The 144,179-nt window shown below is 43.2% G+C and overlaps 1 long non-coding RNA gene across 4 annotated transcripts; it reads left to right on the top strand.

Moving 5' to 3' along the window:
• The first annotated feature begins 63,737 nt into the window (after positions 1–63,737).
• On the top strand, positions 63,738–119,856 carry LOC131399221 (uncharacterized). Of its 4 annotated transcripts, none has more exons than XR_009217087.1 (8): positions 63,738–63,842; positions 64,338–64,407; positions 64,534–64,668; positions 67,469–67,586; positions 71,991–72,112; positions 73,161–73,259; positions 76,887–76,982; positions 119,807–119,856. It is a non-coding gene; the product is annotated as an uncharacterized LOC131399221 (long non-coding RNA). The 4 variants fall into 4 exon arrangements; XR_009217086.1 differs by lacking the exon at positions 119,807–119,856 and adding an exon at positions 78,130–78,218; XR_009217085.1 differs by lacking the exons at positions 64,534–64,668; positions 119,807–119,856 and adding an exon at positions 78,130–78,218.
• Positions 119,857–144,179: the final 24,323 nt, after the last annotated feature.

Genomic DNA, 144,179 nt, shown 5'->3' with positions numbered 1-144,179 from the left:
CTCAATATTCCTTTAAACCATATATATATTTATATTATTTAATTCAATTATATATACACATACTTATTTATACGCATTCAATATATATTCATTAAATATATATTTATATTATTTAATTCAATATATTATCTTATTCAATATAGTGATTTGTATTATTCATAAAGTATACATATATTATTCATATATATAGTTTCCTTTACTTGACCAAACTCAAGCCAGGCTCCTTTGAGCCCTCTTCACTAGGCCTCGATCTTGGCCTTTAATAACCACAACATTGCAACACAAATGGTTTCACCCCCCCCACGCATATTATAAGACTTAAGCACTGACATAGTTTCTATCAGCTCAAATCCGCATCCCTAGGATGATCCCTGCCCCCTTAAAGTGCCTGCCTGAGAAAGCTCAAGGCAGCCAAAAGAATTGACTGTTTGTTCTGGCCAACACTCGATCATTGGCCCCTGACATCCCTTTCTTAAAGCATTTATCCAAAAGTGCTTATAACTGTGACTCTTTCCTCTGTCCCTTTGAGTTGTGTATGTATCTCCTATAACTGCATTTCTCAAGGTCCTCAGAGCCATTCCTTGACAAGAGGACAGGGTGTCTGTTTCCCAGACTCTGTGAGAGGAGAGAAGTGAAACTTTGATCATTTCCAAATAGCAGACACAACTGGCCAGATCACACTGCACTGACCAATACTCTGTAACTTTTCCCTCCCTGACTCCACTGATCCCCTGCTCACCCCTCTGCTTGCTCCCTCATTCTCCCTTTCAAATGCCCAGTCAGCTCTGTACAAATCAAACTGAGTTCAGTTCACCCTGCTCCCTCTTCCCTATTGCAGTGGTATATTACTGATTAAAATCTGTCCTGACCACTTTTACTAGAGCCTGGCTTTGTGTATACTCTATATTTAACACACATCAAGATAATCTCATACATATGCATATATATGCATATACTAACACAACCATGGGCCCTCCAGGACCAGTTCAACTGACCTTATCTTATCAACAGAGTAGTTAAGGGTTTTCTTTCAGGAACTGAGACCCCTCGTCCAGTTCAGACCAGTTGAGACCACCAACCCATCAACTGGGCCTGTGCAAATGTTTGATAAGTGATCTTTTTGACATCGAGCTAAAAGCTTCATCCTCAGATCATGGTAACAATGCCAATTTGTGACACACATCTGATGAAGAACCATGAAGCTTGACTTTGCTTGTGCAGATCATCAATTACCTCACTTCTCCTTACTTCCAATCATCTACCTCCACATGTCAGACCACCCTGCCCTTCATCCCATAAATTGTGCCCCAACCTCTGGATCGGGGAGACAGATCTGAGACAGACACATGGTCCTTGTCTCCTTGCAGATCAATCTCACATAATAAAGCTATAATTCTTTCCCCAAAAGCTGATGCCAGAATAATTGGCTTTTTTAATGTGCATTGGGCAAGAGAACCCCAATATTGTGAGGTAACATATATATATATATATATACACGCTTGATGGATGTTTTATCTTCTTTTTTTTTTCTTTGTTGAGGAGGATTCACCCTGAGCTAACATCTGTTGCCAATCTTCTTCTTTTTCTAAGGAAGATTCACCCTGAGCTAACATCTGTGTCAATCTTCCTCTATTTTGTATGTGGTTTGTCACCACAGCCTAGCCACTGAGGAGTGGTGTAGGTCCACACCCAGGAACTAAACCTGGGCCACTGAAGTGGAGTTCTCTGAACTTAACCATGAGACTGGTCCATCTCTAATTGTTTTGAAGACGTTACTAGATATGTAATTTTAGCTTCACTATGATCTCTGGATTTCCTTGCTGTTCCTTTAGTCTCTCACTTCAGTGTATGTGTTTCTTCCTCCATCTTTCATGCTAGAGGAATTCCTCAAATATCAAGTGGTACTTGGCTACCCATTCATATTTCTGTGATGGGGAGGAAACAGCTGAGTAGGGCCTCTGTGGGCCTAATGGGGCTTGTGTCTGTCTGGACATAGTGTTTCTTCAGGGGTGTAGAGTGTTGAACTAAACAGGCAAACAATGTTGGTGCCCAAGCTGATCTCTAACAACATACTTATTCCACACATTCCCACAATGACAGACATCCTATGAACACTTGAAAATGCTGACAACACACACACACACCCACATACACACTATTTGCAAATGACCAGCAGCATTCAGACTGTAAACTACACCTGATAATGCACACTGATACTCAGAACATACACACAAACTCACACATACAGGCAACTCACTGTCTCAGAGCCCACAGTGACTTGAACTCTCTAGACACACACAGACATCAACAAAGCACACCTTCACACAGATGCCATAATAGCCATGCCCCCTGTGACCATACAGAATTGCTGAACACACACACATCCACACAACAAGGAACGTGGCCGTGCATGTGTGGGCTTGATCAGGGGGTTTTTCACACCTTAGCATCAACATGGACACCCCAGTGTGAGAGGGAGAGGCAGAAGGCACAGGGAGAACATGTAGGGACCAATCAGGAGGCACTTGCATAAAGCAAATATGATACCTGCAAAGCTGGTTGCTAAATGACATGTGACTCAAGGGTTTGAGGAACCAAGAGGAGCTGAAATGGTACAAAGGGGGTGACTGATACAAACCCATCACAAGATATTTAAATGTAAGGGACAGTGATATTTTAAAAGGCATTGAGAAGAGTGTATCAAAGCTTAGATATAATTCCAAACAATGAATGACGTGGAATTCTGACCAAAGAACAGCCATTATTGCTGTTAAAATGTTTCTTATAAAATTATACTCATTGAAAAATGACAAATATTCATTGGTTTAAAACATTTCAGGATAAAATTACTGCAGGTTCCACTTTTGTTGCGTAGCTTTCCTTGGGCAGCTATAAAAGCTGGACAAAGCACACAGAACAGCTGTTTGAAGGGTTGGAGAACCCGCTCTGCAGGCACGACTCGAGGGTCTATAATCTCTGAGACGAGGGAAGCACAAGATTGTGAGTACCAGCTCCACGCGGCTTCTCCCCTAAGGCATTTGCTATTTCAACAGTGAGAGAAGAGAGTCTGAGTAGAAAGGGGAGGAAAAGTGAAATGAAATTTGGTTCCAGCAAAGTCCAGTAACATCTGCTTCCAGTCAGATGTGGTAAAGGCAGAGCCAAAATTAAACATTGATTTAATAAATATTGTGTGTTTGAAAGCACCAAAAGGATGTTGAAGCAAACAGGACTAGATGAAATAAAATTTCACAAAAGGAAGAGAGTCTTTTTAGGTGAGATTGCCAGACATGCACTCACCCGGGGGAATTTGCTTAATCTGGACTCTGATAATCAGACTTGTGTTACCAGAAGACAATAGTAAGTATAATCGGTCATAATTGATCTATGTTAGCTTTTTAATATCACAAGTTTTGTTTGTCTGTTAATTTTTTTTTTAATTTTTTGTTTATTGCAGTAACATTGGTTTATAACATTGTAAAAATTTCAGATGTACATCATTGTACTTCTATTTCTGCATAGATTACATCATGTTCACCACCAAAATACTAATTACAACCCATCACAACACATATGTACTAAATTATCCCTTTCACCCTCCTCCCTCCCCCCTTCCCCTCTGGTAACCACCAATCCAATTTCTGTCCCTATGTGTTTGTTTATTGTTGTTATTATCTACTACTTAATGAAGGAAATCATGAGGTATTTGACCTTCTCCCTCTGACTTATTTCACTTTGCATTATACCCTCAATGTCCATCCATGATGTCACAAATGGCTGGATTTCATCATTTCTTATGGCTGAGTAGTATTCCATTGTGTATATATACCACAGCTTCTTTATCCATTCATCCCTTGATGGGCACTTAGGTTGCTTCCAAGTCTTGGCTATTGTGAATAACGCTGCAATGAACACATGGGTGCATGTACTTTTACAAATTGGTGTTTTCAAGTTCTTTGGATAAATACCCAGCAGTGGGACGGCTGGATCATATGGTAGTTCTATCCTTGATTTTTTGAGGAATCTCCATACTGTTTTCCATAGTGGCTGCACCAGTTTGCACTCCCACCAGCAGTGTATGAGAGTTCCCTTCTCTCCACATCCTCTCCAACACATGTTGTTTCCTGTCTTGTTAATTATAGCCATTCTGACGGGCGTCAGGTGATATCTCATTGTAGTTTTGATTTGCATTTCCCTGATAGTTAATGATTTTGAACATCTTTTCATGTGTCTGTTGGCCATCTGTATATCTTCTTTGGAGAAATGTCTGTTCAGGTCCTTTGCCCATTTTTTAATTGGGTTGGTAGTTTTTTTGTTGGTAAGATGAATGGGTTCTTTATATATTTTGGAGATTAAGCCCTTATCAGAAGTATGGTTTGCAAATATCTTCTCCCAATTGTTAGGTTGTCTTTTCGTTTTGTTGATGGTTTCCTTTGCTGTGCAGAAGCTTTTTAGTTTGATGTAGTCCCATTTGTTTATTTTTTCTATTGTTTCTCTTGCCCGGTCAGACGTGGTGTTTGAGAAGATGTTGCTAAGACTGATGTCGAAGAGCGTACTGCCTATGTTTTCTTCTAGAAGTTTCACAGTTTCAGGTCTTACATTCAAGTCTTTAATCCATTTGGAGTTAATTTTTGTGTATGGTGAAAGGTAAGGGTCTACTTTCATTTTTTTGCATATGGCTATCCAGTTTTCCCAACACCATTTGTTGAAGAGACTTTCTTTTCCCCATTGTACGTTCTTGGCTCCTTTGTCAAAGATTAGCTGTCCATAGATGTGTGGGTTTATTTCTGGGCTTTCGATTCTATTCCATTGATCTGTGTGTCTGTTTTTGTGCCAGTACCATGCTGTTTTGGTTACTACAGCTTTGTAGTATATTTTGAAATCAGGGAGTGTGATACCTCCAGCTTTGTTCTTTTTTCTCAGGATTCCTTTAGCTATTCGGGGTCTTTTGTTGTTCCATATAAATTTTAGGATTCTTTGTTCTATTTCTGTGAAAAATGTTGTTGGAACTTTGATAGGGATTGCATTGAATCTATAGATGGCTTTAGGAAGTATGGATATCTTAACTATGTTAATTCTTCCAATCCAAGAGCACGGAATATCTTTCCATTTCTTTGTGTCTTCTTCAATTTCTTTCAGAAATATTTTATAGTTTTCGGTGTACAGATCTTTCACCTCTTTGGTTAAGTTTATTCCTAGGTATTTTATTCTTATTTTTCCAATTGTAAATGGGATGGTATTCTTAATTTCTCTTTCTGCTACTTCGTTGTTAGTGTACAGAAATGCAACTGATTTTTGTATGTTGATTTTGTATCTTGCAACTTTACCATATTCGTTTATTACTTCTAAAAGTTTTCTGGTGGATTCTTTAGGGTTTTCTATATATAAAATCATGTCATCTGCAAATAGTGACAGTTTCACTTCTTCCTTTCCAATTTGGATCCCTTTTATTTCTTTCTCTTGCCTGATTGCTCTGGCTAGGACTTCCAGTACTATGTTAAATAGGAGTGGTGACAGTGGGCATCCTTGTCTGGTTCCTCTTCTTAGAGGGATGGCTTTCAGTTTTTCACCATTGAGGATGATATTAGCTGTGGGTTTCTCATATATGGTCTTTATTATGTTGAGGTACTTTCCTTCTATACCCATTTTATTCAGAGTTTTTATCATAAATGGATGCTGTATCTTGTCAAATGCTTTCTCTGCATCTATTGAGATGATCATGTGATTTTTATTCTTCATTTTATTAATGTGGTGTATTACGTTGATTGATTTGCGAATGTTAAACCATCCCTGCATACCTGGAATAAATCCCACTTGATCATGGTGTATAATCTTTTTAACGTATTGTTGTATGCGATTTGCTAGTATTTTATTGAGGATTTTTGCATCGATGTTCATCAGTGATATTGGCCTGTAATTTTCTTTTTTTGTGTTGTCCTTGTCTGGTTTTGGTATCAGGGTAATGTCAGCTTCGTAGAATGAGTTAGGGAGCTTCCCCCCCTCCTCAATTTTTTGGAAGAGTTTGAGAAGGATAGGTATTAAGTCTTCTTTGAATGTTTGGTAGAATTCACCAGGGAAGCCATCTGGTCCTGGACTTTTATTTTTGGGGAGGTTTTTGATTACTGTTCCGATCTCCTTACTGGTGATTGGTCTATTCAAATTCTCTACTTCTTCTTGATCTAGTTTTGGAAGGTTGTATGATTCTAAGAATTTATCCATTTCTTCCAGATTGTCGAATTGGTTGGCATATAGCTTTTCATAGTATTCTCTTATAATCTTTTGTATTTCTGAGGTGTCTGTTGTAACCTCTCCTCTTTCATTTCTGATTTTACTTATTTGTGCCTTCTCTCTTTTTTTCTTGGTGAGTCTAGCTAAAGGTTTGTCAATTTTGTTGATCTTTTCAAAGAACCAGCTCTTGGTTTTATTAATTTTTTCTATTGTTTTTTTGGTCTCTATTTCATTTATTTCTGCTCTGATTTTTATTATTTCCCTTCTTCTACTGATTTTGGGCTTTGTTTGTTCTTCTTTTTCCAATTCCTTCAGGTGCATTGTTAGATTGTTTATTTGAGATTTTTCTTGTTTGTTGAGATAGGCTTGTATCGCTATACACTTACCTCTTAGAACTGCTTTTGCTGTATCCCGTAAATTCTGGCATGTCGTATTTTCATTTTCATTTGTCTCCAGGTATTTTTTGATTTCTTCTTTGATTTTTTCATTAACCCAGTCGTTGTTCAGTAGCATTTTGTTTAATCTCCACGTATTTGTGTCTTTTCTGATTTTCTTCCTATAGTTGTTTTCTAGTTTCATACCGTTGTGGTCAGAAAAGATGCTTGGTATTATTTCAATCTTCTTAAATTTATGGAGACTTGTTTTGTGGCCTAATATGTGATCAATCCTGGAGAATGTTCCATGTGCCTTTGAAAAGAACCTGTATTCTTCGGTTTTTGGATGGAATGCTCTGTATATATCTACTAGGTCCATCTGTTCTAGTGTGTTGTTTAAGGCCAATGTTTCCTTATTGATCTTCTGTTTGGATGATCTATCCGTTGGTGTAAGTGGAGTGTTAAAGTCCCCTACTATTATTGTGTTACTGTCTATTTCTGTTTTTATGTCTGTTAATAATTGCTTTATATATTTAGGTGCACCTACATTGGATGCATAGATATTTACAAGTGTTATACCCTCTTGTTGGATTGTTCCCTTGATCATTATGTAATGCCCTTCTTTGTCTCTTTTTACAGTTTTTGTTTTAAAGTCTATTTTGTCTGATATGAGTACTGCCACCCCACCTTTCTTTTCATTGCCATTTGCGTGAAGTATCTTTTTCCATCCCTTCACTTTCAGTTTGTGAGTGTCTTTAGGTCTGAAGTGTGTCTCTTGTATGCAGCATATATATGAGTCTTGTCTTTTTATCCAGTCAGCCACCCTATGCCTTTTAATTGGAGCATTTAGTCCATTGACGTTTAAAGTAGCTATTGATAAGTATGTACTTACTGCCATTTTTTAACTTTTTTTTTCTCAGTGTTTTAGTAGTCCTTCTCTGTTCCTTTCTTCTTCTATACAGAATTGATTGTCACTTTAGTTTGACCTCTGTCTGAACGCTGTACTCTTTAACTCCCCTCCTCCCTCATGTTTTTGATATCATATCTAACCTCTTTGTTGTGCATTTGTATCCATTACGTTCTAATCATGGAAATAGATAATTTTTCCTATTTGTGGTCTTTTCTTTTCCCCTTAAATCAGTCCCTTTAACATTTCTTGTAGCACTGGTTTCTTGGTGACAAACTCCTTTAATTTCTGCTTCTCTGGGAAAATTTTGATCTCTCCTTCCATTTTGAATGATAACCTTGCTGGGTAGAGTATTCTTTGCTGTAAGTTTTTTCCTTTTTGCACTTTAAATATATCGTGCCGTTCTCTTCTAGCCGGTAAGGTTTCTGCAGAGAAATCAGCTGATAGCGTTATGGGGTTTCCTTTGTACGTAACTTGACATTCTCTTGCAGCTTTTAGGATTCTCTCTTTATCTTTAATTCTGGACATTTTGATTATGATGTGTCTTGGTGTGGGCCTCTTTGGGTTTATCTTGTTTGGGGCTCTCTGTGCTTCCTGTACCTGGATGTCTGTTTCCTCCCTTAGGTTAGGGAAGTTTTCATCTATTATTTCTTGAAATAGATTCTCTGCCCCCTTGTCTCGCTCTTCTCCTTCCGGGACACCTATAACACGGATGTTAGTGCGCTTGATGTTGTCCCAGAGGTCCCTTAGACTGTCCTCACTCTTTTTAATTCTTTTCTCTTTTACCTGTTCACCTCGGGTAATTTCTTCTAGTCTTTCGTCCAGCTCACAGATCCGTTCTTCTGTATCCTCTACTCTGCTTTTGAGTCCCTCTAATGAATTTTTCATTTTCAGTATTGTATTCTTCATTTCTGATTGGTTCTTTTTTATATCTTCCATTTCTTTGTTGACATTCTCACTGAGTTCATCTATTCTTCTCCCCAGATCAGTGAGCATCCTTAACACTCTTAGTTTGAACTCTCTGTTGGGTAGGTTGCTCATTTCTGTTTCACTTAGTTCCTTTTCTGGGGTTTTGTCCTGTTCCCTTACTTGGAATGTATTCTTTTGCTCCTTCATTTTACCTCTTTCCCTGTGCTTGTGTCTACGTATTAGGTAGGTCAGCTACGTCTCCTGCTCTTGGATAGGTGACCTTATGTAAGTGATGGCTTAGGAGGCTTCCAGTGTGCTTCCCTCAGTTCTCAATGTTCCAGGGGTGACCCCTATGTGGGCTACGTGTATCCTTCTGCTGTGGCCTGTTTGCTCTCCCTGTAGGCGCCCAGGGAGACTGAGTTATGCTCCTGGTCAGCTGTCGTAATGCTCAGCTGCTTGTAGTTGTTGTGGGCCATTCAGTCTCTTTATCAGGTGTGGGGATCCCCAGCACAGTTGGCTGCAAGTTCTAATACCACGTTTGTGTTGCAGTATTTCTTTTAAGTGAGTAGGCCCCCACCGTGGCAGGTTGTTAGGCTCAGGGCCTTACAATTGCTGTAAGCCTCTAGCCTATTAGGTCTCTTGTCAGCTCTCTGAGGATTGCAGCTGGGTGGGGCTGGCCTCAGGCACAGGAGCACCCAATTGTTTCAGGTTTTGGAAGGTGGAGCAAGCCTCCTATGTGGGTCTTTGAGAAGTACAAGTCTTCTGCGGCTGAGAAGCCCTGCCGCCCACAGGTCCACACACACAGTCAACACAGTCTTGCCCCGTGTGAGCGCCCCGACCTCCCCAAGCGGACCCAGTCTCTCCATGGCGGGAGCCCCACACACTCTGCCACCGCCCCACACTCTCCACCCACTCCTTGTGCACACCCTGCCCTGCTCAAGTCGGCTCAGTTGCCAGACTGCAGAGAATCCAGTCACCAATCTATGCAGGCCCACAAGTTGCCTGAGGGCTTGTTGTTGGGTGAGACCAGTCTCTAGGGTGGGCTGCCTGCCCTGGCTGAGCTGGATTAAATCGGTGCTCTAGCGGGTGGGGCAGACCCTGGGCTAGCAGGCCTCAGGGAGAACTCCAATGGCGTCTGTGTCAGCACGCCCACACCAGGCCACAACAATGGCCGCCGCCAATGTCCCAGTCCCTGGAGAGGTCTCACCCCTCACCGAGATGCACTCAGGGCCTATTAGGTGAGTCTCTTGTCACCAAAGCACTGTGCACCTTTCTTTCTGGTGATTTTAGGGTGCTTCCTGAAATGGGTGAGTTTGCGCGCAGGCCCTTTAAGAGCCAGTTTTAGTTTCTTTGTGAACCGGGTTTTCTGGGGGTGCTCCCCAGTGTTTTAGTAGCAGGCACAGTCAGATATTATGCCGCTGGTCTCGATTGTGCTGGGTCCACAATATGCCCACAGCGGGGGCCCCGGCTCAGGGCCCCGCGTCTCCAGGGAGGGCTGGAGGTACCTGTGAGCTGCTCCCGGCGGCCGTGAAGCTGGCGGCTTGTGAAGGCGGCGTTTTTCCTCTCCGGAAGGGAGTCTCTGCCTCTTCTACCCCAGTTAGGATTGTCCGTTGTTGCAGGAGTTCCTCTCATCCAGTTTTCAGTTCTGTCTCAGGGGTAATTTTTCCACGAGTAGTTGTAAATTGGCTGTGTCCACGGGAGGAGGTGAGTTCAGAATCTGCCTACGCCGCCATCTTGACTCCAGTCTCCTGCCTGTTAATTTTTATTGCCTCCACAAGAAGACTCTGTGAAAGGAAGGACATTGTATCATTTGCCACATGATCTCCAGAACATTCTTCAGTTGGAGCTGTATGATGTCTATAAATATTTGTTAACTGTTGGTTTCATGAATGCTATGGACTGAATGTCTATGTAACCCAATTTCATACTTTAAAATCCTAATCCCCGACGTGATGGTATTTGGAAGTGGGGCCTTTAGGAGTTAATTATTTTACGTGAGGCCATGAGTGTTAAGCCCCCATGATGGGAATAGTGCCCTTATGAGGATATGGATGGCCAGAGCTCTCTCTGCCAGATGAGGGTAGAGAAAGAAGCTGTCCTTCTGCAAAACAGGAAGACAGTTCTCACCAAAAACAAATCAGCTGGAACCTAGATCTTGAACATCCCAATCTTCAGAACTGTAAGGAATGCATTTCTGTTGTTAAAATTGCCCAGTCTAAGGACGGCCCAGTGGCGCAGTGGCTAAGTGTGTGTGCTCCACTTCAGCAGCCCGAGGGTTTGCAGGGTCCGATCCTGGGTATACACTGACGCATCGCTTGTCAAGCCATGCTGTGGCGACATCCTATATAAAAAGTAGAGGAAGATGGGCACAGATGATAGCCCAGGGCCAAACTTCCTCAGCAAAAATGAGGAGGATTGGCATCGGATCTTAGCTCAGGGCTGATCTTCCTCACATACACACACAAAAAAACCAAAAGTGCCCAGTCTAGGGGCCTGCCCCACCACTTAGTGGTTAAGTTCAGTGAGTTACTCTTCGGTAGCCTGGATTCGGTTCCTGGACACAAACCTACACCACTCATCAGCAGCAATGCTGTGGGGGTGACCCACATACGAAATAGATGAAGACTGGCATGGATGTTAGTTCTTGGTGATTCTTCCTCAGCAAAAATATAAATAAAGAACCCAGTTTATGGTATTTATGTTACAGCGTCCCATATTGACTAGGCCACTGAGTGTGTGAATAAGTTCATTTAGATCAGCGATCCTTCTTCTTCATGACACGTTATTGCCAACGATTCCTAAGTTGGTGTGAGTCAAATTTCCCTTAAGGATCATAAAGACGTTAGAGCCTTTCTCCCTAGCTATGCGCCTATTGATACACATGAAAACATGTTGCAACAAGTGCTTTATCGACACCTTAGTCTCACACTTCATGCCATTAACCTTCAGCGAACCTCAGTGTTAAATCCGGTGCTTTGGGCAATACAGGAAAGTCCCTGGACTGAAGAGGGGCCGGTATCCACCATGCAGCTCCTGTCCTCTGCCCAGCCAGCTCCAGCGCAGGGTCAATTTATAAGATGGACTTTCCTCCAGGCAGTTCTGTCCTTCTCCCAGCCTGATCTCATTTAGGATGATCTCACCAAGAGCCATGAGTGGAAATTGAGAGGGAAGAGCTACAGAAGGCATCTGCCAGAGGAAATTCTTTGTGGTTACATGATCTAGAATATGGACAACCGGCTGCTCTAAGTTGTCCTGAAAATGGAATCCTTCCCATGTCTGCAATATCCTTCCATGTCCTCTTTCCCCTCCATCTCTCTGTTCTTGGTGGCAAAATTCCCTTGGCAATGACAATATAAAAATGAAAGTAGGGAATGGCCCATTGCCAGTCTCAGAATTCTGTGAAATTTTACTGCCTATCCCCAGTCTTCCAGGACTAACGCCCTTTTTACTCTTTTAAGATTAGATTTCATTTTATTTATTTATTTATTTTTATTTATTTATTTATTTTTCTGTGAGGAAGGTCAGCCCTGAGCTAACATCCATGTTAATCCTCTTTTTGCTGAGGAACACCGGCTCTGCACTAACATCTATTGCCAATCCTCCTTCTTTTTTTTCCCCAAAGCCCCAGTAGATAGTTGTACGTCATAGTTGCACATCCTTCTGGTTGCTGTATGTGGGACTCGGCCTTAGCATGGCTGGAGAAGCGAGGCGTCGGTGCATGCCCGGGATCCCAACCCAGGCCGCCAGTAGCGGAGTACGTGCACTTAACCGCTAAGCCACGGGGCCGGCCCCTAGATTACATTTTAATCTCCTTTAATCAGAGTTTTCTCTCATCCTTGTTATGTATATACATTTTCTAATAGAGAATATTGAAAACATTTTTGGCCCTACAATTTCCAGATTAACTCATAGCTATTTTTCTGATGGATGCATGCCTCTGTGATTATGTTTATAATGTCATTAACTATAGAAATTGACTAAATGATGAGTAGTAATGTACAAATACAGGAAAATGGCCCATTTTTATTCAACATAAAGTTTCATGTTTTCATCAAGACAAATACACGAATATTTAATTATTCAGCAAAAACTCTTACTGTGTACATGTAAGCAATTATAAATGTATTGGAGTTGGTTTACCTTGTCGATTATTCCTTGTTTCTGAATTGTCCTTTCAGCATTTCCATGAACATTTTAGAATCCTGCATCCTTATCCTACCATTTTAAATACTAGGTCATTGACAAAAGTCCAAATGACTTGTCCAGTTGTGTGCTAGTGGGTCCTTTGTAGGGTGTCTTCCCGGGTACATTTTCACATAGTCATCGACAAAAGTCCACATTACTTGTTCAGCTGTGTGCTAGTGGTTCCTCTGTAGGGTGTCTTTCTGGGTACGTTTTCCAATGTGAACTCCAGCTGATGGCCTTGTGACACTGATGTAAATACTGGTGTCTCCTCATATCATGGGGCCAATGTTGTGTGGTCCTTTACGGAGTCATATATAACCTAATACTTTTCATTCAGTTAGTGTAAGGAATGCTATGGAAAGTAGATTGGGGACAATTAATAAAAGAAGATTGATTATGAACATGTTGTTAGGGAGAAAAATTGAACCTCTGGTTATAAAGGTTTATGTTTTATGCAATTAATCAGCCACCCTAACAAACCTTGTTCATAGGCAGGGCTATATACATATACTTGTTAGATTAAGATTATATCATCCATTAGTTTGAATGTGCTTTTGTAAAATATACCTTGTTTCTCTTGCTCTTTCATACTGGGAGAAGCACGGAATAGATAGAAACCGACTGGATTACTCTGGTCCTAACTCGGATGACGTAGGGCTTGAATCGTTGAACAAATGAGGCATTAATGGCGGCTACACCACTGGGATTTCCGGATCCAACATCAGTTATACACCCTATTGTGGATATGGACTCTAGAATAGGATTGTGCTGTTATCCCGAGGGTAACTTTTTCAGTTGATCAATATTTTGGATCAATAAGTGATAAAATATTTTGACTAGCTGGTCTAGATTTTAACGACTCAGGTTATTTTCTTCTCTGATGTCACCCCAACCAAAATTGTTAGTCCATTCAAGTTTTGTTATCCCTTGATTTGGCTTACCTTTGTTTTTTTCTTAATTAATTGAAGCTCCATAGGGTCTTCTTGTCTTATTTTGTCATTGCTGCCTCTTCAGAGAAAGGTCAATTTCACTGATTAAAAGTAAGAGAGAGTAAAACCCTCGAGAGGCCATTCATACAAGTGCTCATTTAGACAACAAATGATAATGTTGCCTTTGCAAGGTCCGGTCACCGCGGCCTTTACACCATGTCACTGGGCAAGCAGTGCCTGTAACACCAGAAACGCCAAAGGAGATACTTTTGGTAAACAGATGGGGGCTGTGTTTGTGGAGTTTTTTTTCTTTTTTAAAGCTTCCCTTCAATACCTACCTGTGTTGGGTTAACAATTAATGTAATAAATAATTATTGGGTTGAATTTATTTTATTGTTAACTTTCGGTGATTATCTGTTCTGATATAAAATTATGCAAGGAGAAATAATTCTTATTCCTCATAGTAACAGTACTACTTCTATGAATTAATAGATTAATGCAGTATTAGATTAGGAGTTTGTTTCTGTGATTGAAATTAATATAAGTATATTGTCGAACCTGAAAGCTTTCTTAATTGGTGGCTGAATTTAGGCCAACTAGGGTATTGTTTGTACTCCCTCTCTAAGGAAGTTTGTAGCCTGTATCTAAAAGGCTGTACCTCTTTAGGGCTGGGTCTGGAGGAAGCAGGATGCTGGACAAGTGTGGAGCTGGCTCTGGCCCAGAGGGATGAGAAAGAGACACAAGGCACCTGCTGCCACACACAGCTGCAGCAGACATCACTCATCAGGCACGACATGCTTGGCTGCATAGCCCAGAGAGCCTCCAGTCCTCAACAAGGTGCACACGGAAGGCACTCCAGAGCAGGGGACTGTGATGAACCCATTTGCCGTCACTGCTCCCCTAAGACGTGCTCCAGGCCTCCTCTCCCCACTTACTTCAGCAGCATCTCACTGTCTTCGGGACTCAGGCCTTCAAGGCCCGCCAGCAGGCTGCTCCAGCACTTCTCCTTCCTTCCCATCCCCTCCCCTCTCTGCTCCCAATCTTGTTTCAGGGCAAGTTACTTGTGGCTCCTGAGTGCTGTTCCTTGGCCTGGAAGGCCTTTCCTTCACCCCATCCACCCTGTGCACTACTACTTATCCTTCAAGACTAAACTCCAGTGATGCCTCCTCGGGAAGCCCTCCCTGTTGCTCCATCTTCCCAGGCATGCTCTGGGCCACCATTCTGCCTTCTGCCCACATCTATCACTGCTGGGAACCTTGCTGGGCCCCCTTGTCTGGTCTCCACGTCCAGCCTAGCCCCTCAGGAGTGGAGGAAACGCTTAGGCTCAGGGCAATAGAGCAGATTACTGGACTGTGGTGACACTGCCCACCACAGGAGAGGTCATTCCTTGGCCCACTTCCAGCTTGGGCCCAAAGCAGCTCAGGGAGAGCCAGGACACAGGGAGGCTGGCTCTGGGCTCAGCAGGTCAGAGGGTCAGCCTAGGGAAAGTGCACAAGGGGCTACACAGAGGGGCTCAGGACAGATCCCCAAGTCAACTATACACTTGCTAAGAACAGCAGGGGCCAAAGACAGCTGCACAGGCCGCAGGAGGTGCTGGCGAGCTTTTCATTTGCTCAGACAGTCCCAGGGCTGGATAGAAGGATCTCAGGAGGCCCGTATGAGTTGGAGGTAACCTCGGGGGCATGTAAGCAGAAGCTGAGTTTCCCACAGGAAGTGGAATCTGAAGAGGTGACCTTCAGACGCCTGGCAGGTCTAACGTCTCCGAGTTGGAAGTCAGTCCCCTCAGTCACAGCCTCTAGCTGCCCCCTCACAGGGCTGTGCCTCTCAAACACAGCTCCCAAGGTGAGTGGAGGCTGAGGGTGAAGGAAATCTCCTACCCATGAGAACTGCTGTGATCACGGCCTCCCACAAGGGGCCAAGGATGATGAGCAAGGGAGAGAGGGACTGACCCACAGGACTTCCCCTTGGATGCTGAACATGCTTGTGATTCATGGGGCCAATCAGTATCTGTCTTCATCCTCCACTCCTCTCTCCCCAAAAGGACATGTCAGTGTTTACTATGACATCCACAGACACATCAAGGGCATCTGGGAAGAATCATGTGTACATCTGGAGAGAAAGGAACTGTGAAAACCTGTAATATCTGCATCCATGTGTGCAGATACCGACATCTACATACAGCTGTCACATTCCTCCAACAGCCCCGGAATACTCCGCAATCATGCTTGCAGGTTTCGGCACATGACAGCCAAACCAACTGGTGGTGTCCACAAGTGCCACCACTCCTGGGGCCTACCTTGAGATTGGGGGGAGACAGGGTGCCATGCCCCATCTCACAAAAGTCTGGTTGGTGTCCAGGAAGGTCTCACAGCCTTTGAGGATCATGCACTCCATGGCTATGTTTTCCTGGATGCTCTGTGTCTCGTTTACTTCATTGTGCATTATCCTGTGGGGACAGAAAATAAGCCAGAGACAGGCTGCCCCCACTTCTCAGAGAGAAGGGAATGCCGGGCCTCTGGTGAGACCTAGGAAGAAGGCCTGGCACCCAGGATGCTCAGGTGGAGCCTGTGGTCACGAAGGGGGAGAGAGCATGCATATTGAATACCTGCTGTGCTGGGCATTCTATGGACATGATCTCATATCATCCTTCTGACAGCCCAAGGAGACAGGTGTTCTTATTTCAGAGAAAAGGAAATGGAAATTAATAGGTAGAAAGCAAGTCTGATCTAAAAGTCTGAACCACGTGGAACAGAGATGGCAAATTGGGAGGAGGACGGGAGTACAGGAAACAACCTTTCTTCATTACTCTGCCCCACTACTGGCCTTATCTCCATCCACAGAACTCCACCCACCCATCCTGCCTCAGGGCCTTTGCACTTGCTATCTCCACCCTTCCCCCAATGCACTTTATACAGTTCTTCCTTAATGTTTGGGCCCTGGAATGGCTTAGTTTTGGAGCATCTGGCAATCCCACTGGCTCATGGAAAGACTGACATCAGTAGGCTCCAACACATCTAGGGGAGAACAGGACACACCTTGCCCCTTCATCTGAGAGTATGGACAACTGTCCTATTTGTCCTGTTCTGACTGCCGCAAACCCCTCCTCTCCAGGAAGTGGAGCCATTTGACTGCTTTTGAAAAATAGCATTAGTGGAAAAAGGGGGGTGTGAGTTGCCAACTTTGCTAAGAGCCTTGGTGGGTTTTCAGGAATCTTAGGAAGTTAGTAATTTTGGAGGGAAGAGTGTCTGGAAAAAGTACCCCACCTGCTCCAAGAAAAGAACAAAACCTCTTATTTGTCTGCTTCTGCCTCAAACTCTACAACAACGACCTGATCACCAAGAGGGCTGGTTAATATTCGTGACTTTCGAAGTTTTCTCGTAGACACTGTCCCATTTAACCCGCCCAGCAATGAGAGATGACACTGGTGGAGTTGGATCTGTGATTAACGAACTCAGCGTGATGAGCAAATTACTGGGCCCCTCTGACCCTCAGTTTGCTCACCTGTAGAAGGTCAGAGTGATGATGGAAGAGAACGCACTTCACGTGCTGACCTCAGGCCCAGCACACGACAGGTGCTTGAGTAAAGGGCCATGATGACTGTTGCTATTTTCACTGTTTGCAAAGATGTTATTATAAAAATATTATCCGTTGTTTTCTGGTTATCAGACTGGGGCATGGAGATGGGGTCTTTTCCTTAAGAGCCTCAGTCCCTCCCTCCCAGCAATGCTCTTCTCAGCAACCCAGGCCCTAACCCTGTTCTAGGGAGGCATCTTTCAAGGATATGCTAGTTCACTGGATATGGACTCATTTTTGGAGGTTAGCAAAGGTAAGCAGAACCATTTCTTTTGAAGCGGGTGGGGATTTTGCTGAGGAGGGCTGTATTTGTTAAAGACAAGGGGGCGATTCCAGAGTAGCAACACTAGTTTCACTCTTAAACAAGTGCCAACTGCAGCTGCTCAGGACTACTGTCAGTCCTGGCTAGAGTTTGCGCTGAGAGCCACACTGTCAACGCAGCTGAGGAGGAGTTCCCAGGGCCACAGGCTCCCAGGGCAACTGGAAGCGACGACCTGGGTTACAGTAAGCCCAAGAGATGAGGTTCAGGAGAAAAAGCGGGACAAAGGCCAGAGGTAGGAGAGAGTCAGCCCCAGGGGAGGAGTGTTTCTGAGCACAGCCAGGGAGGATAGGTTATTTGATGGCTTCCTGCTGGGCTGGGAGCCTTCCTCAGTCCCCCAATGGAAGGAGAAAAGAGGATGAAAGGGCTGCTGTCAGGGCGACAGGAAAACCCTCTTCTGTGCCACTAGGGCTGGGTTCAGGTCAGGTGCAGGTGATCAGGTGGGACAACGGACGAGTAGGCTTCGGGAAAGGGGATCAGGGTCTTGGGACAAATGCCTTGGCACCCATGTGCCTTCCTCAGCCCTGCCGGCAATGGGACAGGGCATTCTGCAGTGACGAGGAGCCTGCAGTGACGAGAAGCCTTCCCCAAGTCTTCTCCTTGGGGAAGTGTGCAGGATTTGGCTACTTGGGGTACAAGAGAACTGGGGTCCCCACCCCACAATGGTTTTTGTTAGTCTGGAATCACGCTCTGATTACATCTGCTCCCTGAATGAACCTCCAGTCTTGGGCCTGTGAATTGCCCTGGTCCAGCCTGGTCGTCTCTCTGCCCAGCTGGGAGCCGTGGCCCTACTGGCTGCCTTTTGCTGGACTCGGGAAGACATTTAGGTCACTGAGTGGTTGGCAGGGCTGGGGATTGGACCTCACATGCTGCAGACCGACCCTCCTTTGCAGCTTCTGGCAGCCCATCACTGAGTACGAGGCTGCTCATCGTCTCTTTCCCTCCATAAGGTGGAGACCCCAGGGCTCAGCTCTTGGTGCGCATCTCGTTCCTGCCTAAACTCACTCCCCTGGTGATCTCACCTGTCTTGTGACTTTAAATACCATCTCCGAGCTGATGGCTCCCGAATGGCTCGCTCCCTTAAACTCCAGACTCAAACGCCCTCCTCCCTTCTTGTCCTCTCCAGCACTGTTGTCCATCTGAAGCTCAACATGCTCCCAGTAAAGTTCCAGTGAAGCAAGAAAGACTCCCCCTCCACACCTGCCCCTCCCGCACCTTTCTCCATCCCGGTTAGCAGCCACTCCAACCTGCTTGCTCAGCCAAAAACCCCGGAATCGCCCTTGACTCCCGTCTTCTCTCTCCCCACATCTAATGCATCAGAAACTCCTGATGGTTCCATCTTCAAAGCACACCCAGAATCTGAATCTCCTCCTCACCTCCACTGCCACCACCTGGTACAGGCCACCGTCAACTGCTGCCTGGGCTGTTGTAGGTGTCTCCTCTCTGGTCCCTCTGCTTCTGTTCCGGCAGAAGAAGGTTGCCCCTGAACTTTGGTGGCTGAAAGAGGGGCAGCGGAGGGGCCTTGACCAGAGGGCTGGGGCCACTGAAGCTGGAAAAGTCATGGGCTTCTCCACCCATGATACTGCCTGCTGTTAACTGCAGCCTTGGGCACATGAAGGCCTGTCACCCAGGACCCCCTCTGGGGCTCCTATACCACAGGTTGTGTCACACTGACACTGGAGAACAGAGGAAGTTGGCAGAGTGCCTGCGAGTCCCTGGGCAGATCCCCATCCTGGCAGGTGGCCCCACGTGAGTGCCCAGGGCCCTTCCCCAACCCTATCTGTGCCACGGACAGTACACCACCCACACCATCCCACCAAGTGCCCCCTTGTCTTCAGCTGTGAACTCCTAAGATTGTTCCGGGGGCCCTGCTTGCAGGTGCGGCAAGCTGGGGGTACCCCAACCCTCACCACTTGGGATCCTAACCTGAACATGAGCTTTTACCATCTGGGACTCAGCAAACCCACGCTGGGGAACATCATCAGCCTTGGCCTTTCCACTGGCTGGGCCACTGCGAGGCGGGCTCAGCCAGACATCTCCTCCAGTTTAGCCCTGGCATTGTCCAGGCTGTTGGCTCGATGTGCTCGTGAAAAGTGGGCAAGGAGCTCATGCAGTGTCAGAATGTGCCTGGGAATCTGCAGCAGGGAGAGGCAGTAGGAGAGGGACAGAGGAAAGGATGGGGAAGGAGAGAGACAGTGATGAAGCAAGTCAGAGTGAGACCAGCAATGTAGTGAGGGAGAGAGAGAGACAAAGCAGATAGAGAATGGTTCTCTCAGCTCCCAGCACTCCCATGAGCGGTGCTGAGGACAGACACCCACAGCACTTCTGATCTCAGACTCTAACGTGGAGCCTCTTCCAGGGTCTTGTCTAGGGCAAGAACCCAGATCTTGAGGCTCTAAGCCGGCAGGAAGAAGGGCCTGGAGGTGGGCTCAGGACCCGGAGCTACCCCTCACCTTCCCACACTGCCTGCTTTGCGGAGCTGGACATGCCTTCGGTCCGCTGGGTTAGGGGCTGGCTCTAACCCCATTCTCCAGGCAGCCCAGAGCTGGGGCCTGTTAGGGCCTGGGCCCTTCCGGCCATGGCCCCCTGGTGCCCCCAGGTGTGGCTTCCTCCCAGCTTGGGCCCTCACTGCCATGGCCCCCTGAGTGGGCTCCCCAGGCATGTGCCCTCAAGGACAGGGCTAGGTGCCAGCTGGAACATGTGGTCAGTGAGGAAGGTCTCCATCACCCTCTCCTTGCACTCAGTTTGGCCTCATAGTGCTTCCGCAGCTTGTCAAAGTCACTGTTTTGCTGGCAGTGGGCCAGGATCTGCAGGCTGTATTGGTGGCTGGAGACCAACTCCTGATAGAAATTGACCATGGGCAGCAGGGTGTCCAACAGGTCTGCTCGGGGAGATGCCCCACAAGCCCTCGGTCACCCAGCCCCACCCACAGAGATCAGGGCCAGGCTCAGACCTCCCACCCAGAGACACCCTTGTTTTTGGGGATGACTTTGGCACCACTGCCCTATCCATGGCCAGATAGGTGACCACAGGTATCGGGACCACATCAGAGTCACAGATCTTTATAGAGATGGGGCCCCGTCTAATCTGACACCTGTGTATTTGAAGGTCCACGAGGACTGTCATGGGTGCTGTGGTGTGCCCCACTGCCTGAAGGGTCTGACGTGCCACCCAGCTGCGGAGCTTTGAGGGGTCGGCTGCAGCCTCTGTGGTAACTGAGTTGCAGCTCCACATCCCCCTTGGCCCTGGCTCCCCCAAGAGGCCTCCTTCCCAGAGTGCCCCACCACTGACAGAAGTGACCCATTCGAGGTCATATGGTAAGTCAGTAGCTGGCCTGCAACCAGGTCTCCTGACTCCCCCATTCCAGGGCTTCCCCGCACATGATATGCCCTCCCAAGTCACATCCCTTCAGCTGTCTGTCCCTTTATCCATGTGTCCCTGTCCTTCCACACCTCCCCATGTTCAGCAAGGTGGGTCTGCTGCTGGTCTGCTCTGTCTCAACCTCCTGGATACACAATACCCTGGCTTCCAGGCCCCAAAAGCCCAGCCAATCTCCCCAAACTTGCCCTTCAGTACTTGATTGGCAGGGATGGACCCACTGAAACCTCTGCTTATAAACTCCATTAAAAAAGAAAAACATGCCGCCTCTGCAATAAACTAAGTGGGAGCTCTTACTCTTACACAGAGCATTCCATTACCCACGGAACAACACCTTCAACCACGCCTCTACAGGAAGTGAAGACTTCATCTTTCTAGGGCCTATTCTCATTATGATCTTGAGGAAAATCTGGACTCTCTGACTTAGGAAAGTGAACAACAAAAGGGTCACACTCAGTGTGGGAAAGGCGTGATGCAGGAGTCCTGCTGTGCAGCCCTTGGGGCCATCAGGGTGGTGCAGCCAGCTTGGATAGCAGTGACTCAGGGTGGAAGGAGTGGGAGACATGACATTGCTTCTACATTTGTTTCAGTCATTCTACATTTGCAAACCTGTGCCAAGGAGATGCTCTCTCATATGAACACTTCAGATGCAGAGATGAGTGTTTCTAGAAACAAAAAATTGCAACAATGTTAAGAGGCAATTATGGGAGATGGCTGCATGGATGATGGCATGCTCACAGGTACTGGAGCATCATACAGCCATCAAAAAGCATACTTTCAGCATGAGAAAACACTTGTGATATAACGTTAAGTAAAAAAAACACATCAAGGTTCAAATTCAGGGGCCAGCCCAGTGGCTTAGTGGTTAAGTACGCACGCTCCGCTACTGGGGGCCCGTGTTCGAATCCTGGGTGCACACCGACGCACCACTTCTCCAGCCATGCTGAGGCTGCGTCCCACATACAGCAACTAGAAGGATGTGCAACTATGACATACAACTATCTACTGGGGCTTTGGGGGGAAAACAATAAAGGAGGAGGATTGGCAATAGATGTTAGCTCAGAGCCGGTCTTCCTCAGCAAAAAGAGGAGGATTAGCATGAATGTTAGCTCAGGGCTGATCTTCCTCACAAAAAAAAAAAAATGAATTTCAAAAAAAAGATTCAAATTCAATATTCATATGTGTGACATTGTGTAAATAAAACTGGGAAAAAACTCAAGATCGGTGCATAGAAAAAAAATTGAAGAAACAGTGTTTACAGTGGTTATCTTTGGGAAGTAGAAGTATGGTTGATATAGCTTTCAATATTTTCTGCTTCTCTAGATTGTCAAATTTTCTCAAATGGGTTCGTATACATTATTTTTAAAAGGATAAAGTAGATAAGAAACTAAAAATGTATCGCTTCATCCTAGAGAAACAGCTTTGGCCAACTTGTCTTTCCTTTTCTGCTCTGTCTGAGGGATTCTGCAGGTTTTTAAGGGGCCACTGTTACACTCGGGGAGGATGGAAGTGCCACCAGCCTGGAGGGGTGGGCCCTGGAGAGGGACTTCTCAGGTGTAGGCGGGGGCAGAAGGGGCTGGGGACCTCTGCCAGGGCTGCCTGCTCATCCCAGGCCCCAGTGGGCCAGCTGGAGATGCAGGCCTTTGGGTCTTGGTAAAGATCTGGTGCAAACCCACATTGGCCTCACTGACAGAGGATCCACAGGGTAAGCTCCGGCCATGGAATTCCTGCCCCTCCAAGGCCCCGCCCAAGTCCAGCAGAGCTGAGGGGTCCAGGAAGAGTGCAGGGGCTGCCACCACCCGTGAGACTCTAGCAGCAAAAACCTTTCTCAAGTGAAACCATATGTGAAACCCCATCAGCAGGATGGACTATGTAACTTGTAGGGCCCAGTGCAGAGCAAATACGCAGGACCCCTTGTTAAAAAATGACAAACTTTCATGATGGTGACAGCAGAGCACTAAACCAAACACAGGCTTTTCTAAACATGGGTCACACGCGGCAGAAGCTGGCAGAGGACGGGAGCTGCTCTCGCTGCCAGCCTTCCTGGAACCCTCAGTGCCCACCTGCTGGGGTGACTCTGAGGGATCTTAGAGGAACTCAGGGCTTTGAAGAATTCAGAGGAAATGCCACTGATGATGTGAAAAGAGCTCAAATGTGAGACACACAGAGCAGGATCAAATCTGCCTTATATTGCTTCTCAGCTGTGTGACCTCCAGCAAGATGCCTAACATATTCTGAACCTCAGGTCTTTCCTATAAAATATGAAGTGAAATGAAGTCACTTCTGCAAGTAATGGGACAATTTGAGGGTCTGGTGCAGAGGAGGAGCTCAGTAAATGCTACCTCTCCACCACCCCCTTTTGGGGGACAACTTAGAAAAGCAAAAACACCCAGATTCTCCCAAACACCTGCTCTGTCAAAACCTAAAGTGCCCTGGGGAACATGCCTTCTCACTGTCAGCTTAGCAACAGGCTGGGCAATGGGCCTCTGAGCACCCCTGGCAGCCACATTTTCCATGGCTCCCCTCCCAGCACCCTCTTCCACGCCCATGCTCCCCAGCAAGCCAGCTCCAGAACACAGCCTGAGTCTCCTCTCCCAGGATGAGGTGTAAGGAAGCCAGAGAGACTTCTGCTACTTCCTGCTACTTCCCTCTCCTCCCAACTGTTCCTCCTCTGCCTCTGTTCATCAACCCCGACTCCTACCACCCTGGAGACCTGGGGACCTCCCACCCCAATGTGACTGGGGTTTGAGCTGAACGACAGAGGGGAAGCCAAAGGGACTCTGTCTTTCACTCCATTTGTGGACAGGAAAACTGAGCCTGGAGAGGAAGAGTGATCCTCCCAGGAGTCAGGGCAGCCCCAACTTAGGAGCCTGTCCCTGCTCCCTGAAGTGGTCTCTGTCTTTCTCTGCCACATCAGATGCCCCTCCCTGGTCCCATTCTCCACGTGTGATTTCTGCTCCCTCCCTCTGTGATGACAAAGCACTTTGGCTGTTGGAGACCCCTGGTGTTGTCCTCCTCAGGGAGCTGTCACAGGGTGCTGTCCCCTCTCCCAACAGTTTGTGCCCTGAAGGCAAACCCTTGCCTTGGTATCTCACTCGCTCGGTACAACAAGAGCAGGGGGTGGAAGGTGCTCAGTGGGTGCAGAGACATATCTGAGCTGTGTAGCACACGTCCAAAGATAGTAGCTCAGGAAATCACAAACATACCACAGACCCAGCTCTGCTCCCTTTTCAGGGCACGTGGCTTTGTTCCCTCAAGGCCACTTGCTGAATTGCAGGAAGAATGGGCTCTGACACTTGAGCAAAAGGAGCACTTTGAAAGCAAAATGGGACAGTTACCTGCTCTCCCCTTCCAGGTTGCTAAAACTACCCTGGCCTGTGGTTGAAGAGTGCGTGAAAATATCCAATGGAGAAATACTCAGTGCCGATGAAGGCTTTTCTATCTTTTCAATTCTCTGAGAATCTTGGCACATGAAATAGTGGCTGTTCTTGGATCTGAACTCTAAAGAGCTAAGGGACTCACACACACAGGCTCGTGGAGAGCTCAGAGAAACGTGGATGCCCAGTCAACACCCTCACTGCCCTGATGTCATCCCCTCCATGCCAGTCTGTTCGCTTGGCCAGTTTTAGGATTTGCACCTGGTATCCCTTTCTCTTTAGGATGGTGAAGTGTGTGTGTGTGTAACAGTAGTCTGTATGTAAAACTGATGGTGCTCTTCTCAGAGACATCTACAGGACATCTACTCCCCAAGGACCAGAGCAAAAACCCAGATGCAGTCAGGTCAGGCACTCTGCTCCCAGCACAGGCAACACCGGCAGTTTGGGAGACTGATTTAAACATCGGGCTGGGTGGGCAAAGCCCTGGAGAGCTGTGAGCCTGGGACCCTGCAGAAGCCTTGGGAAACAGCCCACCCCTGCTACCAGCCAGTGTCAGGATGGCAGCAGGAGCCCCATCCCCACTGAGATCGCAGAGGCTGCCTTGCTCTTATTCTGCAGGTCCCTTCTGGGAATGCATTTGCTTTGGATCCGCGTTGGCTTGTCTGACGTCCAAGGCCTGCACAGTTGACCCTTGTCAACTATGACCATGGAGAGTTGGGACTTTGGCTTGTTATCCCAATTCGCCAGTTAGAGTCCAGCTCTGGCTGCCCAACCTGACTCAATGTCTGGCGTCTCAGCTGAGCCCTGCCCACTTGCCACCCCACAGTCTGGCCTTCTTGGCCCATCAGAGGCAAACTCTTTTTTGCCACACCCCTTAGCAGCACTGCTCATTGGCTCCTGCCACACCTCAGTCCCCTCTCTGGAGACAGTGTCTTTAATCCAGAATGCATTTAGTCAGTGCAGTCATTGATGAAGGAATTAGTCCAGGGTTTTTCCTTGTTTGTTAGCAGTCAAGGTTTTGCTCAAGATCTCTGTACTTCTTGCTTTTCAAACAGCTGCCACAGAAACTCGGTTCTCTCTCCTTTATTATTGATTCTCTCTGGCCTCTTCCAAGCCTAAGAGATGCCCATCTCTGTCTCCCTTTGTGCCAATCCTGTCAGCATGTCCTGATGGAGTCTCTGTGGTGGGCAGCATGCTGGGCACGAGTGAGACACAGCCGGAGGTGGATGTCAGATCCCTCCCATGGAGGAGCTTCCAGCCTAAGAAGAGGGTCAGATACCCACAGAGGTAACTTATACTCCAAAAAGGTGAGGCCAGAACAGAGGTGTGCCCCTACTGCAGTGGGAAGGTCTCACCATGGAAGCCACAAACGCTACCCAGAGGTTTTGCAAGACAAAAGGAGCCCAATTGGGCTGGGCCCGTGGTGTAGCGGTTAAGTGCATGCTCTCCACTGCTGGCGGCCCGGGTTTGGATCCCGGTCCTGCACCAATGCACCGCTTGTCAGGCTATGTTGTGGTGGCATCCCATATAAAAGTGGAGGAAAATGGGCACAGATATTAGCCAGGGCCAGTCTTCCTCAGCAAAAAGAGGAGGATTGGCATGGATGTTAGTTCAGGGCTGATCTTCCTCATAAAGTAAAATAAAGGAGCCCAACTAGTGTGTCATAGAAAGGAAGGAAATGGAGCAGAGGGGATGGTGTGAACAAAGATGCAGAGCACGGCAGGGTGTTGAGTGCAGGGCAGCAGGGGTGTGGATGGCAGGAGTAACATGGGAAACAGGACTCAAGGCACAGAGTGGGCCCTGCAAAGGGGCTGCCTGGGGAGGGGTCAAGGCGGCCCTTTCCATGTCAAAGTTGGTTTGCAAACCTGACACCATGGCTAGAGTTTTACCTTAAACCCTGAACTAAAGATCTCTGCAGGTTCTTGCAGAGTCAGCCTTCCAGGATTCTGAGTGCTCCCAAGCCAGTAAAATACCACGACCATCTCTAAACTCCTACCCTGCCCTTTACGGCTGCCTGAGCCGTCCCAACTTACTTCCAATCATAAATGGGAGAAAAATAGCTATTAAAACAATGAAATGGTGTCAAACTGAGGATTGTAGAGGAGGGGAGGATTCTTCCCAGAGGAGGATGCTCCCTTTGTTTTAGATGGTCCTTGGAGCTTTTTGGTTACAAAAGATGAGGCTCAAGAGGCTTGTTTAGATGGGAGAGAAGAGACTGAGACAGAGATGGATAGTTTTGTTCAATAAACTTTGTGCAGACTCTTGTTTGTGTGTGATCTCCTGTTACCTCTATGGAGAGATGGCTGCGGGTGAGAGTTCCGGGGGTGGAGAGTATAGAGTGAGTAGAGACAGGGTCAGTGTCCTCGATGTGTAATCTGTGAACAGCCCGCTTAGAAGGGCCTAATGCCTGGTTTAAAGCTCCGTTATTGCTGCCTTGAAATTCTTAAGAGCCTTGCATTTCCATTTTGTCCTGGGCCCAGCAAAGTATTCAGCTGGTCCTGAAAAAAGTGTAGACAAGGGTATATTGGTAAAGGATTAACAACGAGCTCTCTGAAAGAAAAACTCTGACTGGTAGCACTGGCCGATTTCCATGGTGTAAACATTCCTACATTGGCCCATTTTAAGCTACCAAAGGGTAAATAGCAAGCTTGCAAGATTCTTGAAAATTTCACAACCGACTTGCAAATTGCTATGGGCCAGCTCCAGCACATCACTGGACGCATGGCGAGGGTCTTGGCAGATAAAGGGATTATGAACACTCCCAGCACCAACAAAATGGCAGTTGCGAGCATGTGGGGAGAAGCCAGTGTGAGGAGAGGAAATCAACAAGAAATCCCTGTAGCAGGAAATGTTGAGTGACAGGAGGGCAAAAATGTCTTCTATTCATCTTTAAGCTGTTTTCTGTTTCAGTACTGGAAACCCCCTTTACTGTATCTAAGCCTTTCAGAAAGTCTGGTCCATACTTGGCCGGTGTGGGGCTTGGGGACTGAAGGAGGGGCTAGTCGGGTGTCATTAGGGCTTTCATGGATACACTGGTTCTCCTCCTGGGACAGGGCAGGACTGTACTGCCCAGGTCCCTGATGTCAGGTGTGGTCATGTGACTCGCTTTGTCCAATGAAATGTGAGCAGAGCTGTCAGGCACCATTTGCCACATTGCTTCCCCTGCCATGGAACTGGTGAATTTCCTGATCGTGGGCGCCCCGTCAGCCTGTGTCACTCACTCTGGGTGAGAATGTTGTGGAACAGAACCCACAATGGACACACAGTGTGAGACAGAAAGCAATCTTTGCTGTTTTAAGCCACTGAGACTTGGGGGACATTTGTAATTGCAGAAGAATCTAGCTCCACCTGATGGACACATGGAGTGACCACATGGGGGTAAGCAGCAGTCAAGACTGACTAAAGACAGCCACTGTGGGAAGTGATACAAGAAGTCAGGAGAGCAGAATTGGAAGCCAGACGTGGCCAGGAAAATGGAAGACCCTGAAAATCCTCAGGAATATGTGGGATGGGGCCTGAGGAATTTTTCTGGCTATCAGGTGGACCATGAGAGCTTGAGGCCAGCCAGGTGACACAGTGGTTCCTGAACATGCACCTTTTAACTGGCCCGTCTCCCCAGCAAGGAAGGAATAAGTTGTGGCGCAGGCACAGGCCAAGGATCTACAGCCAGGAGACCCAAGGTTAAGCCTGAATTCCAGCGCTGGCAGTGACCTTGGAGTGACCTTGGATAAGTCCCTTCCTCTTCTGTGGACCTCAGAGTTCTCAGATCCCTCCCAGCTCTGAAGTTCTAAGACACTCTGTCTTTGTCACGGGCGTCACCCATCACTTACTTGGCTCCTCAGCACATTCTGCCTACCTGATGGTCTACTTCCTGGGAAATGGTCTCTGTTTCACCTCCCTGCAGCCCCTCCAGAGCACACAGGTGCCATCTGCCTTGCAAGATGTGTGTGTGTCTGCGTGTGTGTGAGAGTGAGGGAGAGTGAGATAGAGAGAGAAAGAGAGAGAGAGAGAGACTACAGCCAGAAAGCTTTACCAAGCTGATCTTTCAAAGTCTTCCTTAAAAAAAATCATTTGCCCTGGAGAGTAATGCACTCAGTTGGAAATATTTTTCCAAATTCCCACCAAAAAGGCCTCTGCTGCCATACTGACAAATACGCACACACACACACACATACACTTTCACTCAAAACTGACCAGTTTTGTGCTCCCCAGCACCAGAGAGGGCCTTGTCATTTGCACCCACCCCTTCTCTGGACTATCAACCCCCAAAACCATTCAAGGCCATATGCGACATGAACTCATACCCACTTTGGTCATAAAATGACTCACTTTTTACCTGGGTTCACACCACAAGCTCTATTATGGTGCCAATCACACTCTACCACAATCAGACCTTAAGGGTAGAAACTTCCATCTCTTTACTGCCTACCACAGATCCTGATGTCCATTCATTCATCAAGCCCTTACAGAGTACCTACTATGTGAGAAGCAGAAGAGGCAGAGTGGTAAACGACACGCCTGCCTTCATGGAGGTCCCACCAGACTGCGTGGGGTCAGAGACCTGAGGAGCTGGCTCTGACGTGACATGCTGAGGGTGGGAAAGCCATGGGAGCAGGGGGCACGGAGCACATTCTGGGATGAGAGTCCCCAGGAGAAGACATTTGAGCTTGGTAGGATTCCACCAGGCAGGGAAGCATGGGAGTGACAGAGGCACTCCAAACAGAAGCCCCAGCATGTGCGAAGGTCAAGATGTGCACAGCTCATAACCATGAATCACTGGCTGGAGCCCTGAGTGACTGGGGTAGAGGAGCCTGGGGAAGAGGATGAGGCTGTGGTCAGCTGATCTTAGGCAATTAGTGAACGAGTGAGTGAATGACACCCTTGATCATGAAGCCACTAACCTGGTCCCGTTCCCTAGACCTATTTCCTGGCCCCTAACAAGGACTCAGCTTGGTTTCAGGGATATATGTAGGGCTTGGATAGATCTTAGAATGAACCAGATGGTTTAGACATGGGACAAGCCCCCATCCCAGGAGCCACGTGAGAAGAGGCTATGAGTAGAGTGGGAAGACTGGCAAGTAGACACACAGACCTGGCTTCTAGTCCTGACTCTGCCACTTCCCAACTGTGTGAGCTTGGGCAGGTGACTTTTGAGTTCTCTGAGCCTGCTTCCTTGTTCGATCCTATGAGGATGGTTAAGGGGACTGACTAAGGAAACTTGTCTGACAGTGTCTGGTGCAGGAAAGAGGAGGTATGTGGAATCTGAAACTTTTGTTCAACCTCAAGTTCCAAGCTGATGTGACCATTAGTTCAGAGCTTGGCAGCGGCACCATACGGTGGAATTGGCAACTTCAGATCTTTGAACATTCCAGGCAGAGCTGGCTTCAAGGGCGTGTGATGGGGTCCTATGCTCAGAAGGCCCCATGCCTGGGGCTTCAAGTTCTGCAGTTGCAACATTGAAGTTCTTAACCATTTCTTTTTGAATTTGTGTTGCACGAGTAACATCTGATGGAACAATGGAGCACACCCCAGGGGAGTGGAGCCTCCGCCTCATGTGTTCCTGCCTCCTGCTGCCTCCCTGGGATGGTTTCTCAGCTGCTTGTTCCACACATGCTGACACCCCAGAACCCATGACCTCCTCTACCCTCTGTCTGGGAGCAAATATGTTGAGTCAGCCAGGAAGACTCACATCCCACCGTGAGTCACTCTCCACCCTCTGCAGGGGCCTTGGGGTAGGTGCAGAATAGGTGGGTGCAGTGCACACCCGATGGTGTCTCGGGGCAGGGTGAGGAGACAGTTCCTGGGCACTAGGAGGGTGACTCAGCACGGGCATCTTGCCCACCCCTCATGTAGGTACCAAGTGTATAATGGCACAGAGGTTAGAGAAGGTTGGAAGTTGAAATTGGGGGATTGCCTGTCTGTCACGGGTGGGTTGGTGGTCTGCGAGAAGGGGAGATTGACTTCCCTGACTCCACCCAGGGCCTTGCATTTTTTGCTTGCCTCAGGCCCTGCAAATCATGTAGCCGACCCTGGTTAGAATCTATGTTTCCATTTTCCCTTCCTCAGCTCAGAGTCCACGGTCCTCGTGTGACGTGACCAAATGTCTTGGAGCATCTGGTGAGCACTGGTGAGATGTGGGGGGAGAGAAAATCAGATCATTCGGTGCTGGGGTAGACAGCTGGTGATGGGCATCTAAGGGACAGAGAGCCAGCGCCTCCCAAGCTTTAATGTAAATGGCAATCAACTGGGATGCTGTGAAAGTGCAGATTCTGATTCCGGAGGTCTGGGCAGGGCCTGAGATTCTGCATTTCTAACATGCTCTTGCTTCATGGACCACATTTTGAGTAGTAAAGTTCTAGAAAGCTTACCCTAACAACAGTGTGGCCTCCAGACTGATGTCCGGTGAGCCCCTGTAGGAACTCTTATGACATGTAGAGGGAACAACTGCTTGGAACTGAGCCAGGAGCACACACTATGACGACCTACTAGGAACTCTGTGTCCCCGGACTCTTCAGCTGATAATGTGGGAATGCTTTAGTCAATGTGGTCATCAGCAGAGTAAATAAAAACTCGCCTATAAATAACCTCACTCAATCCTCACAACCTTGTCAGGCAAGTATAAAAAGGACGTTTTATAGATGAAGAAATGGAGGCACAGAGGATGGGAAGCCGTACTCCAGGTTGCAACTGTCAAGTGGCAGAGGTAGGATCTGAACTCAGATCTGACTAAGGCACTTCCCACTCTGCCAGCATCACTAAATTTAAGTTTGGAGGCTGGCCTCACTGTGGCTGGAAGCTGGTCCCCCTGCCAGTCATGTGCCCCTCTGATCCTTCAGGAGCCCAGGGTGTGGGGTGTTGGGCCTGTGTTTTGGGTCCCCCGGCCAGCCTCTGCACCCCTAACCAGCAGTGACCTCTGCCTTCAGCTGCTCAATATTGATCTCCCCATCCTCGATCTGCTGCCGTCGCTGATTGGCCACTGTCTTCTCCGTCTCCATGATCTGCAGCAGGTGCAAGTACTTCTGCATCAGCGCTTCACACTCTCTGGCCAGGGTCTGGTAGCTGTGGACAGACAGATGTGGTAAAACACTACCTTCTGGTCCGCCAGACATCCAACCAGAAGTGGGGGTCCCCCATTGATTGCAACTTAGAGAAGGACCTGACACCCAGACGTGGTGTGCGGGGCCTTGACCTGGCTGCTGTGCTTTTACCGACTGTTCTGACCCCTTCTCCAGCTGCTGTCTCATACTCTGAACTCTGGTTCCTCTACCTGATCCTATTCTCTCCTCTTGCCCTCCAATCCACCTCCGGGCCTTTGTACAGGCTCACTCTCTTGTTAGGGGTAAAGCATCTGGTGACTTTAAGTTAAAGTCAACACTCAAATGGAACAACAAAGCCTGGATGACAGCACATCTGATTGCAACATGGTTCACTGAATATTTTGAGCCCACTCTTAAGACCTACCGCTCAGAGAAAGAGATTCCTTTCAAAATATGACTGCTCACTGGCAAGTGCTGTGGTTCCCACGTAGATACTGATACTGGTGTGTGCCCCCCTCCACACACACACAGAAGTTAGGAAAAGTCTTATGACTCACATAATAGAAGTCTCCTAGGAGAGCAGGACCAGAATCTCAAGCAGCTCTGAAATGGCTTGAGAAAGCAAGGAAAGGAGCCTGGCCTGGGTTTTTATTGTGGTGGGAGGTTTTAAAGAAAAAATATTCAATAACACTTGTGAAAGATGGTAAAGCATATTTTATTCAGAACCACTGTGATACTTAGAGACCACAGTGATGGGATTCAAAGCAGAGGAGAAATGAGATTGGGCTCGACTCTGAAAGCAGCATGGGCAAGTGGGAATTCAAGGCCAGGCTGCATGGTGGGGGTCAGGGGATGAAAAATTACTAAGAGAAAAAGCAAGTGTTGGGGTCTCTGGCTAACCTGACCTAACAGGATTCTTACCAAAGACAGGCCAAAGTGATCAGACACCACCTGAGGGATGGTGGAGGAGGAGGAGGAACCTGAGCCGATCTCGAGGGTGATCAGACATACGGGTGGGGGTTCTGGTTAAACTGACTTAGCAAGGTTCTTGCTAAAACTAGATTTTACGAGGAAGTGCACACAAAGGCCTAGGAGAAGGTTCAGGAGCCTGACTAAAGTTTGGTCAAAGCAAGAAATCTTTGCCAGGGATGAGACTAGGGCAAGAGTTCTGCACACAGACAGGGGCTTCTGTGGTTCGATCCAAAGCCAATGCCCAAGAAGGGAGCCTCTGGACTTTCTCCTCAGCTTGTCCAGGTGTGGACACGAGGGGAAGTAGGAGAGGAGAGGCGTAAGCTGTCAGCACACATCATAAAGTTCAGAGTCTGACCGCTCATTACAAGGACCAACATGTGTACAAAAATATGCATTCTCAATGCCTTGTTTTTATATAAAGAAATGCCAACAGGAAGCTCAAGAATGATGAAAACTGTGTACGGGGGCCGGCCCCATGGCTTAGCTGTTAAGTGCGCCCGCTCTGCTACTGGCGGCCTGGGTTCAGATCCCGGGCGGCAACCGACGCACCGCTTCTCCGGCCATGCTGAGGCCGCGTCCCACATACAGCAACTAGAAGGATGTGCAACTATGACATACAACTATCTACTGGAGCTTTGGGGGAAAAATTAAATAAAAAGCTTTAAAAAAAAACAAAAAAAACTGTGTACTGGGGGTGGCTGGAGTAACAGCGCTGGAGGGGACCCAGAAATGTTGGCAGTAACTGTTCTGAGGTTAGACTTTTCTATGTTACAGATTTATCTAATATAAACAGAGAAATTTACATATACCATGCTTTCCCATTTATTAGTTTTTCTTTAATTTTAACTTTTGTACATAAGAAATCATTCTAAGATTTGATTCCTTTAGCACACTAACAGTTACAAAAGAGTAACCATATGAAATGAAATTTTCGTATCTCTTGCTAACTAAAAGGACAAGCTGCATCCTAGTTTGTCTTTCCACTGTATCTCACATAGGCAGTATTTTCTGGAATCAGTGGCATATTATAATGCAATAGGGGTTTGGTTTAGGTCCTTGAACATAGTAGAATTAGTTTGACTAGTTTTCCTCACATCAATTGAAATTAGATATTCCATTGCTTTAGCTTTTTAAATCTCAGTGATCTCCAAGGACATGCACATGTAAACACTGATGTAAAAATTATAAATGCACCTGGAAACTTCAACACATTCATTTCACATCTTGAGATTCTCTAGCCTAAAAAGAACAAAAATTCTATTTATTTCCACAATTCTCTTGCCTTACTGACATTATCTCTCTCCATCAATTCACATTTTTAAGCCCACGAAACTCAAAATGTTATTTCTCATACAGGAAATAAAATTACCAAGAGCCAAGGGAAACCAGAGGCACAAGGCTGCACTGTTCAAGCGATACAGGAATCCAAAGGAAAGAAACACAAATATTGGCATCAGCACAGATAAGCAGCCTGCTTCCCAGGGACAGAAGGAAAGCCACATTCAGAAATTTAAACACATTCTAAACTCCTCTGGTAGAGACAGAAGCCTTGGAGTGGGTTAGTCCCTGGTGCAGAAGGGTGGGGACACCTGAGCAGCCACAGGAATGGACTCTGGGAGCTCAAACACCCTCCTCTGCCTGTGGAGGAAGAGAAGGGCTCCCTCTCTCAGCTTCCACTCTCACAAGTGAGGAGACTGTCGGCAGGATGCTGTTTAACGTTGTGACTCAAATGAACCCTAAATTGATAAACCCTAATCCAGACTCAGAACTCCTGACTTTCACAGACTTTCTCAATGTGCACAAATTACACTTTGTGGGCACCTGCACTGTGGGTGCAAAACATCGCCCTACGTGTCGACACAGGCCCAAGGGGATCACAGAGACGACCTCAGGGAGGACAGCAACCCCCAGCCCCTGTGCAGGTGTCTTCAGAGCTTTCCAGGGCTCTGTAGCTTCTCTCAGCAGACAGGCTCCTTTTGCGGTGGGTATGAGCAGGGACGACACCCAGGAAGAACTTGTGGGCCCTCAAGTACTTCCCTGTGCAGACTCAAGGGGTGCTTAGCTTAGAGACCCTGACCCCAGGCCTCTGCTCTCAGTCACGTTGCTTTGGACCACAGTGATCTTGTAAATGGCACAACCCAGTGTTTGAAGAATCCAGCAAACTCACACCAACCTACAGTTTACATGGAAAGGAGGGAAGAAAGTTGTAAAGCATTTTTCTAGTTCAACAAGAAAAGCCACATGTATTTATTACTTTCAGAAAATAATGTTAATTAATTGCTATTTCCATGGCAAGACACTGTTTTATGAACAAGTAATCATACTTAACACTTTTGCTGTTCAAGTATAAGCCCTGGAATTCCATTTGAAAACCCCCCATCCCAAAGAAAAGAACAGATCTCACAATATGACTACACACACTCAGGGAAGGCAGAAAGGGAAACAAGAATTTTTAACACATTCCATGTAATACTAGAAACTTATTTTTTTCTGAAATTTACCTCTTTCTTGCCTCTTTGGAAATATTTTATATTGCTTTACAAGCCCACAGATTACATAAACTTTAACTTTTGAAAACCTAAGGGTCAACTAATTGAATAAATCTTTTCAAGGTGACAAACCCAGGGAGGAGCAGTGCTGACAGGCCAGAACACCCAAGCAAGTTTGCACAGAGGAACCTCCACTCCAAGGCCTACCCATAGGATGTCTGTGCCAGGACACAGCCTGGGAGGGACACAGGGACTTCATATGATGGATTCCAGGCGGTCCTTCTCTCCTCTCCTCTCGTGGAAGAGTTACAGACAAAATATAAATCTCACAGTCAACTCAGCCAAAACAAAACTCCCAACAGCTCCCCACCAAGCAGGACCTCCCCAAGTCTCCCCAGCTGAGGCTCTTATTTCTTAGCTCAGGATATAAACTCAGCACTGACTTCAGCTCCTACCTCCCCAGCCCCACCCCTCACCACTTCCCATCTGTACATGGTCCTAGTGTCTTGACAACACACCCAGAATTCAACCTCCTCTCCCCACCCTGACCTAAGCCTCCAAGATCTCTTGCCTGGCTTATTTCAACAGCCTCCTAACTGGTCTCCTTGTTTCTCCCCTGGCTCCTCTGTGGTATATTCTCAACAGAGCAGCCAGATCAAGGCTGCTAAACATATGCCCAGCCATGTTACTCTTCCTCTCAAAACATTCCAATGGTCACCATCTCATTCAGAATAAATAAAAGCCCAAGTCGTCACTACGACCAACAAGGCCCCACAATTGGGCCCAAGTCACCACTCTGCCTTCAGCTCCTGCTGCCCTCACCGGCTGTGCCCTGGCCAAAGTGGCTTCCTTGCTGCTCCCAGAGCAGGCCACTTGCCTTCCTCCTGCACTGCTTTTGGGCCTTGTTCAAAATCTAACTCTGCGGTGAGACCTTTCCTGGTCCTCCTGGCTACCATTCCACCCACCTCCATCCTAGCACACATCACTCTCCCACATGAGCCACACCATTGATGTCACACCCAGAATGTCACCCAGGGCATGGTTTTGTGTCTTGTTCACTTCTCTGGAAAGGTCACTGCAACAGTGACCCATGGGGCAGTGGAACAGAAGTGTTGGGGCAGCGCGAGCCCGGGATGGGCGCGGCAGCAGGCATTTTGCCTAGGCCCGCGGGCACAGCCAACTTGCTTTACGGAGGACGAGGGCGAGCGCGCCGCCATCTTGCTGTCCTTCGGGCCTTGGGGACCAGCTGCATATACCAGAGTATTGCCCAGAGCTCTACGCCACTCCTCACGTGGCGGTCCCGCTCGGGGGTGGTGAGGAGGGGGCAGGAGCCTGGCGGTTCGACAGCCTGAGGCTTGGGATGGTGATTACTGCGTGGCCGCGAACTGCTCCCACTGGCAGGGCAATGAGGAGAAACTTCCATCTTCTTCCACAGGTAACCAGCCACCGCTGCCCCGTCAGCCCCCCATGAGTTCCAGCCCAAGGTGGGCGGCACTTTGTGCTAGGGGCCTCAGGGCTGGTCCAGCTGGTGAGTCAGCGTTGGGCGCTGCGTTGCCTTGGTCTGCGCCACCGTCTCTGCTCGGAGCGCCTCAGGTCACCACAGCCACCACACAGCCACCAGCGCCAACCTTATGGCCTCCATCACCCTCTCACCCCCACCCTGCGGCCACCCTACTCTCCATTGATTCGGGCTGGGGCCAAAAATGTCAAGAAACAGTATATTCCGGAAATGCTCTTCCTTAGGTCACTATCTTCTTGCATTTGCTGTGACTTTTCTTCTCTTTTGATGGCAAGGGAGCCTGCCTTGATCTCTGCGATCAGGAATGTAGCTGAGCAAATGCAGCTTGTATCTGCTGAATGGATACATCTCCCAATTGCTCTGTTGCTAGAAGGGTCCTGGCAGGGCAGGGAAAGGTGGCTCTGCGTGTGGAGGTGAGTCCTGGAGAGGTGCCTGACAGCATCTTGGGCAGAGCAGAGTTAGGCCCACTCCTCACGGGGAGGCTGTCCCTGCAGACTGGGCATCTGACAGCATCTGGGGGAACAGGGTACAGTCCAATTCTCATAGGGAGGCTGACCATGCAGACTGGGACTCTGCAACTGACAGCATCCTGGGTAGAACAGGACACAGCCTAATCTTCACAGGGAGGCTTACCCTGGGGACTCGGGGAAGGGGCTCCTCTCTCCACGTCTTCCTTGGGCTCTCACAGTCTGGTGAGGGGTTTGCCTTCCCCCTGGCTTGGCTCCCTTCATGAGAGCTTCTGGAATTCAGCTAGTTCAGCGAGTCCTTTCCTGCGGACTCCACGCTGGAGGTGCCAGAACAGTGCACTGAAGACATTCTACATTGAAAACCTGCTGGCAGACCCTTTTGTTTCATGTTGCAGGTTGTTATTGAAGTTTGAAAGACCTGAATGCCACTGTTGTCTATAGTCTTATTGAAAGTTTACAGTGATTTGTTCTAATTTGAAAATTGTTACAATCTATCCAAAGAACTAGTAACATGAGCTTGTTTTAGAGGTTAGCCACCCTGCTTTCTTGACAGTTTCCTTCAGAGCCTGTGTCCCAAAAATTTTGTTACTGTTTTTGAGAATGAGGCAAAACACTGCAGAGAAAGTTGCTTATGGCATGTCTCATGGTCAAACCTGTTCTAGGGGCAAAGGAGGTGGAGGTCTTTGGGAAACTAGTCACAAAGCATTGAGAAAGGTTAGAAGGTCGTGTTGCTTGGAACTCCCTGAGGAGCTAGTACCCACCTGATCTGGTCCACAGTGGCCTCAGGGGGTTTAGATGACCTCAAGTGGAGCAGAAAGCCCTCGGGAGAGACAACCCCACCCCCCATGTGCACAATTATGGTCTAAATAGAGATTTTACCTTAATGAGGAGAAAAGATTATGAAGTATCTTGGTCAGTACCTTGCAGGGGCAGGTTGCTTTGTACAGGGAGCAGCTTTCCTTCTGATAGTGGAAGGACAGGAGGAACACAGAACCACAGCTCTTGGTGCTGACCTCCTCTTGGTGGTAGTCTCGCATCCTCAGCTGCTTGAGCAGAGCTGGGCCAGTCGCCCTGCTGAGTACCTGGGAGTCTCTGCTGGCCGACACCTGGCCTGGCTTTGAAATAGGGGGACCAATCTTCCCCGTTTTAACACCCAAAGTCTTGCATCCCAGGGACAGCAGGAGGGTTGGGCAGCCATGAGCTTCTAGGAACTATTTCCGAGGCTTCCTGAAGCCTTTCCTGTTGTCTTGATATCATCCTGTGCTATCTGCCTGAGCGTCTGTGTCCCTACAGGACACTTACCACAGCCTGGGAGGGGGTCCTCACCTTCCTTCCTTCTCTGCCCTACAGTCAGTCAACTCCTTAAGGTAGACAGTGGGTCTTTCATCTTTCTATTCCAGTAATAACTTGCAAGCAGAAGGTGTTCCTTAAATCTTTACTAAGGGTTGAAATGGGCATAGTCGTTACAGGTTTGGGTGTTCGCAAAAACACTTGTTTTGTTTTATAATTGATCATTTTAGGGGGAGACATTTAACTCTTTCTTTCTAATTGCTTTTTCATTTATCCTTTCAGTCTCCCCATAAAGGGCTCAAAACGTCTGGCCCAGTTGTTAAAAGCTGTTCACAGGGATGAAGGGACCCCACTAAGCATTCTTTTGTCTGTAGTGAACATTTCAACAATGTTCACCAAAAAAGCTCTCGGAAATGCTGGAGGTTCAGTACTATGTGCTCAAGCCCACGGCCATGCCCTCCATCTTCCACTTGAGGGAGAAGGGGGCTCTGAAGGACATGGCCGCCCCAGGAGAAAGGACACCAGGAAGGCCGCTGGGGGCCTGAGGATCATAAGGGTGAAGCAGATGGGGAAGGAGCTTCAGGTTCATCGTGGTCCTCGAGGGAAAAGCTGAGTGCTCAGCCGGGCTCCCGCAAGTTGAAGTGAGCCACTCTTCAGGGTGAACATCCACCCAGGGCTGCCCAGGAAGCCACCAGTCAGGATTGAGCACAGAGTCTCTGGAAGGAACTCCAGGAGACAGTGTGGCCTCCACAGGGTCAGACAGCCAGTGAGATGCAAACACTTCTGCTGTAGATGCTGGCGATGAGACCCCCTCTTCCCTGCCAGGGCCTGCTAAGTAAGAGTGACATTTCTGTGGGTGACTTTACCCCCCAGGATCTGGGGCAAGGAGATTTATTGGCTGGCTTCCTTCTTACAGTTTCTCCTCAGCACTCACTCAAGAGAGGCCATCTGTCCCTCAAGAGCCAGTTGAGCAAAGGAGGCTGAAGAGAGATGTGGGGACCAGCTGCAGCGGGACCAGCCTGGGGCCTGATGAGGGTTTGGCCCAGAGCCCCCAAGTTCATCATTCACAATGATGGCTCAGAAACCCTCCCAGAGCCCCTCCACCCTTCAACAGACGTCAGCCCGAAGCCAGCCACAGAAGCTGTGTAGGGCGAGCACGGCAACACTGGCCCCACTTCCCTCAGCGGGGTCATCCTGTCAGCTCTGGGGGCCCAAGAACTCTTCAACTTGCTGCACTCCTACTGCTTCTGCTCCCAGGGGAACAGGAACATGTGTGCCACCTGCAGGAGCAGGTGGATAGAGTGGCGAGCTGAAGAGGGGCAGCCGCCGACAGCTATGTTCACCCGCAGCAGGAGGAGCTGGACGAGCTGAAGGGAGGCGGCTCCCTGCCTGAGCAGCCTGTGGCCCCCAGCCGAGGTCAGTCCCGGGGCTCAGGGCTCCCCCACTGCCTGCTCATCATGAGGGGTTTCCTGATCCACAGCAGACGGCCCCTGAATAGTTCTGTGTGTAGCATGCCTGCTGCTGTCTTGGGAGAAGGCTCTGCTGGTAGCCGTCCCACGCAGACAGGGAGCCCAGGTTGCAGAGCTCACCCTGCTCACTCTAGGGCACTCGAGAGGCAGCGATAGCTGTTGGGGTTTAGCCGGCGTGAAAGGAAACATTGCAGGTCAGCTGGGAAAGCCAGACTTACCCAATGAACAGTGCCTGAACGGTTGGTTTTCCACTTGAACAGGAGAAAATCAGCTTCTGTTGCATCCCACACACAAATGTAAATTCCAGTGAGTTAGGATCTAAATGTGAAACAAAATCGACATAGTAAACTATTAGAAAAGTTATGGGAGACTCTTAAAGTCATGGGGAGGTTCTTTCCATTCATGTTTTAATGAATACCCTTGAACTGAAATCATTTTGAACATTTTAATAATTTCTTTAAAATTTTAAACAGCTGTTTGAGTAGAATACGTTCTCTTCTGTAAAAATTAAAACACTAAAGAAATACATAAGCTAAGAAGTGGTAAAAACACCTATTTCTCACTTACCTCCCAACTTTTATTCCTTGTTGGTAGTAAAATTTGGTGTGTAATCTCCTAGACTGTTTTCTGTGCTTTACATACATATTTCTCTACCTGTACAAATAGTTTGGATATATTTTTGGTGTGTTTATTGGCTATGTTTCTGATTTTCCTGTTCTTTTACAGTTTAGTACTTGTAAACATTGGTTTTTCGATATTCTTTACATATTGAAGGTACCATCTTTTCCCAGTTATAGATCCATGGAAAACATTTCCCTACCACGTTGTTCATTTAATCTGGATCAGTGCTTGTCTTCCCAGATGTCAGTAACACTTCAGGTGGGAAACGGCACTATGTGACAGGCTGTTCAGGACCTCCTGGACCCCCAGGGCAACAACCATTAGGACAACACAAAGCAAGAAACAAAACACATCCTGTGTGTTTCCAGATGCATTCTGGAGGAAGGATAGCTCCAGTTGAGGGCCGCTGATGTCCTGGTCAGAGCCATCCACTATGTTCTCTTATCACGTTAAAGCTGTTTCTGTAGTTTGTAGTACCTGATGGTACAGTTTGGTGCCTTTGTCTGTTCCTCTTGGTCAGACTGCACAAGGTTTCTCACTGTTACAGGTCTTTCCAGACAGCCAGCCTTTGACTCCATTGCTCATGTCTACGTTGTTGTTCCTGCCTCGTGAATCCTCTCTTCATTCTCCAGTCTTTGGTTTTATTGTGGTGTTGTTCTGGCTCCTGGAGGGAAGTGGTCAGCTTCTTCGTGTACAGTTGATATTCCCTGATACCTGCAGTGGAGGCTGTGTCTCTTCTTCTGTCCCTTTGTCCCCACGCCATGGATTTGCCCCATGCTGCTCTCATTGCAGTTCATTTCTAAAGAGTTTGTCCTGTCAGTCTGGATTCCCTCTTTAACCTGAGAGACTTAGAAGGGCGTTGACAGATTTTCAAGTGGATAGGTTGGGGGAGGGGAGCCAATATTTTGTGATTATTTTTTACTTTTATTGCTTTAAGGCCCAGTAATATGGTCACTTATAGATTTCTGCTTTTTGGACTCTTTAGAAATTTCATTGTGGCTTAGCACACAGTCAATTGTGGTGATTGTTTCATTGTGGATTGAGGAGAATGTATCCTCTCCACTAGTTGCTTACATTGTTGTCCCTCGGGCTGAGGCTAGATCTAGCTTTTTTGTGTTTGTCAGCAGATCTATTTCCTAACTTACTGTATCACTTGACCTGTGGATTTCTAAGAGAGGTAAGGTAGGTTTCCCTGTGATTCTGGAGGTGCCTGTGTCTTCATGTTTGTCCAGTTTTGCTTTATGTTTCAAGACCATCTTGTTAGGTGCATAAGTGTTCTTGACACTTGTCAACACAGAAAACCTCTTTTTGTCCCATTTAAAGTCTTATTTCTTTATCTCCTTATTTTCAACCACATTATATCCCTTTATTTTATAACTATACTTTAACTCAACTTGAGAACCTTCCTCTTTTTATAGCGCAATTTAATCCATTTAAAATTGAAATTATTGATAAATTGGAATTTGAGTCTACCATTTAATTTAATTTTTAATTTGTTAGGCTTTCTCATGATTTTTCTATTCGTCTAGTAGGTGTCTTTCAGCTTTTAGGAACAACCATTTCTGTCTGTCTTTCTGTCAATTCTTAGAGTTGATCAGATCCTGTGTTCTACACTCCCAGCTCCTCACCTTCCACTCCCCAGCTTGAGACTGTCTGATCTTAGTTCTGTGTTCTTATTTTCCCCGTCAAGTAGCCATGATTGGATGTAAGTATACATTTTATTGGTTACTTTGTTCACCACTATTTATGGTATCAAATTTTTCCTCCTTTTTGGAAATATTTGATGCTATTTTGGAACTCATGTGACAGTAAAATTTTGAGAGGAATCGAGTCTGAGATACTCCTTAGGTGCTGATGCTGGGGAGCTAGCACCTAACCTCTTAAAGTTGCATCGGTGTGTCTGCAGAGTCAGGATGAGGTCAGAGATGTTTAAAACCATGGAATTGAATGAGGTTTCCTGGAGACACTGTAGCCATAGAAGGGACCACGGCCCAGCCTAGGATCAGGCAGTGTTTGCAGAGGTGCAGCTGAAGAGGGTCCAGGAAAGGGGACTGAAACAGTGGAGCATGGAGTCGCAGGAGCCATGAGGGGAAAAGTGTATTGGAGAAAGGAGTGGCAATCAACTGGGTCGGATACAGCTCTGATCAGAATGAAGAAAAGATGGCTCGACTCGGCCACGTGGGATCACTGGTCACCTCAGTCTCCTCGAGAGGGTGGGAATGAAGCTGGGTCTAGAGTTGGTGAATGGGGGCCGTGGGAGGGCAGTAGGGATGAGGCACTTTACTTAAGAGGTTTAGCCATGAAGGGGAGTCGTGAAAGTGGACAGTAGCCAAAAGGGAGCATGAGTCCAAAGGAGAGTTTTGTTTGTAACGTGGAGGTGAGCTAGGAGGTGTCTTGCTGCAGGGAGGACTGGATGGAAAGGAGGAACCTGAGAGCCTGGGAGGAGCGTGCTGGACCCTGAAGGGGTGCAAGGCTGAGCTCTGCTGCCTTGGGACTTGCAGAGAACATGAGGACAGATGTGCTGGTGGAAAGAGCGTCCTGTGTCTCTGCTCCTGTATTCCTGGAGCATGAGGTGGGCAGTGGCTGGGAGTGGAAGGGCGATGCAGGAGGTGTTAGGTGAGTAGCAGGGGGAGGAGGGGAGGGAGAGAGAGCGCTCCGGCTTGGTCTCCATGGCCTACACGGAGCTTCCCGCTGGGGTCCCCGGTCTTAATTTGTGTATGACAGACAGCTGCTGTCTGTCTTTGATGTCTTCCTCAAAATGTCGGCTCTGTTGATGGTTCCCAGGGCTATTATGAATTTGTTCATCACTGAAGGAATCTTTGGGTCACTTTTTAGGGATTTTATATCAAGAGTCTCTACATCTGTTTATTCAGTCCATCATCTTTACCCAATCCCTTTGTTTTTGGACAGATTCCATACAACAGAGCTGCTGGTCCAGTGGCCTGCAGGTTCCAGGTTTCAGGAGGTTTGCCCTCCAGAAAGCCGCTGCTGATTGGCATTCTCACAGGACGTGGTGTTCTGTCCCTGAGCCCACTAAACCTGTGGGTGTGACGACATTGTAAATCCTAGGGCAGTCCTGTCAGGGCCCATCGATAGCATTTCTGTGACCTGTGAGGGCGAACATTTTTCCATGATCATTATCTGTCACTTCCCTGAGTGTGCTGTCGTCTGCCTTGCTCACTGAGCTCCGAACCTTCCTGATGGAACCAGGCTGTTCACTCTCTATCCAGTGTGATTGCACCTTCCCTCAGTGTGCCCCTTGAGGACTTGCTTTAAAAATATCTGTTTTCTTCACATTCTTTGATTCTTTGTACATATAATCTAGATTTAATCTGGAGCTTTAAAAATGATTTATTGTAGAAAACCTTGAACATACACAAATTAAACAGAAAAGTGTGACAGCCCCCCATTTCCCTATTACCCAACTTCAACATTTATCAATATTCTGATAATCTTCTTTTGTCCATATTTCTACCAACTCCCTACCTTCCATTGATTATTTTTTAATTAATAGATTGTTTTTTAGGAAAGTTTCAGATGGACAGAGAAATTCAGCAGGTAGTGCAGAGCATTTCTCCCTCCTCCCCCCCAGTTTCCCCTACTGTTAACATCTTGCATGACCACCTGTGTTAGTGCAGCTCATTCCTTACAAGTGAGGAGCTGATGTTGATACAGTGTTTGTAACCAAGTCCGTGGTTTACATTAAGGTTCTCTGTCTCGCTGTCATGTACTTGGATTTTGACAAATGCATAATCTCATGTATCCACCATGACAGAGCCTACAGAAGTGTTGGATTGTCCTAAAAGTCCCTGTGCTCTGCCTCTTCATCCCTTGCCCCCCAACTCCTGGAAACACAGATCTTTATACTGTTTCTATAGTTTTGCCTCTTCTAGAATGTCATGTAACTGGAATATATGAAAACTATGGAACAGAGTATATAGCCTTTTCCAGTTGGCTTCTTTCACTTAGCAATATGTATTTAAGCATCCACTATGTCTTTTAGTGGCTTGATAGCTCATTTCTTCTTTTTTTTTCCCTTTTTGTATATTGAGTTAAAATATACATAACAAAAAGTCTGCCATCTTAACCATTTTTAAGTGTACACTTCAGTGGCGTTAAATACATTTGCACTGTTGTATAGTCATCACCATCATTCATCCCCATAACTCTTGTAAATCTGAAATTCTATACCTATTAAACAATAACTCTTCCTTCTCCCCGCCCCCCAACCCTTGGCAGCCACCATTTCACTTTCCATCTCTATGATTTTGACTACTCTCAGTACCTCGTGTTAGTGGAATCACACAGTATTTATCTTTTTGTGACTGGCTTATTTCTGTTAGCATAATGTCCCCAACGTTAATCCATGTGTAGCATATTGCAGAATTTGCTTTCTTTTTAGTGCAAAATAATATTCCATTGTATGGATATACTATATTTTGTGTATCCAATCATGCGTCAATGGACACTGGGGTTGCTTCCACTTTTTATCTACTGTGACTAATACTCCTATGAACATGGGTGTACAAATATCTCTTCAAGACTCTGCTTTCAGGTCTCTTGGGTGTATATCCAGAAGTGGAATTGCTGGTTCACATGATAATTTTAGGTTCAATTTTTTGAGGAACATCCATATTGTTTTCCATAGCAGCTGCACCATTTTACATTCCTATCAACAGTTTACAAGTGTTCCAATTTCTCCGCATCCTGGCCAACACTTGTTGTTTTCTGTCTTTTCCATAGCACTCATCTTAGTGGGTGTGACATGGTGTCTCACTGTGGTTTTGATTTGCATTTCACTAATGATTAGTGCTGTTGAGCGTCTTTTCATGTGCTTGTATGCCATTCTTCTTTGGAGAACTGTCTCTTCAAGTCCTTTGCCCATATTTGAATTGGCTTGTTTTTTAGTTGTTTAGTTTTAGGACTTCTCTGTATATTCTGGATATCAGTCTCTTGTCAGAAATATGATTTGCGAATATTTTCTCCCACTCTTGGGTTGCCTTGTTACTCTGAATAGTGCCTCTTGATGTACCAACTTATAAAATTTCCATGGAGTCCAATTTGTCCATTGTTTCTCTTTCGTTACATGTGTCATATCCAAGAAATCATTGCCAAGTCTGGTGTAGTGAAGATTTTGTCCTATGTTTTCTTCTAAGATTTCTTTTATTTTAGGTCTTACATTTACATCCTTGAGTTAAATTTTGTATCTGGTGTTGGATGAGGGCCCGACTTCATTCTTTTGCATGCAGATATCCAGTTTTCCCAGCACCATTTGTTGAAAAGAAACCTTTCTCCATTGCATGGTCTTAGCACCTTTGTCAAAAATCACTTGACCATATATGAGGGTTTGTTTCTGGGCTCGCTATTCCATGGCATTGATCTCTATGTCTGTCTTTATGCCAATACCATACTGTTGATTACTGTAGCTTTGTAGTAAGTTTTGAAATCAAGAAGTGTGACTCCTCTAGTTTTGTTCTTCTTTTTCAGGATTGTTTTGGCTATTCTGAATCCCTTGGGATTCCATGTGAATTTTAGGACGGGTTTTTCTATTTCTGCAAAAAACATCATTAGGGTTTGGATAAGGATTACATTGGATCTGTAGACTGCTTTGGGTAATATTGACACTAACAATAGTAAGCATTCCAACCCATGAACATGGGATGTGTGTTATTTATGTATGTCTTCTTTAATTTCTTTCTGAAATGTTTTGTAGTTTTTATGGTGCAAGCCTTTCACCTCCTTGGTTAAGTTAATTCCTAAACATGTTATTCTTTCTGATACTGCTATAAATGAATTGCTTTTGTAATTTCCTTTTCAGAGAGCTCACGGTTCGTGTATAGAAATGCAACTGATTTTTGTGTATTGACTTTGTATCCTGCTACTTTCCTGAATTCATCTGTTAGATCAAATGGCTTTTTTGTGGAGTCTTTTGGATTTTCTACATGTGAGATGATATCCTCTTCAAACAGAGACCATTTTACTTCTTTCTTTCCAATTTGGATGCCTTTTATTTATTTATTTTTATTCCCTCGTGGTTCTGGTTTGAACTTTCAGTACTGTGTTGAATAGAATTGGTGATGGTGGGCATCCTTTCCTTGTTCCTGACCTTAGAGGAAGATCTTTCAGTCTTCCATCACTGAGTATTATGTTTGCTGTGTGTTTTTCATATATGGCTTTTGTTATGTTCAGGCACTTTCCTCCTATTCCTTGTTTATTGAGTGTTTTATCATGAAAGTGTGTTGAATTATGTCAAATGGTTTTCTGCGTCAATTGAGATGGTCATGTTTTTTTCCCCTTCATTTTCTTAATGTGGCATATTACATTGATCGATTTTTGAATGTTGAACTCCCATTGTATATCAGGAATAAATTTCACTTGGTCGTAGTGTATAATTCTTTTAATACGCTCTTGAATTCGGTTTGCTAGTATTTTGTTGAGGATTTTTGCATCTATGTTCATCAGCGGTAATGGTCTGTAATTTTATTTTCTTTTAGTGTCCTCGTCTAGTGTTGGTATCAGGGTAATGCTGGCCTCATAAAATGAGTTTGGAAGTGTTCTCTCTTTTTCAATATTTGACAGAATGTAAGAAGGCTTGTTTTTAATACTTCTTTTTATTTTTGGTAGAATTCACCAGTGTATTCATCTGGTCCTGAGTTTTACTTTCTTGAGAGATTTTTTTTAGATTTCTTGAAATATTAATGACATATAACATATGTAAGTTTCAGATAATCAAGATGATGATTTGTGAAAGGATTACCACAATACGGTGAGTTAGCACCTCCGTTCCCTCACATAATTAACTTGTTTTTTCTAGCTATCAATTTTAAGATCTACTCTCTTAACTTTCAAGTATATAATATAGTATTGTTAATTATGGTCACCATGCTGTACACTAGATCCCCAGAACTTATTCATTTTACAGCTAGAAATTTGCGCACTTTGACTCACATCTCCCCTTTTCCCCCACCCCCGAGGCCCTGGCAAACACCATTCTAGTCTCCATTCCTTTGAGTTCGGCTTTTTTAGATTTCACATATGAGTGAGAATATATAGTATTTGTTTTTCTCTCTCTGACTTATATCACTTAGTGTAATGCCTTACGGTCCATCCATGTTGTTACAAAATGCAGGATTGCATTCTCTTGCATGGTTAAATAATATTCCATTGTATATTTCATGTATATATACATATACCTCACATTTTATCTATTTATCCATTGATGGACACATAGATTGTGTCCACATCCTCAGTTTGTGAATAATGCTGAAATGAATATGGAGGTGCAGATATCTCTTCAGAATAGTGATTTCAATTCCTTTGGATATACAACCAGAAGTGGAATTGTTCATTTATATAGTATTTCTATTTCTATTTTTTTGAGAAAATTCCATATTTTATCCATAGTGACTGTAGCAATTTGCATTCATACCAACAGTGCACAGCGTTCTCTTTTCTACACAGTCTAGCCAACACTTGTTGTCTGTTGTCTCTTTGAAAATAACCATTCTAGCAAGTGTGAGGTGATATCTCATTATGGTTTTGATTTCATTTCCTTGATGATGAGTGATTACGAGCATCTTCGCATGTACCTGTTGACAATTTTTATGTCTTCTTTGGAAAAGCATCTAATCAGGTCCTTTGACAATTTTCATACTGTTTTGTTGGTTTCTTTGCTGTCGAGTTGTAAGAGTTTCTTATATATTGTGGATATGAGCCCCTTTAGTTTACCTATTGTTTCATTTGCTGTGCAGAAGCTTTTTAGATTGATGTCATCCCACTTGTTAAGGTTTGCATTCATTGCTTGCACTTTTGATGTTATATCCAAAAAAATCATTGTCAAGCCCAGTTTCATGGGGATTTTTTCTTTATATTTTCTTACAGTTGTTTTATATTTGGTGTCTTACATTTATGTCTTTAATTCAATATGGTCTCATTTTTAGAGTGGTGTAACATAGGGGTCCAATTTCAGTTTTATGCATGTGCTTATCCAGTTTTCCCAAGACCATGTATTGTAGACGCTATCCGTTCCCCATGGAGTCTTCTTAGCTGACTAGTCAACTGTTAGCAAAGTGTATGTGTGTGGTTTTATTTCTGGGCCCTTGATTCTGTTCTATTGGTCTATGTGTCTCCTTTTATACCAGTATCATATCGTTTTTCTTACTATATGTTTGTAATAAAGTTTGAAATCAGGAATTGTGATGAATTCATCTTTTTCTTTCTCTGGGTTGCTTTGGTTATTGGAGGTCTTTGTGGATCCATATGAATATTAAGATTGTTCTATTTCTGTGAAAAATGTCACGGGAATTTTAATAGGAATTGCATGGAATCTTGAGATGGCATTGGGTAGCATGGACATTTTAACAATATTAATTCTTCTGATCCATGAACATAAGATATCTTTTCATTTCTTTGTGTCTTTGATTTCTTTCATCAATGTCTTATAGTTGTCAGTGTCTAGATCTTTCACCTTCTTGCTTAAATTTATTTATGAGTATTTTACTGTTTTTGATGTTATTGTAAATAGGATTTTTTTCTTTATATCTTTTTTAGATAGTTCATTGTTAGTGTACAGAAAGGCAACAGATTTCTATACGTTGATTTTGTCTCCTGCAGCTTGAGTGAATTGGCTTATTAGTCCTAATAGTTTAAGGGGGAGTCCTTAGGTATTTCTCTATATAAAATCATATCATCTGCAAACAGAGACCACTTTGTTTCTTCATTTCCAATTTAGATGCATTTTATTTCTTTTTCTTGCCAAATGTCTCTGGTTAAGACTTGCAGAAGCATGTTGAAGAGTGCTGTTGAGACTGGGCACGCTGGCCTTGTTCTTTGTCTTAGCAAGAAAGCTTTCATCCTTTCAGTGTTCAATATGATATTAGCTGTGGGTTTTGTCATGTAAACCTTTTATTATATTCAGGTATCTTCCTTCTATAACCTTTCTTGAGAGTTTTTATCATGAAGGGGTGTTGAATTTTGTCAAACTGCTTTTTATGCATTGATTGACATTATTTGATGATTTTTATCTTTCATTCTATTAACGTGGTGTATCACATTCATTGATTTACATCATGTTGAACTTGTCCCTGTTGATTGATCCTTTTTTGAGTTTAGATAGTTTTGTTATAATGTGTCCTGGAGAAGAAGGTTTTAGTATGAAATTTTAGGGTGACAGATCAGCTTCAGGACCTTGGATGTCTAAAACTCTCCCTAGATTTGGGAAGGTGTCAGCTGCTATTTTTTTTTAAGTCAGCTTTCTTTTCCTTTCTCCCTGTCTTCTCCTCTGGTACCTTAATAATGCTTGTCTATTTCTTTTCATGGTATCCCATAATTCACACTTTTGTCATTCCTATCCATTTCTTTTTTTCTTTTTGCTTCTTTGACTGGATGATTTCAAATGACACATCTTCTAGTTCACTAATTATTTCTTGTACATGGTTGAATCTGATTTCGAAGCTCTCTATTGAATTCTTCAGTTCAGTCATTGTGTCCTTCAACTCTAGGATTTCTATTTGTTTTTCCTTAATGATTTCTGTTTCTATGATGAACTTCTCACTTGTTCATGCACTGTTTCCTTATTTCATTTAGTAGTCTATCTGTGTTTCCTTAGAGTTTTATGAATTTCTCAAAGAAAGTTGTTCTGAAGTCTGTCACGTTTCCTATATCTCCATTTCTTGGTTGGTCGTTGGAGTTTTATTCTTTTTCTTTGGTGGTGTCATGGGTCTTTGATTATTCATGATCCTTGTGGCCTTCCATTGGTGTCTGCAAATTTGAGGAAGTAGGTATCTTTTTCACTTTTTACAGACTGGATTTAGCAAAACAAAGCCTTCACAGTCAGCCCATCTAGGGGTCCTAGGTAGGCCATCTGGTGGTGTCCAGGGCAGGCTTGATGCTGGAGTCCTTGGGCAGCCTGGTACTGGAGTGAGTGGAAAGCTTGGGTCCACGGTATTTTGTCTGGCCTTGGGCACAGCTGGAACCCTGAGTTCATGAGTAGCCTCACTGGAGCCTGATTTGGCAGGTCCTCATTGAGAGCCTGCAGCCACTGGAGTCATCCAGGGCCATGGGAGTTGGCCAGTGCTGGGATGAGCTGAGAGCCTTGGTTCACGGGACACTGCCAGGAGACTTGTGCCATGAGAGACAGCTTGTGCTGGGGTAGGCCAGAACTCTGGATTCCTGGGAGCCTGCTGGGAGCCTGGGGCCACAGGAGCTGCCTGAGGCTGCAGAAGGCAGCAGGCACTGGGTCAAGATGGAAGACTGTGTTCATGGGAACCTGCCAGTGCCTGGTGCCATGCGAGCTGCCTGGGGCTGCCTGAGTCAGCAAACACCTGGGTGAGCTGGGGGCCTGGTTTTGTGGGAGCCTGCCTGGAGCCTGGTTCCATGAGAGCTGTCTACAGCTGCTGTAAGTTGCAGGTGGTGTGGTGAGCCATGGGCCTGAGTTCTCAGCAGCCACTGGGGAGCCTGGTACCATGGAATCTACCTGGGATTGCTGGAGCCAGCCATAGGTGGAGTTAGCTGTGGTCCTGGGTTTGTGGGATCCCATTGAGTGTCCTGTTACAGAAGCTGCCTGTGGCTGTGGGTGCTGCCTGTGGCTGCCTGGAATAGGCAGGAACTTGGGTGAGCCAGGGTCTGGATTCACCAAAGCCCACCAGGAGCCTGGTGCCAAGGACACCACTTCGGGTCACACGAGCCACCTTGGGCTGTTGAAGATGGCAGCCCCTAGGCTGAGATGTGGGCCTGGGTTCCAAGGAGCCTGGTGGGAGCCTAGTTTCAAGGATGCTGCTTGGAGCCATCAGAGCTGGCATGCTCCAGGGTGAGCCAGGGTCCTGGATTTGCAGAAGCCTACGGGGAGCCTCCTAGGTCCACAGGAGTCAGCCTGGGGCTGGGGCAGGCTGGCTCAGGACTCTGTGGTGAAGTCAGGCAGAGTGGAGAAGTCCTTTCTCGTTGGGAGGTATTTGATTACTGATTCAGTCTGCTTATTTGTTACTGGTCTGTTCAAGATTTCTATTTCTTCATGATTTAGCTTTCGTAGGCCGTTTCTAGGAATTTATCTATTTTGTCTAGGTTATCCAATTTATGAGCGTACACTAGTTCAGAATAGTCTCTTCTGATCTTTTTCTTTCTGAAGCATCAGTTGTAATGCCTCCTCTTTCATTTCCAATTTAGTTTATTTGAGTCATCTCTCTTTTTTTCTAGATATATTATCTAAGGGTTTATCACTTTTATTTTTTCAAAAGATCAACTTTTACTTTTATTAATCTTTCACACTGTCTTTCATTTTTTTCTACTCTCCTCTTGATGACTTCCATCCTTCTGCTAACTTTGGGTTTCATTTTTTCTTTTTCTAATGCTGTGTGTTGTAAGTCAGGTTGTTTCTTTGACATCTTTCTTCTCTTATAATGTACAAGTTTATCAGTATAAACTTTCCTCTTAGTATTACTTTTGCTGCATCCTATAAGTTTTGGTGTGTTTATTGTCTCTTTTTGTATGTCCTGAGCTATTTTCTAATTTCCTTTTTGATTTCTTCTTTGATCTACCTTTTTTTTTGTGAGGAAGATCAACCCTGAGCTAACATCCATGGTAATCCTCCTCTTTTTGCTGAGGAAGACTGGCCCTGAGCTAACATCCTTGCCCATCTTCCTCCACTTTATGTGGGACGCCACCACAGCATGGCCTGACAAGTGGTGCATCAGTGTGTGCCCAGGATCTGAACCTGGGCTGCCAGCAGTGGAGCGCACACACTTAACCGCTACAGCACAGGGATGAACCCCTGATCTACTTTTAAGTATAAGAGTTTTTTGTTGAACTTCATCATATCATTAATGTTCCAGTTTTCCTTCTGTTATTGACTTCTGGTTTCATGCCATTGTGTTGGGAAAAGATACTTGGTATGATTTCAGTCTTCTTAATCTTGTTAAGACTTGTTTTGTGACCTAACACATGATGTGTTCTGGAAAATATTGTGTGTGACCTTGAGAAGAGTGTACATTTTGTTGCTGTCCAGTAAAATGTTCTGTGTGTGTCTGATAGGTCAATTTAGTATTTCATGTTTTCATGTCTTCTCTTTCCTGATTTTCTGTCTGGATATTCTAGCCATTGTTAAAAGTGGGGTATAGAAGTCTCCTACTATTTGCAACTTATAAAAGTGAGAAGGCTCTAATTTTGACAATATATAAAGATCTCTTAGAACTCAGTTATAAAAGACAAGTCAATGAAAAGGGGTAAACAATTGGAATAGACATGTGTCCAGGAAATACATAGATGACCAATAAGCACAAGATAGATGCTCAGTATCATTAATTATTAGGAAAATTCAAATTCAAAGCACAGTGTGATACTATTTCACACTCAAAATGAAGGCTATATTCAACATAATGGAAAATAACAAGTGTTGGTAAAGATATGGAGAAAGGGAAACCGTCATACATTACGGATGGGAAAGTAAAATGATGCAGCCACTGCAGAAAACAGGTTCGCATTTTTTAATATCTTAAACCTAGAATTACAATTGACCTGGAGAGGCCCATGGTAAATATGTCCACAACAGCAAGCTTGTCCATGGACATTCAAAGTGACATTGTTCACAATGGTCCAAAAGTGGAACAAACCAAAATATCTATCCAGTTATGACTGCATAAACCAAATGTGGTCTATTCATAATATAGGATTTTATAGAGCCATAAAACGGAATAAGGTACTGCTACCTGCTAGGCCATGGGTTAACCTTGAGACATGTGTGCTCACTCAAGCCATCCACAAAGGCAACAGATAGCATGATGCCATTGAATGAAATGTCCAGAATAGGCAAATAGATGGGGGAGAATTCAGATGAGTTGTTTCCATGGGCTTAGGTTAGAAGAAAATAGAATGTGAATGAGTATGGGTTTGTTTGGGGGTGTTGAAAATGTTCTGGAATTAGATAGTGGTGATAGCCACACAACATAATCATTGTACTAAAAGCCACTGAACTGTATATTTTGAAATGCTTAAAACGGTGTAGTCTATGTTAAGCAGATTTTCTCCCATAAAAATTTTGAATTTTTTAAATTAATCAGGGTATTGGTTAATTTTAGGTTGGTTGGGATATTTAATAATGGTAATTAATGAAGTTCTTATGGGTAGAGCAGGTTGTAGTCAAGAAAGTAAACATCTGATGAGGGCTATAGTAGCAAATCCTATGATTACACAAGCAACAGTCTAAAATCCAGTCCGTTTCCTTTGTTCCCAACTTGGAGAGACTGGCCATGTAAATATGTCAGTGATCTTAGGGGTCTTGGGTATCTGTTCAAAGATTTGGGTAATGTTATACAATATTTTAACCTCTTGGGCCATCTGATGGAGGTAGGTTTGAACTTGTGTGTTGAGGTACATTCAGCAAGTGGTTCTAGGAAAGGCACAAACCCCTCCTTCCTTGGCCGGTATAGACAGTCTAGGGCCAGGACATTTTCTAAAACCATTTAGGCAAGAGACTCATGAGACTGTTGTACAAGGGCTAGTATAGGTCCTCATGGAGTTGTTGTCCGTGTGGTGTTAAGGTTTTCGATACTTCTTGGTTGCCTCAGTTTCCTGATTTTGTGTGGGTAGTGCCACCGCACCTATGTCCAGTCCAGTCAGTCAATCCTAGTAGAACCGAAACACTCAGTGCTATAGGATTGACAGTGTTTCTATGAGTTGGTGGTAGCCAGTCAGGGCAGGAAACTCAGGGGACCTGAGACCTGAGGGAAGCAGGCTGAGAGAGAGACAAAGATGCATTGCAGACTATAGCCTGGAGTAAGTTGCTCAGATGGCTGGGGAAGACAGAAGCTCACTGGGTGAGAGCCTTGTGATATCAGCCCACAGTAAAATCCAAAAGTGGATGTTCCTGGTGTAAAATATTCATTAGGGGTCTTGGAGGTAAAACCAGTAATTTGCACCCATTCACTGGTTCCCTGTGCTGTATGATTTCAAGGGATATGGTTAAAGTGTTTGTTGGTCAAGAGCTGTTTGGGCCTGGGCACAAAATCACCAAGGTGGCCTCAAAGTCTACCTCAAAGTGACCCCTCAAGGAGCTGTTGGGGCAGAAAGTGGGTGGAGCATTTTGAAGGAAGCCTGGAGCAAAGATGATGTTGTTTGATGGATTTGGCTACAACTGAGTCTCTCCGCAGTGTAAGCCCTTCAGCTGCGGTACAATAGGTGATTGGAGGCCAAGTGACAGACCCTGTGACTCCTGATTCCCAGTGCATGGGCAGCCCTCTCAGCCCATAAATGGTGGTGGTGTTTGTGAATCATCTTTCTGGTAGTGTGGAAGGTATAGGGGACGTGTGGTGGGACACGTCCTGATAGTGTTGGGAGGGACTGTGTGTGAGATTACGGTGTTGAAAGGGAAGGACTGGAGGCAGGTGCAGTGCGTGTATGACCAACAACGGTCAGTGAAGGGACAGCCGAGGTGTAACTAGGGAAATCAGGGACCAGCAGAAGTCATGTGTTTAATACAAGACATCACGCCTAAATGGAGCCACTTAGGTTACGCCCCACGTCAACAAGCGGAGACTTAATTAGACTTTTGGCCCTCCCAGTGATGGAATCTTAAACCAGTCAATCAGGAAGCACCTGATGAGCAGCACGAGTAGGTCATCTTCCTGATAGAGCCCTGCCATCCCCTAAAGGAAGGTAACCTTACAGTAACCAACCCGCTTTGTTGTCTAGTGTAACTTAATTGTTCCTGCTCCCTTCTGCCTATAAAAGTCTTTCATTTCGTACAGCTCCTTGGAACTCCTTTCTCTCTGCTAGACTGGATGCTGCCTGATTCATGAAATGTTGAATAAAGCCAATAAGATATTTAAAATTTACTCAATTTTGTTTTGTTTTGTACTAGTTTGGTGGCAGCAGTGGGATCCAAAGGAGATATCTCATAGCTTTGGGGATGAGAATCACAGGCATTGGTACCTGCAAAACCTTTGAGTTCTCCATCTTTTTTTGCTGTTTCAGAGTGTTGTTGGTAAGTTCCTCTCAGATCTCAGATCCACTATCTTTTCATTGAGCTCCCGATCTAACTGGCTTCCCAGTCCAGGGCCAATGGGTCAGTCTAGATTGACAGGATGCTCTATCAGAGCATCAGTCTTACCCCTTGGCTAGTCAGCAGTGCCAGACAAAGGCTTAGTGAGTCAGCTTGAACTGGCGAAGGATTCTACCAGGAACCTGAGTCCCTGGCCCTTGGTTAGTCCACAGTACTCATTTGTTGGGGTCTGCTGGTTGAGTCTGTAGTCGCCATGTGTTAGGGTCTAGTGGTTCAGTCCATAGTTTTTGCTAATGGAGAGGAGTGGAAGAAATGTGTGTTCCATGCACACCCAGTCCTTGAAAACTTCCCACGTGCATTTTACATGCATTTTCCCCTCTGTTGATGGTCGATGAGTTTTAAGGAAATGGTGAAGGCACAGTGTGGAGGAATTGTGGGTTTCTGCATGACTAACTCGAGGAGTGCTGCCCCCTCAACCTGAACAGCCACCCGGCACTACTGGAAATGAAAGACATCCCCTCATCGTGGATTGGAAGACTCCTTATTGTGACAATGTCAACATTATCCAAAGAGATCAATAAATCCAGTGCACTCCTAATCAAAATCTCAAGGATGTTTTGTGCTGAAATGGAAAAAAACCCATCCTAAAATTCTTATGGAATCTCAAGTAAGCCCAGATACCAAAAATAATCTTGAAAGGAGGTGCTAAGTTGAAGGACTGATTCTTCCTGATTGAAAACTAACTACAAATCTGCAGTATCAAAACAGCATTGTCATGGCATAAAGACAGACATATTGACCAATGGAAACAGAATTGAGAACCCAGAGATTAACCCTCACCCATATCATCAAATGATGTTTGACAAGGGTGCCAAGATTATTCAATGGGGAAAAGTCTTTTCAACAAGTTGTGCTGGAAAGAGTGGATATCTACATGCAAAAGAATCAACTTGGACCCTTACATAACACCATACACAAAGCCTAATTTCCAGTAGATCAAAGACCTAAATGTAAGAGCTAAAACTATAATACCCTTAGAAGAAAACATAAGACAAAATTTTACAAGAGAGAATTTGGTAATGATTTCATGGATATGACACTCAAGGAGCAGGCAATAAAATAAGAAAATACACATACTGGACTGCATGTATATTAAAAAGTTTTGTGCCTCAAAAGACATTATCAATAGAGTAAAAGCACAGTCCACAGGATGGGAGAGACCATATTTGCACACCATGTATCTGACAAGGCCTTAATATCCAGAATAGATAGAGAACTCTTAAATTCAACAACAAAATCAAACAACCCAAATCAAAATTGAACAAAGTACATGAGTAGACATATCCTCAAAGAAGATCTGCAAATGACCCATAAGCATATGAAAAGATGCTCAACATCAGTAATCATTAGGGAAATGCAAATCAGAAACACAGTGGGAGACCATCTCACATTCATTAGGATGGCATCTATCAAAAAATAAAAAGAAGAAGAAGAAAAAGAATAGAACCAGTGTTGGCCAAGATGTGGAGAATTTGGAACCCTTGTGCACTGTCTTGGGAATATAAAATATATGGTTGCTGTAAAAATCAGTATTACAATTCCTAAAAAAAATTAAAAATATAATTACATAGGACCCAGCAATTCCACTTCTGGGTATATACTCCCCCAAAGAGTTGAAAACATGTTCTCCAAAACATATTTCAACACCCATATTCATAGCATCATTATTCATAATAGCTAAAACATGGAAGCCACCCAAGTATTGTAACCAAGGAAGGGCTTGCTGCCCAATGCACCCCTTAGGCCAACCATGAGATACCCGCTCTTGTAGAAGGGAAAAAGCTTTATTACAAGGTTGGCCAGCAGGGAGACAGGAGACAAAGTTTAAATCCTTCTCCCCAATGTGCAGTTGAAAAGGGCTTTTTAAGGGCAAAGGAGTGGGTGCGGGAAGGTTGGGGTCAGTCCTAGGCATTTTGCTCAAGAAGATTTTCACGTTCTGTCCTACATCCCACGTTCAAAAGGCGGTGTCCTTAACATGATCGGCAGGGGAGTTCTTGGTCCCCTAGGTCATCCTCCGTCACTTGTGCAGTCACGGTTTGAATCTTGCCAGCCATCTTATGGTCTCATTGGCTCAAACCAGTTGAAAATTGCTCAAGGAGGAAAAACGAGAGTTTCTGAAAAGCAACTCATGGCCCAAGACTAGAACCTTAGTAAATATCATATGGAACGTGGCTTAAGAAAGTAGTCTCCAGGGGACCATTGATAAAAATCTGGTTGTGGCCTCATTTTATTTTGGGCTTGGTTTTGGGCCGGGCTATGGTATCTGTCCAGGGATGTATGGATATGCAAAATGTGGTATATACATACAATGGCATATTATTCATCCTTAAGAAAGGAGGGAAATTCTAAGATATGGCACACCATGGGTGAACCTTCAGGATATGACTCTAAATGAAATAAGCCAGTCACAAAAATACAACATTGTGTGATTTCCCTTCTATGAGGTTCCTGAAATCGCCAGATTCAGAGAGACAGAAAATAGAACGGTGTTTGCCAGTGGCTGGGAGGAGGAGGAATGTGAAGTTATTCATGAATAAGTATAAAGTTTCAGTTTTGCAGGATGAAAAGTGTTCTGATGATGGATCGTGGTGATGATTGTACAACAATATTAATGTATTCAATGCACTTAAAATGTACTTAAATATATCGATGTAGCCTGATGACTTGGCCTGGCCGAGCACATGCTTGTGCTGTTGCACATCTTACCCCTCACTGTACAGTTGGGAAACTGGCCCAGAAAGAGGCAAGTACTGGCCCAGACCACAGGAGGCAGTCAGGGTCTCGAAGACTAGACAGAGCTCTGGCTTCCTTGACCAAGCCTCCGACCCTTCCCTCAGGGGCCCTTTGGCAATGAGAGACATTAAGATCCTAGGAGGTTGATGGCCACGCCTCTCCATATGGGGTCATTTTCCTCTCCTCATCATCACATGTGCACAGGTACACCCACTCACACTGACTTCTCATGTAGGGGCCATGGAGGTGCAGTCAAGAAAGACCCGACTCCGGAGAATTGACAAGAGGCAGGAAGGAGAGAGGGTGGAGGCAGCTCTCCCACAGGGCCATAGCATCCGTTCTCCTAGATACGTGCCCAGGGGCCCAGTGATGGGGAGAGGAATCCCTAAGGATCCTAGGTTTCCACCTGTTCCAGACCCATCCCTGGCCCAGCTTAGAAAGCACAGGACTGGGTCCCTGCAGTCCACCTCTGTGTGCTCCCAGAACTATGATCAGCCCACCCTCCCCTTGTGTAGGCATTGGGAACAGAAGAGAAGACCTCAGTGAGTGTTGTCCTGTATAAAGTGGCGTGCATCCAGCGGGTGACACCAAGGGTTCCATGAACTCACAACGAGTCTGTTGGACTAGGTTCTCTGTTGATGACCTACTGTGCTCTGCAATGCTGAGAAAATGCTTTCCACCCACTTGAGATCGTTTAGAACTGAGGAGGCTTGGGGGTTTGGGTGGATGAGAACTGGGGATAAGGAGAAAGATGCCAGAGCACTGGACACCAAGTCTAGAGATGAGAGAGAAGACCAGTCCCTGTTGGACCCTCGGGGTCTTCATCTGGAGGCAGGGGGGAGTCATTGTCCTGGTTGAGGTTGGATGCCACAGGAGTGGAGGACACCTGGTGGGGGACAGCAAGATGAAGGAAAAGGTAGGCTCCCGAGATTCCTCCTACTCCCGCGAAGGTGACAGTTCCTGCTCCTTTACCTTAGAGAGCCTCTGGTCTTGAGGACACCCAAAGAACGGTTCCTTTCTGTTTGGCGGAGATTTGGTAAGGGCTGCAGTGCTAGTGATGGCCACCAAGGTGTGGGCAGCCTCTTGTGTCAGTGGTGGCCAGTGAGTTTTTGTTTTTATTTTTTTCAGTTGTATTGAGATATACTTGATATACAGCACTTTGCAAGTTAATATTGTTGTGTGGTATATTTGAAAGTTGCTAAGAGAGTAGATCCTAAAACCTCTCATCACCAGGAAAAAACCTTTTATTTCTCTTTGGTGATTGATGTTAACTAAATTTATTTTGGTAACTGTTATATAATATATATACACATCAAGTCCTTTCCTTCTGCTGTAAACCTGGAATTTACTCAGTGTCCACTGAACTTTACTTGACCTCCTGGAGCAGCAAAGAATCAAGTAGAGGTCTTTCTGGCTGACCCCCTGCCTCAGAAACAACTTGTACCTCCTATTACTAGTGTTCATCTCCACAATCAAAGTTGGTCAGAAGCACGGGGCGGAGTGCAAGATCTTCCCATGTACTCATTCAGCAGCTGTGCAATGAACACTCATCCTGTGCCAGGTGCCCTGGTGGGCCAAAGTGCAGGATGAAAATGACCAAGTTGTCCCTGCCTGCCAGGAGCTCACACTCTAGAGGGGAAATGGACAAAAGCAAAGACATGAAAAAGAAAAGAGAAAGTGCTGTAGAGAAACACAGCAGGGGACTGTGAGGGAGGGCTGGGCATCACTGGGTAGGAGGGTCTGGAAGGCCTCACTAGGGTGACATTTGCTGGGAGCAGAATGACAAGAGGGAGCCAGCCCTGCATTAGTCTGGGAGCAGTGTGTCAGGGAGATGGCACCACTGGTCCTGAGTCTCACAGGCAGAAGTGACTTTGGCCAGAGGGGGTTAGAAAGGTGGCCAGTGCAGCTGGAGGGAGGCTGGGAGGAGAGAACAGGAGCTGGGGTGGAATGTAGGGCCAGGGCCTGGTAGGCTGTGTCAGTTACGTTTCCCTCTCTGACATCATTGCCTGTAACTTTGCACTTCAAAACTACAAATGATGACTATCTGACAATTTGTGTGGATCAGCAATCAGGCACGTTTTAGCTGGGTGCCTCTGCCTCAGTGAGTTTGACAGGTTGGGGCTGTGGCTACACATGAGGCTCGACTGGAGGAGGACTGGCCCCCAAGTTCACTGTCAGCCTTCAGGGTTCAGTTTGGACTGAGAGCCTGAGTTTCTTTCTGTCTGTTGGCCTGGGCAGTCCGGTGCTTCTCTCCTCTATAGGCCACCACATTGGGCAGCCCCACACACTGGTATTTGATTCCTCAGTTACAGGGATTCGACAGTGAGAGAGAGAGAGAGATGGAATATGAGAGAGGGATTAAGAGGAAGTGAGAGATATTTTTAGTCAAAATTTAGACAAGACATCCCATCACTTTGGCTGTTATTATGTTAAGAAGCCAGTTACTACCACTTGGTTTCACGGGAATGGCTATTCCATGGGTGGGGCTTACTGGGTACCACTGAGGGGGCTGCCCACCTCATAGGCCAAGATGAGGCACTTGGGTCTCATTCTCCATTAAACAGGAACAAATCTAATGGTTTTATGCCGCAGGATGGCAGTATCTAAATTTCCATTAGTTTCAACCCCCCCGATGATGCTGACCTGAAAATGAGGCCAAGTTGGAAGCGACTGTTCCAATATCACATTGCTAGAACCCAGGCCTGTTTAGAGTGGTGTTCTGTGTTACCTGTCACCCCTTCTTGTTATTCTTCCATCTCTAAGTTTGTGCCTTAGGTACCTGTGACACCAGCCCACAGGGGTAATAGATATTATGACATATAAACCGGGTGACATCCCTAGGAAGTAGATTCTAGCCTGATCCCCATGGTGCAGGTTTGGAGACTGGGGAGGACCTGAGAGGCACAGGGATTTTCCCAGGGTGAAGAACTGGTAAGAAAAAGGAGGTCTGCATTCATCTCTGTCTCCTCAAAGCTAGGACCCGACTTAGGTTCCCAGGGAGCTGTGGCTAGGGCTGTGTAGGCTCCTTGTGTACAGTTCAAGAGATGACATGGGGAGGAGGGTGAGCAGCCCGGGTGCAAGGGGCAGCTCTGGACATGTTTGATTGAGGGAAGGTGCCCAGGTAAAGGAAACTTGAAAAGTGACCTCACTTCCTTGGTCATAGACCACAACAGATCTTAGAACTCTGGTAACCAGGCACCCACAGCCCCCCATCCAGCTCACTTGACTGGAGACAGTCAACAGGCAAAAATGTTTTGTTATTGTATCCCAACTTTTGGAGGATCTGGGCTCAAAAAATCCCAGAAAGAGAATATTTTTGGTTGTTGCCGACGTTGTCTCAGCCCTCATCCCTGATGCCTCTGGGTGTCTGGCAGGAGGCAGTGAAGGCTAACACGGGGCAGCCCAGGAAAGGCTAGTGCAGGCCAAGACACAACTGTGATCCCACCTGATCAGCCCCTCACCCCTTGGCCCTCATCGTGTGTGTGTGTGTCTGTGTGTCTGTGTGTGTTTGTGAGGAGGGGGGAAGGCAGGGCATGGGGTCAGGTCATTCCTGGGCAGGAGCTGGTTGTTAGGTGTCAGAAGCATGGTGAGTCTGTCATGTTCATAGCTCAGATCATGGCTGGCAGCATGAGAAAGTGAACTCCTCTACTCTTATGCTACCGAGCCATAGAGGTTTCATCTCCTTCCCTCCCTGACCACACTTCTTTGCAAGGATGTCCCTCTGTGCCTGAACTGAGGAGCAGACTTTCTCTTAGGGGTTGACCCCAGTGGCAGTCTGCAGGCAGCCCCTGATTCCTTCTGGCCCAGCTCCCGAGCAGTCTTTGCAGAACTCCGCTCAGGAGGTCATTGAGGAGCTGCCCAATGGTTTCAACTCCACCAACTCACTAGACAAAGGTCAGGTGCATGAGGCCACAGACGCCATCCAGTGCTGCTCTGAGATGAGATCAGGAGCCACACTCAGGACATTGAGATGACGATGTTGAACCAGAACTAGGGTGGGACCAGACTTGTGATGTCCCTTTTTCAAGCTAAAGGGGATGTACACGCAAGTCTCCTGCCTGGTTCGGAGCTGAGCTACCTTGACCCTCTTACTCTTGCCCAGTGTGAGCTTCTGGAGGCCACTAAGGCAGAGCCAGAGGGTAAGGGGGACTGCAGGCTGGCTACATGGAAGGGAAGTGGGATATTTCTTGTGTTTAGGACACATGGAAAGCCAGCTATGTGAGTGAACTTTTCTCTTTATTCCACTACAGCGGCAGCTGCAGAACTCCAGACAGTGACAGAAGTAGACCAATGGGCAGTGGTGGAGGTAGAACTGGCTCCAGCGCCGTTGACATCACCTCTTCTAGTGCTGGAGTGGGCCTCACCTCCATCAGCAGTGTTGGAGCTGGAGCAAGGGCCAACATTGGCTCCAGCAGGAGAGGTAGCTGTTGAGCTGAACCATCATATCTAGTGGGAAGTCCATCTCCACTTGTGGCTCTTAAGGAGTGTGAGAAGAAGCCCAACCTCACGGCCTTCCCTCCTCAGCTGGTGGTGGAGCAGTTGACCATGATGGATGCGGTGAGCAGCTGGGCTCTCAGGGTGAGGTGGAGCAGGCCTTCCCTCTGCCATCGTTGCACCAGACCTGATCTGGACTCCTATGATCTGGACCCAATTCCTGGCTCTGCCCTTTACCAACTGTATGTCCTGGGCAACTTTCTGAACCCCAAGCCTTTGCTGTCCACCTGCAGGCCATAGAGGTGGACATTAAGAGTACGTGCTGCACAGAATGGCTTTGCCAGCTCCATGAGGTAGAAGAAATGGAAAGCTGGGCAGGGCGTGGCCCATCAGTGGTGGAGGGGAACTCACTGTGTGCCGTCAGGTCCACAGTAGCCCAACCGTCTGCTCAGGAGGCTCAACAACCTCAAGACTTATTAGACACCTGACGTGTACTTCACTACAAGGGAGACAAACAAGGCCCGTGGTTGTAGCTGCCACGGGGGAATGTGCATCAGAATGGGGAGTGGGACCAGAGGGCGGATCATGGTGGTGGAAGATGCTCCCTCGGCATGAGCTGAGTTGAGCCACCGTCTGGAGCTTGGGGTTAGCCAGGACGGGCTGGGTGCAAATGCCCCTCTCCCTTCCCTACCAGTATTGGGTCCTGGGTCATCCTGTGCTGGGTACCCTTGGTGGACAGAGAAGAATACCCAGAGACTCTCACAAGACTCAGGCCACATCTTGAGGTTCCTGAGCTCCAGCTCTAAATTGTGACCCCTGCTTGGGACTTTGGGGGCTGTGGACACAGAGCTGGGTTGTGGCAGGGCTGGGTGACACTCTCCCTGTTCCCCAGGAGCTCTTCCAGAAGGTGGTGCCCTCTCAGTGCCTGGGCTTCACCTGGGGCAAGAGGAACAAGCCCGGCAATGAGCACCTGACACCCACTGTCCAGGCCACCGTCGACCACTTCAGAAGGGTGGCCAGCCTCGTCATCATCACCTGCCTCGGGAACGAGAGCATGATGACCCAGGACAGGGCGAGGGTAGGGGAGCACTGGATTCAGGTGGCCCAGGTGTGTTGTGGGAGGCCCAGTGGAGCCCCTCACTGGAGCCTTGGGAATTGTCTCTCCACCTTTATCAGCTCCCAGGATTGAAGTGTGTGGTCTAAGCCCCTGCAAGTCCCTAGGCCCTTCCTGCCAGGGGCACGCTGACCTTAACTCCAGGTCCCAGTGGTAGGATACTCACTTCCTACCTGGCTCCTTCCCTGGGTTGAGCTAAAATCCTCCTCCCTGTGAGTGTTACTCTTTGGGTCCTAAATGTGCCCTTCTGGGGCTCCCTGAGCGTCTGTCTCATCCAGGAGGGGTGATTTAAATAGAAGGGGATTGAAGCTAGATCAAGAGGGGCTCCAGCACCCCACCTCACACCTCACTCTCTTCCCTTCCCCAGGAGTGCGTGATCCGGAAGAACTTCTCAACCCGCACTGTCATCTCTGTTCTGCAGAAAACCTCCACAAACCACTTGAAGAACACATGGGAGGAAGTTTCCCTGTGGGTAGGCCTCTTTCCATAGGAGGACCAGGGTGGATGGGGGATCTCCTGTATGTCTGCCATTGTCTCCTCAGTCAGCTGGGAATTCCTGGGAGGCAGCAAATGCTGGGGACAGGGCCTGGGCCTCGGTGTGTTGTCTCTAAGTCTCCTGGTGTCCTTAGTGCACCAGTTCTGCTTCAAGACTCAGTTTCCCTACATGTCAGGTACTGGGTTGAACCACATTGGAGATATTCAAGTGTTTATAGCAACAGAACTCTACGACCAGTTGAAACTCAAAGTGGTCGAAACAGAGCTGCTCTGTGGATCTTGGGAGTGGACACCCCAGTGACCAACAGGAGAGCCCCCTCCTAGTCCCATGGGACCTTAGCACTCAGAGGAGCCCAGTGAGAACACTCCCCCAGGAAGGTTGAATCTCTTGGGTTGTCAAAGAAAAGGGATTTGCACTCAGACCCCTCACATTATCCCTAAACTTATCCTTCCCTCTTTCCCCTCCTCTCAGGGACAGCTCTGAAAAACTGAAGGAGCTCTATAGCCAAGACGAGTCCTTGAGAAGATAACTGATGACCAAGGTAGAGTAAAGGCTGGGCGTCTGGAAAGAGAGGAGGGGAGAGAGGGGGAGGGGGACTGGGTAGGCTGTGGGTTTGATAGTTTCTCACTTGAACTTTCTCTGAAACATTCCTGTCTATCCTGTCCAGGTTAACAAGCAGAAGGATCTGTTAGGCCCCTTGGCCGGTGGGGTGCGATTTTTGGGCAGGAGGCCCTGGTCATGGGACACAGTGGTGTTGGCTGGGCTGTTCCAGGAGGAGTTGCTGAGCTGGTGCCATCAGCAGGTCTCTGGCTTCTATGCATGTCCATCCTGCTGGAAGTAGCGCCTTCCAGGATGTTGGGTTGTTGAGGTGGGTTTAGCCCTCAACCTAAACCTGTCCTCAGCAAGCCAGGCCCCTGCTGCTCCTTCTCTCTTCACCACATCTCCAAAGGAAGGGAACCCTGCCTGCCCCAGGGACATGTACAGCTGGGGATTCCCATGGACCAGGTGGACAAACAGGCTGCTCATCCTTGGGTCTGAACTGCTGGACCAGAGACAGATGTGTGTGCATTCTGGGACCCCCCACTGGACCCCTAGAGCAATCACTCGAGTCAACCACAGGAGTTTAACCTGAGTGCCTGGTTGGCAATGACATATGCCCCTGGTGGCTTATCAGCAGCGTCTAGGCAACTGATGGATTCTTAGTGGATCCTGCTGAAAGGATGTTAGGAACTTCATGTAAACAGGGAAGGAAAGTGTTCTGTCACCCCTTTCCCTGTGGATCAGAGGTGGCAACTTGGAGGTCCAGTTCCTTAGTGGATAAAGAAAGAGTTCAATGCAGGGGAATGTCCTGAGGGGTTCCTTGGTGAGGAGAAGGCTTTGGCATGGCCACTGTCCCAGCTTGGGGGCCAAACACTCCACGGGACTGGGGCAGGCAGGAGCCACTCAACCAGACTGCCAAGACACACAGTCCTCTCCATCCACGGCTCGGCCCAGGACCAAGCTTTGAGAGCTCGGGGACAGGACTCTTGTCAGTGGTGGGGCTGGTGGTTAGGGGAGGATGTTGGAACAGAACCTATGGCTGGGAGGGTCAAGGGGCCTCTCCTCTTTGGGCCCCTGAGCAACTCACTGCCCCTCTTTGGGCTTCTGTCTCCTCATCAGGGAAGGGAGGGATGGTGGTTCTGTGGTGCAGGCCTCACAGGGGTGTGATGAGGTAAGAGGGAGGAAAGGAATGTGGGAGCTTTCTGCCTGCTCCACCTGGAGGGGTGAAGGCGAACACAATGATGACAGTCATGTGACTCTGAGTCCTCAGGAGAACCTGTGAAGTAGCTGGAGTTCTCACACCTTCCAGATGAGTAAACAGGCTCAGAGAGTCCAGGCCACAAGCCCAAGCTCACACCCAGAGTGAGAGTTGGAGACGGGCTTGTTCTAGAATCACAAAACCTTGGAGGGTGGCGTGACATTGTTACCAGTTGATTAGAGTCAGATGTTCAGGGTCGGAGGCCAGTGGTGCTGGAGAGAAATGAGGTGAGGGGAGTATGGCCCACTGACACTGTCCTTGACCCTGGCAGGAGGGGTCCTCCACGTTTGCCTCCCCGGAGATCAGCCCCCAGAGAGTGCACGAGAAGCAGCAGCAGCAGGAGAATATGCCTGTGGGGGAGGGTCTCTGCTGGAGGCCTCAAATAAACAGAGGAGGGCCCTTCCTCTTGCTGCCACAGTGCCTGAATCCCCCAGTAGAAGTGACCAGGAGGAGGGCCTGGGAGATCTGGTGCAGAATGGGTTTGTTGTGGGGAGGGCCAGGGACCGCATACCCTGTGATTTGCCAGAAGCCGGCCCTGGGAGGTGAGGAGGAGGAGTGTGGTGTTCTTGGGGTGTGAAGGGAGGAGGAATTGAGGGGAGGCTTCTGAGGGTCTTAGGCTGCTGCCTGTGGGAACACTGGGGTGGGCAGAGAGTATGAGGGTGAGGACTTTTCAGGGGAGGGTCTCCAGGGGGCAGACTTGAGAGCAAGGGCTCATCCCACACACACCCCGATGTCACAGAGTGTCATCGCATATCTTGGTACTTTCCTCGGTGACCTGCTGATGCTGCACCTGCTGATGGGTGATAATCTCGAGGTGGGTGGACATGAGGAGCAGGTAGGGAGAACCAGGATCCTGAGCCTTGGGATGCAGGAGACTCCAAACTGAGCTCTGAGCTCTCAGCACTTGGCACATCTCTCCTGAGAGCCTCGCAGCCGCCCCTGGGAGCTGAGGCATCAGGCCAATCTTAGGGATAAGTGAACAGAGGCTCCACCTGAGACACCCATTCTGGTTCCCCAGGCTAGGGAAGCTCAGAGCTGCCTGATGGCACAGCTGCATGAGGTTTTATCTGAGTTGGACACAGCCTCTCCCTCCTATGCTGCCCATGGAGGGAGAGAGACTTCGGGCCTCTCCAAGTCAGGCAGCACATATGTGGCTGAGCAGTCCCGTCTGCCTGAGACCTCACCCTCCAAGTCTGTCATCAGAGAGGGTTGTGATGCCACGTCCCTCAGCCTGACCCCCATGTCCTGCTTCTCTGGATCCCAGAGCCTGGCCTGGGTCCAAGTCCTGTTTTCTCTGCATGCCCCAGCCCCTCTGGGGATCTGGCTGTAGTGCAACATGAGAAAGGGTGGGCATAGGGGGCTAGTCAGGCTAGGGGCCTCTATCTAATGGACTCTGGCTCTCTGCCTTCCAGGAGAACAAGATTAATCTTGAGTAAAGGACTGAGGTGAGCAGCTGTGGCACTCCCTGCGGGGGAGGGGAAAGAGGTGGAAATCAGAGAGCTTCTGGGGAGAAAATTCCCTGGCTCCACCCCCTGTATCTTACATTGAGTGGAAGAGTTTGATAACAGAGAAGTGGGAGACCCATCCAATTGGCGGGTGGCTTGAGGGGAGGATGGCATCAAGTAAAACTTTCTGGAGGAGGGGCTGATTATTCCCATTCTGCAAACAGGTAGAGCCTGGATGGAACTGAAGAGAAGGATGGTTCCCAGGACCGGTCCCCTGCCCCTTACCTCACAACCCACAAGACCCATGCAGCATCCCCCACCAGGCCCTGTCTGAATCCTCTCCTTCCCTCTGGTCCCAGGAATACTGAGTCATGAGGGAGATCCTGCTGCTCCAGGTGGCTGCAAAGAATTACAACCTGGACCCCGAGGAGCGATTTGGGGCCTGGTTCCAGGACATGGTGCTGCTCAACGAGAACGGTAGGTGAGGCCGGACAGGAGTTGGGTGAGGGCAGGGGTGGACTCTCCCTGTTGGCCAGTCCAGAGAGCCTGTCTCTGTGGCCCCCAACTCAGGCCCAGGACTTATTGCATGGTGACCTCTGGGACACCCAGACTCCAGCTGCTGGGCAGGCTGTGGGGGGACACCTGAGGTGTGGCTCCTGGTAGGCTCACAGGTGCCTCTTTGTCCTGGAGCTACAGCCTGTCCTGCCAGCTGGAGTCCCAGACCTAGTTGGCCAACAGAATACTCAAGGCCAAGAACTGGCCATCGTCAAGTTCAAGGGTGAGTGAGTGTCTGGGCCGGGGTGACTGACTCCTAGGGGTTCAGTAAAGCTCGGGCTAAGCGTGGCATTGGGGAGTCAGACAGCTGGCACTGGGATCCCAGCTCCACTACTGAACACTCCTGTGACTCGGGTGACTCTCTTCAGCTTCCTGAGACTCTGTTTCCCCCTCTGTGAAATAGTTGATACTAAATGATCGCTCACGTGGCAGAGACAAATGGGGTACTGGTGGCTGACAACACTGAGCACAAGGTCTGGATCACCCAGTGCAGTGGGGACAGGGTGGGGGCCATGATTATTGGAGGCCCCTCAAGAGATCCCGACAATTCTACTCAGCCCCCAGGCCCCAATTCCGAGCTCAGTACCAGTGGCCGATCATAGCCCCATCCTCAGCAGCGCGGACACAGCTTGGAGGCTTGCGATGCACCGGGCCAGCTCCTCCCACCTGATGGGAAGGGGAACATTGTAAGCTGATTCCTGGGGCCCCTGAACCCCAAGAGAGAGGGGACGACCCCACCCCAGCTCCCTGACATCTCTACCCCAACACCTATTCACCCACTGGAGAGGGACAGTAGTTATTTGTTGTAAATAATAATAGCCATATTTGAATATTATATTAAAGTCCTCTTCCCTTTAGAGCCTGGGAGTTGTGGAGTGGTTCTGTCGCTTTCTGTAGGCATGTAAGTGAGACACTGAATCTCACATTTTTCCTTGAATCCAGAACTCTTCTGGGTCATCAGCTTATTGTATGTGGGAGAATGGAGAAGGGCCAGCCCCTTCCCTGACTAGTGGGGACAGTCCCAAGTCCCCCTAACACCGAGGACCGGTTCATTTCAGTATCATTCAGCTCCTCCAGGAGAGGACACAGCCCCCCGCCTGTTCTCTTGGGATTTAAAGGTTGAAGGTACTTTCAGAGGCAGAGCAACAACCACTGAAATGTGGGTGTCTTTAAAACAGCACTACCCAGGATCATTTCGTGCCACAGGCAGGGGCTGCCTTTCTACATTCTGGAGGAACAGGGAACATTTTATGCTTCTCTTCTTGAGGTGTCTTTTAACCAAATTTTAGGAACTTGTAGTTTTCTAGTTCAATCTCTGGGATTGCATCAGCTCTAAGTGGGGAAAACCATGTAAAAGATCAAAACGTGCACGTGGAGACGACAAGGACTGAGGAAGGTCATTTGCAAATGGACTAAAGGCAGGCATGACTTTCCCTCTTGAGGCCCCTCTAGGGGCTCTGTGTTCACCCCTGATCTAGCTTTGAATCCGCCTTTGATCCTTGATCAGGACTCTGAATTCCTTTTCCTGCTTGTTTTGTATCCAGGAGGAAAGATTTGTGACGCAGCTTTTAAGGCTACTGCTGGGCCTCGTTCCATAAACATGACTGTTCCCTGTGGAGTAGGATTTTCAGCACCCCTGCCTTTCTTATGCAATTCCCTTTAGGGCAGATATTCCCTAGAAGGCCAACAGCCTCCTCCCTGGCTTGGCCTGATGGATCCCGGGTGAGCTCTACTTTGCCAGGATAAGGGACCATAATCTTGGTCAGTGAGTGACCTCACACTGTCCCTTGCTGTCCAAGGTGACTTCTGAGCCCATGTCATTCTGTGGTCCATGGTCTTGGACAATCTTCCAGTTTACACACTAAGTGTTGATGTTACCAACTCGTCCAAATGGGGCAACTGGGCCCGAGACCTTAAAGTGTGTTGGCCTTGGGTGGTTGTGATTTTTTCCTCAATCGTGTGCTGTGGTTACATTACCACCACCTGCTGGGGTGGGAACACTGTTTGGAGCTTTGAAAGATGAGGCAGGACAGGGGTGTGGGGGGCTCCAGCAGGGAATGCCATGGAACTGATGATCCATGGACGTGCATGAGCACAGTCTTACCAATTAAAATACTGAAATGCTTCCCATCTGGTGGTGGTGTGGTGATCATTTCAATATACACTCAAACATTGAATCATTACATTGTACCCCTGAAACTAATATAATTTTGTATGTCAACTTTACCTCAATAAAAAAAAAACACAACAGACAAAACAATTTTAATATTATAAATGAGTTCAGTGAATCCCTGAAAGTGCCCCATTCCCATATGGAAGTTACAAGAAGCAGAGAGGATGAAGTAAATGGAAGAAAGTTGTATAAAACACTATTCAAATTAAAATCGTTTAAGTTGCTATCAGCTCCTTGTGGCAAAGTTCTATGAGCACTGATCTTCTTTCACATTTTTCCGGGAAAAGCATATTTTCAGATCCAACCCATAATAGTTTCATCATTTCCTCTAATAAGACAATTTCAACTTAATAAATAAAACCAAAGGTATCCCTTATGTATGAATAAAATTAGTGAACTCTACAGAGAAAAGAGCATATTTGCACAATCTCAATAATGGAAACAGAAGAACTGAATGATGGTAAAGTCTCATTCAAGCTTATCTTTGAAAGCCAGTAAGACCAGGCTGTCTTTTCAAGGATGTGTGTAGAGCTGTCAGCCTTGAAAGATAGAAATAGTGGCCTCCTCTGGAGCAAAGGGCAGGCTTGCTTACTGCCCAGTATAATACAAATAACACACCCCCAAGGCAATGTTTAGCAGACATCCTGCCCGTTATCAAAGATTTGAGTTCCTTAGGCTCTGAGATCTTGCAACCCTCTGCATGTCACCTGCCCCACACTGTATCACACTGTAGGAAGTGAGATTCAGTGAACCGGTGCAAATGCTGATACTCTGGCCACTGCTATTGCTGTGTCATTAAGTTCTTTGTCTCTGACCCATGGGTATCGTGTCTTTTGCCATCATCTATAAGACCATGGTAGGCTGACATTAGCTAGCAGGTAAGGTAAAATATCAGACCTTTCACAGTTCCCGTCAAGCCCTTAAAGTAACTAGTAGTCTTAGGAACAGAGAGCTATCCAGAACAATATGCATGGATGGTCTTCATAGAAGACTTCATGCAACCAAAACTAATAAGTCTCCCTGATCTCTTTTATTTCTACCCCAATTAGAAGGAAAGGCACCAAGCTATTACAGAACTAGGGATTATGAAAGCCACCTGGAGACCTAGTGACCAGAAACTTCCCATGGGGAGCAAAGACAGATGGGCATATTTCCAAAATGGACCCATATGCCTCCCTATCATCCAAAAGACAGTACATTATCTTAATTTATGATGATTTGAGTCATTAAAATCTTGTGATGGGCCAAAGATAGATTTCTAAGAGGAGTGAGGCACATGGCAGTTGTAAGCAGAGTAATACATTTGGTGAAAATCATACGCTGAACTAAACTTAGTGTTCTAATCAATTATAAGCTACAACAAATTTAATTAGGTCAATTAAATGATATTTAATGGTATCCTTAATTATTACTCTGCAATAATGAACAAGAAACTCAGGTAGATAACTATAATTGGTCTTACTTTGAAACATGATAGTCAGGACTATTTGAGATAAGCTGGAGAGAAGGAAGGGTAGAAATAGATAAAAGTTAGCTGCTCTGAAGCCACTCTCAAGACCCCTGGATCTACATGTACCCCAGGAGATCGAGGCAGACGGCTGTGTACCTAGATCCTCCTGCACTGTGGTTCTCAGGGATGTCACAGGGCTGAAACAGCTTCCTGAATCGTGTTTACACGTCCATGTGTACAATACCTCTGACCATGGGGATGAACCACCATTCAATCATCCCTTACACCCCTCTAATTAACAATTAGATTTCAAAATCACTGTATCATTACATTATCATTTATTCCTCAAACCGGTGGGATGCGGAGCTAAAAGAAAATCAAATTTCAATGGCTTCTTTTCTTTGAAGGACTCGGATGTTCTTTCACACTTGGAATCCGGATTAGAAGATAAATCCATCAAATCAATGGAAAAAAACTTAAGAAATAGACAGAGGGATATTTCATACATATATACACAGTTTGCACTTTGGCAAAAATAGAGTTATATTTTAAAAAATTAGAAATTTTTGAAATTTTATAGATATTAAATACTTTGTTCTGCTTATACTCCCTTTGGTTTACCAAATGAAACTCATTCTTTAATGGGCATTTCTAGCATTCAGTGCTAGTAACACCAGCTTTTTTAAATTCTTATATTTTCCAGGTCAAAGAACAAGAGCAGAGGTCATCAAAAGGTCAAGTCTAATCTACCTACAGATGTGGCAGGCTTAGCTATGGATGTTCAAGCCAGACATTGCCAGGAGAACCACATCTCTTCACCCATAGGTGAGTTTTTACTAGTAATCACAGAGACTTAATGATATCAAAGGAAATTCTTTATTAAGAACTAAAGTTATAGATTCCTATCTTGGGTTCATTACTTTGAATTTTTGAAGCAAATCATATATATAGATTGGACCATGTTCAATTCTATGATCTTTAGAAGATGCAACCTACAGCTGAAGAGAAATAGATACAACATCAATATCTTATCCTCTCTGAAGGCCAACTGAGAGCCCCTGGAGTCAGAAGTTTTCAAGACAAGAAAAATTCATCCTCCTGAACAGAAAGAGTAGAGGCTATTCAAAGATACAACTTTAAATTTTTAACATGACTTGTTAGAATGTGATGGAGCGAGCATAATATGTTCTAAGTTTCATAATTTTTCTCCAGAATACTGAGATGGATGAGCTTGAAGTCCAGTTTCCCCATAAATGTCATTATTCAGTGATAAAATTAATTTCCCTATAAAATAATTCCCATAAAAATGTTAAAAATGTATCATAGTCTCTGACTAAAAGGAAAGGAAGCAAATTGAGCAATTGAATACCAGTTTAATAAATTCCATACAAGGATCTTATTGCAGCATTATGTATAATAGTGAAACTGGATGTAATCCTGTTTCTATCAAAGAAGATATAAACAGATCATGGTATACCTATTCTTTGGAATACCTCTAAAACTTCTAAAAAAGTAAGTTAGAGTGATGTGTACTGATAAGGAGAGAGGTCTATGATATATGGTTTGGGAAACAGCAAATTGCAAAACGATGTCGTTATGTAATTTGTGTTTAAAAAAAAAACTTTGTGTATATATAAATTCATAGGAAATTTCCAGAAGAATAAGCCGCAACCTCTTAACAATAGTTCATTCTGAGTAGGGGAGTGAGTTTGCAGAGAAGGAAGGTTTCACTTTACTCTACATAGATCAGTATAATTTGACTTTTATTACAGTGTGTATTTGTTTCATAATTAGAAAAATGAGTGATGTGACCGTTTGGTGCAGGGCAACAGTATTATGTTCACCAGTCTCTGTTCTCTATGTTACTGCACAGCATGGACTGTAGGAGAAAGCCCAGAGGAGCAATGAAGACAAAGAAGACATGACACCTGCAAAAAGTCAGTGGAGTATTTCTACATAAGAAACATTCCAGGTGAGTTACAGTCAGTATCTTCCACTGCTCCAGCTCTCGCAATGAACCTAGAACCTGCCCAGGGTAAGCCGGAAGACCACACCCCGCTAGTCCACTCCCTGCCCGGAGCCGGTTTGTGCAGGGTGACTGCCATCAAGCAGACAATGGACTCAGGATGCAGTGTGTGCCTTTGGGGAGGCTGGCAGAGAGGCACAAAGTGGAACACCAGCTAAGTGCACACACCTGAGAGGCGGAATTCCAGGTGGAGACTCAAAATGTACTAAGAAACTGTGTGAAGTGAAGGAAGCTACTCGACCTCTCTGATCCTCAGTGTCCCCTCCTGTAAAATGGGGATCACAGGCCTACTTCATAGAGCTGTTGGGGAAGATACATAAAAGTTCCTGTGACAGGCAGTGTCCACATTATTAACAAAGTCATATTCGACTTCCAAATAATTGATGAAAAGTATAATGTTAATGAAACCAAAGACGAGCTACCCAGCTTCAGAAGCAGCACCAGCAGCATGAGAATGAGAGGAACTCCAAGTAAGCAGGGTTCTTCACAGCTCCACTGGAGAGGACGAACACGGGGTACACCAGGTACACTGTTGTACAGTGACTCGTGTAGTGAGGGTGGGTCCCTAAAGACACTGTGAAATACAGTTACACACAGTGGCTCCTAGGAAACAATTACAAAGCAATCAACGCAGCAGTTAGGAATGGGCAATAGGCGAGCAGAGGAGGGTCAGAGCCACAAAATCTGACAGAAAACACTGAACCACGAGCTCCCAGCTCTGTCAACGGCTGCAGTAGTTGCACCAGGAGATCAAACGTCTGAGACAGCCATTGTGGGGACTGCTGGGAGCACAGTGGTCACTGCAGCCACACCCCAACAGCAGTTGCATCGGAGCACACAGACCCAGAGACTTTCCTCTCCATTAATCCTTGTTTTAAGATGATGAATATCCTCATGTTACAATGTCTCCTTCCAACACTTGTGGACGAGTGTCATCAGAACCCCCTGAAGAGGGGACAGGCCAGAGTAGGATGGAACACTGGGGGCTGGGGGAGCTGCGCTGCACTTGACCACACGGACTATCACCCGGGTCTATTGAACACGAGAGAAGAACCCGAGGATGTGGTCTAAAGAGAATTCCCCATCTTGCCACATTCAGAGACACTGCAGAGTTTCTCACCCGTTCTTTACAAAAATGTTAAAGAATTCGTGTCGTTAATCATAAAGAGGCAAATTCTTGACATAATTACAGAGTCCAGTTTCCAGGAGCAGATTTTTCAGTTGTTTTGATAATATCCCACATTCAGGAATCAGAAATGTAACCTATTGGGGTGTGTAATATAAACAAGGACTTTTTTTCATGTAGATCAACACCCAGATTTTTAGAGAGGACATAAATCGTGAAAGCTGCTAATCATTCCTCTACAGGTTTCAATAAGACTTTTAAGTTAATTTACCAATCTCAGGAAAAGAGAACTTGGCAATTCAAATTTTTTGTTTCTGCATTCAAGCGTACAGTACAGCCAACAGAATGAGCATAAAAAAAATTAACAAGAAGTTCTTGCTTGCATTTCATCTTTTTCAAATAAGCAGGATATTTTATGTTCTGTTCCTTTCACTACTCTAATCAATTTTTAAAGAATACGGTACATCTGACTATCCCTAGGCGTGTTTATCCAGGAACCTTGCCAGAATCCAAAACGGAATTGTTAATGCTGATGAGTTTCAAATGCTGCACAAGTGCTGTCTACCTTGAACATCCCTTACCCAAAGCTGGACCACTGTTCTCTTCCTGAGGGATCAGAGTCTCCAGCCGTGTCCCTGAGAGACTGGTCACTCAGGCCTCAGCTGAGATTAGGTGATCAATCTAAAGGGAAAAATTGTTAAGCTATTATCATCTTAAGGATGTTGTTTCGGAGTCCTCTGCACTGGAATGTGTTGGTGAAAATGACCTAATAGATACTTGCCTGAGAATGAGGTTGTTCCCCTCTGCTCTTAATGGATCCTGGGGAAACCAGTGATTAACCTCACAGATGTCTCAACTTCCACATCTGTGAAAAAGGCAAGAAACAGCCAATGTTACCAAGCTGAAAAGCTCTTAAGTTGTGCTTGCAAGAGGGACCACAAGGGCAAATGTCTCCCAAAAGCTGATGAAATGATGGCACTTTGGCTGGAGAAGACAGAGGGCAGCAGGCAAAGTGGAAAGTTTCTGGGATGTCAAACCAGTTCCTATAAGCAGTTTAGAGAAGCACTTGAACCTGGACTAGGTAGGAGGCTATGAAAAGACCCACAGGCACACAGGTGGGAGGAGGATTCAAGCAATAGGGGGAGGCCGTGGGGAAGAGGTGCGAGTCAGGTTTCAATTTTGGACAAAACCAGTTGCATGCTGCAGGCCAGCAGTTGCCATGCAGCTGCCATGCCTTCCTAACTCTCTGGTCCCCCTCGTCTCGTCACATCCCTCCAAGACTCAGTCAACGTGGAGCGGGTGCAGGACCAGAGTCCACAGCCAACGGCGGTTTGGCCCTCGACAAAGCTCACACCGCCCTGCTCCTACCCCCAGGCCTAGGCACCGCCCCATGCCCAGAGCATCCTGAGAGTTGTAGTCCTGCAGCCCTACAGGTTGCCAGCTAGGAGCAGTTAAGAGACGAAAGCTCCTAGCATGCACAGTTTGTGGCCCCCACTCTCGCCTTGTTCCTCCGGCCCTGGGCCCCACCCCTCTGCTTCTCCACCCCACCCTCTACCCCACCTCTTCTCTATACCACGCCTACTCTCCATGTCCTGCCCACCAGAGTTTTCATAGTGTGGTTGGGCTGCATCCATTAAGGCTGGTACTCAGGTAGGGGTGGGGCTCACCAGCCTGGTTATTGCTGAGGATGCTTGCAGCCCTGGTGGAAGCACCCTGGCCAGTATTTGAAATGTAAATTCAATATCTAAAATGGAAATACCGGGTGCCAGGCATCCTGGAATTTGCCTTTTCAAGGCCACCTGTCCTATCATCCCCTCCATCCCTCCAGGCTGCCATGATCCTCCCTCTGAACCCCATGGTCAGTGTCGCTGCAGAGATCCTCCCTTTGGACCCTGCCTGCCTGAAGGGCCCATACCTTGATCAGACGTCTTAGAACGACTGCCCTTAGCCATGTCATAAAAAGGAGAAAACATCATATTTGACAACCCCAATTCCTGCATTATACAGACAGGAAAATCAGGTGCACTTGTAAGTGACCCTTAAGCCACTTCATGGGACCACACGCATGCCCCTTCTCCCATACTGCACACAGGCTTGTTCACTGGATTTCCTTATCCCAGTGTGGACCTCTTGGCCTCATTAACACAGGCAACAACACTGAAACTTCCCATTGGTCCTTCCCACAATGTTAGGCAAGTTTGTGCAGGAAGGTAATATACAATTTCTGCTCTACTATAGGGCTGGCTTCTTGGGAACTAGTTTTAATATCCCTGTTTAAATATACCCTCAGAATCACAAAATAATTAAGCAAAATAATTTGTTGTTGTGGGGGTTATGGTGGTAATTCTCTGAAGTCGTTTTTCCATTTAGCTTTTCTGATTGACTCCAAATACTACAGCACCACACGCTTCTCAGTTGCGTGGATGCACATCTCCACTTCTTTGCAGGGAGGACGCACAACAGCAGAATACCCGTGGCCTGACTTTCTGGAGCATCAGTATTACTACAAGATTTGGAAAAACCAAAGTTAGGTCATTTCCAAGGTAAAGAATTAAAAATTTAAAACTAAGATGAGGTGGGAAAATCACATGCCATTAATAATTGTCAGTAATCTGTGCCTGAAATGTCAGACTTTCTCTGAGAAAGAACTTGGAGACCATATTTCCCATTGTTTTAAATAGGAAAAATTAGAAATCATAGTAAATCTATCGAAAAACTCTAGCAATTTCCTCACTCACATTATGGCACCTAGACATAAGTTCCGAACATCAGGTGTTCCTCATTTTTTTCCTCATTCAACCCAGTCCCACAGGTCTTGAGTGCATGCTGTGAACACGGCATTGTGCTAGGTGTCAAGGCCTTGGTAAGCATTGTGGTGGGGGTGGACCTTGCTGGAAAAAGCATCATAAAACCTCAAAGCCATGCCACTTACCAAATTGAGGCAAAAATGGAAAGACCTAGGGGCCAACGCAAGGATGAGGGCATTAATAGACACTTGGAAGTATTAAAATCCATCTAATGGTGTCATAAGTGAATGTGTTCCACTTTAAAACAAAACACTGCTGTTATTCTTAGATATTGAGTTAGTATCTTTGTGCAAATATGCAGGATTTAAAATGGTTATTGATTTGTAACATGTGTACAGAAATATATGCAGAAGTCATCCACGTAAATCTCAAAGAATTATTACAAAGTGAACACACTTGTGTGACCAACAACTAGCACCAGCTTCACTCAGGTCCCAGCAATCCCTTTCTCCCTCCTTCCTCCCCAAAGGTAACTGATATCTTACCAGCAAACACTGTATATCGAGTTTGTCTTCTTATACAAGTGTTTTATCACAGAACAATTTAAACAATATACAAAATAAACAAAATAGCATGGTAGGCCTGTCACCCAGCTTCAACAACTACTAATCATCTGCCATTTTGGTTTCATCCACACTCCATCCCATTTCCACCTCACTTTATTATTCTTTTAGTACTTTGTGTGTGTGGGGGGAGTAAGACGTACAACAGTGAAAGGCACAAATCTCAACCGTACAGTTTTGGCAAATAAACATGCCCATATAGCTTTCATCTCTTTAAGAATAGAATATTTCCATCACCCCCAGAAAACTCCTTCCTGTTCCTTCCCAGGCAATTTTTTCGTTCCCCCGAGGCAACGCTTGTTCTGGTTTTTTCAGCATAGATTCATCTTGGCTGAAATCATCCCACGTGTATTGTTTTCTGTCCAGCTTGTCTCCCTCTGCACGAGGTTGATGAGTGTCTTTCAGCATGTGTGTGTCAGCGTTTGCTCTTCAGCAGGGCTGAGGGCGATCTGCTCTGTGGTTCCCCTGCAGTGCGCTCATCTTCCTCCTGGGGACATGCAGGTCATCTCCTGTGAACAGTCTTGTACAAACTTTTTTGGTATGCTGTTTAATTTCTTTATTAGCATTTAAGTTACACACCTTTGCACTTTTTAGTGGTTGGTCCAGATTACAATATGCATCTTTAACATATCACAGCCTACCTAGACTTAATAGTTCACCAATTTAATCAATGTAAATATGGAAGCCTTGCTACAGAACAGTTCCATCTACCTCTGTCTGTCCTTTGTGCTATTGCTGTCATAAATTTTACAACTACCCATGTTATAAATCCCACAATACAGTGTTATAATTTTTGCTTTAAATAGTCATAGGTCTTTTAGAGAAATTAAGATAAAAAAGTTAAGTATTTGGAAGGAAATGCTTTGAGACTCTGCAAATGTACTGTCTCTTCTTTAAGTTTCATCCACAGTTTTTGCATTCACCGGTCAGTCTTTTCCACAGTAATTATTACTGTGGTGTTCTAGTGGCGATTTTCTATTTCATGCTGTCCAGCCGCATTTATTATTTGGAATTCTGGGAGGAAGATTCCCTGCCCTCCCTCTCCCTTTCTTCCTCCTTTCTTTCTCTCTTTTTCTCATTCTTTTTTTCCCCTTTTTCCTTTCTTCCTTTCCTTCCTTTCTTATTTAATCTTTTTTATATCAGTATAGCCTCGTGGATATTTATTTTGTTCTCTGGGTAATAATCCAATGCTACCATTATTTATTTTGTTGCTCACAGTTTTCCAGCTTGAGCCATTGGGAAGTCTTTCAGATTGATTCCTTTTGACACGTCCCATCATTTTCTGTGTTTTTTTTTTAATTGACTTTCTTACTTTCTGGCACTACAAGATGATCCAGGCTCATCTTGTATTTTCCATCTCCAGCCCTAGAATTAGCCATTTCTCCAAGAAAACCTGGTTCTTTTTATTTGAGAATGATATTTAGAAAACAAGATCTGGGAGCGAGGTGTGCTTATTAATACTAGAGTGTCACTGCTTCTAGACCCTCTCAGCAGAGTTTGGAAATGTATGTATGAATATAAACTCAGGTATACACATCTATCTACCAATCTATCAATCTATCTATCAATCTATCTATTTAGTAGACATATTAAAAGTGACATGGATTCATACTGATACTTCCAACTCCAATCGAGCACCACAGAGTTTATTCTAGCATTCTCCTTTTGTTTATTTGTAATTTCTTTCACCAACAGTGAGAAACTTAACTCCAATTACCTATAATATATTTACTAATGTGTCAACTACTTTCAGAATTGCTAATCCATACCCTTATGAAAAACAAATTCACCACCTAGAGTACAGTGTTTGGGTCCAGTACTTTAGTTTTACAGTATCCCATCAAAACACTGTCTTCCAAAGTTACATAGGTCGGGACATTTCATCCCCACCCCTTCAGTGTGGTTTTGTCACATGCTTGTAATACAGTGGGATTCATTTTTCACTGCATTCTATCTGGGTTCCCCAGCATTCTGATTGATTTTTAAAATTTGCAGAGTAAAATTCACTCTTTTCGGTGTACAGTTCTATGGGTTTTGACTTCATGGTAATGTATCCATGTCCACAGTACTATACAGAGTTGTTTTTTTCACCTCCAAAATTCTCTCATGCTATCCCTTTGTATTCAACCCCTTCCCCTACTCCATCCCTTGGCAACCACTGATCATTTTCCATCCTTGTAATTCAACCTTTCTAGAAAGTCATATAAATGGAATCATATACTGTACAGCCTTTTGAATCGGGCTTCCTTCACTTAGAGAAATGTATCCAAGATCCATCTATGGTGTTGTGTGAATCAAGTGTTTATCCTGGGGCTGGCCCCATGGCTTAGTGGTTGAGTGCGTGCGCTTTGCTACTGGCAGGCCAGGTTCAGATTCAGGGCACACACCAATGCACTGTTTCTCCTGCCATGCTGAGGCCACGTCCCACATACAACAACTAGATGGGTGTGCAACTATGACATACAACTATCTACTGGGGTTTTGGGGGGAAAAGGAGGACGATTGGCAATGGATGTTAGCTCAGAGCCGGTCTTCCTCAGCAAAAAGAGGAGGATTGGCATGGATGTTAGCTCAGGGCTTATTTTCCTCACAAAAAAAAAAAAAAGAGTTTATCCTTTTTATTGCCAAGTAGTATTCTAATGTCCCAGTGTCCACAGTTTCTTTCCCCATTCACCTGATGAAGGACATTTAGTTTATTTCCAGCTTGTGGCAATTATGAATAAAATGGCTATCAATATTCACACAAAGATTTTTGTTTAAACATTAGTTTTCAATTTGCTTCAGTAAATACCTAGGAGTGAGATATCTGAGTCATATAATAAGTGTATGTTTAACTTTATAAGAACCTGCTCATCTGTTTTCTGAATGCAACTATCATGTTGCATTCCCAGTTCTAATTGCTCCTACTCCTCACCAGCATGTGGTATTTGCAATTTTATTTTTTATTTCAGCCAGCAAATAGTTGTGTGGTATCTTATTGTGGCTTCTGTTTCCATTTTGAAAGTGAGTTCTGCTAAACATAGAATCCTGTGTTGACTTTTGGGTTTTCTTTCTGCACTTGAAAGATGTAATTTCGTTGTTGAGTTGTTTCTTTTGTTTTTGATAATATATCATCCATCATTCACATTATTTCTCCCTGTATGTAATGTCTTCCCCTGTATATCTATATTTCCCTGACTGCTTTCAAGATTTTCTTTTTATCTTTGGAATTTAGTAGCTTGACTATCATGTACCTAAGTAGGGTTTTATTTTATATTTTATTTTGTGGGTTTGCTGACTTTCTTGGATCTAAAATTTTAGATTTTCCACCAAATTTTTGAAATTTTATGCTATTACTTATTGATTTGCATTTCTGCCTCATTTAATTTTTCTGTCTCTCTCCTCTCTGCTTGGGACTCAATCATCTCACAGGTCATAAGGCTCTCTTCACTTTTCTTCAAGATTTTTACATTCTTTTCTTCAGACTGGATAATTTCTATTGCTCTATCTTCATGTTTCTTCTACTGTTTCTAATCTACTGGTAAACTCAAAAGTATTTTTTTTATTTCATCTTCTTATTTGGTTCTTTTTTGTAATTTCCACTTCTCTGCTGAGTTTCCACGTCTGTTCATTCATTATGGGAATATTTTTCTTTACCACCATGATCATCTTTAGAATACCTGCTTTCTTATCCTTGTCTGCTAATTGCAACACCTTGGGGATAGTTTCTACTGCCTGCTTTTGGTCATATATGGATTATATTTTCCTATCTCTTCAAATCTCATGAGTCTTTTAAATTATGTACTGGAAATCATGAAAGATAGTTATAGAGACTCTGGATTCTATTGTATTCCTTTGAAGAGTGTTGTTATTTTTCTAGCAGGGAGTTAACTTGGCTGGACTAAAACTCCAATCCTATCTCATTTACAGTGGACATAGCTGAAATCCTCATTCAGTTCTTTCATCTTCCAACTGCTGTTTTTACACTAGGCCCTCTGTGGCCTACACTGCATGTGTGTTGTTCAAAGATCTGCCAATTTGGTGTGTGTGTGGGGGGGAGACTTACATGCATATTTTGAGATTTTCCTCTTTGTGGTTCCCTCCATTCCAGAATTTCTCCCCGAACTTTCCAGCTACTCTGTCAGCCCCAAAATATATCCTCTAACATTACAAGTAAGACTGTAGTTTTTCCACAGTCTGGGCCAAGTACAGATTTCGGAATGCTTTGAGGCAAAAGACTCAAGCTTGCAAATAGCTCCTGGTGCAATTCCCATCATTTAAGGGAAGACTCCCTCTCAGTTCTGCTTGTTTTTGGAAGTGATTTATACCTACACACATATACACATTTATTGTATCTGTATTAGATATAGATACATGAGTCTGTATAAGTATATATAATGATTTACGCAAATTTTATCATTGTTATCTGTGAGAGTGTTAATTCAACAAGCTACTCCACCATTACTGGAAGCCAGACCTCTGTTTTGTTCCTTTCTTGGATTTTATATAAATGGAATTATAAAATATATAGCCTTTTGAATATAATTTCTTTTATACAGCATTATGGTTGTGATATTCATCCATGCTATTGCATGTAGCTAGTGTTTGTTCATTTGTTGAAAATAATTAATTTTTAATGGTCATAAAATATGCATAACATAAAATTGTAACCATTTTTAAGTGTACAGTTCAGCGACATTCAATACATTCACATAATTGTGTAGCCATAACCTCCAACCATCCACAGAACTATTTTCACCTTGCATTGAAACTTTGTGCCCATTAAGCAACAACTCCCTGTTATCCCTCCCTCTTGCCCACCATTCTCTTTTCCATCCCTATAAATTTGACTACTTTAAGTACCTTATATGTGTGGAATCATATAGTATTTTTCCTTTTGTGACTGGCTTTATTTCACTTAGCATAAAGTCCACAAGGTTCATCCATGTCATAACATGTGTCAGAATTCCTTCCTTTTTAAGGGTGAATAGTATTCCACGATGTGTATACACCACATTTTTTTTTGTGAATTCATCCGTTGATGGACACCTGGCTTGCTTCCAGCTTCTGCTTATTTTGAATAATGCTGTGAAGAACACAGGAGTATATATACATCTTTATACTTCTGCGTTCAGTTCTTTTGGGTGTATTCCCATAAATGGTGTTCTCAGATTCATTTTCTCACATGTAGGAGGGTTCTGCACACCTCCAACAAGCAATTCTTGGAATATCATCTGGTCGCTAGATAATTCAACTCAATTTGATGCTGTCAACCCAGAGATACATCAGATTCCACAGGTTGAGGGCTCAGTCCCATAAGTCTGCACACCCACCTAACCTCACCTCAACTTCAGATGCCAGTTACAAGCCCAAGTTTTACCTGTACTTCTGACTGACTGGCTATAAACCAGAGGTTCCCACAACCTCCTCCTTGGGTTTGATTAATTTGCTAGAGTGGCTCACAAAACTCAGAAAAACATTTACTAGATCACCAGTTTATTATAAAACGATATAATTGTGAGAAGGGGCACAGATCTTTCATGTCATATCCAGATGCACCACTCTCCAAGCACTCCTTGTCATTGCCAACCTGGAAGCTCTCTGAACCGCCTTCTACTGGGATTTTTATGGAGGCTCCCTCACATAGGCATGATCAATTATTAACTCAGTTTCCAGCCACTCTCCTCTCTCTGGAGGATAAGGGGTAGTGCTAAAAATTCCAAGCTTCTAATCAGGGTTTGGTCTTTCTGGTGACCAACCCCCATCCAGGAGCCATTTAGGAACTCACCCAGAGTTGCCTCAATAGAACAAAAGATTCTCCTAGTATTCTTATCACTGGGTAAATTACAAGGGTTTTAGGAACTCTGTGCCAAGAACTGGAGGCAGAGGCCAATAAATATATTTTTTATTATTTCAGAACCCATAATTGGAATTTCTAGATCATATAGTATTTCTATTTTTAATTTTTGAATGAACTGCCATACTGTTTTCCACAGTTTTATATTCTCACCATCAGAGCACAAGGGTTCCAATTTCTCAACATCCTTGCCAACACTTGTTATTTTCTGATTTTGTGATGGTAATTATCTTAATGGGTGTGAAGAGGTATCTCATTGTGGTTTTATTTTGCATTTTCCTGATACTTAGTGATGTTGAGCATCTTTTCATGTGTTTCCTGGTCATTTTATATCTTCTTGGAGAAATGTCTATTCAATTTCAATTTGCATTTTTAAATTGGGTTGCTTTTTTATTTTTGAGTTGTAGGAGTTATTTATTCTAGATATTAATTCCTTATGAGATATGTGATTCGCAAATATTTTCAACCATTCCATGGTTTCCCTTTTTACTCTGTTGATAGTATCTTCTGATACAGAAAACTTTTGCATTTTGATGAAGTTCAATTTGTTATTTTTTTTGTTACTTATGTCTTTGGTGTCATATTAAAGGAATCATTGTCGGCAATGACATTTGGACCCAAATTTTGGAACCGAAAACACAGGTTTTACCCTGTGTTTTCTTCTAAGGATTTTATAACTTCAAGTCTAACATTTATATCTTTGATCCATTTTGAGTTAATTTTTGTATATGGTGTAAGATAAGGGTCCAACTCATTCTTTTGTATGTGGGTGTCCAATTATCCAGCACCATTTGGTACAAACTTATCCTTTCTCCAATGAATGGTCTTTGCACCCTTGTCAAAAATCATTTGACCATATATGCAAAGGTTTATTTCAGGGCTCTCTATACTATTTCCTTAGTATATTGTGTGTAGTTATGCCAGTACCACACTGTTTTGATTACTTTGTAGTAAGTTTTGAAATCAGAAAGGGTGAGTTCTCTAACTTTGTTCTTCTTTTTCTAGATTGTTTTAGAGATTTAGGGTCCCTTGAGAGTCCATATGAATTTTAGGATAGATTTTTCTATTTTTGCAAAAAATCATTGGAATTTTTACCTCCTTGAGTAAGTCGATTCTTAAGTATTTTATTCTTTTTGATGTTATTGTAAATAAAAATGTAAAGTTTGTAAATTTCCTTTTCAGATTATTTATTATTAATGTATAGAAGAACAAGTAATTTTTGCATGTGGATTTTGTGTCTCATTACTCTGCAGAATTTATTAGTTTTTACAATGTTTTTGTGGAATTTTTAGGGATTTCAACATATAAGATATTATGTGTAAACAAATATAATATTTCTTCTTCCTTTCCAATTTGGATGCTCTTTCTTTTTATTGCCTAATTGCTTTCGCTAGAACGTCTAATACCATGTTGAAAAGTGGTGGTGAAAGTGGGCCTTCTTGCCTTTTTCCTGATGTTAGAGGAAAAGCTTTCAGTCTTTCACCATTGAATATGATGTTCTCTGTGGATTTCTATATATGGCTTTTATTTTGTTGAAGTAGCTTCCTTTTACTCTGAGGGTTTTCTAGTGTTTTTAACATGAAAGCATGTTTAGTTTCGTCAAACGCTTTTTCTGCATCCATCGAGACGATCATGTGTTTTTTTCCTTCATTCTGTTAATGTGGTTTATTACGTGGATTCATTTTCATATATTGAAACATCCTTGCATTCCAGAAATTAATCCAACTTAAAAATGATTTATATCCTTTTAATATGCTGCTGGATTTGGTTTGTTAGTATTTATTATTTATAATGATACTATTTATAATATTTATTATTGAGGATTTTTGTATCAATATTTGTCAAAGATATTGACCTGTAGTTTTCTTTTCTCTTAGTGTCTTTGGCTTTGATATCAGGGTAGTGCTAACCACATAGGATGACTTTAGAAGTATTCTCTCCTCTTCAACTTTTGAGCGAGTTTGAAAAGAATTGGTGTTAGTTAATTGAAAAAAAGTCTTTGGGCCCAGGAATAAATTCAGCATAAAATAAATACAAATAAATATTTTTTAAAAATGTGAAAAAGTTTTTTTACTAAAAAAATTAAAAATGAAGCAAGTACATCACTTATCACTTTATTTCTAAAAAGTTTTTTTAACCTACTAGTAAGCATGAACAAATTGTTAGAATTAAAATGACTCGTGTTAATTTTCTTCATTGTAAATTTTCTGACATAATTATATGATGCCGTCATGTATGACATCTTTTATGAAAAAAATGGTCATTTTTTGTAGTATTTGAGAATATTATGAATTTTCCCAGTGGTCTCTGACAAAACTCTGATATGCAAAGTTATCTTTTCAACATATATGTCTTTACCAAATTAACAAACTCTGTCAGGTGCTAATTAATCAACTACTTTTCATATGATTCAGGTTCTCCATCACCGACTTCCTTAACCATCAGGAAATTCTACAACTTCTGCAAAATTAACAATTTTACCTTACACTCTATTTATCTCATGTGGTTTAAAACATCCAAAAATCATTGATAAACTGACCCTGCCCAAACTAAACCATGGTGAATTATAAAAGATGGTCTCTGTTAAGTGGAGAGGGATTTCAGGTTGAACTTAATTTTATAAATGGTCAATTTATTACGGTGTATTGTCCTGTTATGTATTTTATTTCTTTTTTAAAGAAATGATAGTTGAGGGCACTTAGATAATAAGAAGTTGAGAAAATAAGGAACTCATATACTCTGTAAGCTTCAAATGTTTTCAAGCATAAGATACAATAAGAACTAAAAGTAAGAAATGGCAGAGGAAATAGAGATAAGGGGATGAAATTGCAAAACTGAATCTATAATAATATCTCAATGGCTAGCGTTGTGGTGCCAAGAAAGTGGTGAAGTCAAAGAATTCATAAAGATGATAATAAACACACTACAAAGGAAAGAAACTGAAATTTTTATAGAGAGGATTTTTACAATGATATGACAGATAGAGAACAGAGAAGAGAAGTTGGAGTGAGAGACTATCTGCTTCTTAAATTATTTCCACTGTAGAGAACAAAAAACCAATTTGCTGAAATCTTTATTCCCCTCTATGACCCTATCTTTACCTGCAAAATCTCAGCCCTGAATCGATGTCAGAGTCGAGATTTTCCATCTCTGGGGAACAGAGCAATTAAGCTCATCTGAAACCTCAAGTGCCCAACCTGTGAAATATGGCCGACCATCCATTCTCACAGAGGAGCCAACTGGAGGTAGGATTTTTGGTTCTGAATTCAGCTAAACATCTTCAAAGAATTGTACCTGGTCTTCCTTATCCAGGGCTATCAGTGAAGTGCTGGCTGACTTTCAGAGAAGAGCAATTCACAGTCAGCTGGGACATTTTCTGTTGAGCTCTCTAGAGAAGGATGTGAGGCTTGTCAGTAAGAGATGATTTCTATGAGAGTTATATTTTTTTATTTTATTCAGAGGTTTATAAAGAAATTTACATGATAAGTATTATTATCAAGAAAAATGGTTGTGTATTCCTTGGTCATTTAAGCAAAATCTTCCTCTCAGAGCCTGCCCATAGACAAAGCCAAGATTTAATCTGCAAGAGTCTGCCAGGCACTCTGTTGTCCATGGGAATCCCTCAAGTTGGCAGCCTGTTCCCTTGTGTCCTGTGCTGGTGTTCAATCTTCCATCTCTTCAGGGTACCACTAGACAGAGGCCTATCAGATCCTCAAGGGACTTGACATTTGAGAAATGTACTTTTCATTATCTTTAGACTTCTACACTTTTCAAAAAACTCTCAGCATGTCCAGTAATTGTGCAGCAGTATACCCAACAGTAAGGTTCTCACCATTGAAAGTTGAAACAAATAAATTTTGAAAAGGAAAAAGTGATCTTTGCAATTTTGTACAGATTAACACTGTAAGTAATACACTTTATATATTACCAATTTTGAGATTATTTGTATTTAAAAATACTGCTTCAAAACCTTAAATCATTGTAAGTGGTAGAGTCTGATATCTGCTTTGGCTGAACCATTGTATACAATGTCAGCCATAATTCCTCTATTCCAATATAATCTTATATGTGGGTGTTAATGGTTAGTTCTTATAGATTGTTTGAACACATGCATATCACAAAATACAAGTGGCCATTTAAAATTAAAATGTTCACCAAATACAAGATTATCTGATACCCAAAAAAAGAAAACATTACTATAACATTAAGGCTACAACTGTGAAAAAGGAAGCCAAGATACACTCAAGTCAAGCTTTTGCTCAAAAGTTAATTGGCTCCTCTTTGAAACTTTATCATGTTTATTATGTAAGCAAGATACTTTCAGAGACTAGAATATAGAAAGTGCTTATTGGTAAGTTAACATTGTGATCATTTATTTTGTAAATGTTAATATGAGAGATGTAATTCATTTTCTACTATATTCAGATTTTCAAGTTCTGCTAAATCTAAGGCCACATTACTGGCAAGTTGGGATACCTCTAGTCATATGAAAAACATGAATCCTACACGGAAGCATATAAACTCTCTATTCATCAGGATCTAAATTCTAAAACATTCTAAGCTTTTGGAAGAAACCAATCGTATTCCAAATTTACAGTAAGGCTGCATGTGCCATACAAGATCCTATAGGAAGAGAAATCCAGATTTTAAATAGAGGAGATTGTGCACAAAAATAAAGTACCTTTTCAAGTCTGAAAGGGGATTTCAAGAAAGAAGGGATTCTCAGAACATGTGGGAAGTGGTAAATAACTTAGCAAGGGCTCTCTAAAGGAAAACATATTGTGGACAAAAGAGCTTCACATGCAGAGAGCTAAAATGGCATCTCTGGAATCCTAACACTGAAACAGATGCAGAACTACTTTTCCTAAAATTTAAAATGCATCTTATCCTCCAAACAAATACCACCTCCCTGCCTTGTGGCTTACCTGGGCATGGTGACGTGTTGGAATCATTTTTCTAATTCATTGGCTCTTAAACTTGATGGGCTCCAGAAGCACCTGGAGGCCTTGTTGAAACCCAGACTGTTGGGCCCCACCTCAGAGTTTCCAGTTTAGCAGGTCTGCAGCAGCACCTGAGAATTTGCATTTCTACCCAGTTCCCAGGTGATGCTGATGCTGTTGGTCCAGGGACCCCACTTTGAGAACCACAGCCTAATTTAGACCCTATATATGGTTACCAAATCAATTATTTCATCCTTTGGCTGCCATTTTTCCTTTATCACATCAAAACCTTAGCTCCGAATCTCCTCATCTAGGAATGGGAATACTTGGAGAGTTTAACAGCTGGTCCTCTCTTCCGGCTCAGTTCTCCCTCTTCCTCTCAATACTACATTCTCTTACCAGGTAATTGTTCCTTAAACATCAGTGCATCATAGATCTTCCTTGCTCAAAAACTCATGTCTCTTATGCTGAGCACAAGACATTTTAAATTCTCTACTTGCCTCATAAGGTCTTTAATAGCCTTACTTTAATAGCAAAATGCAGACACCCTGTTCCCTACTCTGCCTGCTATAAAGGAGTATGTGAGGATTACATAAGATACAGTCAGTTCTTGTTATGCACAGTGTGACATTCTATAAAGTCACTGGAAACACTGAATCAGTGAATATGACCCACTGCTCCTACAGGAAATGCAGTGTTAGGTTCCTGCAAGCCTTAGTCACATTTTCTTCAACTGATCAATACATAGCCTTGTTCTCTGTGTGTTTCTCTTTAAAGTCACCTTATTTAATATATAGTTGATATATTAACATTGAACTTAGACCAACAGCACTGTACCTCGTGTCTCAAAGAAGCTTGTTGAACACACATACTTTCTCCATAAAGGCATGTCACAGCCTCTTGCCCTGAGGAACACCAGGGAGCATTGCAGCACTACACACGGGGGACATATTAAACAGCCAAGTCACCAACACAGGCACAAAAAGATAGCAAATGAGGCACTAAATGGACTGCAAGAAGGACACTTGTTTACAGTATGGGCTGAAACAACAGGGCAGAGCGTCACCTTGTTCCCCTCAACTGGGAACATGTACTTCAAGTGAATCAAATATTTCACCACTTTGCACTTATCTGCAAATGGACAAGAAAGCCCTGTGAGTGTTGATTTGGGGGCTGCCAGTACATTTTAGCTAGTAGGCAATTGTGCAGACACGGAATCCACAAATAATGAGGATCAACTATATTATGAAAACATCTTTTCAAAACCAGAGTATCGTTCAGATATAAGAGCAATAATGATAACACAACAGCCAACACGTTAATGCCTACTATGCGCCAGGAGCTCTTCTAAACACTTTACATAAGTTAATGCATTTAAATCTCACTAAAACCCTATGAGACAGGAGTTCTCAGTAGCCCCATTTTATAGATGAGGAAACTAAGGCTCAGAGACTAAATACTGTGCACAAGTTCCCCAGTTAAAAGTGGGATCACTGGGATTAGTGTCCAGACAAACTGGTCCAAAGCTCACAGCCTCAACCACTATGGTAGGAACGTGAGCGAATTTTCTACCACTCCCCAAAAAACCCCTTCTGCTCCAGCCAGTGTTGTCTCCCACATACTTATTCACTCATGAAACATTTTCTGAGTGCCCCCAAGGTATCAGGTACTGTGTTTAGATACTGGAGGGACAAATAGAATGTCAACGCAAATAATCCATAAAAAATCTATACAACCTAATTGAGGTGAGTTTATTATGAGTCAACCTTTGATGACCATATAGCCCGGGAGAATCTTTTCACAAAGAAATGGTGCACTCCAAATAAGTGGGGTGTACAGAGTGGTTATATACCATCAAAGAGCATGTACCACATGTGATTGCAATGTCTCTTTTACAATAGCCACGACATTGACCTGTTGGCACCTGGATTGATGAACACTGTGGGTATCAGATGTGCTGTCTCCATGGGCGTGGCTGTTGTCTCAAGTTGGGTTGTCACAGGATGAGCACAGCAATCAAATCCTAGCCTAGGGAGAAATGTTTATCCTTAAGGAAATGTCAATGTGGTGAAGTTGCATTTACATCTTAAGGGCATTGCTTTTGTCTTTGGGACACGTTAATTGCTTAAAGCGGATATCTGGATGAACAGAAGCTACAGGCCCCTTTTGGGGAAAAAAAAACAAGGTCAGGCCCAATTAGTTTTACACCAAATGGCTTCCTCATATGCTCCAATATATCCTATTGCTTGCCATTTATTTATCGTTTTCCCCCTTTTGATCTATAATCTTTTGATAGAAAACATTGATGATCAAAATATTGTCCCTTGGTGCCAGGGTGCTTGCCTTCTTCCCTGGGTTTATCATGTCCCTGGGTGCCAGGCTTTTTTTTTATCTCATCTATTTGTCTAGTTGTCCACGTTGTGGGGAGTTAGTCGGATATTGTGGACAAGCAAAGAGGTATATATATATATAAAAATAGAGAAAGTATTTCATGGGTTTTGGATAATTTTAGGTTGTTGCACAAACATTGCATATGCACCTTTTTAAAAATACTATAGCCCCTTATGTACATTGTGCACAATTATAGAACAAGTACGGTAGCAATGATAATAATTTAACATTTTTTTAAAAGATTAGTTTACAATGAGATTTTAGGCATAGTCCTTATCAGAAAAGGATATTTGTCCAAGGTTATAAGATTGATTGGCCATCTCAAGTCGCCGAGCCATCATTACTCTATTTTGCATGACAGTCTTACAGCACTGAGTAAAGAAAACAACAATCAGTTTGAATATTATGATTAGTACAAGAATTCCAAGATGTAATAGAAATAGGACTTGCAATCCAGATCGAAAAAGGGAACCAATACCAGAAGGGAGCTCATGGTGCTCAGGGCAAGCTACCCCAGGAGGCACCACTCTGGTATGTGGATTATTTCGAGCTGAAGACAATAAGGACTCAGAGAACTCAGGAAGAATATTTGAATTTCCCCTCCCAAACTGCCTAAAGAATTTAAAACAAAAGATCTGTTTCAAGAAGGAGTTATTATCATGATGGCTGTAAAGATAATGTAGGATAGAGGTTACAATAGGAAAGGCACCAAGTCTCTTTTATCAAAAACTCTATCTCTCCCTGACCACATTATCTATAGATGACCCTGAGAAGAGTTGTCAGGCAAACATTTGCATTTCTATCTCCATGTGAGTTGTCTTCTTACCCTCTGAGGTCCCAGACCACTACCCATCCCCAACACCTTCCTCACCTTTAGCTGCAATACTTAAGCGGACAGCTTAGACAGAGGGACGAGTTGCTCATTTCTGAGTTTCTCCCATGTATACATGTTATTAAACTTGGTTTTATTTTCTCCTGCTAACCTGTCTGGTTAATTATTTGGCCAGCCATAAGAACCTTAAAGAAAATGGCAGAGGGAGATTCTCTCTCTCTCCCGACAGTTTTGGCGCCCAATGTGGGGCCACACTGGCTGGCAAATTGCCTTCTCTGGCTGGAAGAACTGCCTTCTCCCTGGACTATTGCAGATGATGAGATACGGGAATGCCTGATGAAAGCAGGCAGAAGGTAAGACTTCTTACCACGTCAGCCACCAGGAATCTCTATCTGTGGAGTCTGGTGGAAGGAAGCGGTGAGAATTTTTTTCTCTTTCTAAATTTAGATTGGCAGGAGAAAATATTTGGGAAACTAGTTTCTTGTGCTTTTAGTGACGTTGGTAAATTTGGTAGAGTACTCTTGGTTTTGATCTTGATCACTTTTCCTCCCAGAGATAGTCTCTGTTTTTCTCTTTTGTGTCTGTCTTTTGTATCATGTGTGATAAGAAGGAAATACCTTAGGGTAGAACGCAGGCATAGGCCCTATAAGCCTGCTCTCCGGGCCGTCCCCACAGACTGGTGAGTTTGCAAGTCTCACCAGACTGGCGTCTATTAAGACAAACTTTGCTGTGGGTTAATATGCACATGAAGCGAAGGCCATTGCCAAGGACATCTTGGAAGCCAAAATGGCCTCAAATTTGGTGGGCACGAGTCGAGCAGTTAAGAGCCATTAGGGTGCTTGCCACTTTCAGAAGACTCCCATGACAGGATAAGTTGGGTCACGGAATGGGGTAGATGATTCAGGTCCCCCGCCAACTCCAAGAAAATGTCCGTGCAACGACAAGGTACTCTGTAAAGCACACAGTCCCTAACCCCATGGCACTTCCCCCCCCAGGTATTATTCTGGCTCCAAGAGACCTAAGGAGTGGCTAAAGCTGTCATTGTGCACATAAGAAAAAAACCGGATGACCTTTTCCCTTCTGTCTTGTTCTGTGTCCTGAGAAAACTTGACTTTGTGACCAGTGAGAATCTTCTCCTTGGTCTCCACCATACAGAAGGTGCATTTACCAGCGTGCCCCTTGGTGGCCAGTCGAGTAGGCTGGGGTTCTGAACTGTCTCTTTGTCTGGCTGTGCCAACCTTTCTGGGGAGTTTGTCATAAAGGGCCCAGTCCATAAGGGCTTTTGTTGTCTTAACCTTCGTTGCTTGTTAGTGCTGGAAAAATCACATCCCAATATCACCTGCCCCGTGTCACAGATTAGCGGCTCTGTGACTGGAGGCGTCCCACACTATTGTGGGAGACCTGAGACACCGTTTTCACTACACCATCCTTACCGCCTGTGCAATGAAGGTCTTTACTTTCTCTGAATATCTTTGGGAGTGAATTCTGTGGATCATGGGGGCTACATCATCTGCGCCCTCACCAGGGATGCCTCTTGCGTCCAAGGTAAAGATTTACTCTAAGCGTGGAAAGTTACTTCCAGATCTTTCCTTAAAAAGGCTTATTGGATTGAGTCACTATTAGAATGAATATACAAATGAAGATCCTACTCATCAATGGCCAGACACAGATCCTTTGAGTTAGGAAAATTTCTAAATTGGGGGACAAAAGAATGTTTTCAGAGCTCTCACACAATTGTTTAATTGGTACACAAAAATGGGCCAGAAAAAGGAAGGGAAAAATTTGAATAGCCTTAAGACCTCGACTCAGGCTACAATTGAATTAAGAACATGTAAAAGTGTAAATATTGATAAGATTATAAAGGTTGGAATGTTTGAGCTAATTTTATATAAAGAGGTTACATCAACTTTGCCTGAGTATGTTTTAAAATGTGTGGCTGGGGGGCCGGCCCTGTGGCTCAGCGGTTAATTGCGCATGCTCCGCTTCCGGCAGCTGGGGTTCGGTTCCCGGGTGCACACCGAGGCACCGCTTCTCTGCCCATGCTGACGCAGCGTCCCACATACAGCAACTAGAAGGATGTGCAACTATGACATACAACTGTCTGCTGGGGCTTTGGGGAAAAAAAGGAGGAGGACTGGCAATAGATGTTAGCTCAGAGCCGGTCTTCCTCAGGAAAAAGAGGCGGATTAGCATGGATGTTAGCTCAAGGCTGATCTTCCTCAGAAAAATAAATAAATAAAATATAAACTAAAATAAATAAAATAAAATAATAAAATAAAATAAATAAAATAAAATAAAATGTCTGACTGGGAATGCTTCCCTTGTCCAAAATTATAAGACCAAGACCTATTGATAAAAATCTTAATGGTAACTATGTTTAAAGGTATAAGAGTTGATGAAATTTACATGAAATTTTGTAGAAAAAACCGATGTTATTTCTATTACAGAACTGGGTAACAAAAATAGTAATTTAAATGATGGCTAATTTTATCTGAAGTCTTATGAAGTCTTGTAGGCAATCTAAATAATTATTGGGAATAAGTAAATAATTGTGAAAAAGATGAATGTTGGATTAACTTTAAACAATAATTTTGTCTTATGGTGGTTACAGCTTCCAAACTCTTTTTGGTGACTTAAAACTTTAGAGTTTTGCTAAATTTTATGATAAAAATACTCTGTGTCATCATTTCCAAACAACATAATATGTTAGACATTGATTGCGAAATGTACATTTGTCTACTTTTGGCTTTTCATTACAGGAAAACTAAAAGGTGTTTTGGGTCTATTGGTAAACATGTGTTTTATTAAAAGATTGTACTATAAAGTAACATATTTCTAGAAGTTATGAAGTGTTTATAAATTTTCCAAGCCACAAGATACCAATGTAAAAGAATGTTTATAATTGTTTACTTAGTTTTTACTTACAAATTAAGGTTTCTAAAGGTTAAAATTTCTAATTAATATATGTGATTGAGGCTACTAAAAATTAAGAAAAATATATCTGTGTACAGGGAAAATAAGATATATAAAAAAGATACAAAGAATGAAAATACTTTGATTGATTAAGAAAGGTAAATTTGTCCTCAAGTACTAGGAGGGAAAAGAAAGATATAAGACAAATTCTGAAGGTAAAAAGGAAGTTATAGAAAGTTTGTGGAAGAGGAATTCTAGAAAAAGAGTTTTATGCATGGTCAAGTTGGCTAAGATTAAAAGGAATTTAATTAAGTAAATGAGTTTTAATAGCAGAAGTAAGCTGGTGCAAAATTAAAATTTGGTCTTCTGTCTCTTAAAAGGATAATTTGCTTAAACATGATAAAGAGGATACAAAAGATTTTTCTTTACCTCTGAGTAAGTCTACCTAAAAGACAGAAAATCTATGTTTTGTTAAAATAATTTCCTGTGTTCAAAAGACTGAGGTCTCTCTATTGAGGCTTTTTGGACTGTTAATGCTCTGTTTGCTTTAACTTTTTATATTTTTGACAAGATCCCCAAAATTCATGTCATAAATAAAGTCTTTTTTTTACTTTTTTTTCTTTGAGAATTTTCAAAGTGCCCTGGAATTTCTCAAAGATATTTGCTCTCTTCCTATAAGGAGGAAGATACTAAACTTACGGGGTTTATTCAGTATGTTAAACTATGTGAAAAGCATTGTCAGACAAGTGATGATAAGTCTGCTTAGGTGGTATTATGTGGGTAAATGTTATTGACAAAGGTGTTTTAAAATTGTATAACATTACTGAAATTCTGATCTGTCCTGGTTATCAGTCATAATTCTGGTTATTATTATTTTAAAGTGTTGTATGTCACAGAATTAACCAAATTTCTCTGTCAATTGTCATTTTTGAGGTCTTGTTTACAGACATTTCTTGGCTCTAATGCTTTTGCAAAATATGTTTCAACTTCAAAAAAATTCATAGAAAGGACTCTGACATTTATACTGTAACACAGGTTTCTAACAAACTTTCTGATCATAAAGCTTAACTTGGTAAAAAATTACAGAAATCCGATGGAGAGACTGATAACATCATGAAGCTGCTAACAAAAAGAGTGGGATCAAGACTAGATTACACAGGACTGAATGAACTGATAAGGATGATTATAATTTTTATGATTTTTCATTTGAAGTATTGCTGAATTTTTAATATTTTGTTTTTTCAGATTTAAGGAAAACTTTTTCTCTTTTCTCCTGAGCTAGCTATGACTTATAGAAATTTGGTAAATGATACTTTTGCAAGTAAAAAGGAAATATTTATCTTTTTCTCTCTACCTGATCCCTCCAGGATTTGGAAACTCTAAGTAAGTTAGTATTGTTGTTTTCATGGCAATATAGTTATTTGCATAAGTTCAATAAGACTCTGTTCTCCTTATAACGGGACACAATTGGAAACACTGGTTATATTACCGAGGTGGTGACTGGAACATCATATTTGTGATATAACCATACAGCTTTTGAGGAATGAAGATTGGATTTTATAGAGTAAAGCCACGTGGAAATATTGGCTTTGTACCTTATGTTCCAAGCAGCACTTACCAGGATAAGTAAAGAATGTCACTTATCTGGCAGGTACAAGGAACCTCGAAATATTTTGGGGGAACCTTGGAAGAGGAGAATTCACCCAAATCTGTAGGTATTGCAGGCAAAGTGATGACAAAGTCCTTGGCTTGGCTTTCTTGGCCTCGAGAGGCCTTTGAAGTTCAATGTGAGATTCCTTATAAAAAGTTCCAGCAAAGTAGATTTAAAAGAGCCTATGTGATCAATTGCTATTCTTGCTGTACTTATGTAAATAATTGTGCCAACTCTATTGGAACTAGACTTATTTTGCAAACTAGTTAGCTTTAATTAGGCTATCTTAATAAAAATGAGGGTGATTTTAGAGAGGAAAATTATATTTCAGTAAAACTATAGTGTACTTTTGCGGATATTAGATCCTATTTTTTTTAATTGTCTTTTGAGGTTTTTGTTTTATATCTGTTGACTGGATTGGATCCTGATTTCTTCTAGTCTCCTGAAATATCTGGCTACAGATCTCCAAACTAATATTTTTCATTTTTTTTCCATTGTTTTCATTTGGAATCACTGAAAACTGAACCTACCCTTTTTCCTGAAGCCTTACAAACTGAAGCTGATGGACTTGATATAAACTTAAGAGATGACCCGATGACATCATCAGAGACATTTTAAACTACAAAAGATGCTTTGATGCTGACATCTAAAAATCTTCTTAACTGGCTCTCCCCTAAACTCAAAAACTGCTTTACAACTTGCTCCAACCATTAACCTTGTTTTTCTTTCGTTTACATAGAAATGCTTCTATTAAATACTTGATTGCTTGCTTCCACAATATAGGCATAACCTTGAGAGCCCACCTGCATCACCACCTTCTAAAATGAATTTAATTGAACTGATCTATTATCAGGACTAAGAAATGTGTTCAGTGAGATGAAACAATCTACCAACTCAGCGTCTGGACTATGAAACTTCTTTAAGTTTCAAAAGGACTGTGAAACCTCTAGGGAAGTTTCAGAGGAGGGAACTGATGGTGCCCAGGGCAAGCTACCCCGGGAGGCACCACTCTGGTATGTGGATTATTTCGAGCTGAAGACAATAAGGACTCAGAGAACTCAGGAAGAATATTTGAGTTTCCCCTCCCAAACTGCCTGAAGAATTTAAAACAAAAGATCTGTTTCAAGAAGGAGTTATTATCATGATGCTGTAAAGATAATGTAGGATAGAGGTTACAATAGGAAAGGCACCAAGCCTCTTTTATCAAAAACTCTATCTCTCCCTGACCACATTATCTATAGATGACCCTGAGAAGAGTTGCCATGCAAACATTTGCATTTCTATCTCCATGTGAGTTGTCTTCTTGCCCTCTGAGGTCCCAGACCACTACCCATCCCTGACACCTTCCTCACCTTTAGCTGCAATACTTAAGCAGACAGCTTAGACAGAGGGACGAGTTGCTCATTTCTGAGTTTCTCCCATGTATACATGTTATTATTAAACTTGGTATTATTTTCTCCTGCTAACCTGTCTGGTTAATTATTTGGCCAGCCATAAGAACCTTAAGGAAAAGGGCAGAGGGAGATTCTCCCGACAGAGCTGACCAAAAAAATCAAGGCTGGGTGTAGGATCGCTTAGGGCATTCACTTGTTTTTTTCATGTGCTTTAGTAGAGATGACACATTGGAAGACTGGTCAGGTATAAAAACACAGCATTCGGTTTGAATGATCGCACATGTACCACCTTGGGATGCTGTAAGAATATCTAAGGCCATTCTATTTTGAAGGACAGCTATTCTCATTAAAGACATTTCAGTATTTAATAAAACTCTTGTTACCTGACTATCATTAAGGGCTTGTAGAGTAAATTTTGTCAGAGCCTGTCTATGAGATATGACATCTTCTAGCCCCAAGGAAGGAGCAAATATAGCTGCTAGGTGGTCATACTAGTGGAATACTGAACCAGCCCCTCTGTCCTTAAGGAGAAGCAGATTGGCAACAGATATTAGATCTGGGCGAATCTTTCCCTGTATCCAAAAGAAGACCAGAGTGCAGCACCCTAACCATCCTGGTGACAGCCAAAGCCAGAGGTTTGTTCCACATAACCACTGAGTTCAATTAGGAGCCGTTTAATACAAGCTTGGTCTTCGAGACCAGTCTGTACCAAACCAATCACTTTTTTTAAGTATAATAGTATTCTGACATGACTCAGGGGGGTATCCAGCCTATCTTTCAAGTGTAATTTGGTAGATTTTGTTTGGAATGATTTCTCTGCTCCCAACATAAAGGTGCTGGTATGTTTAAAGTTCCAAGGCTAGAAGTAAGCCAAACATATCCATCCCAAATTTGTGTGAAACTTTCCGTAGTTTTTACTGTAATGTCTGGTTTCTTTTGTTTATCTGCAATTTGTTGGGATAACTGGGTGGTTTGAGTAACAGAAAAAGAATAACCGTAACCTGTATTATTAATGGTACGGGCTATTGGCCCATACCATTGGCCCATACCATATCCATTTCAGGATCATAATTACTAATATCAGACAAAGTGCAAACATTAGAACTAGCTCTTTCTATCACAATAAATTGATTTAGAGCTTTCCAATCCGTGCCTTGAAAGAGAGAGACCCACCAAGGCAACCCAGAGGTGTTAGAAAGTGGAAGTTGGCTACATATCCAACAAGTGGACGGATTTTTGTATATAGCAAAGGAATGAGCCCATTGCAGAAAAATATTGCCATCAGAGGTCCATTGAGATGTAGTTTGGAAAACAAACATAGCATTAGAAAAACTTTACATGGCATTTTTTTTTTGGTAATTAACAAAAGGTTTTGTAATTAGGTTCTAATCTATCTTATAAAGTTGAAGGGTAAAGTATTGGTGTAGGAAAACGGTAAGGCAATATAGATATTGATTATTTTAGCAATTACATGAAGCTTAAACTTTACGAGGGTTTACATGAGGAGATATAAAGTTAGGAATACAGGCCTGGTCCGGAGTCTTGGGACAGCTGTCTACAACAGATGTTGTCTTCTTCTCATCCTGGTTTGGAAATATTCATCTTGGTCAGTCGAAGTCAGGTGTCAGAGACTACAGTTGAAGTCCATTCAGGTGGAGAAGCCTTTTATAAATGAGAAATGTGAGGCCATGAATCTACACCTTTAAATTTTGCAGCACATGGCTTGGTTAAAAACACCTGATATGGTCCTTTCCAACGGGGCTGCAAAGAGTCATTTATCAGATGTCTTTTCCAATAAACAAAATCTCCAGGTTGTACTCCATGATCCTTAAGGTCTTATTCTCCTGGGAGCTTAATGTGAAATGAATTAGCTACCAATTTCTCGTTTCTTTTAGGAGCCACAATGAGACCTTGACAATAATGTAAAATATCTCCTTTAAGTAAAGTTGGTTCATACATTACGTCGTCTAATTGCATAGGTCGTCCAGTTATTATTTCAAAAGGAGACAGTCGATGTTTACCAAAGAGCGTAGATCTAAGATTGAGGAGCACTAGCAGAAGAGCATTTGGCCATGAGAGACTAAAAAGCTTTCTGAAAGCTTTGCCAATTGAATTTTGATGGTGCCATTAGTTCTTTCCATCAATCCTGAGGATTGGGGATGGTAAGTGCAGTGAAAATGCTGCATTATTGGGCAAATATTACAAACAGATTTAATTATTTGTCCAGTGAAATAAGTTCCCTGGTCACTATGTAACTCGGTAGGCATTCCCCAAACAGGAATTATTCTAATAGTAATTTTCCTACTGTTAGAGCCGTTGCTCTTCTGCAAGGAAAGGCCTTAAGCCAATGTGAGAACATACAGATAATTACCAAGATGTATTTATATCCTTGAGATGGTGGCATTTGGACAAAGTCCACTTACCATACCTCAAAGGGTCCCTTAGGAAGGTGAAAGTGGCCTTGTGACCCATGAAGTGGTTTCCTTGGATTATATTTTGGGCATATAACACAAGGAGTATAAGCTTTATGGGCCACTGTGGGAAAGAGTTTCCTAAAGTATTGTTTTGCCCATAAAATCATCTTTTCAAGTGCCCAGTGGGTTAGTTGGTGTTTATGCTGGAGCAGGGGCAATTGTGCTCCAACAGGTACTGTGGGTTTCCTATTGGGCCCAAACCACATCTGTGAGGGGGTGTCAAAAATTCGCCCTTTTGACTGCCATATCTGTTTTTCTTCTTCCATAGCCACTTCTTTGGCCTGTAGAAGGAAGTCTTTTACTGAGTTAGCAGAGTTAATAGGAAGCAGCAGGCATTCTCGAGGCTGGGTAGGGCAAGCCTTCAAGGCTGCTTGTTTAGCAGCTGCATCAGCAAGCTAGTTTACTGTAGCTTCTAAAGTATCAGATTTGGAATGCCCTGGCATTTTAATAATCGCTAGTTGTCTCGGTAGCTGTATGGAATTTAATAATTTTGCAACCTGTTTCCTATTCTTCATAGGCTGACCTGAAGAGGTTAAAAGTCCTCGTTGTTTCCACAGCATTCCCAAATCACGTGTTACTCTCAAAGCATGACGGCTCTCAGTGTAGATACTTGCTACCTGGTCTCTGGCCAATTGACAAACTCGAGTTAAAGCAATTAACTCAGCTTGCTGTGCTGACTTTAACTCTGGTAAATAAGAACTCTCGATTATGTCTACTGAGGACGTTACTGCCTATCCAGCCTGATAATGTCCTTGTTCATCCTTTGAGTAAGATCCATCTATAAACCAAATTAGATCAGCATTATCAATGGGAGTTTCTTGCAAATCATTCCTAGGAGTAAGTAGATAATTAATTAATAAAACACACTCGTGGGCAACTTCTTGTGATGCTGGAAGTAAAGTTGCAGGGTTAAGATAATTACACCGAGCTAAGGTAATATTAGGAGCAGAGACCAACAGAACTTCATAGGAGGCTAGCCGGCTGACAGAGTAATGCTGAGTGTTATGAGAATTTAGGAGAGATTTGACTGAGTGAAGAAGATAGATAGCCAAAGGAATCCCCATCACTATTTCTTCAGTGGTCTTGCATAAGAACGCTGTTGCTGAAATGGCTCTAATACAAGGTGGAAGCCCTTTTGCCACTGAATCTAACTGCTGACTATAATACCCTATAGGTCGCTGTCGACCTCCGTGTTTTTGAGTTAAGATACCTAAGGCATTTCCTTTATCTTCATGTAGGAAGAGGAATAATGGCAAGCTGTAATTAGGATGTCCTAAGGCTGGTACTTGGGCCAAAACAGACTTGAAGGTAGTTACTGCCTTCTCTCCTTCTGGTGTCCATTCAATTAAATCAGGCTGGTCAGACTTAGTATCATATGTAAGGGCTGGGTAATAAGTGAAATGTTAGGTACCCAGTTCCTGCAATATCCAGTTAGTCCTAGGAATCCTCTTAACTGTTTCTTTGTCTTAGGGAGAGTAAAAGCCAGGATTCTTTTAATCCTTTCAGAATCAATCAACAGTCCATCTTTAGATATCAAGTGTATTAGATATTTTACAATAGGCAGGCAAAAATGTAATTTGTCCTTGGACACTTTATGCCCTTTAGATGCTAGCTGTTGCAATAGATAAATTGTGCCCTTCTGAGAACCCAACTTAGTGTTTGAACACAAGAACAAATCATCCACATATTGAATTAAAGTGGAGTCATTAGGGAATTCTGTATTCACTAAGTCAGCCTTGAGTATCCGGGAAAAATAAGTGGGGCTTTCAGTCTAGCCCTGTGGCAACACTGTCCTGGTATCCTGGCGATCTTCCCACGTGAAAGCAAAAAGATATTGACTATCCTTTTCCATGGGTATGCTAAAGAAGACACTGCATAAATCAATGACTGAGCAATAGCAGCTGTTAGTTGGAATGGTTGAGAGCAAAGTGTGTGGGTTAGGATCCACAGGATGTCGGGGAATAACGACATTATTTATAGCTCTCAGATCTTGAACAAATCTCCCGCCTTTCCCATTCGGCTTTTTTACGGGCAAGATAAGTATATTACAGGGACTAGCACAAGGAAATATAAGTCTCTTTTCAAGAAATTCCTGAATGATAAGCCTCATCCCATTTAATGCTTCTAGTTTAAGTGGATATTGCCGAATATTAGGTAGAGGTTTAGAGTTGTCAACAGTCACCTTAATAGGAGTGGCTGATTTAATTTTCCCAATATCTGAAGAGGATGATGACCATAATTATCTAGACACTTGTAATAACAGGTCATCAGTTTTCTCTTCTTCTATTTGAGTCATTGATTTCACAGTCATCAACCTTTCAGCAATTACATTCTGGTCAGCATCCCGATTTTCTGAATCCAGAAGCATTTTGCCCTTTTGTGAAAAGGCAATATGGGCGTTGTATGCTTCTAAAAGATCTCGTCCAATCAAATGAATTGGAGCACATTTAACCAGAAGAAATACATTTTTTCCTGTGATGGTTCTTAATTGAAAAATGATTGGTTCTGATTTAAAAACCTGCATTGGAAAATTCGAAACACTTACCATTTGAACTGTCTGTTTACTCCGAGGGAGAGGGCAATGAATAAGGGTAGGGCTGAGGACAGATAAGGTAGCCCCGGTATCTACTAGGGCCTTTAAAGTTTCCCCTCTAATAGTTATCTCAATTTTCCCTAAGGCATTTGTGAGGAGGAGGGGAAATGCCCTCTGGTAATCCTCTGAGCAGCCTAATTCCTGTTTATTGCTGTCACGCCCTAAGTCCCATTTGAGTTTCCGGCAGTGTCGTTTGAAATGACCAGGCTTTTTGCAATAGTAACAGACAAGGTCATTTCGTTTCTGGTTAGATTTGAAAAGGTTTGCTTTTGTTGGGGGCACTAAGCTGTTGTAGCTGTATACTCATAAGCTTAGTGGCCTTTTTGTTTTCTGTAATGTTTTAGAGAGTTTATCTGTAATAGTGACAAGAGCACTAGTGTGCCTTAAAGTGCAATCCAGTTCATGTCTCTTAACTAACTTTGCTAATTCCTCATCTAATCCTTCTAAAAAAATTGAATTGAAAATTGAATCATTCTGGTGATCCTCAAAACTTCCAGGAGCCATCCCAGAGTGCTGTTTGAATGTTTTCTCAAGCCTTTCAAAATAATCAAAGATAGATTCCTCGGGTCTATGCTTACATTACTGGAATTTAGCACCATCTATCTTCCTGGAAAAAATTACTGGAATGGCTTTGTGTAAGTTTTGAGTGATATCCCTACACTCCTTAAGGCCATGAGGCTCATGCTTATGGAAATCCTCCAGGGGGTCTCCAATCTGCCTCTTTTATCCATTCATTTGTTTTGTTCTCAGACACCAGCAAATGCACAAGCTGATATAAATCTGAACATCCTGGTGCATATGTTCTAACAATTAAGTCAAATTCTCGAGCAAACCCTAAAGGATCTTGCAAAGGGTCTGGGAAGCCCTTTGTCAAATTCTTAAGTTCAGTTCTAGTCCAGAGAGTATACACAAGAGCAGGCTCACCTCTCCCAGTAACAGGTTTCTCCTTAAAGGGAGCCACTATAACTTTAGGTCTTTCAGTATCTGCCCCTGAGTGTTACTCCTTGTTTTCTCTAGGGGTGGAGGAGGAGGGAAAGGTGCAGGAGGAGGAGGAGATGAGCTCTGAGGTGCCGAAAGCGGTGGCGGTGGAGGAGGTAGAGGAGGTGAGGGGGGTGGACAGCTTCTGACTTCTTATCTCTCTTTAATTCAGAAAGAGTCTCTGTCAATTTACAGTTAGTCTCCTGTAAAGAAGTCATTTTACTATTATTACGCTTTGAAGCCTCTAAATGCCAAGCACATAAGCTTCTCTTTCTTTTGTTTTGGTTTTATTGCCGGCTTTTTCAACCTATGCACGCAAATACAGTAGTTTTCAGAAGTCAAACTTTCCCCATTTTGGCCATTTACGACCTAAGTCATCCTTGGTTAATCTCTCCCATTTAGTTAAATATTTGCAAGCATTGTTGCAGTATGCATTATACATGAAACCCGCTGCAGTCCCATGGGGGGTTGTCCTTCCGGGAGCCAGCTGGCTTTTGAAGCACGGCTTCCCATTTTCTTTTAGTTCTGTTTGTTTGTTTTTTATAAAGTCTGAACAACTTCTAGGAACTGTGTAGTGGGTCACAAGTGTGCTGCTTTGAGTGTTACTCCCCAAAGGAATGTCAGAATCACTCTCTTATGTGTCTCAGTTTCTCCCGCCGGCAGTCTTAAGACCACTGTCAGGGTTGGGAGTGTGGGTGACCAACCCTCAGGTGCATGTCCCCGGCTGAAGCTATAATTAATTAAGGTGAATGATAGTGGAACGCCCTATAGGACCACTACACGTTGTGAGGTTCACCTCTGACACTCCCACTGAGGTTTTTCAGTCACACAAATAATGCCTTTTTGGTCGGAAGGAACAATGTCCCTTTTCTTCAGAGCTGAACAAGTTCAGACTCTCATTTCTCTATCAAGCAGATTTGTTCAGACCTTATAAACATAATTATTTCCAATTTTAAATCCAAATTAAAAGGACAACCAACCCAGTTTACTCCAAGTTTCCCCTAAGCTCCCCTGGCCTAGGAAATTCCCCCTAGGTTTTTCTCTACCTAGGAAATGTACCAGTACCTTTCAAAGCCTTTAGTCTTAAGACCTTGAAACAGTTCAAATAAACTCTTAGACCATCAACTTAAAATAAGGAGGTCCAGGTTTCAGGAGAACTCACCAAGTTGACCTGAGGAATGCAGTGATCCGGATGGGGCTCAAAGGGCCCCTGCGGTACCAAGAACCGGTTCAGTGTAGATTCCAGGTGGTCTCCAGTGGGTTTCTCTGAAATCCTGCCACAACTATGCCATAAAGGTCGACACAAATAATCCATAACCAATCTATAAATCAAAACTGGAGTGAGCTTATTATGAGCCAATCTATGAGGACCATATAGCCCAGGAGAGTCCTTTCACGAAGAAATGGAGCACTCCAAAGTAGTGGGGTGTACAGAGTGGTTATATACCATCAAAGAGCATGTACCACATGTGATTGCAATGTCCCTTTTACAATAGCCACGACATTGACCTGTCGGCACCTCGATTGACGGACACAGTGGGTATCAGGTCTGCTGTCTCCATGGGCGTGGCTGTTGTCTTGAGTTGGGTGGTCACAGGATGAGCGCAGCAATCAAATCCTAGCCTAGGGAGAAATGCTTATCCTTAAGGAAATGTTATTGTGGGGGAAGTTGCATTTACATCTTAAGGGCATTGCTTTTGGTTTTGGGACATGTTAATTGCTTAAAGCGGATATACAATGGATGAACAGAGGCTACAGGCCCCTTTTGGAACAAAAAAAAACTAGGTCAGGCCCAATTAGTTTTACACCAAATGGCTTCCTCATATGCTCCAATGTATCCTACTGCTTGCCATTTATTTATCAAGAAGAAGGATAGTCTCAGCTTTAAGGAGCTCACTGTCTATGAGACATGACTAAAACAACAGTTATGGAAAAGTAGGTAAGTACAGGGTCCCAGAGTGGGTATATCAAATGGGGTCTCTAGATGGAGACCTCTCAGGAAAAGTCTCCAAGAGAAAGAAATATTTAACATGAGTTTAGATTAAGAAATAGGAATTAAGTTGATTAAAAAAGGGGATAGGAGGACAGAAGAAACAGATATAAAAAGACAGATATAAAGGATTCTAAATCTTTCAGAAAATGGGTGGTATTTTTAAGGCTGGAACAAAGCAAACATGTAGGACAGAGTGTGTTATGCGGGTAAAGATGAGGACAACAAGGGAAAGCCTGCGTGTCCAGCTCAGGAGTCTGAATGCTCTCTAGGCTGCTCTGAATAGTCATTGGAGGAGTCTAAGCAGATATCAGATTTAAGCAAATTTGGATTCTAGAAGGTAAGTCTGGAGGCATGGTGGAGGAAAGATTAGAAGAAATTAAAACTGGAAGTAAATGGAACTGTTGGGAGACTAGGCAGCAATCCAGATAAGATAATCCTTGGCTCAGAAATGGGGTCTGCAGGTGGAGGAGGCCAGGAGGTGGGAAGCAGTGCTGGGCTCCTGGAGGAGGAAACTGAGCTGCCTCTAGTCACGGGAAGGCTGTGCCTGTCATGGCCTCCCCACCCCCATGCACAAATGCCATGTTCTTTTCTACGTCTGTACCTTTCCTCTCTTCCCCCTTCTGAAATCCTCACTCTTTCTTCCCTCCACCTGCCCAAAAGTGATTCATTTGAGGACCTGATCTAGTCCATCTCTCCTAAGAAGCTGTCTTTAATTACAATTTCTCCATAGCATTGCCAATGTTTTTTAGGTTCTGTAATGTAACATACACTAAATACCTTGGCAGAATCAAATTACATCTTGCAAACCATGTCATGTATGTGGAGGAGCTTGGAACCTTATAATTCTTTGTATTTCCTTCAATACCTACCACAAATACCTTGCACATATAGGTGAATGGATGTCCAGTAAAGTTCAGTAAAGAAGAAGCACCGCTTTATAAGCTAAGAACTTTTATAAACTCAGTTATTCCTTTAGATCATCTGCTTAAACCATTTGTTTTTCTCCACAGGTCAACAGTGTTGCCCAGCACAAATGAATTTTACACCTTCTCAAACTCAATAGAGCAAAGATAGAAATTCATTCCCCCTGCAAACCTTACTGCCTCAGAGAAGCAAAAACAACGTGTGACATCTAATTCTTTCTTTACATTCTCATCTCAAATTGCAACTGGTTTCCAGATGCTAACTTGTTTTCATTGTTAAAACAGACAGAAAAAAATTTCCCATTATTTCTTTGTTTCTTTTGTGTTTTTTTGTGAGGAAGATCAGCCCTGAGCTAACTTCCAATGTCAATCCTCCACTTTTTGCTGAGGAAGATTAACCCTAGGCTGACAACTGTGCCCATCTTCCTCTACTTTATATGGGATGCTGCCACAACATGGCTTGAACAAGCGGTGTGTAAGTGGGCACCCGGGATCCAAACCTAGGAACCTGAGACCACCGCAGTGGAGTGCGCGTACTTAACCGCTGCACCACGGGGCTGGCCCTTCGCTTTATTTCCACTTTCCAGAATAATCCTTAATATATTATCGTAAACTCCTTTGCAAAATGTCACTGATTTTCAATGTCAGTGCCTCCGCAAGGTTATCCTTGCATTGTCTCCCCTCCCAACCGCCTCTCATTTTGCCCTTACCCAGTCTCATGGGGTCAAAGTGTTTACTGAACACTAAGAATGAGCAGAGTCTGAGGGAGACTTCAAGGATGACAAAGCCATGTTTTCTGACCACAATCATCTCTCTCTTTCTCTCCTTTAGCCTCTGTTTTTCTTACTCTGGTTTCTACTTTAGTTGTTTACTTGTCTTGTGAATTGTTATTTTGTGGTTTATAATTACCATGTAAATTCATGTTACTGTTTGACTTAGAGTTTAAAAATAACTTACATTAAACAATGTTTTTTCCCAGCCCTTTGATGTGTCTAATACATTCCAATGTAATTCAAGTGGCTTTTTGTATTTACCTCTCCATCATTATTCCTTCAGAATTATGTTCATCCCACACTTTTGATCTGACCAACGCTGCTTTACTCTTTAAACTTTTCTATGCCAAGACTCACATGAGGAATCCCTCGAACACCATCAGCTAGGTGACCCCACATTCCTCACATCTGTTGCCTTGATTTGTTCCTAAACAAACATGTTTCTGAATCTAATAATAAATTGTACCAAGTGGTCACTGTATAAAAGGCAGTATCACAGATATCTTAAAGAGAAGAAATGGAAAAGAATATTCAATTCCTCAGATAAGTTTGCAATCAAATGAGGCTGAGGGGACCTGGGGGCACTGATCAGAGCAGGATCCTAAGGGAAGAGTTTTAAGTCAATTTCAAATGAGGCTAAAACTGGAATGAGATAGTATTTTAACAGTTATCTGAAATCATAAGCATTTTTCTGACCTTTGAGAATTTACTTGCTTATAAACTATACAACATGTGGAATAAGAGAGTGTTGATATTGTTTAATTTCTTTTTATTTTTCAGCACTTTGTAATAGATGTGGCTATTCACAATTAATAAATATCATAATGTGGAGAGACCCAACTTTCAGCTGCCTGATATTATCAATTCTTACACAAAGCTAGAGTTTTATAATTTTATTTATTTATTTTTACCTCCAAAGCCCCAGTAGATAGTTGTATGTCATGCTGCACATCCTTCCACTTGCTGTACGTGGGACGCAGCCTCAGCATGGCTCGAGAATCAATGCGTCAGTGTGCACCCAGGATCCGAACCCGGGTCGCCAGCAGCGGAGCGCAAGCACTTAACCTCTAAGCCACGGGGCAGGCTCCCCAAAGCTAAAGTTTTAAAGGTCAAAATTCATTTTAGTTACCTTTCATCTAGTCCATTTATATCAGAAAGTTGTTGAGTTTTAGGAAAATACTCCAAAACACAAATTTTATACGTAATTTCAAAAACAAAAAATGACTTAAAAACTGAGTGGTAACCATATGTTAATCTACCATATATTAATCTTCAACATGGGAGCAAAGATTTTTAGAAAATATAATTGATATTTGCCAATTTGTATATTGTAGAATGCTAGAGAATTTACAGTTTTAATAGTATTTCAAATGCCAGAGAATAATAAACAGAATGGTTTCAGTTTTATGAAATGGTTTTTTAGACATAGCAGATTTTCAGAGCATATTTCTTGAAAATAAAACAATGAGTTAGTGAGGTTTAAGCAATGTGGTTTTATTTTAAACTTGCTCATTCCATGGGAGCATCAATAAAAGCCCTCCAGGAGTGGCTGACACTCTTGCCTTCCGCCTGAGCACCAGCTGTATTTTCTTTAAGCATCAGACTCTCAGGCAACACCATAGCCCTCAACTCCGTTTAGTTGAGAAAAGGTTTTATGAGTCCTGTGTTTTTTCTAGGGGTATGGAGTTCCCAGACTTATTAAGTACAGGGAGAGAGTAAGAGTCAGAACACATTCAATAAACTCCGGTGTGCTCAGGTGAGAGGACAGGTGCCTGAACTCACATCTGAAGAAGAACTTGGAGGATGTTTTCTGACTCTGTTTCCTGCCTCTGACAAAGCAGTCCTGGACATCCCCATTACGTCCACCCAATAACACAGGCAGCCTTGATGGACCAGAAGTCCTCCTATGTCCATCATTTGTACAGAGCAAACTGGCTTAAGGCCTCTCGTTTCCTGCTGCAGTGGTAATTTACAGAGATACAGCACTGCCATCTAGCGACTAAGAAGAGAACAGCAAGGTGCTTTACATGAAAAGTGAGATTCTGAGTTTTTAAAAAAACAGTGAAGCACTAAAGTTGGTAAAGTTGACACAAAGTTGACACGTTGTGGCATACGAAAGTTATAGTAAACCTGAAAAATGTGTATGTGAATTAATCAGTTCTCTATGTCTTTAAAACATGTCTTGACATCTGACTCATAAATAGTACAGTTTAAATATAATTGAATAACTTTGGAAATAAACTTCTCATCTCATCTCATCCAATGCTGTTGGCAGGAGCCGGTATTAAATAGCCAGATGGTGAGTACCCATGGTGAAGCACTATTTTTATCACAGTGGAGAGAATATGAGGCATAAACCCAACAGACTGATGTTCAGATCTTCCCTCTTACCCTTGATCAATTTTGTAAACATGGTTTTCTTTATCGGTTAAATATGAATTATAACAGTTACTTTAAAGGATTACTGTAAGAATTGCATAAGGTAATACAGTAAAGGAACCGGTGCACAGTAGATTGATAGTTAATTCTCCTTCGCTTTCTTCTATGAAACATACACACTTCATCTAAGAAGAGAACCCGTGTATAAAATAAACTTATGACAAAGAGTCAATGGCTCCTGAAGTAAGGGACATCATTGTTGAGTGCTTAACCTCAACTGACTCCAAATACTGTTAACTGTCAGTTAATTTTATATGTTTTCTGTCTTCCAGACACTTCACTGGCTACAAGGAGAAGGTATGAAATTTAAATTGATCTATTTCACCCTTGAATGGCCAAGCTGTAACATCAGGTGTTTTAAATCACCTAGTTCTCCAGGTATTCGGCTTATTACTATATATTTTACCAGGGTTCACAGCCCGAGACAAATAGAAAATTATTATAATTTTACACACATGAATATATATCTTGACTATTACAGCTGGAATCTTAATATATAGAGCAATTTTGTACATGTTTTTTCCTTATCGATAGTACAGAATACTTTTGTCCAGGTTTACTTTGGCATTATTATATATAATGAAGAATTCAGCAATATATGCCTTGGAGATAAGGATTTAGAAAAATCTATCATACTATTGGAGTCGTGCCTCAAAAAAAAAAAACTGCTATAAAATTGAGAGGATATTTTGAAGGCATTAAGATATTTTTCTCAATTATTTCCAACTTTATTTCCTTTTACCTATTTTTAATCTTTCTCCATCTTTTTCACTATTGGCTAATCATCTCGTAGTAATTAAATCACCCTCAGCTGAGTCGAGCATGCCTCTTCAAGTGCCCCAGTCTGATATTGGTCTCAGCTCTGACAAAAAGAAGCTGGAAAACCAGTTTTATGGCACTATTCGTAAGAATGTCTTTACTCTTACAATAATAGCTATATTTTTGAAAGGCACCAGTGGATTACAAAATGAACTACTCGACCAATGTGGTATCCTCATTTTCCCTCCAGAGGAAGAGAGCACAACTTTCATGTGTAATGCAGGGCTGCTGCTTTATTGTTTTTTCCTTTCAAGACATTTTATTACATGTAAAACTTAATAGGGTGAATAGTAATACATGAGTAACAATATAAACGTACAAACAGCAAAAAGATACTATTTTAGTGTCATAATTTTATATACTGTAACAAACAGTAATACTTTCATAATGTAATGTCTTGATTGATCATAAAGTTTTTTCTGGCTCATTTTTATGCTAAATCATTTATTAGATTACCAAATTTATACTTTTATGATCTTTATTTTCAATCAGTATAATTGAAGGGACACCAATTGTTCTTGGTAAGTGAAAGGTCACAAAAATTTTTTGATAATTTGTAAGTTTGAGAAGGATCTTTCTGCTTTTAAAAAGAGAAGTCATTTAATATTTCAAAAAGTTCTCAAAAATCATCAAATTCTTTAATTTCACAGAGAGGAATACTACGTTCCAGAGAGCCTAAGTACGTTGTCACACACTAACCAGAAACAGACCTGGGCCTAGAACTTAGGTCTGAGTCGCCTGACTTCTACTGGAAAACACTCAAGAGAGCACACTCTCTTCTTACTAGTAATTTCTAATACTAAGTTATTTTCAAAAGCACAGTTAAGAGAAAGTGTAAATAAATAAAACAGATGATTTTATATAAAAAAGTAGCAATTGCTACCCACAATTTCTATTCCATATGAGTGTTTCCTTTCTTGCAGGTTTCTTTTTTTTAATAGCAAGTCCATTTTGGAAACAAGAAAAAAGACATAATATTTTGCTTCTTTAGTAACAGCAAAAAAAGCTTCTGTGGAAATTAAAAAGACACTAACTAGTGTTTCATCTACTAAAGCAACTTAAGAATATTATTTGATTTTAGAAAAGCTCTGAGAGATTTTTTTAAAAATCATATCCATGTGACTATTAGTCCAGCCAGGCAGATCTCCACATGACATCTCCTAAAGTGTCCAGTTTTCTGCTGGATCCAGCTGTTGTCAGGCCCAATGCTCTGGTTGGGTAGAGAATGATGCAGCTTCTGAAAAGCATGTGCTCAGTTCCACTTCAAGGCTGATTTTCTCTGCAAAGTCTAAGTGGAGGAAAACATCCCCTTCCACCTGACTGGATTCCCCTGCAGGCCTAGAGAAACAAGGTGGCCTAGCCACCTGGGCAGACAGGAAGATAAATGAGAGTCTGTCACAATTTTATGACAAATAAGAGAGAAAAGGATTCGACATCCTAACAAGATCTTCTTACCGGTTGAACAGCATCTGAACATTTTTTTTCAGAGTTTTCAAAATAGCACATTGAGATACTAGGTTGGAAAGGAAGAAGATAGTCAATATATTAAAAAATAAATTTTCTCATTTCCTCAATCAGAAAACCAAACTAAACAAAATATATCTTTAACCATAAGTACCTAAAACATCCAGTTTATCTTCCCGTTATAATTCTGTGTTATGAGAACATGACTGCTTTTCAATATATTTAATATGTACAGTGACTAACACTCATGCCATTAATGACTTTTGAAATTAGAATAGCCCTATGCCCTTATTGACAGACATCAATCATAATTAATTTTCTCAATTGCTAGTTTCTGTTTTGTGCCAGAAAGTACCTGCTAAGACATTCAGTTTTTATATTATTCACTTTGCGTAAGTCTGTACAATGATGGGCGACAACTCAGCCATCTTGAAGCACGGGCTCTCAAATGCTATATCTCACTATTGGCAAATCACCTTCTGGTTTGAATGAGAGACAATCAGCCCTGTCACAGTAGACACTCGGGAAAAAGGGATCTTGCTCCTTTTGTCTGTCCTTTGGGAGTCTGTGAGACTGCAAATTCTTCATACTGGAAAACTTAAGAGATAACCAAGTCCAGGAATCCTTTTAAAGCTAGGGGACACTTTCTTCTAAGTGAAGCTTGCATCAAAGTTTGTAAACATAAGAAAAAAACCAAAGAGTCTTGGGGGCCAGCCCGGTGGCACAAGTGGTTAAGTGCACGCGCTCCGCTTCGGGGGCCCAGGGTTCAAAGGTTCGCATCTTGGGAGCATGCCAATGCACCGCTTGTCAAGCCATGCTGTGACGACATCCTATATAAAGTGGAGGAAGATGGGCATGGATGTTAGCCCAGTGCCAGTCTTCCTCAGCAAAAAGAGGAGGAGTGGCAGATGTTAGCTCAGGGCAGACCTTCTTCACAAAAACAAACAAACAAACAAAAAAAACAAGAGCCTTCAGGAATCCCCAGTGATCCATTGATGGGAGTCTGAAAACCACTCATCTTTTCCGTCCTCCACGTTTTACAGATGAGACATAACACAAGCAGTTGGTGGCAACCTGAAGACTAGAGTTTGTCTCCTGACTGTCACATCAGTCCCACGCCTGACTGTTGTGCATAGCAGATGCCTGACAAGATACAGCAGAAACTCCTTGGAATAATTTAGACATTCCCAATTTAGCAGCATTTTAGTTGATGTAAGTGACAAGGCTATAGAAAAACAAAAGGTATTTACTACTTAAATTGTATAACGTATAGTTAAATGACATTGAAAGTTTTCATTTCACTTACAGCACAGTTTTGATGGGCCCAGGGGCCTTCTTTAATCTGCTCACCCTCCCTGGAGTCTCAAAACTTCTCTGTCTTTCCCCTCTTGCTCACTGTGTTCCAGCCACACTGGCTTCTTGCTGCCCAACAACATCCGAGTCACAGTTCCTCCACAGCATCTCTGCAGCACTGGGATATCTGCATGTCCTCCTGCTCTGTCCCTTCCCTCTGGGCCTTGCTTCAGCCTCCCTGGGCTCTCTAATTAAAGTAGCAACCTACTCGCTCTCTAGCTCTCCCCATTGCCTGTGACTTACCTTCTTCTTGACACAGGTCATCACACAATAGACTATGTAATTCACTTGTCTGCCTACTTATCCATTATCTCTCTTACCCAACAAAAACAAACTCTGTGAAGACAGAGATTTTGTAGAAACTTTTTTCCTTAGTGTATCCCAAGCCTGGCATACAGTAGGTGTTTAAATATTTGTTGAGTAATTGTAAAAGGGAAGGAAAGGAGTGATCAGAAGAATGATCACACCAAGGAAGTAGGTGCCACCATGAAGAGTGTGTATCCTGGGAAGGGTAAGAGGGAGGAAAGATTTTATGTCAGGCAACACGGATACCACTGTGCCTTTACTATTTCCTGCACATCAGCTTGTCGACGTAAATAATCCGTAATCAATCTATAAATCAAAATTGTTGGGCGTTTATTAAGAGCCAACTTTTGAGGACGACAGTCTGTGGTCTTCCTTCCCTAAGGAAAGAAGGGCACCAAAGAAGTGGGGTGTACAGAGCGGTTATATACCGTCAAAGAGCATGTATCACATGTGATTGCATTGTCCTTTTTACAATAGCCACGAGATCAGCCCTACCAGAACAGCTATTGATGGACACAGCGGGGGAGCAGATCTGCTGTCTCGATGGGCGTGGCTGGTGTCAGATCTGTTGTCTGGAGCTGGGTGGTCACAGGATGATTGCAGCAATCAAATCCTAGCCTAGGGAGAAATGCTTATCCTTAAGGAAATGCCAATGAGGGGGAAGTTACAGTCTTATCTTAAGGGCATTTACTCTTCTCTTTGGGACATGGCAAAGCAGATACACAATGCAGGCGACAAGCCATTTTGGAAAAACAAATTCAGGCTGAATTAGCTTTACCCCAAATGGCTTCTTCAAATTATTTTCATTTTTTTTCCCCCAAAGCCCCGCTAGAGAGTTGTATGTCATAGCTTCACATCCTTCTAGTTGCTGTATGTGGGACGAGGCTTCAGCATGGCTGGAGAAGCGGTTCATCAGTGCGTGCCCGGTATCCAAACCCAGGCCACCAGTAGCGGAGCGCATGCACTTAACTGCTAAGCCATGGGGCCGGCCCAAATTTGCTTCTTCATATCTTCCAATATATCCTATTGCTTGCCATTTATTTATCAAGCTCAGTATGTCTTTCAAACAGAAATCATTGAGAATAGCATGAAGTAGTCACTTACCAACAGATTTCACGGTGGCAACAGAATATTAACAAGTGGCCTTCAAATATAACCATTCTCCCAAATACTGTATTTCTCTGACTTAATCAAAAAGGGATTCTTCTCTCTTATACTGACAAATCTCCACTCTGAACTTAGGACTAGAGGTAGCCAATTTTGAATAAAGACTTTTAACATCAAAGCCAGCCAATAGTTCTTGTTAAAGCAAATCCAAACTTGGGAACACTTTTGTTTTCAGTCACCTCCAAATCCTCTCAAACTCAAGATAATGTCTTGACTTTGTGCAGATAGAGCAAAGGTTCTCTTCCTCTTTTTCTATTCAGATAGTGCAGGGAAGAGCCCAAAGTGTCTCCTGGTGGTACACTAACAGTTCTTTACATTAGAAATGCATGCAGTGTTCCTAGCTTCTTTTCCATAGGCCGAGACCTGCTGATCTGCCCAGAGGAGCAAACTTGTGGGCTCCAACAGTAAATAAGACTGTGTGCAGTTTACCACAACAATGAACTACAAAGATGTATCAGGAAATATTTTGAACACCCACACCTAAGCTCCCAGTTTCCCTCTGTCTAATTCCATGGCTACCTGAAGTGAATTCCTTCTCCATCCCCATCCCTTTCGTGATAGTTTTTATTTCTTTGAATCAGTATGTTATAACATCTAAGAGAAATTTCTCAAAATACTCTCTTCAAAATAGCTAGCTGAAGTATAGGAGTTGTAGAGGGTCATGATTTTAAGATGAAAGTGATGTACAGAGTAACTGTACATCAAAATAAAACTGTACTACATCAAACTGTACTATAAAATAAAAAAAAATGAATGAGAACAATAAGAGACAGAGGAAAAAATGCTAAGGAGAAGGACTATAATAGAGAGTAAAAGTCAGAAAGAGAGAAAAAAGATGAAAGAACGTGTAGGAAAGAGAAAGAGTCAGGAGTAACATGAGAAATAGCAGAAAGTGGCACGAGCAGAGGGAAGACACCATGCTCAGAGCGAATGACAGGTCAACTGGCTTCTGAGCAGGGCTCAGTTCTATAGTCACTGGACTACATTTGAGAACTCCACTCAGTTCTAACATCCTGAGATTGACCAGGCTTCATCCAAACTCGGACGGCACTGGTTACCAGTGCTCTCCTCTCCCAGCACCTGCTGGAGCTTTGGGAACTGCCTCTCTCAGCTCTGGCACTGACGGAGTCCCCACTAAATATTCATCAACTGGGATGGTTGTTTTAAAAGAGTAACCCAGAGAGAGCTCTCTCAAGGATACATTTAAACCTGCCAACTCCTTCACTCATCCTTCTGAAGAATTAAGAAACTAATCTGTTTTTTTTTTGTTTTTTTTTTAATTACTGTGAAGCAAAGTAGGAGAAAACTTTCCTGGCAAAACTTTAAATGTTCCATCTTTTTTGAAGTTACATCACAAAAATTCTGAGCATAATCTAAAATTCTGGGCTGCCCACAGTTGCAAATGTGTTTCAGAAATGATCTTTTTATCATCACAAAGTAAGCCTATGTCTTATAAAACAAAATAAACTTGGATGAGTTTTATCTTGTAGAGAGAGGTCAGCAAGAAAAAGACTAGGATGTGCCTCTCTGCTATGAAGGAAAATAAATAAAATCACACCAAAATACACAGAATATGCCTCTAATACTGAATGAAGTGGCCTCTAAAGAATTTTACATTTTAAGTAAAAATGCACTTATATAAAATTATACATTAGTTTGACTAAAATCTAGTCAACTTAAGAGAGGAAGAATTCATTATATTTCATTTAAATAACATGACTTATGATTAGCTGCATAATAAATGGTTGATATTTTAATTCTGGTATACTATGTCCTTCCAAAAATGAAGGTGGGCTTAAACCTGTCATTTTCCTAAAAGGGGCCAACCGTGTGGTCTGCTTATTTGATTATTTAATAGTATGGATCTGTTCCTCATTGCCAATGAAGGATGTCTACACACAGCCTTTAGCTTGCATATGTAAGGGGAAATGCAGGCTGAGTTTACAAAAAGAAAAATTCAAAATAGGGCATTATCTTTAGGAGATGTGGTCAATGTGTTCAAGAATATTTTCTCCCTTGGTCAAGTGACTAGCTGAGAGAGAATGCTGTCAACCTCTTCCTTGGTCCCTTATAGAATGTGTGCACTACCTCAATTGAACATGTCCTAAAGTGTTTGAACTAAACTTGGGAATGAGTTGATGATACTGTATTTGCATTACATCACACAGAATCTCCTTCATTAGGCACCATTCAAAACAATTTTTTGCGATATTAGAGGCCAGAAAACTTTTGCTTCTCTGAGAGACTGCTGCTTTTCATCTCATGGACATGAGATGATCGAGAATTCTTCCCATTTCTCTTTCTACTTTAAACCTGAGAGATACATTTCCGACTACCTTTAAATACTGCAGGTCCTTCTGAAACACATTTCAGTGCGCTGGCTTAATTCAGCTTCATTGCACTGTTCAGTCCTAAATTCCTTTCAGTTTGATCTATTTCCCTTTGTAATCCTTTTGTATTCCTAGATATTTAAAAGCTGCTCAAATCTATATTGTAGGAAAGTTGGGTTACAATTCTTTCAGCCAGCATGTAAACCCAATTTTTAGGGTTTCTACACAAAACGTTTCTGCCATGTTTCTACCAGCTCTCCTTTCATATATTTTTCTCCAGGACTTCCTGTGACAAAATTGCCTTTCTAAAAGCCAGTCTTCTGTTCACTCTATTGGCTAGTCACATTTCCATAGAAAGATACGCGACTGGATTTTCAAAAGATGCAACAAGAATGATCAAGTCCCGATTCACACCTAGACAGCCTGCTCCTGTTCTCCATGAATTTTAAAACTCAAGTTAATTATCTCTTTGATTTTGCCTCAATCTCTTGAGTAATCTTGGCAATGAGCCCCTAAACTGCAACACAGCCTGCTTCAGCAGACACAAAACTCTCTCTCAAATGCTTGCATTCATGTGCTGACTATGTATTGTATTTATTTAGATCTTATTGAACAAAAGATCTTCATTGATTCACTCAAATACTTAAGTATATACTATGTGCCCAATGGTCTTGAAATGTTGGGGGTCCACAAGGAAGACAGATATGTGTAAACAGATAAATTAGACTACAGAGATAATATGAATGAAAGAGATATGAATAAACTGCCGTCAGACTCCAGGGAAAGAACCACCATGGGTTGACCTACAACTAAGATATATAGCTATGTACTGGGGATTTGAGGATAAAAATAACCATCATGGGGGGTGGACAGGCTTTGTACCATCTAAGGAAAGGAAAAGGAAGGGAGAGAAGATAAAGAGAAAATGAGATAAATGGAAAGGTTTTCTTCTTCTTCATGCTTTTTGCCACCAGATTTTGGAGCACATTGCTTGCTGATGTCCTTTCTAGCCAGTCTTATCCTTCAGCCGGCTTCTAGAGACTTCAACAATTCAATTGTAACAAGCTGGGCTCCTCCCTGCAGAAAATGCCAACTATGTAGGGAGCCAGGAGGGAAGCAAAAGATTCACAGGAATCTGCAGCCCTTCTGCAGCTCACTGGTGGGGAGGGTCACTGAGGCTTCACCTTGGCCTCTGTCTCCAAGTTCACATAAAGGAGAGTCGGTTCCTTTCTTGACATATGAACATGGAGAGAAACCTGTTTCACAGAAGGGGTTATGGAAAAATTAAAGTGAGATCCATGAAAAAGGCAGAGGAAGTAGCACCATGAATCTGAAGTAACTGGACATGTGAATTAGTAACCAGTATAAAGAAGAGCTGAAGACAAAGGAAAGGCAAAAAACAAGTTCTCAATTTTCTAAAATGGAAATGCAAGTCTTTCTTCTTCAAAAAGAAAAAAGTCATTGAACCCTTTCCTTTAAAATAAAATTGAAAGGGGCCACATGTTGCAAATAATGCTTTTAACCATGATGTCACTACCCAATAATGTGTAGCAATCAGTTGTTAAGTTCATTGCAAATACTTCATTCCTTAACAATTATGTTATCAAAGTTTGCAATTGATATATATGCACTTTAGAAAATAGTAGACTGTGTGCAAATTCGTCATTATATTATTGACAATGTCACTCTTAGAACTGTAATCTTGACTAGGAGAGAGCAGGTGGCATGACCCTAGATTACTAGAGTCACAGCAAGAAAAGTTAAGAAAGTGCCATCAGGACATTTGGACAAAAGAATGTTATATGGCTTTTGGGTTTATAACAGATCAATTGGAGAAAAACAAGTCACTACATTAAATTATTTTCTACTTACCTCCATCACCCTCTCCAAGAACACATATTTTAAAATGAGACAAGTTATTATATTAAAAATTACTGGCTCTGGCATTTTGAAAACTATGTCCAATAATGAAGCAAAAACTGGTTTATAAACATCCTGGTATCAATTCCAACTACCATCTTTTACCAAACTAAAACTCTCATTATCACTAATTCACTTGCAATCTAGTGCTCCTCCAATATACAAAATCAACAACTTAAAATGTGTCATAATTTTTTAAAATTTCCCTAAAATTTTAGAGGATAATAGGAATATATGTCTTGGACAAGTTGAGAACGATGGAGACACTAGGAAAGGAAAAGATGAAAATATTACCCTAATCAATGATGTCAAACACAAGTTATGAACAACTGTTAAAAGAATTCTCTATGAAATTGATCAATGCTACTGTCTCTATACCTGGCTATTTCCTATCAGTAATTAGATACATAAACAAATAGAATAGTCTATCTAACGGGATCAATTCTTTTACTTGTGTGCTTTCCCTTTTAAAACTACATATGCTTTTATGTGTTTGCTCTATGTTTAGGTGGTGTCACATTAGAACACCCTCATCTCTGAAGATCTTTGCGTTAAGGAACACTACCTTGGCCCTTGATCAACTGTACTCTGTGTTATGGTAAACTCAGAGCCCTACATGCATCAATGTTTTCTACATGCTCTTTCCCGTGCATTGTTCATGTCAGGGAGTATAGTCCACCAAGTGAACACTAAGCAGTGTTTCAAAAGCATCAGATATTAAAAGGAGGACATGCAGGTTTGGGTGTAGGCCCCCAGTCAGTGCCTCAGTGCAAAGAAGAAGAGGTAAATGCATCCCTCCAGAGACTGGGATAAAAACAGGAGGTTATGAGCAGGAGGCTCCCTCTGCAGGCCTTTAAGCAGGGACCTGGAATAAAAGTGCTGTCACCGTGGATCATGGTTGGTTTTACAGGAAACTCACGAAGAAGATAAGGACATGAAATAATGATAATTATAATAACAGCAACAAACACTTCTACTGAACCAAGGACTGCACTTTGAATGTAAATTCTGTGCTTGAACATACATTAACTCACAGGACCCTGAAAATATCCCGACGTAGTAAATGTTGATGTTTTAACCATTTTATAGATGAAGAGACTGGGTACAGTGGATAGAATACTCACCCAGGTTAAGAAGCTGATATATGGCTCAGCCCAAGCTCAGTGCTCTTATGTTATGCTCTTTGACTACAACTCCAAGTTAAGTCTCTAATGACTATCTCCAATCACAGGTGCCAACCCCATCCTCCTCCATCGATGGAGGTAGGCTTGGGCAGGGCATGGACCAGGGTGTGGGAGGCCGGCTGATCTCAGGTCTGGCACACAGGTTGCCAGGCTGCTTCCTCTTCTGTCGAGGCCTAGCACTCGCCCCAGAAAACTTGGCTGCGGGCCTCAAGTCTCTTTCGTGCGGAACTTCTCCCTCTGAAAGTGGCCTGTCCCAGGAGACTGGGCCGGCTGGCCGGCCAAACACCTCTGGACAAAGTAGGCGAACTGAGCTGGCCTTCCCGTCGCCCTCTGCGTGGCTCCTCTGCACTCAGGCAGAAGGCCTCACTCGTGCCCTCCATCATGCTTTTCTCCCCAGAGCCATGGCCTGGGCTACTGTTAGTCTTACGTTAGTGTTATGTTTGGTTTCCGGTTAATGTCAGTTTTAGGGCTAGGTTTAGTTTTCGAGGTAGTGTTAGGTTTATGTTTAGGTATATGTTTAGGGTTAAGGTTAGGTTTATGGTTCTGGTTAGGGATAGTGTTATGATTCATGTTAATGGTATGGTTGAGTTTAGGTTCGGGTTGGGGTTAGGGTTAAGGTTGATTGCCAGGTTCGGGTTAGATTTCAGGTTAGGGTTAGGGTTCAGTTAGCGTAGGGTTATGATCAAGTTAGTGTTAGGGTTAGCGTTTCTGTTACTGTTGGGGTTAGGGTTAGGTTTAGCATTCGGTTTATCGTTCTGGGTAGGGTTAGGGTTTGGGTTTGGTACATGTTTGTTTTACGTGTACAGTTAGGGTTTGAGTTTAGGGTCAGGCTTATGGTTAGGATCAGTGGTCAGGTTCAGTTTAGTGTTGGGGTTAGTGTTTGGGTTCGAGTTAGCATTAGGGTTAGGGTTAGGTTCAGTGTTTGTGTTAGTTTTCGGGTTAGTGTCAGGGTTAGAGCTTGGTTTCGGTATTGGTTTAGGCTTAGAGTTAGGGTTGGGTTAGTCTTCAGGTTAGTGTTAGGGTTCAGGTTCGAGTTAGGGTTCTTGTTAGGGTTAAGATTCAGGTTAGGGTTCGGGTTAGGGTTAAGCTGAGGTTTAGGGTTAATATTCGGATTAGTGTTATGATTAAGTTTTGGGTTCGAAAAAGGCTTAGCTTTCGCGTTAGGTTTCTTGTTAGGGTTAGGCTTAGGGTTAGGGTTGGGTTCGGGTTATGGTTAAGGTTAGGTTTAGGTTTAGGTTTTGGTTTCGAATTAGGGTTATGGTTAGTGTTAGGGTTCGATTTAGGGCTAGGGTTAGGGTTAGCCTTGGTTTTGGATTAGGGTTAGGGTTAGATTTAGGGTTAGAAATATGTTTAGGGCTCAGGTTAAGGTTAGGGTTAGCAATAGGGTTAGGGTTAGGGAAATGTTTAGTTTTAGTGTTAAGTCTAGTGTTCGAATGAGGGTTAGTGTTAGGATTCAGGTTCGGGATCGGGTGAGGGTTAGGGTTAGACTCGAGCTAAGATTATGGTTATGTTTAGGGTTACAGTTAGTGCTAGGATTTCTGATAGGGTTAGGGTTAATGTTCATGTTAAGTTTAGGGTTAGGTTTAAGGTCAGGATTGTTTTCGGGTTATGGTTACAGCTAGGGTTCAAGTTCAATTTCCAGTTAGGGTTACGGTTATGTTTTGCTTATTGGGACGGTTAGGATTAGGGTTACTGTTAGGGTTATGTTAAGGTTTAGGGTGATGTTAGTGTTTGTATTAGGATTAGGGTTAGGGTTTGGGTTCTCATTGGGGTTAGTGTTAGTGTCGGATTAGGCTTTGAGTTTGTGTTAGTTTTAGGGTGAGGGTTAAGTTTAGGGTAAGAGTCAGGGTTTGGGTTGGGGTTCGGGTTAGGGTTAGGGTTAGGGTTAGCTTTAGGCTTAGGGTTGGGGTTAGTTTTGGATAAGGGATAGGGCTGGGTTCAGGTTGGGTTTGGGTTCGAGTTAGGGTTAGGTTTAGCATTTGGGTTCGGATTCGGGTTATTTTTCGTGTTCAAGTTAGCATTATGGTTACGGTCAGGGTTTAGGTTAAGTTTATCGTTAGGGTTAGGTTTTGGCTTAGGGTTATGGTTAGAGTTAGTGTTAGGGTTAGGATTAGAGTTAGGTTAAGGTTAGGGTTGGGTTCGGGTTAGGTTTACTATTAGGGTTCATGTTAGGTTTAGGGTTATGTTTAGTCTTAGAGTTAGTGTTCAGATTAGGGTTAGGGTTAGATTTCAGGTTCGTGTTAGGGTTAGGATTAGCAGTAGGTTTCGGGTTAGGGTTAGGACTAGGGTTCGGGTTAGGTTTGGGTTCGGGTTAGGGTTAGGGTTAGAGTTCGGGTGAAGATTAGGGTGAGAGTTAGTGTTAGGTTTGGGATTACGATTCGGATTAGGGTTAGGGCACTGTTTCAGGCTCAAGATGGGATTGAAGTTAGTGTTAGGGTCGGGTTAAGGTACGGCTAAGGTTCGGTGTACAGTTAGGTTTAGGGTTAGTGTTAGGCTTAGAGTTTGGGTTTTGGTTATGGTTATGGTTAACGTTAAATTTTGTGTTAGGCTTAGGCTTAGAGATATTATTGGGTTGAGTTAGGTTTAGGGTTAGGGTTAGTGTTAGAATTAGTGTTCAGATTATGATTAGAATTAGGTTTCAGGTTAGGGTTAGGATTAGCGGTAGGGTTCATGTTAGGTTTATGGCTAGGTTTCAAGTTAGGGTTGGTTTCGAGTTAGGGTTAGGGTTAGGGTTCAGTTGAGCGTTAGGGTTATTGTTAGGGTTAGGGTTAGGGTCGGGATTATGTTTAGGATTAGGTTTAGGATTCGGGTTAGGGTTAGGGTTAGGGTTAGGGCTAGGCTTAGGGTTCAGTTTAGGGTTAAGGTTAGGGTGCAGCTTAGTGTTAGAGCTAGTGTTCTGGTTAGCATTAGGCTTAGGGTCCGGGTTAGGGTTCCGGTACGGGTTATGCTTAACGTTAGGTTTCATATTAGGGTAAAGTCGAGGGTTAGAATTAAGGTTAGGGTTAGGGTTAAGATTGTGTTGGGTTAGCGTTAGCATTAGGGTTAGGGTTAGGTTTAGGGTTCGGGTTAGGTTTAAAGTTAGAATTTGGGTTCTGCTTTGGGTTAGGGTTACTGTTAGTGATTGGGTTATGGTTAGGCTCTGGGTTAGGGCTAGGTTTATGGTTATGGTTGGGTTGGGTTTAGGTTAGGGTTAGGGTTCAGGTTATGGTTATAGTTAGGATTAGTATGAGGTTTCAGGCTAGTGTTAGGGTTGGGGTTACTGTTAGGGTTGGGTTAGGCTTATGTTTGGGTTCCAGTTAGGTTTAAGTTTTGTGTTCGTGTTAGGATTCGTTTATGGTTAGTGTTAGGATGAGGGTTAGGGTTAGGGTTCAGTTTACAGTTACGTTTAGGTTTCAGATTAGTGTTAGAGTTCGGGTTGGTGTTAGGGCTAGGGTTATGGGTCTGTTAGTGTTAGGGTTAGGGTACGGGCGCCTGTTTTATTTAGGGTTAGGGTTAGTGTTAGGGTTTAGGGTTAGTGTTTAGTTTAGGGTTAGGATTAGACTTAGTGTTCGGTTAGAGTTAGGGTTCCTGATAGGGTCCTTGATTGGGTTAGTGTTAGAGTTCGGGTTCGGGTTAGGATTAGTTTCGGGTTATGGTTTGTGTTAGGGTTTGAGTTAGTGTTATGTTTTGTGGGCTAGGTTAGTTTTAAGCTTAGGTTAAATTTAGGGTCAGGGTTAGGTTTAGGGTTCGAGTTTGAGTTTGAGTTAGGTTTTAGGTTAGGGTTACGGTACGGGTTCAGGTTATGTTTCAGGTTAGGGTTTGGTTTGAGTTCAAGTTAGGGATTGGTTTAGGGGTCGGGTTAGGTTTAGGAGTGTTGTTGAGGTGTGTATTCGAGTTAGGTTAAGGTTAAGTTGAGGATAGGTTATTGTTGGGGTTTGGGTTCTGGGTAGGCTTAAAGTTAGCATTAGTTTTAGGTTTAGGGTTCATGTTAGTGCTAGTGGTAGGGTTAGGGTTATGGTTAGTGTTAGGGTTCGGGTTAGGATTGCGGTAGTGTTAACGTTAGGGCTTGGATCAGTGTTAGGATTAGGTTTAGGGTTAGAATTAGCATTTGGGTTCGGCTTCGCATTCTACTTATGTTTAGGGTTAAGATTAGGGTTAAATTTAAGGTTCAGGTTATGCTTAGTGTTAGCTTTCTGGAAAGGATTCTGGTTAGGGTAACTGTTAGAGTTAGGCTTCAGGTTAGGCTAATGTCAGGGCTGGGGTTAGGGTTAGGGTTCAGATTAGAGTTAAGGTTCACATTAAAATTAGGGTTCGGGTTCGGTTTAGGGTTAAAGTTATGGTTACAGTAACGGTTATTGCTAGGGTTCTGGTTAGGGTTCAACTTAGGCTTAATGTTAGGGTTCGTATTAGGATTCAGTTTATGGTTAGTGTTAGGTTTGGGGTTAGGGTTAGGGCTAAGGTTACTGTTAGGGTTAGGGTTAGGGCAAGTGTGAGGGTTTGATTTCGGATTAGGGTTATGGTTAAGTGTAGGATTAGAGTTAGTGTTCAGATTAGGTTTATGGTTCCAGTTCGGTTTCGGGATTCGGGTTGGGGTTAGGGTAGGTTTAGGCTTTGGGTTAGGGTTAGGGTTAGGGTTCGTGTTAGGATTAGGGTTAACATTAGGCTTAGCTTTACGGTTCAGGTTCAGGTTCAGGTTAGGTTTAGCATTAGGTTGGGGTTATGCTTTCGGTTACGGTTACAATTTGGTTCGGGTTAGGATTTGGTTTAGAGTTAGGCTTAGGGATAGGGTTCGTGTTAGGGTTAGGGCTAGTGCTCGGGTTAGTCGTTGCTTGTGTTAAGGCTAAGGTTTGGTTTAGGTTTACGGTTAGTTTTAGGGTTAGGGTAAGAGTTCGGGTTAGGGTGAGGTTAGGGTTAGGGTTCGGGTTAGGGTTAGTATTTGGGTTCGGGTTTGATTTAAGGTTAGAGTTCAGGTTAGGGTTAGGCTTAGGGTTCAGGTTAGAGTTAGGGCTCGTGTTCGGGTCAGAGATACAGTTCTTGTTATGGTTTGGGTTAGGGTTAGGGTGCGGGTTAGTATTAGGGTTAGGCTTTGGGTTAGGGTAAGGGATAGGTTTAGTTTTATGGTCAGGGTTAGGGCCATTGCTACTGTTAGTGTTAAGGTTAGGGTTAGGTCTACAGCTTGGTGAAAGTTTACGGTTCGTTCTAGAGCCAGGGTTAGAGTCAGGTTTAGGACTGTTTTAGGGTTAGGTCCAGGGCAAGGAGTAGGCTTGGTGTTCCAGTTAGGATTAGGATTATTGTTGGTTAGGACTAAGGTAAGGGTTAGGGTTAATGTAAGGGTTAGGGCCATAGCTAGGGTTAATGCTAAGGTTCGGGTTATGTCTAAGGCTTGGTCAAGCATTAAGGTTTGGGCTAGGGCTAGTGTTAGCATCAGGTCTAGGACTAGGTGAAGGTTAGGGTCAAGGTTAATCTTAGGGTTAGGGTGAGGGTTACCGTTGGGGTTAGGGTTACTGTTGCTTAGGGCTAGGGTTAGAGTTAGGGCTAGGGCTGGGTTATGTTCAGGGCTAGGGCTAGGATTAGTGTTATGGTTACTCTTAGAGTTAGGGGAGGTGGTTTGAGATTCAGTTAAGGTTAGGTTTAGCCGTAGGGGTAGGATTAGGAATAGGGCTACTGTTTGTGTTAGGACTGGTTTAGGGCTACAGCAAGGGCTAGTGTTAGGGTTAAGGTTGCATTACATGTAGGGTTAGGGTGAAGGTTAGGGGTGGGAGTAGTGTTAGGCGTAGTGTTATGGCAAGATTATCATTAGGGCTGGGCTTAGGGCTATGTTTAGTTATTACATTTAGTGTTAGGTTTCCTTTTAGGTTTATAAGTAGATTTATTTTTATGGTTAGGGATGGGGTTGGTTTTGAGGTTAGGGCTAGGGGTATGATTAGGGTTAAGTCTGACGTTAGTGTTGGGTGTGCCTTAGGGTTGGGACAATGGAAAGTGTAGGAGTAGGCGTAGGGTTTTGGTTTGGGTTAGCGTTAAGGTTATGCTAGTGTTAGGGTTACTGTTAGGGCTAGTGCTAGGACTAGGTTTAAAGTTAGGGTTAGAGTTACAGTGGGTTAGGGTTACCATTACAGTGAGTTTTAGGGGTAGGCATATGATTAGGGTTAGGGCTAGGGCTAGTTTTAGGGTTTGGGATAGGTTTATCGTTAGAGCTAAAGTTGGATTTGTGTTCATGATACAAACCCTAACCCTAGCCCTAAAACTAATGCTAACATTAATCCGACCGTGAAGCCTAATTCTCACCATAGCCCTAACTCTAAACCTAACCCTAACCGTAGCCGTAGACATAACCTTATCCTTTACCTTAACCCTAAATCTTAGCCTAAACTTACCCCTATACTAAACCTATGCCTACCACTAACCCTATACCTGACCCTTACCGCAACTCAACCTCAATCCAAACATTAACATTAACCCTAAAAATAATCCAAGAACTAGCACTAAGCCTAAGCCTATCCCCATCACTGACCATAGTCCTAGTCTTAACCCTAACCCTGGCACTAGCCCTATCCCTAACACTAAACCTAGTCCTAGTCTTAGCACTCACCCTAACTGTAACCCTACCCCTACCCCTTGCCCTATATCTAACCCTAACACAACCTACAACTGAAACTAATCCTAGCCCTAACCCTAGCCCTAAAACCCAGACCTTACACTAGCCATAACCATAAGCCTACGTCTAAACCTAGCACTGGCCCAAACTTTAACCTTAACACTAGCCCTATGTTAACTCTAGTACACTAACTCTAAACACTAAGGCTAACACTAACCTTAACTCTAATCCTAACAATACCCCTAACACTAATACAAACCTAGCCCTAACCCTAATCTTAAACCTAAGCCTAACGCAACCCTAACTCCAACCCTAACCCTGCTTCTCTCCATAAAACTAACTCTAACCTTAACCAAAACCTAACCCTAACCCTATACTTAACCTTGGGAACTAATTTGTATAGAACAGGGAATCCAGAGTAGAACTGAGCCAAATCATGTCTAGCACCCATTCCTGGAAATAACTTCATGCCCCATCTCCCTTCCTTCCAGCTAGTAAGGATCACATAATACCTAAACAACATTTGGTACAGATTGCTGTTTGGAATCCTAAACCAAACCAGTACACAAACCCTAATCCGAACCTTAAGCCTAACCTTAACCCTAACTCTAATCCGAACCAAAACCCTAATCAGAACCCTAAACTTAACGCAAACTTAACCCCAACCCTACTCATCCTTCTCTCCATAAACTAACTCTAACCAAAACCAAAACCTAACCCTAACCCTATCCTTAACCCTAACACTAATCTTAGCCCTATCTCTACACCTCTACATCTACCCAAACCCTAACCCAATCCGAAGCCTAAGCCTAACCCTACCCCAACACTAGTCATTTGCAGGACCCTAACGCTAGCACAAACACCAATATTAACCATAACACTATCACTAGACCTCCCCCACACCGAACTTTACCCCATCTTTAACCGTAAACTTAACCCTAACTGTGACCTTATCCCTATCATAATCCTAGCCATAGCCTTAAAATAACGCTTACTGTAGACCTAATGCTATCCTCAACCCTAACCCTGGCTCTAGCCCTAGCCCTAAACATAACCCTAAACCTAACCCTAAATCTAACACTAACCCTAGCCCTACCCTAACCCAAACCTTAATCCTAGCCCTAAGCCAACACATACCACTACCCCAGACCTTAGTCATAGCCCTAAACCTAACCCTAACACCAACCCTTACTCTAACCCAACCATAACCCTAACCCTAAGCCTAACCCTAATCCTAGACAGAGTCCTAAATCAAACCCTTGCCCTAACCCTAACCCTATTCCTAACCCTCAGCCACATCCAAACCCTAAACATAATGATAACCCTAACACTAAACCTACTCTTAAACCTAACCCTAACACTAACATCAGCCCTAACCCTAACCCAATTGCTAAGCCTAACGCTAGGCTAAACCAAAATGCTAGCGCTTACATATAACACTAACCCTAAAGCTACCACTAGCGGTAACCCTAAAGCTACACCTAACTGTAACACTCTACACAAGCCCTAACCCTAACACAAATCCCAGCCCTAGACCTGACCCTAAACTTAGCCCCAGACATGACCATATCCCTAACCCTAACCCTAGCTCTAGCCCTAACTCTAACCCTAACCATAACTATGGACTTAGGCCTAGCCCGAATGATACCCCTAGCCCTTTCCATAGCCCTGGCCATAACGCTAACTCTAACACTAGCACATTAACCATAGCCTTAAACCCAACTCTAGCCCTAGTCCTAACCCTAATTCTAAGCCTAGACATAAGCCTAGCCCTAACACTAACCCTAGCCCTAAACCAAACACTAAGCTTAACTGTAACTCTAACGTAGCACTAAATTTAACCGAAGACCTAAAACTACCCCTAACCCAAACTCTTATACTAACCCACCCTAACTCTGGTCCTAACACTATGCATAAATCTAGGCCTAACATTAGCCCTAACTCTAACCATTGCCCTAACCTGAACTCTAGTCCTAACCCCAACTCTAACGCTAAACCTACCCCTAACTCTCACCATAACCATAACCATAACCCAACACGAGACCTAACCCTAAACTTAGCCCTAGGCATAAGTCTAACACAAACCCTAACCCCAATCCTACCTCTACCCCTCCCCTAACCCAAACACTAGCCTAACACCTACACCTACTACTACCCATACCCTTAAATCTAGCCCAACACTATCCGTACCTCTACCCCTGCCCCTACACCTAAATCAAACTTAACCCTAACCCTAAACTGAACCTTAATTCTCACCATATCCTTAGCCATAACCTTATCTTTAACCCTAACCCTAACGCAACACTAACCCTAACACTACCCCTACACCAACCCCTCCCCTAAACCTAAACCTAACCAAACGCTTATCTTACTCCTAACACCAAGCATAACCCAACCCTAATCCTAACCTTTACACTAATCCTAGTCTTAGTTCTCATCCTAACCCTAGGCCTAGTTCTAACACTAACTACAACACTAGTCATAACCCTAAACTTAGCCTTGTCCCTAGCCCTAACCTTAACCATTACACTAACCCTAACACTAACCCCAAATCTAACCCTAACCCTAACCTGATTCCAACCCCACTTCTATCCCTACGACTAACTCTAATCTTAAAACTTATGCTAACTGTAACCGTACCACTATATGTAACCTTAAACCTAGCCCTAACACTACCACTGAGACTAACCCTAAACAAATGCCTAGCCCTAACCCTAACCATAGCTATAAACCTAAAACTAACACTAAACTTAACCCTAACCCTAGCCATAGCCATAAAACTAACCCTAAAACTAACCCTAACCCTAACTGTAGCCCTTACCCTAAACCTAAATCTACTTCTAACTGTAACCCTAGCCCAAACCTTGACCCAAGACTTTTTTTGTGCGTGTGTGAGGAAGATCAGCCCTGAGCTAACATCTGTGCTAATCCTCCTCTTTTTGCTGAGGAAGACTGGCTCTGAGATAACATTTATTGCCAATCCCCCTCCTTTTTTCCCCCAAAGCCCCAGTAGATAGTTGTATGCCATAGTTACACATCCTTCTAGGTGCTGTATGTGGGACGCACCCTCAGCATAGCCAGAGAAGTGGTCATCAGTGTACGCCTGGGATCTGAACCCTAGCCCTAGCTATAACCCCAACCATAACCCTAACGCTAACCCTAGCAGTAACCCTGACCATAACACTAACCTTAGCCATAAGCCTAGCCCTAGCAGTAACACTAATCCTAACCATAACAATACCCCTAACCCTAGCCCTAACCCTAACCCTAGCCGTAACCCTAGGAATAACCCTAGCTCTACACCTAACACTAGGCTTACACTAGCCCTAACAATAACCCTAGAATTAACACTAGCCCTAGCCCTAACCCTAGCACTAAACCTAAGCCTAAGCCTAGTCTTAGCCATAAACCCAACAATAACCCTAAGACTAACCCTAGCACTAACCCTAATAATAACACTAACCTTAGCCCTAACCCTAGCCCTTGCAGTAACCATAACAATAACCCTAACCCTAATCCTAACTCTAAGCTTAGCCCTAGCCCTAACACTAAACCTAACCGTAACCCTAACCCTAACTCTAATCCTAACCAGAACCGGAACCCTAACACGGGCCCTAAGCCTAGCCCTAACCCTAACTGTAGCCCTAACCCAACTCCTGGTTTTAACGCTAACCCTGCCAATAACCCTAAACCTAGCCTTAGCCCTAGCCTTAGCCCTAACCCTAAACCTAGCCTTAGACATAACCTTAGCCACAAGCCTAACTCTAACCCTAACCCTAAACCTATCGCTAGCCATAACCCTAACACTAATGCTAACCCAACCTTAGCCCTAGCCCCACTCCTAACCCTAAGCCTAGCTCTATCCCTAACCTTAACCCTAACACAAACCCTAAAACTAATGCTAACACTAACCCTAACTCACACACAATTGGTTTGATTTCAACATATGTGAATATTGTCACACACAATGGGTGTGATGTCATACATAAAAATGTGAATTATGTCACAAAAAAGGTGAATGGTGTCACACATATCAGTGGGTGTGTTTTCATACACAAGCGTGAGCCTTGTCACACCTACAACATTGGTGTGATGTCACACATACATTGAGTGATGTCAGACACACAATGTCTGTGAAGGCAGACACCAACGTGGTGAAGTCACAGACAATGCAGGTGGTGTCTCTCACGATAATGAGTGTGAATTCACACAAATTGAGAGTTACACAATACACAAAGGTGGGATTTAAGTCAGAGTAAAATGTGAGAGATTTCACAGAAAACTGGATGTTATTTCATACATAAGAGTGGAGGTCACATCACACTGAGTAATATGACTGCCGTCACACACAATGGGAGTGATATCACACAATTTGTGAGATGTGACTGGCTATCCTCGTGTTATCACAATCAAGTTATGTGATGTCCAAAAAAGGGTGTGATGTCGCACATAACGATTGCAGTGATGTCACGCACAAAAAGTGAACGATGTCACAAGCGCAACATTGGAGTCATGTCAAACACAGTATCACAGTGATGTCATACTCAACTGGTGTGATGTTATACATAATACTGGGAGTGACACCAACATAATAACGGTTGGGATATCATATGCTAATTAAGGTTGATGTCGCACACAATTGATATGATGTGACACAAGATGAGGATGTTGTTATACACACAAGTGGGGTGATGTCACCCATAACCGTGTGTGTCACGTCACGCATAATGATGGGAGTGATATCACATGCACACAATGGGAGTGATGTCACACTATAAAATGTGATTTATGTCAAAAGGGACACAATGATGCTACACATAGCAGTGGGAGTGTTGTCACACAATTCATATGATGTCGCACATAATGTGAGTGATGTCACACAGAAACATGTGAGTAATATAGCAGATGACTCGTGACTAATGTCACACACATGTGTCAGTGATGTCACACTATTGGTGTGATGTCGTAAACACAAGAGGCATGTAGTCTCAAATAAAAGACAGATATCACTCGAAATATATGAGTGAAGTCACAGGAACACCATGAGAGTGATATCAGAACATTAGTAGAGTGATGTCCTCGAGAATTAGTGTGACGTCACACAGAATATTGGGAGTGACATCACACGTAACAATAGCGATTTCATATGCTAAATTGCATTCATGTCACTCGTAATTGGTATGATGTCAATATCTGTACATATTGTCACGCTCATAATACGTGTGATGTCATACATAAAAATGTGTCTTATGTAACCAAAAAGTGAATTGTGTCACACATATCAATGGGTGTGTTTTCACACACAAATGTGAGCCCTATCACAAGTACACCACTGGTATGATGTGACACACAAATTGAGTGAGGTCAGACACACAAAGTGTGTGAAAGCACACACCAATCTGGTGATGTCATGGACATTTGGAGTGGTATCTCTAAGCAAAATGAGTGTGAATTCACACATAACAATGAGAGTTACATAAAACACAAATAGGGATATAAGTCAGAGTAAAATGTGAGAGACTTCACAGAAAGCTGGGAATGATTTCATACAAAACTGTGGATGTCATATCAAAGTTAACAAAATGACTGCCCTCACACAACGGGAGTGATATCACACAATTTGAGAGAGGTGACAGGCTAACCTAGTTTTATCCTGCTCAAAGTGTGTGATGTACCAAAATGGGTGTGATGTCACACAGAAGGATTGGAGTGATGTCAGACACAAAATATGAGCCATGTCACACACCAGTGGAGTGATGTCAAACACTATGAGAGTGATGCCACACTCAATTGGTGTGATGTCATACATAATACTGGGAGTGACACCACACATACTAATGGTTTGATATCATATGACAAGGTTGATGTCATTCACAATTGATGAGATGTGACACGCAAGGAGGATGTTGTTACACACACACAAGGGGTGTGATGTTACCCATAGCCAAGTGTGTCACATCACGCATAACATAGGGTATGATATCACATGAACACAATGGGTGTGATGTTACAAGTTACATGTCACTCATGTCACAGATAGCAATGGGAGTGATGTCACACTATTGGTGCGATGTCACTCATAACAATGGGAGTGATGTCACACATAAATATATGAGGTAATCTCACTAAGGACACATGACTGATATCACAAATATGCTGTTAATAGTCTACACTCAGGTTTCTATCCAATGTATTGAAAGAGCACTTCTGCTGAACTCTGCTTGCCAGTAGCTCTAGGGAACATACTCTAATGAGACCTTTTATACTTTTCACTACAACTGGTACAGATTATCTGTAAGATCCATTGAACGAAAGTACAGTGTGAAGAAAGACTCCTTTTTTAAATCTGTTTATGATCGTCTTGAAAAGTCCCTTTTCAAAAGTTGCAGTTCGCGTCTTTCATTCAGGCTTTCTCTTACATGGAACGAAAGAATGTGCTCATTGATCTCAGTTTGCCAGTAGCTGTTGGGAGCATCTTCCTATGAGAGGGTTTAAATTTTTCACTACACAAGGAAGAGAATATATCTAATATCCATTTATGAAAAGCACAGTGTGGAGAAAAACACTTTCTTGTACCTGTTTAGCATCTGCACTGAAAAGTACTTTTTCAAACATTGCAGCTCACGACATTTACTCAGGCTTTCTCACACAGTATATGAGAGAATGTTCTTACTGAGCAAAGGTTGCCATTAGTTGTAAGTAAGATCTTCCGAAGACAGCTTTGATCCTTTTCACTACTGCTGGGAGAAAGTATCTATAACATCCATTGAAATAACATACACGGTGGAATAAAACTCTTCTTAGTTGTTGAGGATCATCTTGATGAGTGAATTTTTCAATCATCGATCTTCATGGCCTGCACTCAGGCTTTCCCTCAAATATAATGGAACAACACCCGTTCTGAACTCAACAGCCCTGTAGCTGTAAGTCAGTTCTTCCTTGGAGGGCTTTTAAACTTGTCACTACAGCTGGGAGAGAGGATCTGTAACATTCATAAAATGAAAGTCAAGTGTGCAGTAAATCTCCGCCTGGTATGTGTATAGGATCCTCCCGCAAGTTGCCTTTTCCATCATTGTAGATAACGACCGTCACTCTGGCTCTCTCTCCTATGTAATGCAAGAAACTACTTGCTGAACTCAGCTGGCAAGGAGCTTTAAGCAGCATCCTCCTTTGAGAGCTTGTAAACTTGCACTGCAGCTGCAAGAGAATATCTGTAACATCCATTCCATGTAAGTTCTCTGTGGAGGAAAGCACTTCCTTTTAGCTTTTTAGGATCATATCGTAAAGTGCCTTTTCATCTTTGCAGCTGATTGCATGCACTCAGGCTTCCTTCCTGATATAAAAGAAAACACCCCTGCCAAAACTACTTTGCCAGTGGCTGCTAGGAACACCTTACTAGGAGAGTTTCCACTTTTCACCACAGCTCGAAAAGAAGCTGTATCACATCCATTCAATGAAAGTACACCGTGAAGAAAACCTCCTCTGTAAGTGTTTATGATCATGTTCTTAAGTGGATTTAAATACACTGCAGTTCAATCTGTATTCAGGGTCTCACTAGCATATCATGATGACCATTATTGCTTAACACAGCTTGCCAGTATCTGTTAGTAACAGCTTCATATGAGAGGATTTAAAATTTCATTACCACTGGGAGAGTGTATCTATAACATCCATAAAACGAAAGTCCAGTATGTATAAAATTTCTTGCTTCTATCTGTATACGACTATTCTGATAATTGCCTTTAACAACATTGCCGTTAACTACCTTCAATCAGGAATTCTTTCCCATGTAAAGCAAGAAAGTTCTTGCTGACCTCTGCTTCCAAGTACTTTACAGGAGGATCTGCCTCTGAGAGCTTTTAAACTTTCCACTGCAGTGGGGCGAGTATTTCGCTAACATTCATTCCATGAACCTACTCTGTGGTGAGAAACTCTTAAGGTTAACATGTTAGGATATGTTCAAGTGCCTTTTCCTCTTTGTCGCTCATTGCCTGCACTGAGGCTCCCTTGCCAACCGAAAGACCAATCACCACTGCTCAAACAAGTTTGAAAGTAGCTGTTAGGAACAATGTCCTGTGACAGCTTTCCAGCTATCACTACAGGTGGTGCAGACTATCATTACCATCCATTCAATAAAAGTTGACTGTTCAGAGCAACTCTTGCTTGTAGGTGTTTAGGATCATCTTGAGAAGAGTCTTTTAATTACTGCAGTTCAATCTGCATTCGAGGTCTGAGTAGCACACTATGATGAACGCTATTGATTAACACAGGTGGTCAATATCATAGGTTACATCTTCATATGAGAAGTTTAACAGTTTCATTTCAGCTAGGGTGGAGTATCTATAACATCCATAAAATGAAGGTCAAGTGTGGGGAAAATCTCTGCCTTGTATCTATATAGGATCTTCTTGCAAATTGCCTTTTCCCTCTTTGCGGTTAACGACCTTCACTCAGGCTCTCTCTCCCAAGACATGCAAGAAAATGTTTGCTGAACTCAGCATGCAAGTATCTCTGAGGAGGATTTTCCTCTGAGATCTATTAAACATTTCACTGCAGCTGGGAGAGTATATCTCCAACATCCATTCCGTGAACATACTCTGTGCAGAAAAACTCCTCCTTTTAGGTATTAGGATCATATAGTAAATTGCCTTTTCCTCTTTGCTGTTCATTGCCTGCAATGATGTTTCCTTCACTAATATAGAGACAAAACACCACTGCTCAACCAATTTTGCCAGTAGCTGTAAGGAACATCTTCGTATGAGAGCTTTCAAAGTATTATTACAGGTTTTGCTGATTATATTTAACATCCATTCCATTCAAGTTGAATCTTCAGAGAAACTCCTGCTAGTAGCTCTTTAGGATCATCTTGAGAAGAGACATTTAATACACTACAGTTCAATCCACTTTCAGGCTCTCATGAACATATCATGACAAACATTATAGCTTAACACATGTGGCCTATATCTGTAAGTAACATCTTCATCTGAGATGTTTTAAAATTTCAGTACAGCTAGGAGAGTGTATCTAGAACATCCATAAAATGAAAGTGAAATATGGAGAAAATCTGTGGCTTGTCTCTTTATGGGATCAGCCTGCATATTGCCTTTAGATCACTGCAGTTAACGACCTTCGCTCAGGCTCTCTATCCCATGTAACGCAAGAAAGTGTTTCTTAACTCGCCTTGCAGGAATCTTTAAGGATGATCTTCCTCTGAGAGCTTGTAAACTTTTCACTGCAGCTAGGAAAACCTATTCATTACATCCATTCCATGTAAGTACTCTGTGGAGGAAATCACTGCTTTTAGCTTCTTTCGATCATATTGTCAATTGCATGCTCACCTTTGAATTTCATTGCCTGCCCTCAGGCTTCCTCCCTGATGTAAAGAAAAAACACCACTGTTAAACTTACTCTGCCAGTAGCGATTAGGAACACCTTCCCATGAGAGTTTACACTTTTCACCACAGCTCAGGAAAAAGCTCTATCACATCCATTTAATGAAAGTATACCGTGAAGATAACTTCTGCTTATAACTGTTTAGGGTCATTTTCACAAGTGACTTCAAATACACTGCAGTTCAATCTGCGTTCAGGGTCTCACTAGCATATCATGAGGAACACTATTGCTTAACACAGGTGAAGAATATCTGTTAGTAACATTCTCATTGGAGAGGTTTTAAAATTTCAGTACGGCTGGGAGACAGTATATGTAACATCCATAAAATGAAATTCCAGTTTGGAGACAAACTCTTGTTTATATCTGTATAGGATTATCCTGAAAATTGCCTTTTACATCATTGCCGTTAACGACCTACACATAGGAATTCTCTCCTTGTAATGCCAGAAAGTTCTTGCTCAACTTGCTTGCAAGTATCTTTAAGGAGCACCTTCCTCTGAGAGCTTTTAAACTTTCCATTGCAGCTGGGAGAGACTATCTATAAGATCCATTCCATGAACATACTGTGTGGTGGAAAAGTCTTCCTTTTAGTTTTTTGGATCACATAGTAAAGTGCCTTTTCCTCTTTGTAGTTCATGTCCTGCACTGTGGCTTCCTTCCCACAGGCAAGACAAAATACCACTGCTCAACGAAGTTTACCAGTAACTCTTTGAAACACTCCTAGGAGAGCTTTCAAACTATCACTACATGTGGTGCAGATTATCATTACCCCACATTCCAGGAAAGTGGACTCTTCAGAGAAACTCTGCTTGTAGCTGTTTGGGATTATCTTGAGAAGAGACTTGACTACACTGCAGTTCAATCTGCATTCAGGTTCTCAGTAACGTATCATGATGAACACCATTGCTTATCACAGTTGGCCAATATCTGTAAGTAACATCTTCATATGAGTGGTTTTCAAATGTCAATACAGCTGGCAAAGGGTATCTATAACATCCATAAATTGAAATTCAGGTATGGAGAAAATCTTTTGCGTGTATCTCTATAGGACTATTCTGAAAATTGCCTTTTCCAACATTGCAGTAAATAAACTTCACCCGTGCTCTTTCTCCCAAGTCAGGTAAAAAATGTTTGCTGAACTCAGCTTGGAAGTATCTTCAAGGAGGCTCTCCCTCTGAGAGCTTTTAAACTTTTCACTGCAGCGGGGAGCGAATATCTATAACATCTATTTCAGGAATGTACCCAGTGGAGAAAAAGTCTTCCTTTTAGCTTTTTAGGATCATATCGTAAAGTGAGTTTTCCTCTTTGTCGTTCATTGCCTGCACTGAGCCTCCCTTCCCATTGGAAATACAAAACATTCCTGCTCAATGACCTTTGTCAGTAGCCATCAGGAGTATCTTCTTAGGAGAGCTTTTGAACGATCACTACAGGTGGTGCAGATTGTTGTTATGATCAACTCAATGAAAGTTGACGCTTCAGAGAAACTCCAGCTTGTGGCTGTTAAGGGTCATCTTGAGAAGAGACTTTTAATAGACTGCAGTTCAAACTCTATTCAGGGTCCCACTAGCATATCATGATGAACTATATTGCTCAAGACAGGTGGCCAATATCTGAAAGGAACATCTTCATCTTAGAGGTTTTAAAATTTCAGTACTGCTGGGAGAGAGTATCTATAATATCCATAATATGAAAGACAAGTTTGGTGAAAATCTCGTTCGTGTGTCTGTGTAGGTTCATCATGCAAATTGCCTTTTCCCTCATTGCATTCAATGGCCTTCACTCAGCTATCTCTCCAAAGTAAAGCAAGAAAGCATTTGTTGAACACAGCTTGCAGAGTCCTTTAAGAATGGTCTTCCTCTGAGAGCTTTTAAAATTTTCGCTGCAGCTGGGAGAACTTATATATAATATATATTCCATGTAATTACCGTGTGGAGGAAAACACTTGCTTTTAGCTTCTTCAGATCATATTGTCAGTTGCATTTTCATCTTTGCATTTCATTGCCTGCACTCACGTTTCCTCCCTGATTTAAAGAGAAAACACTACTGCTAAACCTACTCTGCCAGTAGCTGTTAGGAACACCTTCCTAGGAGAGTTTCAACTTTTCAACACACCTCGGAAAGAAGCTCTATCAAATCCATTCAATGAAAGTATACCATGAAGAAGACCTCTTCTTGTACCTGCTTAGGATTATCTTCATGAATGACTTTAAAGGCACTGCAATTCAGCCTGCATTTAGGGTATCATTAGCATATCATGATAAACACTATTGCTTAACACAGGTTGCCAATATCTGTTAATAACTTCTTCATATGAGAGGTTTTAAATTTTCAGGACAGCTGGAGAGAGTATCTATAACATCCATAAAATGAGAGTTCAGTGGGGACAAAATCTCTTGGTTGTATCTGTATAGGAGTATCCTGAAAATTGCCTTTTCCACCATTGCGGTTAAGGACCTTCCCTTAGGAATTCACTCCCAGGTAAGGCAAGAAAGATCTTGATGAACTCAGATGGCAAGTAGCTTTCAGCAGATCTGCCTCTGCAAGCTTTTAAACTTTCCACTGCAGCTGGGACAGAATATCTATACCATACATTCCATGTAAGTACTCTGTGGAGGAACATACATCATTTTAGCTTTTTAAGATCATCTTGCAAAGTGCCTCTTCATCTCTGCAGTTCACTGCCTGCACTCAGGCCTCCTCCCCAACACAAAGACAAAACACCACTGTAAACCTATTTTGCCAGTTGCTGCTAGGAGCACATTCCTATGAGATGTTAGAGTTGTCACCACAACCGGGGAGGAAACTGTATCACATCCATTCAAGGAAAGTACCGTGTGAAGAATATCTTGTCGCTGTTTAGAATCATATTCATGAGTGACATTAAAAACATTGTAGTACAGTCTACCTTCAGGGTCTCACTAGCATATCATTATCAACACTATTGCTTAACACAGGTTGCAAATATCTGTTAGGAATACCTTCATATGAGAGGTTTTAAAATTTCAGTACAGATGGGAGTATCTATAACATCCATAAAATGAAAGTTCATTGTAGAGAATATTTCTTGCTAATATCTGTATAGGACTATCCTGAAATTTTTCTTTCCATCCTTGCAGTTAACAACATTCACTTAGTAATTCTCTCCCTATTTAATGAAAGAAAGACCTTGCTGAATTCAGATTGCAAGTGGCTTTCCGCAGGATCTGCCTCTGAGAGTTTTTAAACTTTCCACTGCAGCTGGGACAGAATATCTATAACATCCAGTACATGAACGTACCCTGTGCAGAAAAACTCTTCCCTGTAGATTTTTGGATGATGTGGTTCAGTGACTTTTCCTCTTTGCCGTTCATTGCCTGCACTGAGGCCGTCTTCCCAATGGAATGACAAAACACCACTAATCAACCAAGTTTGCCAGTAGTTTTCAGGATCATCTTACTAGGAGAGCTATCACTACAGGTGGTGCAGATTATCCTTACCATCCATTCAATGACAGTTGACTTTTCAGAGAAACTCCTCCTTGTACCTGTTTAGGATCATCTTGAGAATTTGAATACACTGCAGTTCAAACTACATTCAGGGTCTCACTAGCATATCATGACAAACACTTTTTCTTAACACAGGTGCCCAATAAGTGTAAGTAACATCTTCATATGAGAGCTTTTAAAATTTCAGTACACCTGGGAGATAGTATCTATAGCATCTGTAAAAGGAAAGGCCAGTATGGAGCAAAATTCTTACTTGCATCTGCAGAGGACTCTCCTGAAAATTGCCTCTCTCAACATTGCGGTTAACGACATTTACTTAAGAATTTTCTCCCTGGGGCCTGCCCGGTGTCACAAACAGTTTCGTGTGCACGCTCCACTTTGGTGGCCTTGGGTTTTCAGTTTCCCAACCCTGGGCACGCACCAATGCACTGCTTGCCAGGACATGCTGTGGTGGTGTCCCATATAAAGTAGAGGAAGATGGGCACTCATGTTAGCTCAGGGCCAAACTTCCTCAGCAAAATAGAGGAGGATCAGCATCGGATGTTACCTCAGGGTTGATCTTCCTCACACATGCTAAAAATAATGTCTCTCCTATGTAATGCCAGAAAGTTCTTGCTTAACTCTGCTTGCAAGTAGGTTTAAGGAGCATCTACCCCTGAGAACTTTTAAATTTTCCACTACAGCTGAGAGCGAATATCTATAGTATCCATCTAATGAACGTACTCTGTGGAGAAAAACATTTCCATTTAGTTTTTGAGGATCATAATGGAAAGTGCCTTTTCTTCCTTTTGGTTCGTTGCCTGCACTGAGGCTGCCTTCTCAATGGAAAGACAAAATACTACTGCTCAAGCACTTTTGCCAGTAACAAGTAAGGAAATAACTTCGTGCCCTGTCTCTCTTCCTTCCGGCAAATGAAGTCAACCTACCTTACCCAGGTTGGGGACATATTGCCATTTCAGGCCTTGAGAAGGAATATCACATTCCTTTGAGAAGGCAATTTCTGATCCCGGGTTCTAAGTAGAGCTCTAGCAACAAGTTAGTAAATGAGTTTCAAAGATTACTGGAACTTAGCTGAACTATGTATAACACCCATTGTTGGAAATAACTTCATGCCCACTATCTCTTCCTTCCATCTCGTAAGGATCAGAAACCTAAAACAGGTATATAACAGAATGCAGTTTCAGGCCTTGAGATTGAATCTCATATTCCTTTGAGAGGGCACTTTCTGATCCAGGCTTGTAAGTAAATGTCTAGAAACGACTTTGTATGTGAGTGGCAATCATTAATACAGCTGAGCTAATCTATGGTTAACACCCATTTCTGGAAATATCTTCATGCCCAATCTCTCTTCCTTCCAGCTCTGAAGGTTTACATTCCTAAAACAGGTTTTGAATATATTGCTGTTTCGAGCCTTAGGAGGGAATATCACATTCCTTTGAGAAGGCATTTCTCGTCCCAGCATGTAAGTAGATGTCCAGGAACAAGTTAGTATATGAGTGGCAATCATCACTACAGCTGAGCTCATCTGTATAAAATACCCATCCCTGGAAGTATCTTTGTGCTCACTCACTCTTCCTTTCAGCTCGTGAGAATCACCTTCCTAAACCAGGTTTAGAACATAATGCTATTTTGGTCGTTGAGAGCAAATCTCACATTCCTCTGTGAAGACACTTACTGATAACTTCTTGTAAGTAGATGTCTAGGAACAAGTTTATATTGGAGCATCAATCAGTACTACAGCTGAGTAAAATGATTTATAATACCCATTCCGTGAAATAACTTCATGTAAAAACTCTCTTCCTTCTAGCACTAAGATTCACTAAACTAAACCAGTTTTGGACCATATTGCCTTGTTGGACCTTGAGAAGGAATCTCACATTCCTTTGAGAAGGCACTTTCTGATCCCAGAGTGGAAGTAGATGTCTAGGAACAAGTTTGTATATGAGTGGCAAGCGTTACTACAGCTGAGCTAAGCTGTGTATAATACCCATTCCTGAAAATAACTTTGTGCCTCATCTCTCTTCCTTCCAACTCATAAGGATCACAAAGCTAAACCAGGTTTGGAACATATTGCCATGTCACTCCTTGAGATGGAATCTCATATTCCTTTGAGAAGACACATTCTGATCCTGTCCAGAATGTTGAAGTCTAGGAATAAGTATGTATATGAGTGTTAATCCTTACTAGATCTGAGCTCAGCTGTCTATAACAACCATTCCTGGTAATACTTTTTGCCTCATCTCTCCTCCTTCAATCTCATAAGGATCACAAATATAAACCAAGTTTCATGTATCATGCCATTTCAGGCCTTGAGAATGAATCTCACACTACTTGGAAGGCACTTTCTGATCTCTGCTTCTAAGGAAATGTCCAGGACAAGATTCTATATAAGTGGCAATCGTTACTACAACTGAACTATTCTTTGAGTAACACCCGATCCTGAAAATAACTTCATGCCCAATCTATCTTCCTTCCAGCTCGTAATGAAGACCTTCCTCAACCGAGTTGGGAACATATTGCCATTTCAGACCTTGAGAAGAAATCTCACAATTCTTTCAGACAGCAGTTTCTGATCGCAGCCTGTATGTAGACGTCTAGGATCAAGTTTGCATGTGAGTGGCAATCACTAATAGAGCTGTGCTTCTCTCTTCCTTCCATCTCGTAAGGATCACAAACCTAAATCAGGTTTGGAACATAATGCCATTTCAGGCCCTTGAGAACAAATCTCACATTCCTTTGAGAAAGCACTTTCTGATCTCGGCTTGTAAGTAAACGTCTAGTAACGAGTTTCTAAATGAGTGGCAACCATTACTACAGCTGAGCTAAACGGTGTATAAGAACCATTCCTCAAAATAACTTCCTACCCCATCTCTCTTCCTTCCAGCTCTAAAGGATTACATTCCTAAGCAAGGTTTTGAATGTAATACCATGTCGGGCCTTGAGAAGGAATCTCACATTACCTTGAGATGGAACTTTCTGATCCCAGCTTCTAAGTAGATCCCTAGAAACAAGTTTGTATATGAGTGGGAATCATCACTACAACTTAGATGAACTATGAATAACACCTATTCCTGAAAATAACTTCGTGCCGGTCTCTCTTCCTTCCAGATCATAAGGCCCACCTTCCTCAACCACGTTTGGAACATATTGCCATTTCCGGCCTTGAGAAGGAATCTCATATTCCTTTAAGAAGGCACTTTCTGATCACTGCTTCTAAGTATATGTCCAGGAACAAGATTCTATATAAGTGGCAATCATTAGTACAACTGAGCTATTCTATGAGTAGCATCAATTCCTGGAAAAAGACTTCATGCTCAATCTCTCTTACTTCCAGCTCGTAAGTACCACCTTCGTCGACCAAGTTTGGAACATATTGCTGTTTCAGGCCTTGACAAGGAATATCACATTCTTTTGAGAAGTCACTTTCTGATCCCGGGGTTAGGTAGATGTCTAGGAACAAGTTTGTATATGAGTGGCAATCATTACTACACCTGAGTTAATCTATGTGTAAAACTCATTCATGAATATGTCATTGTGCCCAATCTCTCTTCCTTCCATCCAGTAAGGGTCACAAACCTAAGCCAGGTTTGGACAGTATTGGGATTTTGGGCCCTGAGAAGGAATGTCACATTCCTTTGCGAAGGCCCTTTGTGTTCCTGACCTGTATGTAGATTTCTATGAGCAAGTTTGCATATGAGTGGCAATCATGACTACGGGAGCTAAAGTATGTATAACAGCCATTCCTGGAAATCACTTTTTGCCTAATCGCTCTTCCTTTACCTCATCAGAATCAGCTTGCTCAACCATTTTTGGAACATCATGCTATTTCTGGCCTTGAGAAGGAACCTCATAGGGTCCAGCCCCATGGTGTAGAGGTTAAGTACACCCTCTGTTGCTGGTGGCCCAGGTTCGGATACCGGACACACACCGACACACCGCTTGTCAGGCCATGCTCTGGTGGCACCCCACATAAAGTGGAGGAAGATCAGGACGGATGTTAGGTCTGGGCCAGCGTTGCTCAGCAATTAGAGGAGGATTGGCATGGCCGTTAGCTCAGGGCTGATCTTACTCACAAAGAGAAAAGAGAAGGAACCACATATTCCTTTCAGAAGGAAGCTTCTTATCCCAGCTTCTAAGTAGAAGTCCAGGAACAAGTTTGTATATGTTTGGCAATCCTTACTACAGCTGAGCTAAACTGTGACTAACAGTCATTCCTGGAAATAACTTCATGCCCAAACTCTCTTC

The sequence above is a fragment of the Diceros bicornis genome, chromosome 37 (assembly GCF_020826845.1).
Source record: "Diceros bicornis minor isolate mBicDic1 chromosome 37, mDicBic1.mat.cur, whole genome shotgun sequence".
In the NCBI taxonomy this organism is placed as follows: Eukaryota; Metazoa; Chordata; class Mammalia; order Perissodactyla; family Rhinocerotidae; genus Diceros; species Diceros bicornis.
Note: the sequence above shows the minus strand (reverse complement) of the source record. Positions and strands in the feature narration are given on the sequence as shown.